General features: G+C 31.2%; 2 protein-coding genes and 1 long non-coding RNA gene across 3 annotated transcripts; 1 reads left to right on the forward strand and 2 right to left on the reverse strand.

The window, feature by feature from the left end:
- Positions 1-19,338: 19,338 nt before the first annotated feature.
- On the reverse strand, positions 19,339-59,205 carry LOC118197253 (uncharacterized). Its single transcript, XR_004759553.1, has 4 exons — positions 59,191-59,205; positions 24,601-25,447; positions 22,616-22,766; positions 19,339-19,502 (listed from the first exon to the last, which is right to left on the reverse strand). It is a non-coding gene; the product is annotated as an uncharacterized LOC118197253 (long non-coding RNA).
- Positions 59,206-72,117: 12,912 nt separating this feature from the next.
- Positions 72,118-103,083, reverse strand: LOC118205203 (WW domain binding protein VOPP1-like). The gene is made up of 5 exons (XM_035377496.2): positions 102,669-103,083; positions 87,981-88,036; positions 78,718-78,798; positions 76,238-76,368; positions 72,118-72,374 (listed from the first exon to the last, which is right to left on the reverse strand). The coding sequence occupies exons 1-5, from the start codon at positions 102,720-102,722 to the stop codon at positions 72,232-72,234; spliced, it is 465 nt and encodes a 154-aa protein (XP_035233387.1). The 5' UTR covers positions 102,723-103,083; the 3' UTR covers positions 72,118-72,231.
- A 327-nt stretch (positions 103,084-103,410) lies between these two features.
- Positions 103,411-110,583, forward strand: pix (ATP-binding cassette sub-family E member 1 pix). The gene has a single exon (XM_035377497.2). It carries the CDS (start codon positions 103,474-103,476, stop codon positions 105,277-105,279), a length of 1,806 nt encoding a protein of 601 aa, XP_035233388.1. The 5' UTR covers positions 103,411-103,473; the 3' UTR covers positions 105,280-110,583.
- The last annotated feature ends 12,386 nt before the right edge of the window (positions 110,584-122,969 follow it).

Here is a 122,969-nt window from a genome sequence, read left to right on the forward strand (position 1 = left end):
GATTTATTCCGTTTGTATATTTCAAAATTAAGAAATGAATGAACACCCTATTGTTACAGGTTACAGACCAATAAAATCTCATGTCATTACGGACAAATTGCCTTGTCTTGATGATTTGTTCGACTACCAGCCCAACAACAGGGGCAACACAAGAGGAGAAAATATCAACGGAAGACAAAATAAATTCTCATATGGCATTAAGTATGCCAAGATGGCCATTAAGGAAGCACATTAAGGATGTAAATTAAGGGGAATATCAATCAAAAGCAGCTTAACTGAAGACCTTACTTCTGAATGTGTTTTGAATCATTTGGAGGGGAGAGCGACTGCAAGATTTATTTTAATCAATACGTTTTGCGAATGTTAAAATCTCTCTTATACTCTTACCTTTTCGCCTGCTTCACCAGACTATGCAAATGAAAAATTTTTTTTAAAGGATTGAGAATTTAAATATAAAGGACTGACTAGCAACTGTAAGCCCTGAACAAAATTTCAGTTCACGTAAAAATAATTTATGTTTTCATTGAATAAGATTTGGTGATTCTCATTTAAGCCAAAGACAAGAAATTGTAAAATATTATTATTGCCGTGCATATCCATGTATCTAAAGGGACATAAAAAAGAAATCTTAGAAACCTAATTGACTAATAGTTATGAACAAATTAATATGTTCTGCCAAATGCTTGATATGAAAGGCGTCCAAAATATTCTTTGTGATATTTTGATCAATGATAAAGTATTGCTTTCGGATATTTACAATGAATGACTTGTGGGCAATAAGACAAAAAAGAGGAAGGGAAAAAACTAGACGAAATGGTTTTATGATGCTAATAGCGTTACAAATATTTTAATTCTTTTTTACTGTATTTTTGTAGTATTTCATATTGCTTAGTTTATTTATCTTATTTATTTACTGTTTTTGAATGTTTGTGTATAATCTAATTACTTTGAAGCCACATAACTTGTTTATTGAATAAAATTGTAGCTCTTTTAATTCTAATTTCAATGGCTTTGGATTGTAAAAATAGCTCAGTTAGAATGTGAGATATAGGCACTTTTGTTCCTAAAGAGCCTTAGCCACAATTTATGTCGCAAAGTTGACAACATTTGACGATTTTCTGGAAGATTCGTAAAAACACATTTTTGGAAGCCTACAATCGATTTTTCCAGAAGTTTCCAGAACTCAGGATACATGATATAAATATGGGTCTAAAAGCTAAGGAGTTATACTGTGAATCAGCTGTCAGATTTAGCGGTTACCTGAATTACGCGTAAGGGCTTACACTGAGAGTGATTTGAGGAAATTTACGATTTATTATGTGTGCTAAGAAGAAACTGCTTCATATCCGCTTTCTCTTTGAGTTATTTCCAGTTATTATTGTTCTGCACTTGCTAGTTATTGTGAAAAAAGTATTATTCATAATAAATTGCTCATTACTTTCTGTTTAGAAAACCAAGGAGAAATAAAATGTCTTTAAATAAATAATTAATCAAAATAAGCAAGAAGAAATAAAACGTCTATAAATAATTAATCAAAATAACCAAGAAGAAACAAAAAGTCTATTAAATAATGAGTCCAGATGCACTCATTATTTAACAACGATTCCATAGCTCGAAACAATATAGATGATGATCTGCCTGTATTACACTTCATATGCTCTTAATAAATCAGTAAATACTTCATAAACCTCTAGTAATCAGCAACTGAGATGCAGCTTGTTGAAAAGTAATTGTCGGAATATATTAGTTTGTTTTCTTGCTTTTCAGAGAAAATGTAAGTAAATACTAAATCACATCAGAACTGCGAAAAGACAGCAATGGATACTTAATATGCTATTTCAAAGAGAGTAAACGTAATATTAGCTTGAAAATATCTGCAATTTAATTAGCCATTTCCAATCAATATATCATAAAATTTACTTTAGTTTTTATTTCTATGCTTAATCGTTTATTTGCCATCTTTTACATACACAAAAGGTCATGACACCAGAGAATAAGATTATTCATGAAAAGTATAAAAATATTTATTGAAAAAATAATACTTTAACAAAGTTTCTTTAAATCTTATGTAACTGAATAGCTGGTTGATCTACAGAGGCTGTTCGCACATTTTTTAGACGATTTTGGTAAACGGTAATAAAAATTCGTTTGCTGCAAAAGAAGTAATTGCAATTGTACTATGTTTTTAAAAGTGAAAATTATTGTCTGTGGCTTGAAAGTTTTGTTTTTATTCAAAATGGCAAATTTAACAAAGCAGTGGTTCAAAGTCTGCTTTTACTCTCTTTCCGAAGATAAATATGCATACTCCGTTATCCAAAAACGATGTGAGAGTCATGGTTTTGTGATATCTAAAGCGTCGATAGGTAATATTATCAGGTTCAACGTTCCGCCTTACTTGCTTTGGGAACATGTAAAGACCTGACTCGGAACAGGGAGCTTACTAAAGCTATGTTCAATAAATGTGGGAAGTAGACAAGATACACAGGAAGAGTATACGAAACCCTTTATTTTTCACTCTTTACAATAATTTCCGGACTTCGGAATACAGAGACCAACCACTTGTGGTCTGAACGTAAGAATATAAAAATATTAACTAAACTCTAACTTAACTTTGGAATAATAAACAAGGGCTTACGTGGAAGATTGGCCGTATATTAACAGGAAGCCGTATGTAGTACAGAAAACTGTTAACACTACAATACGTTTAAAATTATTAAGAGGATTAAACCTCTGGCCTGGAAGGCAACCAGCAACCGAGTAAAACTGCTAAGGCAAGCGGCCTGCTTCTACTAACTCCTTCCTCTCTCTCGCTTGGGAAAAAGCCACAACTTAAGTACTTGGCGTTCGCCAGACAAATTTCCATAAATAAGTTAAAGCTTTTAATTCTGGCCGGAAGTAAAAAATAAGAAGTGATAGTAAAGATTTAAAATAAAACAAACGTTAGTAAAACTTAAGATCCTTACAATATCATCAATAAGAAAGGAAACAAACGTCAAATTGGAGCCTCCAGTGGGACGAAAATTCCAAACAATTATCCAAGGAAAAAACGGACATCTTCGACTATTGCAAAGGTACGTTGTTTAATGTTAAAAGAAAATCCCCCTAGTCAAAGGACAGTTGCAAAATCATTACAATTTACGGTGTCCACTGTAAACAAAGTGATAAACGTTGATTTAAATCTTAAGAAAGCGGAAAAACGCAATGTGCATCGTCTTCTTCCAAAGCATATCGCTCAACGCAAGACACGCTGCAGAATTCTATATTAGAAACACTTATCCAAAGAAAAATGGAAAACAATTGTCACAATAGATGAAGCATGGGTGTATTTAAATGATTGTAACATAAAAGGAGCCATTTATTATCATAAAAGTGGAGAAATAAAATTTAAGTACATGGTTCAAAGAATCGAAAGAAAGTTTTTCTAATGGATTCATGACTGTTGCTGGTTTTTCTTATAATGACAAGTTAAAAATAAAGAGAGTGCAAACAAAAATGTCAAGATTAACTCCAAATACTATCAGGAACATATTTTATCACCAATTTTTTTGAATGAAATACCATCGCTTTACCCACAGTGCCATCAATCTGTGAGACTCCATCAGGACAAAGCTAGCAGTCACACATCAAAATCCCCAGTAAATTTCCTAAAAGAAATGGAACAAAAAACTGGTATCAAGGCCATAACCCTTCACTGATATCCCTACTAAATCTCCCGATGTGTCACCTATGGATTTTTGTGCTTTCGGACTTTTAAAAAACTGCAGTATCCAAACGTTGTCCCAAAACCCTAACAGGACTCTGGAAAGCTGTTCGGGAGGAATGGGATAGAATACCTCTTCTGCCACTTCAAAAGGCATTATTATCCTGGAAATTGCGGTGTCGAAAGATAGAATAAGGGATGTCAAATAGAACTTTTAAAACACAAGAATTTTATGTAATTTAGTTTTCTGAATACAATATACATTGTCTAAAAAATGTGTGAACAGCCTTTGTATTATGACAAAGCAGACAAAGAATTTCTCGCTTAAGAAAGGAATACTTTTATGGAAGAATTTTTTTTAAACAGAACTCGCTGATATTCCCATAGCCCGTAGGATAAAACTCATGCTGACAATTAAGATAATTATTCCGTTATATCTTCAGGCACATCATAGAATTCTGTTTCATCTTCACCATCATTGTTACTTTCATCCATAAATAAATAATCCATAAATAATAATAATTGTATCTAGATTCTCATATATACCACATTTTTAAATGACTTTTGAATTATGTCGGGTTTAAATTCATTCCGTGCTTTTATTATCCACTCACACACTATCTTGACCTGACTTGACGTGACTGACCTGATGCATTTGGACTCCTTTTGTAAATATTTTTTCACCCTTCTAACATCCGCGTATTCCACTGCGTTTTAAATTTTCTTTGAATGGTTTTGATTCACACATCTAACGGATTAACGCCATTAGTTTAAAGTGGCGTTAATCCGCGTGGAATAACTGCCATGTCTGTATTACACTCTTTCAACAATTTCCTAGTAATACCCGTTTAATGGTATTTGAACATGTCCTAAACTAGGAAACTTTCTGGATTATTTTATCCGAAACAGAAACTGCAACATCGGCCTAATCGATATAACCAAAGATGCTTGTTTTTATATAGGTACGCCCGAGTTTTAATCCCACAGAAGGCTTGAATGTTTGTAAGCGTATACTCTCTTTGCAATATGTGGGCACTTAAAATACACGACCAGACAAAAATTATTTCGAGAGATTTGGTGTTAGGTAAAGAGGAATGGGAGACCCTTGGATCATTCTCTTCGAGGGATTCTTCAAAATGAGTTAAGTCGTACTTTCATCTACAAGATGCTCAAGGATCGTGCCCATGACAGATACAGTCGAGTGATTCTCATCACAGTAAAATTCGTAGACTTCGTCTGATGTTACTGTCTGACAAATGACATAAATCACAACACAGCAATAGCAATAAAATTAGGAAAGGCCTTTGTCATGAAAGTTAATCATAATGTATAAAATCCGAAAAACTAATAAAGCATTATTTTCTACTTAGGAAAACCTGGGTAGTTTTTTAGCTTTAATCGCACTGCGTTTAATATCCAGGAGTCTAACGTAATAAGCATTGTTAACATTTCTACATGCAATCAAAATTCAGCTTAGATGCATTTCTCTTAGCGCAAACTTAAGGTAAACAGGTAAACAAAGCGGCTTAAAAATAGGATGACACAGTTCAAAAACCAGTTACTTCTAATATTTTTAATCATCTTAACAGTCAGGAAGGAGTAACTCACCAAACAAGATTTCTCGTTATTTTAAATATCGTAGTTAGATGGGTGAGCTATACTACAGATATGTAACCGTATTATAATACATACGTTTGTGTAATGTATTAACTTCGCATCTACTTCTAAATGAAGAAAATACTTCTGATTGATTTTGACAGAAATATATCCGCGCTGTCAGTTTGCATAAACAAGCTCTTTGCAATGCAACTATGGTATTACTGGCAGAGCTTAAAGTTATTTCTTTCTTCCGTTCATTTAATAATCATTAATTTACTTCTTAGACCGCATTTTGAGCTTACTTTGTCTTTTTTTTATTTGAGTACAACTTTTTGTTTATTTCATAATACTTACGGCGTATGTCATATGCCTACGAAGTACGTCATTTATACTTTACCCACATTCCGCTATAATACAAGGTTCTGAAGATGATTTTTAAAATGAAAAAGTATGAGGAATTTATTGTAACAACTTATGTTCAAGAACAGGCAATAATATACAGGCATAGAGAACAAGGCGTATAAAAATCCTCACACGCTGTTCGATTAGTTGACAAAAAGCCAGAATATGTTGTTCTATATTTTGTTTCTGAATGAATATTTTCATTTGAAAGGTACAATTAATAAACAGAACTGACAAGACCTAATCATTATTAATCCCCTTGAGTTCATCGGGGCCTTCAGACTTTACCAAATGATGTATGGTATGTGATTTCCCCATTTTTTATTACTGAGCCCGTTTTAGTTCAATAACAATTCAGTAACCTCTAAATACCACGTACCTATGCTTAATAATTTCCTTATTTGGATACTAACGTCTATTTCTAACCGAATAATCCTCTGGTTCCAACAATACGGGCTTCAGCTCACACAGCACGTCTAAGCATGACAGCTGTCGGTAGTTTGATTTCAAGTCATGTGATTTAGCTTACATGTTTTCCATTTTATTTTCCTTCTAACTTGACTGTTACTGACTTTGTTTGTAAGCAAACGAGTAACACTCCATGATATCAAATATTGCATAAACTAGGAAGTGAAAACGTTTTACCATTAATACGTTGCATCGTATTCAGGGTAGTGATTTCAATCTCTAAACACGGAAAGCTTCAAGGCGAGATTTCAGCAATAAGTGTAATATAAGGGAAACTATTTTCGAGGACATTATTGCTAACAACCATAGCAGAAACGTCTGAGTGTTAGTTAGAACACAAAATCTCCAATTTTGAATATTAGTGGTACTCCTAAAAATTTTTTCACATCATGTTCGTTTATTCTGCGTCAATCTAAAAACTTCCAGCTGTTTCTACAGTCCTGAGTATACATATTTTGCAACTAAGATATTTATCTGCAAGTTTAAAAAGATCGGAATTTCATTTTGGGAATTTATGTTTTCCGACAGAAATGTTAAGAGTTCCTAGATTGTTTATTAGGCAGGACGATGCAGGTTTATAAATATCTGTACAATTATTTGAAAGTAATTTATTCTGATTTAAACAGTTTGGTATTTGGTGAAAAATAACAAAAAGTACCCAAGATTAACTTCCATTTCGGTTAAAAATAATCAATTAATTTCCTAAAGCATTCCATCCTTAAAAATAATTTGAACAATTTCTTATAAACACCGAAACATTATTGTCAATTGAGATATATAATGCGAATAAGGATTTTTACACTGAATGTTTTGATATCTTCTCTATAATAACACCATAAAAGTTAAATTAAAATTGATTTCCCGTGTACAAATGACTGATTTTTTTTCAAACCTAATTTACATAATAGCTTCTGAAAAAGAGTTACAATGACAGTTGAAACACTGCTAATAAAAAAATAAATAACTACTATTGTAGATATTATCAAATATATATCATCTTAACTCTTTTTTTCAGACAGTTGTTATGTAAGTTATATTTGCAAAACAATTATCTGAAATAATAAAATTTACTTGTGTTGCACTTTCAGAAATCATGTTTCTAATCAACCTGATTGTTGCTGATTAGAAAAATGATTTCTGAAACTGAAATAGAAAAAAAAATAATAAATAAAAAAGAAAGAACAAACTAGATGGTTTCGCAAGCTACTTGCAAGGGTGTGGTACATTTGATGAGTTCTTCTGAAGAGCAAACCTACTTGACCACCTCCGTTAAGTGTGCGAAGAAGACCTTGCAGTTTCCCTTAGGCGTGGTTGTTCAGAATATCTGATCGGGCATTTTGTTTGGGCGATCAATCAAAATAGAGAAAATGCAAATTCTTTCAAATCATAAACGTTTATGTATTTTAGTACATTTATCTCTGGTATTTCTGTTTAAAAAGAAATTTTAAAATGTTCAGTATATTAAAACCATTTTCTGCTGCAAAATTTGCTTTCGAATGGAAATAATGAAAACAGTCCCTTTCCCAGATCTGTTTCCAAAGCAATCTAATGTGTATATTTACCATATGAGGCTATAAGGTTTGCTTTTGTAGGAATGAGATCTCGTTCAGTTCAGTTTAAACATGCTATCCTTTAAGAATTCGTTCATCTAAATCAGAGGCTCCCAAACTTTTGTTCCGTAGACTATCTACTCTTTCTGTTTTGCGTAGATGTCTTCCTGGGGGCCGTTCCAAAACCAGCTAGGCAGTGTAATATTTACACTTGAGCATTCCAAAACAGAGAAACCTACGGTAAAGTTTCACATAAAGCGTTCTAAAACACTCCGCTCAAAGCTAAATCTATGATGATGTCACGTGACAAGCGCGAAATTTATCTCGGGGAAAATTTTTCTGCAGTGACAATTAGCAGGTGAAATTCGACACGGGCTGAGTGATTTTGGAATGGTACCCTAATACTGAATTATTAGTAATACATCAACTTCAAGAGTGTTTTTGACATCTGGTACAGAGCTACTTGCTTTTGGAGAGTGAGAAATTTTATAATAAAAAAAGCCTATGAAGATTTATTCATGGCATGTTAATCAAAATGGCACAAATTGCAAACCTAATAACATTCTTACATAAAATAAGTACACAAACAATCAATGCTTTTAACGCGAGAGTTGAACTTGATGCTTTAATAGCAAATTTTTAATATTTGGCTTCAGATTATGAGGCATAACCTTAAATCTTCTCAGCCAGTAATTTCCGATCTGTTTCTTTAATGTTTGTAAGAAGATCGGCAGCCTCTCTGAAACCCTTTTTTTCACGAAGTCTGAAGAAGGAAAAGCTATCAAAAAGATTTTTATCAGAGCCCATAATGCAGGATAAGTAAGAGGCATGCCTCTGTGAAGCTGTTTATAATTGATGATACCCCTTTTTAAACTGAAACTTAAATTCTTTATTAGTGCTTTCTCCAGTCAGTTCTTCTTACAACATGACATCCGGTTTGTTCAATGCCACCGTAAAGATTAATAATCTGTTGTGGTATTTCTATAGTCAAAACATCCTCAAACATATGGTTTTAAAGTCTATGTGAAGGGTATTTAAATAGTGTCTGTTTTCGCTTGATTAAATTTTGTTAAACGGGATCTTTGGGAAAATGGGTATTAAAAACTTTGCCAGACATAAGGCTTTTGATATCCAGCATACTTCACTGTCAAGATGTAATCGATGAAAGTTCTCGGCATTTTCTTCGTACAACTACTTTCAATTCAATGTGTTGCTCCGAATTTTTTTTTACGGGGCTTAGAATAAATTGATTCAAACTGCTACACAGATTTTTAAGATTTACGTTTAATATTTTGTCATTAAGTTTCTAAAACTGCCAGTTTTAGCAACTAAATATTGTCACTAAATGACGCAGTGAATTGCAAATACCACGAGTGCATTTTGTTTTAAATGTCTTATAAAACCACGATAGCAGTCAAACATGCAGGCGTGCAGTCTGCTGCTTCTGACAATATATTTGATAAAAATGTCGCTTTTCCCATGAAATAATCTCTCAAAATATTGAATATTGATTCATCTTAAATCAAGACTGGAACGAGACCTTATGTACACTGCGCAAAAAAAGGGGGAGTACAGTTCTATATCTCCCGTTCTACTGGGTCAATTCACGAAATTCAACTTGTGGTTTTCATGTCTCGAAAGCGCGACTGAGGATATGTATTAAATTTATATATAGCATTGTTCTAATATAGGTATTTTGACACAAAAATCGGATTTTTTTCTGAAATAACAATCCATTTTTTTTCCATTTTTCGATTCTACGAATTAAATTAAACCAAACTACCAAGTTTTGTAAAAATGGCACGAGTAGTTTTTAAAAGATTATCTCTCAAAATTTTAGCTCCTCAATGTTGAGTTTGGTATACTTTTATTAATCTCTCTTTTTTTATTAAACTTATTTGATTCTTCCTTTCAAATTTTAAAATTTAGGTTCATTCCAAATAAAATTCAAATTGCATTTTTCATGATTTATTTTTTAAATTTGTATTTTTAAATAATTTTTATAAATTTTTCAAAAACAATTTTGAATTATAATCTATAAAATTTGTACCATCATCTTAAAGTATACGTATTTCTAAGCACACCTGCAAAAAATTACATTTTTTTTTATTTAAAATTTCTGACGATATACGTAAATTCAAATATTGGCGCGTTTTGAAATTTGGCATATTTGTTGAAAGCGATACAACATCAAATGTGCTTTAGACATTTTGCTAAAATTATTTGAAAGTAGAAACAATGTACCTTTTTTTTTCGCTCATGCACAATGTAAAAAGGTAGGAACGAGAAGCCTTTGTTTCCGCTCCAGCATAATGGAAGGGAAAGGAAAATTGGTTGCCACATATTAAGAAGTTCGCCAAGTGAATTATTCTTGGCGCAAACTGAAAAAAATTATGACCAAATAAATTTTGAATTTCTCCGTAAATTTCGTACCAAATTTTACAAAATTTAATATCCAGGCATAATTTGAGTCGTAGAATCGAAATACGGAAAAAAAACTTGGTATGTTATTTCAGAAAAATTCCGATTTTGTGTCAAAATACCTATGTTAGAACAATGTTACATATAAATCTAATATATATCCTAAGTCACGCTTTCGAGACATGAAAAACGCAATTTGAATTTTGTCAATCGGCGTTTACTTACTGTACACAAGAGCTAACAGGCAGGAGACAGGAGAACATCAATAGAGCAGCTACACCATCATTTCGACTTTCAGCTTTTGTGCTCTATTGATGGAAACTATCTACCATCCTCTATAAGGGGTATTTATTTTAAATAAAATATTACAAATTTACAATAGTTGTAAAAATATACATATGACATATAGAAACATATAATTCAGGTCATGTGGTGTTTACATAGATGGAATGCTTACAATAAAGTTCATAGCGAGCTAACAGGCAGGGCAGGAAACCACAACATAGACCAACCGTACCACCATTTAGGCATATCCGGTCGATTGTCCGCCACGTCGGGGTACCTACTACCGGCTATCCCAAGAAAGATCGACTCCAAGCTGTCATTTATTTCAAAAATTCAACTTTTACAATTTAGAAATTTTACATAAACAGGTTACAATTTGGAAAATTTACGTAAACATATTACATATACATACAAAATTTCCAGAAATTTTTTTACATTAACATGTTTTTATATTAGTATAGGTATCATTAGTTCGAGTTAACAGGTAGGAGGACATTTAACTTCCTCCCGTTGCTCTCAACGGAATTAACCACTACAGGCAGAGCAATGACATATTTCCTGACGGTACATGGCCGCTTTGCAGTTCGCTTCGGATTGCACAACACATATTCATACATATGCGGCTCAACAGGTACGATTGATCACTATATGTTCGAGTGGGAAATCAAAGACCTATATTTTCGGCCATATAGAGCTGAAAATGCCCAGGTATGGCTGAAACAACTCCAAAAGAGTAAGCTACTACGAAACAAACTTAAAACTCTCATAGACTACCTGGCAATAAACTGCGAAAATCTGAAAGCAATCTAAATTTTTAAAAAAACCATTCAGCACAGTCAAAGTCTTATTAAAAGTAGAGATTTTTGGCTATGCTTAGCGAAACGAGAATGCCATTGAGCACAAAACCATTTGAGCACAAATGCTGATAGTCATATAAAAGTCGGTACAACTAACATATGCGAATAATAGTGCTTCATTATCAGACTGTTTGTATTATATGGAAAAATGAGTTTTTTGTAGATTCTGATTCACTTTAATTTATATGTACCTAACTATCTATTCATATTTTCTTAAGTATTTGCTTATCATTTTATTTGTCTCTGACATTCATATTTATAATTGACGAATTAAAAACGTCCATGCAAGCATAAGCGACACAAATCTGTGCAGTCTTTACAAAGCTCTGGTACATGTATGGACAAGCGTTGCTACTGCGAGTATGCGTACAATGCGTTGCTACTGATATCAAATGCGCACGTTTTTACAACTTACAAATACTGTGATCACCAAGTGAATAGGTACCACACATTACACAAGTTTATGAAATATACTTAACAAATGTATAATTTGTTAATTTATATGCCAAATGTATAAGTAAGTATTATGTAAATACATAGGGGAAAATCTATGTTAGGTTAATTATCTCATTTACAGAACACCTAAATTTTGGTAACAACTTGTTTAAATGGGGTCCAGTCTTGTGGACTCCCACTTACATCACATGCACCCCCAATTTTTTATTTCATTGACATGGATCTCTTGTAGATCGGACTAGACCCCTGGGGTCCATATTTGGGAATCTCTGATCTAAATTCCAATCATGAAAACTCCTTATCGAAATAACTCCCATAGACTACTTGGCGGTTTCTGTTTTGCGTAGACCTCTTCTTAGTGGTCGTTCTAAAACTAGTTAGGCGGTTTTTTGACTATGGCAAATCTCACGAGGGCTATCAAACCAACCTTATCGGAACATTCATTCATAACATTCGCTTTGTGTAAACAAGAAGTCAATAAGTCAGATATTCTTTGGCGGGCTCAAAATAGCAATTTTCTCGAAGTGAGAAAAATCAACAATGATATGAGAGAATGAATAGACCTTAAAAGAAAAAGAACGTCTTACTGATGGAGTAGTTTTTAATATAGAATAGAATTGTTTGCTCTGTTTGATTCAATGCAAAGATCAAATAGAAATTTGTAACCAAAAAATTAAAATTAAAACGGTTATATTCTAAATCGGTAGAAATTTTTTTAAAAATTATACTTGTTCTTTGAGAGACCCAAAGAATTATATCTGGTCTAACGTATTCTGTGCTCCAATATGTTAAATATATGTGGGCTCAAGATCTGCTTCTTTAGCTGATGCAATAAATTAATATTTTCGTAGCTCGGTAAGACATTTTAATGGGAGTTCGTAGTTTGTACAAACTACAAATATATTACAAAGATTTTAGAAAATGATCAACGTTCTTATATCTTTATAATTGAGCTCTTTTTGCTTTCTGTAATACATTATAATTCATGTATAAGAAGATTACACATTATTGCCATTTGTTGAGCTGACAAATATTTAATTTTTGCTTAATCCCACATTCTGCCGTTCAAGCGATTCTTGCTACTATATAGATTATTATTTTTATCCAAATGGGACAAAATTTTCACTCAACAGAAACAGGGCACATCTTACAGGTTTCTACGCCATAATTTCGTCTCCTTCTTCTCACCAGCATGCTTACCATCTTCTTCATTATTAGAAGTCATATTATTGTCATCACCAGACTACATCGTCACCATCATTCATGATGTTGCAAATATATGTTATATTAATCCTTCTTGATTGTATTTTTGGGAGAAAATGCTGAATACGCGTTCTTTTTGAGATATTTCTATCTATTACATGCGTGAACAATTAAATGCGTGAACAATTAATTAAGAAAATAGGCACAATAAAATGCACACACAGCATAACAATGGCTGGAAATAACTCAAGGAGGACGCGGATATTTAACAATTCTTCCTTAGCACACGAAATAAATCATAAAGTTCGGAGGAAATGCAAAATATCCTGAGTTATTTTCAGCTATTATTACGCTTGTGGGTACTATTTACTCAGATTATTTTGCTAATAAATTGTGTATTTCTTCCTGCTTATCTGAACTCATTATTTAAAGAAATACCAACGATCCCGTAGCTCGCAACAATATAATCACGTTTATCGTCATCACAATTCATATAATCTCCATCTCCATTATCATTACTATTCACACTTGCTTGGTCTTCATTATCATTATCATCCCGCATGTCAGCTCGAATGGGGTATATCTAGTATTTCTTGTGAAATTTCATATCTTTAAGCTTCGGAACTATTTAAGCTTTTGTCCTTCAAAAATGATTTTAACGTTTTTGTGTTTTTTAATGCCATTTTATGACTTTAGAATTTTCTGTATTAACTAAATCCATTAATATCATGTAATCACTTCCTTTTTCTTTAAATACAGTTTTTAATGTAAATTTTTAGCAGATCTTATAGAAATTGCCCATAACTGATTTTACAAAATTGCATATTTTCTAATTAAAGAGACATTTTGATAACAAATCTTTTTTTATATGGAGTAATATCACATCTGATAGAAATAAAAACTTCATGTATTGATTATGTAGAGTTCAGCAAACTGTTGATAAGTCTTGGGAATTGCAAGCTCCTCTTCTAAAAATGCAATTTTCAGGTCCTAGAGGTCCGAAGCAACGTTTTGACGCTCGAAAATTTCGTGGTTTAATGCTAGAATTACGGTACTGGTCATTTTGACCGTATTTCCATTATAACTGAACTTTGTTAATTCTTTATTTATAACTTTGATATTTTTTTACTTTTTATTGAAACTTACGAATATTACATGATATTTTTTTGATCATTTTAAGTAATTATTTTCGACAATATTTTTGTTTATACCTAGAATTACGGCTATCGGCCATTTTGAACGTACCCAGAAAATTATAGATTTTTCAATATTTTTATGACGTTTTAGCTATTTCCGGTTTGATGACAGATAAATAAGTGTATTTTTGGTACGAAAGATTCCATATATCACAGAAGTGAGTGGGGAGAGAGGAGGAGGAATAAAAACACCTGTTCGGAATTTTTGTGTGCCACGGATCCGCACATTTCGCTTGTGTTAGAAAAAATATTTTTTCAGCAGATACAAATATACTTTACTTTATTTGAATAGTATTGTTGCTCTGACCTGTCTATCAAGTCGCGTAGAAGCACTAGTAGAAATTATCTGACGAAGGAAGGGTTGCTGAAAGTTTTTGAAAGTCTTTCTGATGATGATTCAGCTTCAGAAACTGAACCTGATGAAGAATTTCATTCCAAAATTACATCCAGTTTATCCAACGAGGACTGGATTGTTCCTACTGGAACTAGTGAATTTGATCTGTGTGCCTTAGAAGCTGTCCACGAAGCATAAAAGGAAAGCAAAAATTTAGATCAAGATCCCAAAGATGGTATAAGCAAAATTGAATTTTCTAGTCTAAAGATTCATGAATTATGGTTGACACGTTTTAGTGCGTTAAAAGCACTTTTTAATAGAAAAAAGCACAGTAACGTAGCAGACATTATTCAAAAACTTTGAACTAAATTGTGTTTGATTTTGTAAACATTATTTGACTTTCCCCATACAGTAAAATTCAGATTATTTGAAATAATGTGAAATGATGCTAATTTGAATAACTAAAGCTAGATTTCTAACAAAATATTACTGATATAAGATATATCACCGATTTATATTCTACAGTATTCATTACATTAAAACTTACTTTCATACTTTAATGAACATAATGTTGCATAAAAACAAAGCAAAATGCACGTTTAACATTTTTAGCACATCATTTATCATACTGCAACATGGGGTGTTTAAACACTTTTAAACTGATTTCAACAAAGAATTTTTTTTAAAAAAAAAAGCAGACGTTTTGTAATAAAAATTTCTGGCAACAGCTTATTATTGAAATATCGTCTGCTACTTTATTCTCCTTTCAAAATGACAATCAAGCTGTGGATTGAATGATATTATTTTTTAGCTTTCCGAACAGAAATATTCCTATTCCAAAATTCAAAAATGTTGTGCAATGCATGGTATTAAAATTTCTAAATGCAAAAATAAGAAACATTATTAATTAGAAAGAGAAAAACTGTCAGTCATTACTTCTGCATGGACAGAAGACTCCACACGAATACTCGAAAAAGGTATACATATCGTTTCTAATGTTTCAAAGGTTACATCGTTGATAAGAGAACAAATTCCCCGACCCAGCATAAACCAATTACAAAGCTTTCAAGTACATCTATACCAACAATAAATAGAATTAAAAAGCGAGATTTACAAATTAAAAAGGCTAAAAAACATAATGTTCACCAGCTTTTGTCGAGACATGGGACACAGCACAGAGAAATTTTTAGAACTCTGTACGAAAATTATTTAGCAGAAGATAAATGGATTATTGTGACATTTGATCAAGCGTGTGTTTCCATAAATAACTGCAACATAAAAGATATATTTATAAGGTATTTCTCCCGCCTTCCTAGCGTGCCTTCGTGGTGTAGTGGTTCTGGGCTGGTATTCTAGAAATCCGCGGTTCGATTCCTTGCGAAGGCGTTGTTGATTTTTCATCTTGCCTGCTTCCAAAAAATCCAATGTCTCTACAGTGGCGCCCGAACTAAAAGGGTGTTGGATGAGAATTCTCCACACCCAGGTTTTGGTGATTGGGTCCCTTAAAACACCATTCGCCCTTTAAAAGGGGGAGTATATAAGGTATTTCTCCCGCCTTTTTAGCGTATCTTCGTGGTGTAGTGGTTCTGCACGCTGGGCCTGTATTCCACAGGTCCGTGGTTCGATTCCCGGCGAAGGTATTTCTAATTTTTCATCTTTCCTGCTTCCAAAAAATACCTAATGTCTCCACATATTTATTATCGAAAACGAAGAGAAAAAATGTACAAATGTGGTTCTGTTAGTGCAAATGAAAGTTTTAGTAAAGGGCTTGTGACTGTCGCAGGTTTCTCTTGCAATGGGAAACTAAAAATGAGAAGATGGCGGAGGGGAATATAAAAATCAACACAACATATTATCCAAAGCAAATTTCGCGCCTGATATTTACAGGAGAAATTCCATTCCTTCATTTCAATGATTTTCAATGAGTGAAACTTCATCAAGACAAAGCAGGAAGTCATATTGCAAAAGTTACCCACTGTATTTCCTTGAAAAAATTAAAAATAATATTGGTATTGCGTATATATCCTTTGAAGTATCCCTGCCAAGCTCCTTGATCCTTTCACCTAAAGACTATTGTGCCTTTGGTCTCTTGAAATGAGTTCTTTCTTTAAACGCAAACCCCCACGATTGATGGACTCTTCAAAGTAGTGGTAGAGGTATAGAGAACAACAGCCCTGGGAATTTTACGAAAATCCCTTCTAGAATGGAAAATCACGACACACATTTAAAAGAGTTCGGAAAAAATGGCTGTCAGATCGAAGTGCAAAAACATATTATCCAAAGCAAATCTCAAAATCTTTTTTCAGATTTTTTTCATTTACATTTTAAATATTAATTAAACGGTCTCGAAATCGTTCTAAAAATGGGTAAACACCCTTTTTAATATATGTATAATAATAATAAGTATAATATGCAGAATAATTATAAGAAAAAAATTTGCTGACAGGCAAGGTGCAAACTATTCTATAAGTAATTTGTAGAATTAGAAATATATCTTTTAATTACAGTAACGGTCCATATTATTATAAAATTATCAGTTGAATTTGCTATAAATTATGTCAATCGGATGTGCTATTTAAAATACAGATTAAAAATAAAAATATTAAAAAAGCGCTTATTGTTTTTAAATCGTTTAGTGTTTTTATGTAATGATAGGTTTAATTTGAAAGAAAGCTAAAGATTTTACAGAATATCGACTGGAAACATTCTTGAGATTTGGCGATTTGTCAGGCCGCATGATGATAAAAGCTCGATGTGACCATCTAAGAAATGAAATGAACACATTCTGGACAGGGGATCCCAATCTTTTTTGCTCCATGCACGCCTTTTAACCATTATTAGATGATCATTTCCCTGTCCATTCCAAAACACGAAAAATACATATACATTTATTTAAATTTAGCTTATTTTCAATGTGTCTTATAAATTAAATGAGTAAAAATATACAAAATGTTAATAAACTTGAATAAAAGTAGTTAGTAGAATAAAAGTAATTTAAAAGTAGTTCTATATACTTGGTTCAAAATACGAGACAAAATATTTTATGTTTTGTAAGAAAACTTGTGTATTGTACTTTAAGGTTCGTCTGGGATAGTGCAAAATCTAGATTAATTAAGATTATGCGCAATATTTAATGAGATGTCTACCTACTTGTTAAATGTCTTGATATTTTATCATTTTCTAAAAGCAACTGATATTATGCAACTGATATTCTAAAACTGCTGATATCATGTTTGAATTAAAATCGTTTCTATCGAAAATCTTACTTTCAGAAAAATATTTCAATTGACATAATTCTACTAAAAATTGAATATATTGAATTCATTGCCTCAGTGTTTACTAAATATGAGGTTTTAATATTCTTTGTCGAGTTTAACTGCCGAGGTAGTTTTAAGTAAATTTCCAAACAAATCTAATCATAACTTCAATTGACCAATAAATCATAAATTAATTCCGATTAAAAAATAGTTAAAAATAGAATTATAAAATAACTGTTTCTGATAAAATAAGAAATCTAGTACTTTATTCCAGTAACTAGTCACATAACTAACTGTGCTACTGTTACTCAGATTCGTGGTGTAATGGTCTATTCGTGGTGTAATGGTCAACACGCACGGGGCGTATTCGAGAGGTCCCAGGTTCGAGTTCCGGTATAAAACTCAAAAATTAGACAAAATTCAGACCTATATTTATTTTTGTTTAGCTGAAAAAATAATTTGTAATTTGACGAAAATGGCCGAAAGAGCGCTCTTGTTCAAACTGCAAACATATTTTGCAGTACAGCAACCAAGAAACTGACTAATGACTTGAAATTTTATAGTTAACAAGCTAGTACAAATATAAATTAATATATATGTATAAAAACGTTTTTGTAATGTAACGCATATTGCATGCCATGCAGATATCTTAAAGAATTATCTATGGAATAACATAATTTATAGGCATTCTGTTTATTTGACAACAATTGAAGTAAACTGTTACGCAATCGTAGGATTTAATTTTTTAATTGAATATTTATATAAAGCTTTCTTTTCATGTATATTTCTTTTGATATATTTTTACCTGCACCCTGGCAACGAGAAAATGTTAAAGTTTAAATAACTTCTGAAATTTAATACAAAAGACTTAAAATAGTAATGAGATGCTATAACTTCATATAATTACCAATCACTGTATTCTATGGTTAACCATTACATACTCTTTATTAATATGCTCAAACTGCTTTACTTTTATAAATGTAATAAAAGCTTTCATTGTTTACTTCTATCACAATTAAAACCTTTTCTCAGCTTAACTATATTTCATTTTTAGAATAGATATTGTACTTTTAGTGATGATATTCTTTTATGTAGCAAATGAGTTCTTTACTGTCGTGTTGAGTGATTATTTACAAATGTAAAAATGATGATAAAATATTTGTAATGGAGATACTGGATTTTAAATTCTGAAACCTTGCAATTTAACCTTTCTTTAAAATTAAAACAAAATATTTAAAGTAAATTTTAGGTGAAAAAAAAGAAGCTAAAAAATATAACTTCTTTTATAGGGTATTTCTCCCACCTTCTTAGCATGCCTTCGTGGTGTAATGGTTAACACGCACGGGGCGTATTCGAGAGGTCCCAGGTTCGAGTTCCGGTGAGGGCATTGCTAATTTTTTATGTCTCTTGCTTCGAAATGAGTCTCTACACTTTTGTAAAAGGTAATGTCTCTACACACATAATTACATATAATGTCTCTACACTTTTGTAAATGTTCTGAGATTTAACTTAACTATTCGTATTATTAGCAACCTATCAGTAATAAGATTCAAAACAATGCATAAAAAATGCAAATTAAATACAAAAGTAAACACAAGCTAATCAGGACATTTTTGGGCAATTTTTTTAAGTTTTATTTACGAAAAAAAGTCAACAGATAGGTTGGGACAAAGAGGTTTCAAGAAGACAGCGAAACAGAAGATGCAGAGTAAGTAAACCAAGCGTCATCCAATCCGAAACATGATCATCAATTCGTCATCAGTCCAGGCGTTGCCTAGAAAGAGAAAACAAAATGCGTTTATAGTAAGGAAACTTATGAATGAAGTTTTAATGCAGTACACTAATGACTAAACTCGTTTCGCAACTCTTGACGTTAAAACTCGTTTCTTGCCTCATTATCAAATTCAAATCTCGTAAACTCAATGCTTCACCGAATACAAATTAGATATTGATCATAGTAACAGGAAGCATCGACCACTATTATAAACAAATTCATATTTTACAAGCAGAATAAAAGAAATTTCATTTAGAACGTTCATAATCGTGCCATAACGGCTTCTTTATTTTTGAGTATAAATTTAATTAACTTTAAATCTGAATGGAATGTTTACACATTGTTGGCAGCAAAACTGGTGATTCAGTTGTTCAAACAGTAATTGCATTTTTTTTTTTTTTTTCCCATGCCAACATAAAATATGGTCATACTGACAACGTCGAATGTCCATTTTCATGTAAAAGCTTGTTCAGAAAACTTAATCTTCAAATTAAAGTAAAGATATTTCCTCGAATTATTCTAACCTAATTAATCGATCTCTCAAAGCAACTGAAAACGACATTAAAAACTTCAAATTTTGAAATTAAATACCTCCACCAATTTTTGTAGTACGAAAGTCAAATTTCTTCTAAATTTATTTTTTCAATAACGAATATAAAATCGGAAAATCGCATTAAAAATTAGATTTTCGTTATTTTTCTAAAATTATTTTTCTTAAATCTAACATTACTAAGACAAAAACATGAATGTTTTAGTCATTTAAACACCTTTGTAACTGAAAGTATATGACTACGACCAAAGATTGCGAAAGTAAAGACGAGAAGGACTTTCAAGCCGACTAATGGAAGTGGATATATAGATATAAAATATTCCTTTTGAATCCATTTTATAATCTATTTTGGAATAAGGAGTCCTTTATTCCGCCCGTAAGTACAGACCTCGTGCAAAACAATAATCAAAATGGATTCGGGAACGATCAAAATGGATATTTCCATTAAAATCTGAGAACCGAAATTTCGAACTTTCTTTACCTTGTACAAAGGAATAAGAAACTTTAACAAATAAATTTTATATCAATCCAATTTATATTAAAAAAAAAACCACAGTAACAAATAACTACGATTTATCTTTTGAAGTATTCTTCATCAATATTTATCACATTTTGAACTAAATTTTATTGCTACCTATTTTTTAAAGATTTTTCTGACAAATAAGAAGAATGTAAGGTGCGATTAAAACATTTACTATTTATTTGAAATATCTCAATGAATTTCGGAACAGAATATTTTTATGGAATCGTTAAAAAATTTCCGTACTTCTCCTACACATTTTAAACAGTTCCTATCTTTAAAAATTTAGAACTTTAAGAAATTAATTTCGTAAACTAGTTCAAATACTGCTTATCATTTTCAAATGTAAACTATATGAGTTCCTATTTTATAATATAAATTCTATTTAATAGTATTTTACTATTCATACGTTTGTAGACAATCTATAGTTAAGTCACGAAAAAAAATCCTTTCGAATCGAAAAAAAAAATTTTTCTTTTTAAATCCTGCAATGAAAAAATATTTTTTGAACTTCTTTGTGAAATGTCCTAAGTGTTCTGAGAATGAAAAAAATGCAAATCAGCTGCGATCGTTGTTTTAATATTTACGTATTAAAAATAAATATTAATGAATATTCCTAAGTTATAATTACAAAAACAGTATATAGTTGATGTTATAGAATGTATAATATATATAACGTACGAATTAACCTCATAAATTTCAGATAAAAATAGAGAATTCTTTTTCACATTTTCTTTGGAATTGTTGGATTGTTATTCTGAATGAATGATATTAAAAAGTGAATTTTAATAATTAAACTAAAAGTGATCAAAATTAATTTATTATATAGAAGATAATCTGTTTAATTTTTTAAAGTAATGATATGAATTTCTACGCATTTGAGGTGATAATAGGATTGAATAATAATTTACAAGTTTCCCAACTTTAACTTACAAAGGATACAGGTGGAAAAGAAATGATATCACGGATTTATGGGGTCATTAGTAAAACTTCATATATTACGAAATATGCAAATAATTTTATCTGACTCAACACAGTTTCTCTAAAGTTTCAAATCATAAAAAATGATTTATGGATTTCAGATATAAAAATAAATAAAATTTCATATTTTATTCAAAGCTTTTTACAAACAGATTAAATTTAAATTATGATAATTATGATTTAAGTCTTATTTAAATTTTCAACACCGATTCATTGGCAGCTAGAGAAACGAGAAACACAGAAAACACTTGAAGAAGCCAAAGAAATTTTTATAATATTTTCCTTCTTCAACTGTTTTGCATTTTAAATTTTATCGTTCTTCTCAATCATTTTGCGAGTTTTTTGGCCTTGTTGCCTTTCAATGTTTTCATAATTTTCTTCTTAATTAAAAAACACTTAAGAATTTTTCGTTCTGAGACTTAATTTTTCCATATTCGTAAAAATTAGTTATTAATTATGAAAATTAAATTATTAATTATTAAAAAATAATTATTTCGTTTCCTGAGACATAACTTTTCTAGAACATAACTTTTACAGTCACACTCTAAAATACCTTCCGAATACTCCTCCTATATTCATAATATTAGAAATATAGTATGCATGCGTATAAAATAATTTTATAGCGTAGTTTTCATATCTTACTTCACCCAAATATCAACACTAACGGAAAGAACAGCTTACCCAGACATTCGGCAAGTCCAGACAATTACCTTTTTTATCTGTAAACTAAATTAAGATTTTATGTAACGAAGGAAATGCAAGGAAGAAAAATTCGATTTTACGCGCCTTCGTTTTCGCGAAAGAACATTTATCATTGTACGAAATAAATCACTAAAGGACTTTCATTTTTAGGAAAACAAAGGTAAGAAACCTAATTATTATTTAAATTTTTAGGGCGTTATCTTGAATTTCCCATGAACGCTCAAAAAATTTTAATCATATATATTAAGGATAACTAATTCTTGGCTTCAAGCACATCTCGGCTTTTCGCGAGAAAAAATCTGTTTTTGTAAAAAGCGGAAATGAAAACTTGTATATTTGTTATTCTTTGTAATTTCATACCTTTTCTTCCTCACTTCCATAAGTAAGTTGGGCTGTAGAGGCCATAGTTGTAGGCGTATGGATAGACAGCAGAGTGATGATAGTAACCACCATAGTACGGCCACTGTGCCATGGCAACCACCAACAAGGCGACCAAGACCAACAGGGCGAACTGTAACAAATAAAGCATTTAAATTTAGCGGAAACACAGCCAGATGAATGTAACAAAATCTCACAAATTACATATTTTAAATTATCATATTTTACACAAATTTAATTTTATATTTTAGGGCTGGAAATTGTCTGTGCTTAAACTTCCTTTTTTTTTTTTTTTTTTTCCTGTGTCCCATTACGCTGCCATTCATCGTTCATACAAACGTGCTAATTCTAACAGTTGCCATTCCGCTAAGCATAGGATCGTTAAACGATCGACCAGTAGGGGCTGGCCTAGGATGCAATATATAATCTTTAATTTATCTTTCAAATTAAAATTATATTGCTTACAGAAATGAGCGATTTACAGCAATGTATGCACTTCCCAATACTGTATGCATGTAGTTTACTTTTAATAATGTATCTAACTGGCATAATTTCTGATGCCACATCTGAGTAATATTTTTATTAACATTTGTACTAATAGTCAAACTAACAAAAGATATTTTTGAAATTATAAATTAGATACTTCCTTAATGAATGGTAGTTCACGAGTCAGCTTAGAACGAAATTTTTAAATAAAATTTTAAATTAAAGCGCATTAATGCCTTTCTTAACAATTTACAATCTAATTTTACTTTAAGTGCTATAATTGCAAACACATTTAATTCATGGTATATTCCAACTAATGACAGTGGACGTATACAGAGTTATTTTAATTTATAAAATATGTTTTAACACCATCTATTACGTAAACTCGGTACAGAATCGTTTGGGGCTTTAGTGCGATTAAACGTTTATTCTTATACAGTCAAATTTTTCTAAAAAGTTTGATACTTGAATACTGACCTTAGAAAAGTTTATATTCTAGCCTTTACATTTCAGATCACGAAACGTTACGTTACTCTACTCAGCAGTCATCAACCTGATGACTGCCATGACATAAAACTTCTGACTATTCTTCTGAGCATTCTGAAAACAATTCTTTGACATCCAACTGATCGGTTGCGTAAAATATTTTCATAATATCAGATCTTTTGTAATATAAAAAATTACGAATTTCCTTTTGTCGAGTTGTCTTCGAATGCTTGACAACAAATATAGCTCGAGTGTTTGCCTGAGTAAATAACTTCCTTACATATATAGCTTATTAATTGCATCACTTCGAATCTTGCGTTTTTAATGAAAATAAATTTAAATACATTTTAGTTTAGCAGAAATTAACCTTAGAATATCTAATTTTTTTCCCCAGAATTTGAGCAAATAAGCTATGGGGTGGGGAGAAGAAAAGGAAAAATATTTCATTTAAAAGAAATAGAAAGATTTCATGAGAAAATTTTTTGGCGTTGTTTTCCGTTATTTGATTACTACCTTAAAAATTACGGTTTATACATAAAAAAGGCATTCAGACTATGATTTCAAAATAAACATATGTCTATATATATTATTCATAAGATTACAAAAAGTAATCCTATTACTAATTATAATACTGGTAGTGAAATCAACAATGGTTACAGTGAAATTATTACTATATAAGAGAGTTATTTATAGAACTGGTTAAAGAAAAAAACTTGCTTTAATTGATTTTTTGAACAGAGATAGATTCTTAACTCCAACAGCATTAAACTTAATTCCGATGATGATAAATGTTTAATTGGTTTTCTAATTCAAAGACAAGAAAGTTTTATGATTCTATTGAAATAATAAAGTATTAGTTTCCTTTTAAATGCGAAACGAAACATTTTTTAGAATTTTTGCATCTTAGAATAAGTAAGTAATACCTAGTAATGAGACAGTTTAGATTAATCAAATTACGAAGGAATAAAACATTAAAAAATAATCTGAAAACTCACCAAGTAGTTCATCTTGAATAAGCACTTGCTAACTCACGGCAGGAGAAAAGCAAATATAAATTTTTCTCCCCAAACTCCCTCTTTATATACCTGAAGATGACCAGGAAAACTCGAAAGAAAAAAGGGGAAAGATTCCAAGGACACCCACAGAGTTTTGAGAGACATCCCTGCGTCCCTATGGGTGGGGCAGTGGAGATGCTCTTGAAACTTGGCACAAATGTTCCTGCGTACGTTGGTGGATAGATGTCCTTGAAACTGCAGACCATTATTGTGTAAAAACATAAGAAAGATACTTCTGTGATTCTGTCTATTCGTTTTTCTAATTGCTCATTAATAATTTTTGTTTCCACGATTGCTCAACTGCATTCTCAAAATTCGCTGGAAAAATTTTGATAAGTATTCCCATGAAATCTTCAAACATGACTTTTTTCAAGGTTTTATTTAATGTAATATCTCTGTTTGTTCGGTTTTGAAGGGCAAGGGTAAAATTTTGATAATGATGTTTTATCCCCTTCTATCAATCCGATTTTCTTGAATTTTTCTCACAAACGTGTTTGAGATGAGAACACAATTTTCTTCAGGTACTTTTTCAAAATTTGTACAGATTTGCTTTATTTAGTGTTGAACGTTTCTTGCCGATCAAATTAAATGTTACAGTATTTCGGTTTTTACACCATCTGCCTAATCGAAAATAATTTTACAAATTAAGAATTTTGGAATTTTTTAAGTTATCGTTTATATTTAGTATTCCTGTGATTTTAAGTGATATTTAGATAATGCATTTCTAAGCCAAACAGAAATTTTATTAAACCGAATATAAGTTTAACCTCTGTGATGATCGAAGCGCCTAAAAAAAAGAAAAACATAAAGAAAAATTAGAAAAATTTCTTGCGAATTTCCTTGCTGCGCTAGTTAGAAGAAATATTTTTTATAATTATTATTATTTTCAGCAGTACTTTTGCGCATTTTATAAAATAAAAATTATAAAAAAATAGATTAATTTTTTAAGTTACATAATTTTGGTTAAATACACTAAAATTAAAAAGCATAAAAATTGCATATATAAGAATGATTATATTCATTCGTTAAAATTTCTTCTTCAAAATTTTAATTTAAAATCAGACATTGGTAGCAACCTCAGGATTTTATTTTAGTTACTTATGACCAAAAATATTATTACAATTAAGTTTTTTTTTTTTTTCTTTTCATTGCATTTAACTGAACCGTATAACATAAAAGACTTCTTTATGTATGCAGTTTTTTAAATTATACTTAGTTGTACATGTTTTACACAATATTATTTATTTATTATTCTATTACATACGCTTAGTTCTAAACAATGTAATTTAGATTGTTTGCACCCGATATAAGAATCGAGTCACTCGGTGGTATAGGATAAGCGCTGCTGGAGTGGTTTATTTCTTTTTCATTTAACAAAAATCTTTTAATTAAAATATTTATCCTTTGGACGTTGTTTAAAACTTTGTTTATGGTTAAAATGTCAAGAATATGAAAAGCTGTCCTCAGCTGAAACTCATTTGATGCAACTGATATTTTAAAAAATTTGACAAGAATGCAAAATTTATGGAAGTGTAACAATCGAAAATCTTAATTTTCGTACGTCAGCACTGAAAACAAATGTGCTGAAGGAAATTGGGGGGGGGGGGAATTTAAAGGGAATCTACTTCAAGGTAGTTGGGTGTTCAAAGAGAAAACACTTGAACGTGTACATCAGCAAATAGCAGCAATTGAGTTTGTGCTAACGGAAAAGACAAAAACCATATAATTGCAGATTAAAGTGATGAGCGACTGGTTTTCGACTGTATGGTTGTATAAATTTAAATTACTTTATAGGACACCATATCGTATCATAAACGAAGCATCCCATGATTTCTCAGTCGAATTATTTGAGGATTCAAGAATTTATCCAGTGACGTATATGGATATCATCTAAAGACGTTTTTCCTCTTGATGAAACTAATCTTTCTTTCATCTCATGCCTTCAAAATATCTAGCCTCTAAAGACTGATAAAGGCTCTGACCAAATATTGATGAAATGGATTGAATTGGATTGTTAAGTTACGGCAGAGCAGGGCTATATGCCTAAAAGGAAGGATGCCTTCGTAAAGAAATTTCTAAGCGAAACCAGCTCGTATGCACATTACACATGAGAAAAACCACGAAAACGCCCATGCAACCAGCCCGTTCGTCGCGATTCGAACCCCGGAGCGAAATACCAGCGTTCATCGACTTTACCGCTCGGCCGTTTGTGGGCCCTTCTCAAATGGAAGGCAATAACTTTATTTAAAATTAATATCAAAAATACTAAGATGTTTCGAAAATATGGATGCTTTATATATAAAATATGGATGCTTTAATATACTTCCAGAATGCCTGAAAAAAAAAAAAGAGCAAGCCATTAACAAGAAAAAATAAGTTTTTGCATAAAATTTAGTATTTTTTCATAGTAATTTTGCTATATGTAATACATTTATTTTTTATTTATTTATTTTAATAAAGTTGCTCTGCAGAGTAAAATTCTTCGCAGTTTTTAAATTTAACGTTTGGTGTTCCCTTTAGGCATTTTTCCGGTACATTTAAGCCAGACGAAGGCTGGCCGCGTAGCTGCTAGTAATAAATAGTTCTCATCACACAAATAATTTATTGAAATAATTTATTTAGAGTTTTCCTTGAATTGCATATCATATCGATATGAACGAGTAAATAATTTTCAATATGAAAATCAAACTCTTTGCTAGGAAGGAGCTTAAAAGGTTATTTTATCAAGGCATATAACTATGATAAAAATATCTTTTATTATAATTAGCTATACCATAAGCATATCAATTATCTGCATTAGAAACTAGATCAGTTAAATGTATACATATTAAAAACTGAATAAAGTTATAAATTATTTAAAAACAGCAAACATTTTGTTCTTAATCGCTGTTCGTTTAACACAAAAAATTTAATCAGAGAATTAATTTAAATATGATGCGGAGCACAGAATGCTAAAAAACCGGTAATATACTAGGCCGCATGAATGGCACATAGTATGATAGGTGTAATGATCATGAAAAACAGGAAGATTAAGATATAAAAAAAATTATTATTAAACTACAAACTAAACAAAATATAATAATATTAGATAAAAGGGGAAAACTTTCTTGACTTTTGATAGGAAGCTTAATGTATTATCTTGTCAGGGTCAATTAATTTCACCTGTATGTTATCAAATGCACATATTCAAGCTACCTCTTGATTATTTAAAGAGTGAAGTCATGTTTCTCACAATGGAAAAACATATTATTATATGCAGAGCAGTTGTTATTTCAAGTAACTTTTACTTATTTTCTTTAAATCACCTTCGATAATTATTGCTATCAAAACAGGGAAATTCATTTTTTTAATGTTCTCAAGGTTTTAAAAACATCAGCATGCTTCCAAAAATGCACGTCGCATTTTATATTTTATTTATTCATCACGGTGTAGAAGAAGAAATATATCCATAGTATAGGAGCAGGTAATGTAGTGTCATGGAATGAAGCTAAAAGAACTATTTGAGAGAAACAAACAAAAAGCCATAATTAATTCCCTATAAAATTTTATGCGTATTTCCTCTGCTTTCCTAAAATACAACACTACTGTTAAACTCATCTAATAACCCACGGTATAAAGAAGAAGCAATTATTTTACATTTCAATTAATTTTCATGTTAGAAAATTTTCTAAGCGCTACCCGGCCTTAAAAGTACTTAGAGGTATTTGACAAATAAGATCAAGCATCTTAAATTTCCAAAAGTATTGGCGAGATGTTTAAAGACATAGAAATAAAATTATAAACCTCAGTCTTGTTTGAATGCTACTTTACCTAATCATCTTTTCACTCTCACTATTTACAAAGTGTAATATCCTGACCTTAAAAATTACTTTTTTAGTGAAAACCAAACTTACCGCAAATGTGTTCAGACATTACTCGGACAAATTCATGTTCAATAGATATATTATATAAGTTTACAACATTGTTTTACAATGGTACATACCAGGCAATATCTAAAAAACTATCTTTCTGAAGTTTTCAATAAGATTTTTTGTTAACTTATGTTACTTTAATATTTCATCATCATGGCCGTGTGAAGGAAGTATATCCTTTTATATATTTGTAAATTAATTTTCACCTAAAAAGAAATAAATCTATTTCATGTATGACTGAAATATTTCCATTTAAGCATTGAACAATTTTGATGTAATAAAATGTTATTCCAAATGTGACAAAATTGAAAATGAAAGAAAATTTGGAAGACAATTAGAAATGCCTTTTGGAAATATAATAAAATATTGAGGAAACTATTACAATATCTGTAGTGGAATACTGCCTGATACCAAACTTACAATAGAATTTTATCAATCATTTGGAGAATTTTTAAAACAGTAAACCGATCTGTTGAATGCAATGCTAGGATAGCAAGAGAAAAAGTCAATTCCTGAGAAATAACAGGTAATTTCAGTTTTCTTTCTCAAAATCTATATGAAAAAGGAGTTCTGACTATTAGAATTGAAGTTACATTTGCAGAAATTAGGTAATTCAAAATCTTTGGTTAGAATGATCCCTTTTTATTATAAAGAGGATCTAAAGCTGAATTTCAAAAACTGAACTTAATTAGCAACAGAATAGGATGGAAAAAAGTTAGTATATGCAAGTGTAAAAAACTGTAATCTTAAAGCTTATTGGTTGTGTAATGGACTAGTGCAATCATATTCATATTATCAAGCAAATTTTGAAATCAACAGCGTAAAACTACGATTTACAACGTACTACTAAGCCAATAACAATCTTACTATGAATGTTAAACTCTAGTTGCTGCTTAATAATCCTGAAACACTCAAAACAAATAATCGATATCCAGATTTACATCTTATTGAACATATTTGTAAAAACATGAAATAAGAAATTCGAAAACGAAACATATATTTTTTAATAACCACTGAAATTAGCAACATAAAAAAGGGAAGGAAAATTAGATCAGAGATAATAAATATCTAGTTGGATCTCTCTATGTCAGAAAGATTACATTATCTTTCAAAAGTTATCATAATCTAACAAAATACTAAAATTTTAAGTTTTCTTAATTTTAATTTTTTAATATATTTTAAGAGTGCGATCACTTTTATAGCATGATTTGCTAATTCAAATGTGAAGATATTAATTTTTGAGTTTAATATATAATTTTTGGAAAAAAAATACATTCAGAGTAAAGTGAAACTATAAAATAGTACTTTCTTTTGATTTATATATTTACCTAGCCGTCATCAAACGTATGACAACAATCAGGTAAATGTATAAATCAAAAGGAAGACCCACTTTACAATTTCAGTTTAAATATATTCAAATTCTGGATCATTTTCGCACACTAAAAATGCCCGATCACTTCTGTGATGTACTGTATCAAATTATATCAAATAATGCATAAAATTTTGAAATAAGAATAAAAGCAATAGTTATTCGATAAATTCACAATGTATAAAATCCAAATTACATATCTACAATATAGTTTCATCTTCATAGTCTTTCGTAAATTGAAATTCCGTAAAGTGAGGGTTACTTGCATATGAATTAAGCACTTATAACTCTTACTTAATATTACTTAGCATTACATGCACAAAATGAATTTCATATTGAGAAAATTTATTAAAATTAAGCAAAATTCCTAAAAGACTAAAGCAAGTAACTAGATCCTCGATTTCCTCATTTGTGGCCATCCACAGGTTTTAGCTTTACCAGCAAGATTAAAGATATCGTCTTTAAGGCCCGCAATAATTCCATGTTGTTTTTATAAATTAATAAAAATACAAGATTTCTTTCGCCGGCAAAATGAATCAACTCAATGAAGATTATTTTTTTAATGTTACTTAGTTAAAAGTCCTTACTGAGATGATTTAATGCTTCCCAATTATATTCTTTTAATTTAATAACAATACTCTATTTTTATATTCTCTCACTGAAAAAAATATAAAAAAGGCCTATTTGAAAATTTTTCATAGTGATAAAATTCATTACGTAGAAAGATCAGGTTTTATTCAAACTTCGGACCTTCTGACTGCTAGCCGGACTTGCTTCCAGTTGCATCACAAAGGCATGCGATAAGGAAAGAGAATATCTTACAATTAATAACTTATAAAAGTACGATAAAGGGTTGGGAGACGACGCATATTAATTATTTTGGAACAGAAGTTTAATAGATTTAAGAAAAATTTTGCTCTCACGAATGAAAATAAAACTCATATCTTAGCTATTTTTCAACATAGAAATTCAAAACCTCGAGACATTTCTTCCATCGTGGCACCAGTTTTAGAACGTATATCCTAATCTTCAAATTCCATGCTCAGAACCATACAACTACTTTCCGTGGACGGCCGATTAGAAGTTCTTAAGCCGAATCCAAATTTTGCATCTCAATCCATGAATATCCAAGATATCGAAGGTGACAGACGATATCGAATTCGTTGTAATTTTTAATTGTTTTGTAATATTTTGTAATTGTAGTAAACGTAGTACTATTATACCCATTCTGTACAGCAATTTTAGATATATACCTGTAAGGATTAAAGATTGTAATATATGCCTAAAAATACGAATGTACACTTTGAAGTGATACGTAGTCTTTAAATAATCTGAACATATGCTTTATAAATGAATGTTAACATCATTATTTTCACATTAAAATGCATTATTGTTTGATTTATCATTGTCTACATTAGTGTGCCTTCATCTTTTGTAAAACTATACTCTGATTTATTGTAAAAATTGAAAACATGTACTCTCTTCAAGAGCCTTGTATACTCATGTTATTTCACTATTCGTAATATTTCATTCTTAACTTTATTGTGTATTTTGTGTAATCCAGAGGTATATTGGGAATTGAATTGTGCTTTTATATTGTCTACAATAGCGTGCATTTTTATTACATTTATCTATACATTAAGATTATTTATTGCATTGCACATCATAGTTCTAAACATTTTGCAGTCCAGCATTTTATAGCAATTCTTAATAGATACTTGTAGGATAAAACGATTGTAATATATGCCTTAAAACAGGGATGTCAAACTCATAGGTACACTTGGGCCAAACAAACAAGGTTTAATTTTAGGCGGGCCGCAAAAAAAATCAATATTCATAGAAACGTAGATGTATTTCGAATAATACAATAATAAACATATATATATATTTATATAGAAAAGAACAAGAAAAAATTAATGTTTACGTCCTGATACTTGACATCTCTTCTCTGCTATTATCTTTCCTATTTCGGGAGAAATTTTGTTTGCAGTGATAACTTTCAACGCTGACCCAAGGTGAGCATTATTAATACGATTTCTAATAGGAGACTTATTACCTTTCATGACTGACAATAACTGCTCGCACCGATAAGTGCTACCAAACATGGAAATAATTTCATATGCGAATTTTCGAGTATTTTCAAACCTGGCTGATAAATATTTTTAAAATTCAGGCAAGCCCACTTCAATGAATTTTGCTTTCAAATTTGAGTTGCATTGAATCTCGATCACCTCCATTTGCATATGGCTGGGTACTGAGTTAATACTTATTGAGAAAATCGAAGAAAACAAAAAAAATTTGTCTTCGAGGGAACTAAAATCATTAAAATTCGTTTCAAATTCAGTTGTTAAATTTCCAATTTTTTCTGCGTATTTTTGATACGAACAAGTATCATCTAAACTTGTTCGTATCAAATATGCTACTTGACAACTGTTAAAGAACAAATGATTTATGCAAATTTTCTTTCCTGAGAGCCATGCATTCAGAGAAAAAATAGGTATAGAAGGCATTGGTGGACAAGACCTATTTGTATAAAAAGCAGTGCATTTGCATTGTTCTTTCTTCCTAATTTCAAGCAGTAGCAACCGAAAGAAAAATCACATTGCTAGTTTCTGAAAATATTAATGTAAATTTCCTTTCCCCAGGAAACATTAACTTTAGAATAAGACATCACTTTTGTGCATAATACCATGGTTGATCAGTTAGACATCTTGAGGCAGGCAAGTGTCTTTCAAAATGGTCAAAGAAGGCTGCTTAACATAAAAGAGCTATGCAATAACATGCCACAGGCTGTAGAAAGACCACTACACTTCAGAAGGATAAATATGTCATCTTAGTTGCAAAATGGAACAGAAATGCTATTCCTGACCAGACAGCTACAAATCTGGTCAACACTAGTGGCAATTCCATATCTTAAAGAATTATTTCTCAGCTAGTAACTAATATTCACTTAAGCCTGTTGCATGCATTCTTCTATAAGCATACCACCGTCGGAGAAGATTACATTGCTATAAAGAACATGTTTGTTAGGTTCAGCAACAATGATTCTGGATACCAGCTAGTGCAGATAGAGAAGAATATGCTACCATTACCAGAATGTCCAGAAAACTATGGAAAAAGAGAAATTGTGTGGGTGAGTATTATTCATAATGGTGGAACGCCTCTTCACATCTTAGACAATTACATCGCAGCAAATACTGCACTAAAATTTGCTTAGGTTATGCCTGCTATTTCTGCAGTGCAATTAATCCCGACTTTCTGTTCATGGATGATAATGTTCATCCACAGAAGACAACTTAATTGCCTGACATGCTAGCATGATAAAATATTGGGTACCTGAAATGACTGCGTATTCCCTTGGCCTAAATCTTCGATAGACTGGCGAGATCTATTGCTCAAAAAAAAAAAAAAAAAAAAGACTGATGGACTCATATCTAACCCTATTTTTGAGCAGAATGAGCATTTTTCATAACTGTTGAAAATAGTTGTAAGAAGCGTCTTACCCTCTTTTCCTTTTACATACCTTGTTTTGCCATGTGGAAATGATCTGTACCATTTTGCTTAATAATTATACTTCAGGACTTCTATTAAATGTGCACCAGGTCTCATTTGTTTAAATGATGTCTATCATTAGTTATGAAAAAAAAAATAACTCTATTCCTTAACAGCAGGCAAGGAATGTATGATTCAATTTCCTATTCTCTTAGTTAGCAACTTGTGGCAATTTTCGACATTCCACAATATGTTTTCTTTAGCAATATGTAATTTCATTACATACAGATTACAATATTCTTAATTTTGGGGTATGAGTCTGTGATTCTGAGAAAAGCTCTCATCTGAAAGCTTTTTTATCTTGTTATTTCTCAGCACAGTAAATAAAGAAAACAATAAACACAAAACACATAAAAGATAATATAAAAGCATGTACTTTTATAGATAAAAATGATTGCAACAAAAAGGAGATATTTATTGGAAAATTATTGTCACTTGGTGCCAATCAAACTTCTCAGTAGCAGAAACTATACAAATACTAGTGTTTCAAATCTTCCGATGAATTATTAAATATTTTAGCTTAGTGTTACTGGTGCAACAGTGATTAGAAAAAGGGCCAAGAAGCTAACTGTCTTAATTATTTATTTGACACAGCTATGTATATTGTATTTATACATATTCTGAAATATTTAACACAAGATTCATAGGAGTCCAATCTGTCCTTTACAACCAATCAAAAATTATTAGAAATTTCACACTTGATGACAACAATGGTGCCATTTCATTCTGCAGAACTGATACTCTAGAACAGGGATGTCAAACTCATAGGTACACTTGGGCCAAACAAACAAGGTTTAATTTTAGGCGGGTCGAAAAAAAAAAAAAAAAAAAAAAAAAATCAATATTCATAGAAACGTAGATTTATTTCGAATAATACAATAATAAACATATATATATATTTATATAGAAAAGAACAAGAAAAATTTAATATTTACGTCCTGATACTTGACATCTCTTCTCTGCTATTATCTTTCCTATTTCGGGAGAAATTTTGTTTGCAGTGATAACTTTCAACGCTGACCCAAGGTGAGAATCAATAATACGGTTTCTAATAGGAGACTTATTACCTTTCATGACTGAAAATAACTGCTCGCACCGATAAGTGCTACCAAACATGGAAATAATTTCATATGCGAATTTTCGAGTATTTTCAAACCTGGCTGGTAAATATTTGTAAAATTCAGGCACGCCCACTTCAATGAATTTTGCTTTCAAATTTGAGTTGCATTGAATCTCGATCACGTAATGACGTTTAATATTATATAACTTTGGTACATTAATAGTATTATTACATATCAAGCAGATTATTTTATCTTTTATTTCACAGCAAAAATATTCTAATTCCCATTTTACTTGGAATATTCTATATTCGTCAGCGATTTTTCGTTTAATTTTACTACCACTTGGTTTTGATATAGACATACTGAATACAAAAGGCTGGAATAAACACGGTTAACGTTAAAAAGTTAACAAAAATTTATTCTTTCCACAAAAGATAAATCAAAATGCTGAAATATTTCTTCAAAAATATTCTAACAATATCACAAAATGTCAAACGTTTAGCAAAAATCAATTCAAAACAGAGAAACTAATTCTATCTCACAGCGAAATCGCTACAAATCAATCACAGCATTAAGTAAACAAACAGTTCGCTAGAACTACAGCTACTACCGAGATGAGTTGTTTGTTCTCGGCTTTTATAAGCTTTATAATTAATTTCTCGAATATACTGGAAACATCTATAAATATATGGATTTTTGTGGATGGCAACAGCAATTACGAGATATTTATTTATTAGGTATTAAATGCACGCGCTGTTCTATTTTTAACCTTCCAAAGCAGCTGTCTTTTCAAAAATCGTCTGCGTTGCTAAGGCAACATAAAGCAAATCTAATTACAATTCTAAATAAAAAAACTAATTAAATAAATAACTATGAAATCCGTAATAATATGAATTAAGTAATAATTAATAATAAAGCAAAGTGCATGCACATCCATGCACCAATATATCGTACAAAACTATGATTGGAAAACTGAGACCATGAGTTCGGTCACATTCGGCTATCGGGGGATGCGTACAAGTTCTGAGTGCACGTGTCCCCCAAAAGCCGAAGGTAGCTGAACGCAAGCTACTCACACGCATTTGTAATTTAAGTAGTGTGTGCGTGTCAGCTCGCTGTGAGTAATCTAACAACACTGAATAAATTATCGTTAATCACTTAGCAGTAAACATTTCATTTTTTTCTTCGTCGATATGTTATTTTATTATTATATATTATTATTTGCCGATATATTGGCCGGGCCGCAAAAATATTTGTTGTGGGCCGCATGCGGCCCGCTGGCCGCGAGTTTGACATCCTTGCCTTAAAATGTAATTGAACACTTTGAAGTGAAATGTAGGCTTTAAATGTTTTGAACATATGCTTTATAAATGAGTGTTAACATTATTATAGTTACATTTAACTGCCTTTTTATATAGATGCATGTCATTGTCTACAATAGTGTGACTTCACCTTATGCATTCTACATTGGAAACATGTACTCTTTTCAAGAGCCTTGTATGCTCATGTTATTTCACTATTGGTATCGTTTCTGGAATTACTCTTTTTATTAGTAGAACAACTCAGTAAGTGTCTCTTCGCTGAAAACTGTACCTTCTTCAAGAACCTTGTTTGCCCATGTTATTACTATTTCTTTTTTCTTTAAAAACACAATAATGCTGTCTGTACTCTCATTCTAGCCCTTGGCTGGGGTTTAGCCGGAAGTAGTTAAACTCCGATGAGCAGGTGAAAATCCCGTGTGGTACCCTGGTCGGGAGCCTGCTCAGCGGCGAGTAGTAGTAATTCATATAGTTATCAAATCCACAGGGCGTTTACTGTACAGCCCCAGATCTTTGCTTTTCGATTTAAAAGACATTAATAAACGCTACACTTCTGTGTTGTATTTTATTTGTGGAAATGATCAAAGTTTTGATTAGCTCGAAAAATAAGTTCAGTGGAGTGTCAGAAATGGTAAAATACGAGCTTTGAAGAACAAAGTATACCAAAATCGATAGTATGTTAGAAGAAGTGTCGGGAAAAGTTTTCATAACTTTTCTATCCTTCCTCGTAGAAGATTGTCAGTTTTAGTTCCATTTTTCCCCTTAATTGCAACATACAGTGCCTCCGCTTCCTCTTTTCACTTTCCTTAGGCTAATATTCTTCAAATCTTAGCTGGAATGAGTAACAACAGCGACTCTCAACCGGTGGTACGCTTTCCGTTAGTGGTACGCAAGAGATAAATATGTGGTACGCAAAGAAAGAAAGTATTTTTAACTATTAAATTCAAAAATCAAATACCCGGATATCCTATTTAAGTTTTTCTCTAACACTCGTAAATTTATGCGATCTGAGCTTTGTTTAAATAATTCGTTTTTATTTTCACAAATATTCTTTTAGTCGTTAGCTGTAATAAAATTTGTCATAAATGATGAAATGTTGTATTAAATAGGAAATAAAAATAAGTGCCTATAAAAAGGTAATAGAGTTGATTGACTTATTAGCATATCTATACTTTACGTCGCCACGTTTTCCGGGCTCATATTGCTCTATTTTCAATTAGAATAATTTTTTACGTCAATTTGCTGTTTCTAATAGCAGGTATTTTGTATTCCTTACGCTTCTACACGATTTGAGAACATCGTCGTTTGTTTTTGAAGAACTCGTAATATATTGTGCATTTAAATATTTGTGAAAAAGTAATAAAACAAACTTCCATTTTCAAAATAGCAAAATGACTACGATTGACAAAGCGGAAAAGTGATGATTCACCAATAATGGATCCAGGACAATCTACTAGCACTATGGAAAGAGTCGTTCACGATCTAATTAAGTGCAAAGACAGAGATTTGGTATAGGTCTTTAATAATTTTAAAACTTTGCCCTAAAACTAAACTTAATACTTTATTCTAAGTTGGAAAATTTCTCTAGGAATATATTGGTATTTTCTTTTCTTTTGTCTATAGATCACTTCACTTTCAATAATTACGGATACGGGCTAGAATAATATCCGAGCTATATTATAACACTCGTATACTGTGCTTTTCGTAACCTTTGTATATAGGCTAGAATTATACCCGACTTCTAAGGTTATATACGAGTACAATATACATTGATTTAATTGTGAATGAAAGATTATGTTCCCGCCAAAAAAAAGCTAATTTTTATGTAGCATAAGAAAAGATTATATACTGTCCACTGTTTTTAAAAAAATGTGGCACATTTTTTTAAATGGCACCTTTTGAAAGCACTTTTTTTTAAAATGGCAACTTTCAAAATTATGTGTCAAAAATGAAAAGGCAGGTAGAGGGGATTTTAGAATGGAATGTGTCTGGCGAAATGATTCGTTGAGGTGTTACTAGGAACTGTGAAGCTGTAGATAAATGAGTTCCCAGAGCATAAATCGCTCTTTCTCGAGCTAATTCTTTCTCGTTTAGCACGAGTATCTACACGAACGCAGAGCTCGCCGATATGCAGTTGATCCGTTTCTGTCTACAGCCTCAGAGATTAAATGCTTATGGGCGTTTCTGTAGCGTGCATAACATAACAAAGTTCGCAAGGAGAATAACCATTTACACCAGGAGAATGAGTTTAACTTCAGTTCAATAGCGCTCCGTGACATATTAAGGCTCCGTTTCTGGGCACACATTCCATGAGAATGTCTTATTCCAACTTATGTCTGTCTCCTCTACCTGCCCTTTTGCCAGATATTTTAATCACCTTGTATTCTCTTACAATCATAAAAGCTTTCAAACTTTGACATAGAACTTTATGAAAACACTTTCAATTCCGTGAGTGATAAGGTTCCGTAAACACGAAAACCTTAATTGTTTATATGGTTGCATATAGTAAAAATGCTTATTAACCTTTAATGCAGGGTTTCTCAAACTATGGTCCCACTAATGGTGCATTACATTATTTTAGTGGTACAATTTTTACACAAAATTTAAAATTTTCAATGAATGATGGTTCATTACGGCACATATATTTTTTATCTCTATTTATGTAGGACAAAATTTAGAAAACCGAGAATCCCTGTTTTAACGAATTAAATACAAAATGCTCTATGCCTTTATATGCAAAATTTGTAAATATGAGTAATCAATATTTTCGTAGATGAATCTTGTTTTCACCAATGCGGAATACAAAGTGATAAAAGAAGTGGGTTTTGTTTTGCAGTTGCTCTACAATTTTGATACAAAAATGTTTAATTTTTACGTCTTATTGGCCCTTAAATATGATTTTTATTAACTTAGTAAAGTCGTTCTTGAATATATTCTCGAAATTCCACTAATTATATTCTCTCTCCTTATATCGAACTTAGAATATTTTTACGAATTGGAGTTTTACTTTCCGGTGACTTCATCAAAATAAGATTTTATACTAATTGGAATTCTTCCTTTCGAAGTGTTGGAAGTGAAATAATATTCGCTACTTTAATTTCAGAAATTGCGTTAATGAAAGTAGAGTACAACTCTGTTTAACTTCTAAGCGAAATCTTGCTTAATCGGAGCAATGAAATCAATTGATAAGACTGTATCGGTAAAACCAAAACCAGTCATATCCTGTTGTTCTTAAAATAAACTTCATTTCGTTATCCTAAAGCAAATGTGTATTTCATACGTAATATAAAGAGGTTATAATAGCATATTTTTAAGCAAAACTGATGAATTCTGAAATCTCTATCTTGAAGGTAACCTTTAAATACTATATTTATTAAGACAGCAACGCCTAAAACCTGGGTTATTCTTAAAAGACTATTTTGTAATTGAAGAAAAAAACTACCAAAAAAAAAAGGAAATACCAAATATTTTATGAATTAATAAATAAACGTTCTTCCAGTGCAGCCGAAATAATCTCTTTTTTTCGAGGTAAGTTTTAATTTTACTCTTAACAGTAAGTTCATTAAGATTTAGTTTCATCAACTGGCAACAGAAAATATTATTTACTTAACATTATTTTTTCCTCCAATATTTTATTACTTCCTTGTATGAAGTAAAAATGAAGTATTGTAATCGCGAAAACCTTCAGGCAGCATATTTCAACGAAAATATCCATTTTGACCGTTATCGAATGCAATTTAACGATGTTTTTGCGTGATATCTGTACGTAAGGACAGAATAAAATACTTTTTTTCCTCCAAAAAAATTATAAAACTGCTTTAAAATGAATTCTGAAGAGAATGTTTCGTGGCGTCTGTACGAACGTATGTACGTACGCACGTACGTATCTCGCATAACTCAAAAAAGAGTAGCCTCAGAACGTTGAAATTTTGTATATAGGACTGCTATGACATGTAGATGTGCACCTCGAATTTTGGTTGCAATCGGCCTCACCAAACGTATATAAATATATTTATATATATATATCCACTCTGTTACCCGGTTCAGTGATCTCAGTTTCTTTACTCTTATATGTTTATAAATTGTACATTTTTTGCATTAAAAATGTTTGAATTATGTTGTTCTTATCTTCCGGTTAAGATTTTTATGCCTTTAGTAAATCTGTATGCAATATTTTTAGAATTATCAACAATTTTAAAGTTGTTTAAGTGCCGTTAAGCCTAATACTTCTCTTGACGGCGGCCATTGCTTGGTTACATATGAAACAGCGAAATAGTGGATTTGTTGCCAATCTAGAGAAACTTAGCTTCGCAACAACAAAGATAACGCTTTCATTTATTATTACGGATTAAATCATGCTTAAACTTTTCTGGAATTTTTTCGAGGAAATAAGTGTTTAAGATTTACTTCGTAATTTTTAATACATATATTTTGAGTTTTTATGTATTTTTGCCTTGTCGCGAAGTGAGAACTTAATTAATTGAATGAGAAATACTCAATCGTCTGTGAAAAACTGTTTCTTTTTTATTTTGTTTGCTCAATTTCTTTTATACATCGTTCTAGATTTATTATAGTGTTTGAATAGAACATGTGGCAACGATTAGATAATTCTTTAAATGATATAAATTTTGTGCATTCTGAGTTATATAATATGAACGAAATATGATACTGTTAAGTGAACCTAGCGTCAGAGTGTCGCTATGGTAAACAAATAGAGTGAATTTTAAAGAATGCATGTATTCTATTGTGGTTTATGCGTTGTCGACGAAGTAGATTTAATTCAATCCAATAAGTTTAAATGAAATGCAAGAAAAATTGCGTATAATTTAATATTCCGTACAAGGAAGTCATGTGGTGTACACATCAGATTTTTTTCTTTTAACTTTTCGAAATGATTTTCTGTTGCTGAAGATAATTAAGGCATATTCATATATTCAATACATACTGAAATTCTTTCTTCGTTAATCTTTGATATAATTCTTCATTAATATTTTTTTATCTTCTTCCTTCATTAATCTTCGAAAACCCAAAACAATACCTTTGCTATAATTATTGGATGCTAATATAAATTACACTTGTGTTTAAATTCTCTTTGGAAATCCAAACTGCTTATTTAACTCGATTAAAATTTGTTTTTTTTAATATTTATTTTCTTTCCATAATTCTTTAAATTATAATAAAATAGTTTTAAGTTATTCCAATAAAATGTTCAGAATAAACTGTAATAAAATATCCAAAGTCATTCAAAGGATTTCAGGGTGCGGTAAGTTGAAGGCTTTAAGCAGAAACTTCAAATTTTTTAAAAATTGTAAAATGATAAAGTTTTAGTCTTTTTCCCACTTCCTCCGAAAACATTTACAATTTTTTTAAGCATAAAATTTTGATGTTTAAGTTGTAATCTGAAGTTTTCAAACAGCAAGTTGTATGTGTAATTACAAATGCATATCATTTCTTTTATTTAATTTACATAAATTAATAGAAAAGAAATTTTGGAGTTTATTCTAAACATATATTTTTACAGAAAATAAAATATGTGAAAGTTAATTAGTCAGCCATTTTTGTTTTTAAGAAAACAATCTTTATCACGAGTTATTCAAATATGTTCTGTCTTAATTAAATCGTATTAATGACGATACATTGAATTTACAACAGATTTATTGTGACAATTATTCTTAAAATTTTCACTAACAGTTCAATTAAGTTAAGCTTTACTCTGATTTGTGATCCTGAATCTTGTCACAATATTTTCGCCCAAAGCAGAATGTTATGCAAATTAAATGCTAGGGCAGGACAAGAAGAGGTGAGCGGGACACTAGAATTTCACCTTTGGTATGGTACCCTGGCACTAACTGTGCAGATCCGTCCCAATTTTGATTGAAAACTCCCCTGGGAACAGATCTCGGGTCCGTCTTTCACCTCTTTCAGAAACGCTATACTAGGTTTCTGAAATAGGTTTCTGAAATATAGGGTTTCTCAACGGAGTCTGTATATATCCACGGATGGTCGATGAAATTTTAACGGGATCAATTATGATCAAAGGATCAAATGGGTGATAGGAGCCGAATACGCTTCGGCAATTAGTCGGCATAATCAAGATCCCGTTGATTACAAAAAAAAAATTATGAATGAGATCGATAATTAATTATTTATTGATATAAATCTGTCTTAAACACAGTCAAATTTTATTCAAAACGTGTGGGAACGCTAAGTTTTAAAATTAAAAATTCATCCCAAAAGAAATATCTTAAAGTAAAAGTTGTTTACGAATCAACAATATCGATTTTCCCCTCATCTTACCTAGTAAAAGCAGTCTTTAGTGAATTCAGTACGGAACACAAGAAGCAGGTTGAATATTTCAGACCGAGGTAATTTAAGAATCAAATAAGCAATTTTATGTTACATTTTTAAAACTTTGCGTTAGTACATCCAGCTTAATCATCACATTAATTAAAATCGGAGTTTCGAGCACTTACAATTTGTGATGTATTTGAAAACTTGTTTATATTTGTAAAATTAAAAATTAATATTAATACGAAATATAAATAAAACATACATTTAATAAAACATTTTTTTAAAAATTTTTTTTATATTCTTAGTCTGTTATAATATGATTATTTATATATAGCAATTTGTGTTATGATTATGTTGTATGCTTTATACTACAGAGAAAAATATAACCGGGTCGATGAAGAAACTATTCTTTTAAAAGGAGTCCATGCAAGAAATTCGTTGAAAATCTCTGTAATGTAAAATCACAACTTTTCCTTCTTTTTTTTTTTAAATATTTGTACGCTTCCGAGTATTTGTCAGTATTTGTGTCTTCCGGTTCCAGAAGACTGTTGGAGCTTTCTCCAAGTCGCTACTATGTCCGACTGGGAATTATCCTATACGTGAGAATGACAAAAAACATTAAATTTCGTACTATGGTAAGTATTTCACAAATTTTAAAAACTGCGTACAGCGACCATATGTTCTTCTTCTTCTTGTTCTTCTTCTTCTTGTTGACCTCTTCTTCTTCTTCTTGTTCTTCTTCTTTTTCACTTACGATTTGTAAGTCTCGTGCGATACTTTGTGGTGCACGAGGATTTCTTTTTCTTTAAATAAAAAAAAAAAAAAAAGCGACCATATGTTGTAGTTTTGGATTTAGAATTTTGTAAGCAATTTAGTTCTTAGTAGTCATGGCAAATAGCTTCATCTTTTAATTTTGGACAATTAAATAATCAAGAAGGGCAATTAAATAACTTGCCAACAATTTTAGATAACGTAGTAGTTAATCGTTAGGTTTAATACCCAGTTTAAATTTAATTTCTCACAATAGAAGTAATAGTGTAGAAATAAGGCAAATGACAACATATTTATTACCTCAACAATTATAAAAAATTCTTTCAACGAAACATTAAAATTCAACACTTTTTTGTTTTGTTTTTTATTTTTAACCAATGAAACATAAGATGAAAACATGGACGTTAAATGACACGTAAGAGGATAAATTCAAGGAGCGGCCTTCAGTGTCTTTCAAGATCTTTCAAAATGTTGCAACAAAATATCTTAAAAGAAGCATTTCTTTCATATGGAAAATCCCATCCAGAGTACTTAATCTAAAGGAGTTTTATCTAGCCCACATTCTTTTGAGCGAATGCACTTAACACAAATACTTATTTCAAAATGTTAAATGGAAATAACAGTGGTTTCTGAACTTCAATTTCCAGATTTTATAACAAAACCCTTAAGAGAGCTTAAAACACAAAAACAAAATCAACAGCCCACAATATACACTTTTTTTTTTCTGAAAATTTTCAGAAATAAAGCTTATGCGGTGTGGTATTATTTGGATAAACAAATTCAGAAAATAAGAACAGAAATGCTTTGAAGTAGATAAAAAATGTGTTCGGAAGAGAAAAGTTTTGATTGAAATTGAAGAAAAATATCTTGAGAATTGAAATTTTTATCAAAAATCAGAAAAAATTCTCTTCTCGCCAGAAGATGTGATTCTTCTTACAACGGAAAAACCCTCTTCGCTCCCTTCAACATTTCTCTTTAAAATGAAATATTAAAAGTATTTAATTTTCCCCACATTAGCAAAATATCTCTTCCTTCTATTCTGAAAACCTGTTCCTCTTCTCAGAAAACTTAACTTTTTCCTGTTGAAAACATTTCTCACTTTGCCCTCCTTTCCAGAAAATTAAAAATTTTTCACTTCATTTCTTATTTTGTCTTCTGAAAATATTTCTCTTCCGTCTAGTGAATCTCATTATTTACCTTGCGTTACAGTAGTTCTCTTATTTTAAGAAAATTTAATATTTTCTCACTTCAGAAAAAAAATTCTAATTACTTTCTCTTTTTCAGAGAATTTTTTTTTTTTTTTCCAGAGAGATGGAAATTTTTTCGCTTCTGCCTTGAAAATTTATTTCTTCTCAACTCAAAATTTAATATCTTCCTGCATTTCAAAAATTTATAATTTCTCTCTAGAAAGTGGGTTTTTCAAGTGAAAACATTTTCACGGTTCTCTGCAGAATTTTTTTTCTCCTCCACTTCGAAGAACTTTTTCGTTTCTGCCCTAAAGCTTTTTCTCCTCACCCAGAAAATTCCTTTCCATTTCGTAAAATTACCTTTGTAATTTTCCCACGAAATCTATTTTCTTTATTCAAGGTATTTTTATTTTTCAGTATAGACAGAAAGTCTAAAATGTTACAAGTATAATAAATGTTTAAAAGATCGCGGCCAATATTTCATTTAAAAGGGAAAAAAACTAAAAAATGTAATAGAAAAAAGCAAAAAAGTTTTTAAAATTGTTTAAATTAAAGTTTATTTTTAGCCCAGAGGGCTATTAGTCTCAAAACATAATTCTGCTTTGTTTCACTTTTCATTCGAGTCTAATGCCATTTGAAAAAAATCTAAGATATTATTCTTTCCTATTTAATATGTCTATTGTTAATTAACAAACTAAATTATTTAAAAGCAATACAAGCTGTTCTCAAGAATATTATTTTTATAATTTTTAATCTGGTTGATTTAAATGCGCATTTAATTCATAATATATCTAATTAAAAACATGAAATATTTTTACAGAATTACATCAGATATTTTCATTTGTTAATTATATATAGAAGTAATGTAGCGTTCCCATGTTAGTTTAAACGCATTTTCATCAAATGTGCTCTATAATATTTTGCTGTTCCACCTGGGCCATCTCTATCGAAAATCTCTACTAGTAAACCACATTAAATTGTAAAAGAGTTCCTTTGGGCGATCGTTAAAATCTGAACCCTTTCAATTTTTTTTTAATCTCACTTTCTCTCCAATTTCTTCAGCAGTCGCAGTTCAGCGAGAAACAAATATATTTTGCTGAACAACAGAAGGAATCAAGTACGAGTAAAAGAAATAGAGAGAAATTACATTGCGGAGGTACGTAGCGTACTAGTAGAGTATTTTATTACCTATATTAAGAATATAAACATTAATAATACTTATTGCAAAATAATATTAAAACTTACAGACTATTAGTAACTAATTTTGTTACACTGGTAAGCAAAAACGTTAGCGATTGATTTAAGATTCTTTATATTACGATGTATTACTTTTACTGATGTATATAATACTCCTATTTCAAAATGGCATTCAGTTAACCACAGTTTCTCAAGTGCTGCCTGAAACCACGTGAGAATACTGTAACACAGTTCAAGAATAATACATCTAGCAACAAAACAGCTATTCTTGTAGGGTTCAAGTATTTTCCTGCGAATAACTCTGTCTTCGATATAATGCAATCGTCTTTTGAAACAGAGCTCACAAGCGGCCGAGCGGTTAAGTCGCTAAAAACTAGTAGTTCAGCACATGTTTAAGTCTCGGCGAAAGGGTTAGTTGGGTGAAAGTTTCTGTGTTTTTCGTTATGTTTAATGTAGATATCAGCCGATTTCTCTTAGGAAGTCCTCCACAAAAGTATCTCTTCGCTTAGACTCACAGCCCTCACATGCGTTGGCATAATCAAACAAACTAAAACGTTCACCAACCTAACAGGACGAAATAATGCGTTTAGCTGCCAAGAATTAAAATTATGCATTCTATTAAACCGTGAAATTACCGCAGTCAAAAGTATGATTTGACTGCGGTAATTTCACGTAAAAAACGTGAAAGGCAAATTAAAGCTGAAAATTTGAGATTATAAAACGTAACTAATAACTGAGTCGTGACATGTTAGCATTATCTATAGGTTGAACGCATAAATGTATGTACAAATGGACATGACATGATTTTGAATTAATTATACATACACGATAGCTACGCATTTATTTTGTCTGTAAGACAGAGCTGTGAAAAAGATAGTTTTAACATCTGTGACAGATCTCATAATATTGTACACTCTTTAATATTTTTTAACAATCTTCCATCGCTAATTAATTTATTATTGTTTAATAGTATGGCTTCTTTTCCTTTTTTAATTAAATGCATAAAATTAAATTTTGGAATTCATTATTAATTATGTATTTACAATTTTTTTATATCATGGTAATATAATATTACATTTTTGGATTATAAAATATTTCGGTTTGAGTATGACAAGGATTCTAATTCTGGATCTTCTTTCCACCCCTCTCTACTATAAAAAAGACGTTCTCATGATATTGAAAATTAAAAGTATCGTACTTTCAAGTTTTTAAATTTACAAGTTGTAGCATTCTTATATGCTGCAGTGCGCTAAACATACAGCTTACAGATCTGAAGAACAAAAATTGAACGCAACTTCATAATAATTTCTTGTGCTGATTCAATTCATGACATAATTTAACGAACACTTTCAGAATATACTAATTACCTTTCTATTTTAATCCAATTCTGAATAACTACTATATTATACATCTTCCTCTCTAAAGAGATATTTTATTAATGGCGTCTGATCAGGTAATAATATATCATAGAACAGGATAATCAAGCGCAAAACAAAGCACAGTTTTAGACTTAACTTATTCAACATTTTCTGTAGCAATTATTTCTGCACCGATGGCTTGAAATTGGCGGGAATGTGCTTCGATTTTCAATGAGGAGAGAATCAAACGTCCGAGATTCTGTACCAGGATCCGGGAGACCCTTTTTCCGCCCTTTACCGAAGGTCAAGGATGAAACGGAGCACATGACGAGAAGGAAGAACAGTTTGAATCCATCTTTCTATTTTTGAGTGGAGAAGACTGCTTTGTTGTATTCAAGGATTTTTATGCTGGGCGTATCCCTTATAAGGGTTTAATTCTATTTTTCGTTCTAAATTTCCGAGGTCAGAATCGCATAAGGAAAAATTAAAATCTAAATAATTTTATCATGCCCTCACTACATGATACGATGTAGAGATATTACTAGACGCCGATTCTGAAATTTTGCTTATCAAGGTCGATTTAAATCGTTCATAAATTTTGCTTATGATTTGATAAGATGATGAGCTCTGTTCTATCATTATTATTTCAGTCCCTCCCTTAATATATTTCGTGTCAATGTAAAAGTATTCCGTTAAAAATATTTTGAATATTTTTCCTTTTTTAATAACATTTTGATGTAAAATAATTTAAGAAAAATCCCTAACCCTTCAATCAAAACAAGGCTAAAGTATTGCATTTATTATTACTGTATGAATATATTTTCCAATCAGGAATTCATTATACTTTTAATTGAATAAATTACTTTTAGAATTAAAATAATTGCAGTAGCAACAACTAACCATTCTATAATTAAGAAATATTGCGTAGTAAAAACATTCTAAGAAAAAAAAGACGAAAATAGGTTATCATTATATACAGGCCGTGTACGTAATTTAAATCGATTTTTGTTAAGATCATAAAATTTCTGAAATGCTTTGACAGAATTGTTTGGCAAAAACTCCCTATTTTGGAAATAAATTATTATACGCAAAATATCCAATAAAATGGCAGATGTACATAAATTCAAGATCAAAAACTATGAATTTACTTTATCCAAAAGGGATATTCTTTCTCATTCCGTAATAAAAATTATTATATAATGCAAGGCAGACTATATTATTAATCACAAAGAGGAAAAGTTAAGCATTTGTTTTAGATGAAAAAAAAATTTAATATGCAAAGAAGATGCATACTTTTGCGACGATTTTTAAAAATAAAATATAATTTCTCAAAAGAAAAGCCAATTCGTCAATTCAAAGAATGGCGTGCCATACTAACTGTATGTCAAAAGCGAAAAACATAATAAACAAAGTTCAAAACTTTAAGAAAAATTAAGAAACATTTTAACAACTTTTGCCAAGACACGTTGCTGAACACAAAGTGCATTACAGAAGACTTTATGAAAATCATTTAGTCAAAGACTAATGAAAATACGCTGTAACGGTTTGAAGCATGGATTTACCTAAACAAACATAATTAAAAAAAGCCCCCCTCCTTAAAAAATTCTGAAAGTTTTCAGATATTAAATTACGTCCAAAGGGGCGATTTTTTAACCTTTATTTATTAAATATCGTGTTCTTTGCACTTAAACCATAAAATTCAATTCAGTAGCAATGTCGCAAAATAATTTTTAAATGAGCATATCGTTAGAATTTCGGACACACAGTTCCGCGCGCTGGAGATAAAAAGGTTTTTTTCCCCCGACGTAGAGTGTTGCCATTGCTCACTTTTAAATCGTTGAGTGTGTTACTCAAAAATTTGTTAAAACTTTACAAAATATGAAATCGATAATAAAACAAATTTCAAATTTGGTCTTCCACATGGCCATATTCTTAGGAGGATTACGTCATTCAAAATTCGATGGCTGTATGTACCGTTGTTTTATCACAATGCGAGAAATAGGCATATATTTTTGCAGATTTTTCATTATTTAATTTCTTCAAATATAATGCAAGACTCTAACATTTTGTGGCAACAGTTTGAAAAGTGAAACGGACATTTATAGCGATTCAACGCAAAATCGCAAAACGAAAACAATAGTCCTTTAGGGACAAAGCTCCTTTAGACTAAAAATTTTTGTTTTCACGTATCTCACTTGTCTGACAGTAACATCAGAACAAGCTACGACATTCATCGTGGCAAGAAGTGAAAGACTGCGCCTGTCAATGGCTAAAGTCTTGAGCACCATACAGGTGACAGTACGACTTTGCTCAGTTCCGCCCCCAATTTTGATGCACAGCACCCACCGAGGGAACGAGTCCGACAGCCTCCCACCCCTTTTCCCCTATAACCACCCTCTCGAGAGGACTTTCGTTTCTCCGTATATTTAGAGAGCCCCGATACCGCACAGACACTATACATTTACAAAAACAATGCTTTCTCCGGCATTCGAACCCGGGGCCCTTCAGTATAGCAGTCGGCGTCGTTAACCAATGTCCCAATAGAGCGGCTTTAAAAAGCAATCAATTAACTATTGGGAAAGAGAGGGAAAGATTTATAGATTTGATTATAGATCAATTTAAGATTGGAAAAGGAAGAAACAGTTCCTGTTGATTTGATTATAAAGATTCAAAGAAAGTTTCAAAAACGAAGTTATGACTTCTCATTTCTCGTACAACCGGATATTAGAATTAAAAAAAGAAGAAGACATTAAATTCCATTCTTTCTATCATTAAAATAACATTTTTACTCCTAACTACAGAAGAAATTCCATCTGCTTATCCTAAAATATACGGATAATGCAACTCTATCAAAATAAATCTTCTAAGGCATGCATCTAAATCTAATATTATATTTCCTAAAAGTATTAGATTTAGTCTGCTTTTATTCATATACTTTAAAAGTTCTCTGATATTTCATTAATGAACTATTGTTACCGTGAATTGCTAGAAACAGCCTTTTTTAAAAAGCAAACCTAAAATAATAGATGGGTTATATTGGGATTAATTTTTACTTCATGTACGAATCCAAATAAGCAAACCGGACTTGAATTTAAATACCAAATCGAATTTCCCTACTGCGCAAAGATTACTTGCGACGCATAGTTCAATTTATAGAAATATTTATATATCGCTGAGGAAAGAAACCCTTACGAAAAATTTTTATAGAGGCTGATACAGCTCTATAGATGTCGCTCTGTAAAATCTTATAGAAATTTAATAAAGCCTTCATAGAATGTTATTCTTTAGAAATCTGCAGAGTCTTCAAACTGAAATCAAAGAAAATTATAAGGTATTTTCTCACTCCTTCCTGCATACCTTCGTGGTGTAACGGTATCACACTCGGAGCGTATTCGAAAGGTCCAGGTTTCGCATCCCGGCGAGGGCACTGCATACCTTTCCTGCTTCAAAATAATCTAATGTCTTCTATAAAATTTTCAATTTCCGATGCACTGTATCGGATGTAGAATAGCGAAAATACTTTTTATTAATAAGGGTTGAATCATTTTTGAATGAAAATTTTGCCTTTCTTTCCCTAGCTTAATATTTTTTCCCCAGCTTCTGAATTTATGTAACAATTTGTACAACTTTTGAGCAATGTGCTCATACAACACAAAAATTAAATAACATAAAAGCTCAAAATCAATTTAAATCATAAAATCAACTAAAATATTAAATTTACACTGTTAATTATAGAATTTTAATGTCTGAAATGAATGCTTTTATTTATTGTATATGTAAACCTCACGATAAGAAAAATAATTTTATTAATTTTAATTAAAATTAATCAATCTAATAATTCAAATGTATTTGGTTTTTCTTAAATATTTTTTGAAAAATCAAAAAGGTATAAAAAAATTTTTATTAGAAAAAAATTACGTCTATTCCGATACTTTTTAAATTCTTCTCCCATTCATATCATGGATCATTTCGAACTTTAGACAAGGTTAAACAATTCCATTCAAAAATGAAAATTTAAAACCATTCTTTTTAATCCCAAAAGAAAATTGTATTGATTCTATAATGCTTTAAAGCACTCAAAAACCTCTATAGCAAATTTCTTAGACACTCAAAGCAAGGAAACTTTGTAGAGTACCCCCACTTTGTAAATGCTACGTTACTGTTGAACGTGAAGAACCTTAAGAACCGATAAGCGAATAATCGCTTGAGTTCGTGTGACAAGAAACAACAATATAGAAGTGTAAATAACCCTTTATTGGTCAAATAAGGTTTAACAGAACTCCGTCTTGAAGTGTACAATAAAAGCCGACACTTGGGCTTGAACTTAAAAGCCTAAGAAGTAAACTAAAAATAATCTAAACTAAAGAGATATAGCCGAAGCTATCAAAGTTTTAATGGAGTTGGCCCCTTAAACACGAGATGATTGCGAAGCTACGAAAGGCCTGAGTACGGCCGAGGGTATTAACAGCTTTGAGAGAGAGTACCCAAAAAGGCGGACGCGCGCTAATCAGAAACTCTAATTCTCTCTCCGCCAAGACCGAAGAATTTCGCGGTTTAAATACCGCTCCTCCTCCTTAAGTATTCAGACGTGATTCTAAAACTACGTTCTGGCTAGGAAGTTAAGAATTTGACAGGAAAGCTGTTTAACTCAAAAGTTAACTGTTAATAAAATTAATATAATCCTTACAACTTGCTTAGAATTCTTAAGAATTAGGGCAGAGTTTTCTATTAATAGAAACTCATATTTTTCAGTAGAATTTTAAGTGTTGATTCTATATGCGTTACATAAGACCTTTAGAAAGTCTGTATAGATTCTTACAGAAGCTTTGCAATTATCTGTATAAAATATTTATACTTATTGCTCTACAATCTGTATCTAAAATTTCATAGGACTCTATAGAAGATCTCTGGGCTAGTTTATGGAAAATCGGGCCGTAATTCTGAAGGATTTTAAGAAAATCGAATTATTTTTACAGACTTCAATAAGACATTTTCTTAAGAAATCGCCTAGAAAGAGGAAGTATACGACATTTTACAGTATTTGGCCTGTGGAATATCTCTCTTAAAGGCACAGCTGAAATTTAACGAACATATATAATCCAAAACTTCATAATATCGCTTCTCAATATCATGAATTTCTATACTGAAACGTATCCAATGTTATCATCCGTTTCTCCGATGCTGGCACAGAAAAAATTTAAATGGGAACACAAAATGCTAAAAGTGAAATTTAAGCATTTTGTGCTTCGCATGACATCAACAAATAATGCCATTTTTTAATTGTTTTCTCCGTGAAGTTTTGAATTTTTTAAACGCTGCCATGCATTTTTTTATTAGTGGATTCAACAGTTTATCAGATCTGATGTATAAATCATTTCCTAGTTGTTAATTCCGTACAAAAATATTTTCTTTCTTAATTACATCATCACTTAATTTAGAAGATTTATTTATCTAGTACAAGAATCCTAGCAGAATTTTTAATAGAATTTTTCATACTTCTTAGTTTAATTTGTATCGGAGAAATATTTTCAAGATTTACCAAATACTGCTGCGACGACATTAAACTTTTCTTGGATTAATGATACTAGTTTTGATCAATAGTTTCGAATTTAGCGACTTCCCCTCCCCCAGCTATTCCAGTTTATATAAAAAGTACTAACTTGGGTTACTTAGTCAAAGACTGTGTTACTTATTCAAATATTCGTAAACATTCCACACTGACAGCATAGCCTGCTATTAATAGTGAGACTTATTTTTAATGTAAGAATACAGATTGAAAAAGGACATAAAACCGGCATAAAAAATGAAAATATTTCGCAAATGAAATAACATTGCAAGGAATTACCGCTTTCCACCTTGCGTGCTCTCGTGATGTAACTGTTAGGACGTTCGAATAACAGTCGAAAATACTCTGGTGGTTCGAATTGCAACGAAATACACAGCTGATTTTTCCTGAGTCTCGCTCCGAATAAAACCTAATATATCTACAACAATTTTTAAATTTACATTTAAACATATCTACACACATAATTTAAATTTCAATATATTTTACCCAGATTGATAGGTTTATCAGAGCGGAAAATGTGAAAAATAAGTCGAGTTCTTGAAGGGATTCGGACCATGGATTTTCTAATTTGCTAACTCAGCCTGCTAATTACTTGTATTATGAAAGCAGGCAAAGAACGGAGTACAGTAATTCTTTAGATTTAGTGTCGAGCTATATGGAGTTTGCACTATAGGTAATTAATTCTTCGAGATCCTTGTTTGTTTATTCATTCCAAGAAAAACGTATCTTTTTACATTACATAATCATACTTGCCGTAATCTTCTCCAGATTTAAGATCTCGTCTGTTTCCTTTGAGTTCGGTCAGACGCGTTGCAGATAACCTAAAATTTAAACAGGTGCTGGAAAATGCCAACTGTTTTAAATAAACTTAGAATTAAGTATTAACTCGTTTGATATTAAGATGAGAAGATGAAGTTCTATTGTTCAATTTTGCATTAATGTTTAGTTGTTTAGTTTTCCTTAAACTTTGTTAGTTTTCCTTTCAAAAACATTTTATCCTAAATCTTATATTAACTTTTTTTGAAATATCATTGCTTGGCTTTAGAATCTCCTAAAAGATCAAATGACGTGAAAAGATGAAAAAAAAAAATAATAATATGTGGCATAAACTATTCCGCAAAATTAAATTTACCCGTTATTTCTTTTAATTTCTGTGATATTTTGTGATTTTTTTAAATAGTAAAGATATGTTTTCTTTTAAAATCGTTTTGCTTCGTGCATTTGTATTTTCTGTTCTTCTAAAAAAGAAATCATTTCATTAGAATCTGATATTTTGCTTTCATAAGATAAAGTGCCAGCCTTTTGTTAAAATATTCATAACTCACCGCTGCTTGCATTCCCCAAAACACATATAAACGGCAGCTGAGAAGAAGTATGAGGCTAATTAAAAAAACGCCGATTAAAGAAAAAGTAAAAATACTCTGCTTTTATGTCTACATTAACATAATTAACATTATTGCATTATTTCGCAGATCCAAACCATACAACACTTACTATTTGCATGCATAAAGTCATAACATATGTATATCTTCGGGATAATATTTATTATAGATTTTTTTTTCATTTAAAACGAATTTATTTTCCAATTAAATGTAATGCTTCTCTATTATTACATGATAGTTATGACTTTGCACAGTCTCCAGTACAGAGCAAAGTGTTCAAACTAAAAGAAGGGGGAAAAAAACAGATGTTTAATGTCACCCATGAAGTATATCGAGTAAATTTCATGCTTAAAAAAATTACGAATTTATTTGAACAATATAAAAAATATGTCTCACATTCATATATAGTGATTCATAAAAGTGTTGTGACATTAAAAATTTTCAAACATTCAAAGAATAAAATTTCACTTGTGATTCCAAAACTAAATATCTTTTTGTTTTCTACGTCTAAATACAATTCTAATTGTATTATTATCGATAAAACTAAATATAACTGGTAAATAAATTAGATATTTTAAATATCTTGCCTTTAAACACGAAATTAAGGTTAAAATGAATATTTTAACAAAAAGTTTAGATTATTCTTATTATTAATCACATGAAGTAAAACACATAAGTAAAACACATGAAGAAGGATTTTTAAACCTAGAAAACATTAAGTTTGAGGAAATATTTTGTGATTTCTTTTGCTTAAAGTAATCTTAAAATTAATTCACTGGAGTTTCGAAAACTCTGGCAGAAAAGTAGCTGAACTGTTTAATGTAAGCAAATGTACAATTCGTAATATAATTTCAAAATACCATAAAATGAGTTTGATTGATTATAAACAACAAGCAGGGCGTCTAGAGCGTTTCATTGAACGGAAAGAAAAACAGAAGATAGTTAGAGATATTATTTGAAATTCTAAAAACCAGTGCAGTCAAATTGATTTTAGAAGTCGAAAAAGTGCTTAGCAAGGCTTCTAATGAAGAAACTGCGAGGAGTATTTTAAGGAAGTATAATTTTCACGAATCAACATCTAGAAGAACATACAGGGGTTGGACAAAAATATGGAAACACCTTTAAAAAAACATGTTTCTTTGCTTATTATGGTGTAGGAAACCCGTTGGCATCCAAAACAGCTTGCAGTCTTCTCGGAATGAATAAATACAGTTCCTGTATGTTTGCCAAGGGAATATTATACCATTCTTCCTGCAAAACGGTGGCAAGTTCAAATAACGATGTTGGCGGTGGATAACGAGAACGCACTTTCCGTTCCAATGTAGACCACAAAGGTTCGATAATATTCAGGTCTGGTGACTGTGGTGGCCAGGGGAGATGGGACAACTCATCCTCGTGCTCAGAAAACCAGTCCTGGACAATGTGAGCTGTGTGAACAGGGGCTTTGTCGTCTTGGAAGACACCACCACCATCGGGGAACAACGTTTGTACCATGGGATGAACTTGATCGGCCAAAATGTTCACATAAGTCTTGGCAGTCATATGCCCTGACACAGTTATCATGGGGCTAGCAGAGAACCACGATATGGCTGCCCAAACCATAACAGAACCCCCACCATGTTTCACTCTTGGCAACAAGCAGTCTGTATTATAGGCTTGAGATGGCGTTCTTCAAACGTAAACTCGGCCAGAAGTGGGAAACAATGTGAAAGAAGACTCGTCAGACCATATTACTCGCTTCCACTGCTCTATAGTCCAGGCTTTATGACTTAAACACCACCTTTTCCTGTTACGGGCATTAGCATCACTGATGAGTGGCTTCTCAATTGCAGCACGGCCAGCAATTCCCTGTTTATGAAGCTCCCTTCTAATTGTTTTGGTACTCACAGGGTTCGGTAACACAACATTCATTTCAGCAGTAACTTTTGCAGCTGTGGTCTTCTTATTTTTCATCACAATTGCCCTTAATGTTCGTCTGTCACGATCACTCAGGACACACTTTCGTCCGCGCTGTGATTTAGCAGATGATGTTTTTCCGCTTTTCAAATATGCGGAATAAATCTTCGATACAGTACCTCTTGAAACACTAAACACCTCGGCTACCTTGCTTACGGAAGCACCTACCATACGTGCTCCAACAATTTGCCCACGTTCGAAGTCTGTTAACTTTGACATGATGCAATGACAACCTCACATAACAGTACTCCGACAACAACTGAACTGTTTAGCACATTTACGAAGTTGTATAGGTGGCGTCAGTAGTCAAAAATGCCAGCGCCACCTACATATTTCATTAAAATAAATCTTTCTTTTTAGACATGCATTTCACAAGGTGTTTTCATATTTTTGTCCATCCACTGTAATTTCTTTGTAAGGCGAATCGAAAGGCACGATTGCGGTTCCCTAAGACCTATTATTACAAAGACTCGAGACTTTCGAAATTCGATTATATTTATGGATGAATATAAATTAAATACATTTTGTAATGATGGGAAGTAAATGGTATGGCAAGAATCCAGTACTAATCTTCAAATGAAAACTCTTACTTATTCTATAAAGCATGATGGAGATAGCCAGATAGTCTGCTGCTGCAACAGTACTTTTGATTACAGATTTGAAAAATTTTTCCTTCAGTACTTTTTTTTACCATTACTTTCTTGTTTTCACAAAAGAAGTGCATAATTTAATACTTATTTAGGATTATTTTTAATTAATTTTAAGAACTTTCAATTTTATTTAGTCCTAGGGTATGGCACGTAAGAAAAGTATTTCGCTTAAATTAATGTTTCATTAATCTTTCAAAAACTGTGTGAAAACTTATTGTCCTCTTAATGCTTTTTTGAATCTATTTATTCAATTAGTTTCGGGAACAGTTCTCAGAAAAAAAATATCACTTCACGTTCAAAGCTTTGCTTTAATTACATTCTTGAAATTACATCAGAGTATTCTGAAAAAAGGCAAACTTGGTTTACCGTAGATTTTGAATAAAACTTTCGATTTCAAACACAGGTCCCACTTCAACTGAATAAATCTCTATTCATATAAATAAAAACATTTTTACTTCTGAAGAAGAGGGAACTATGTCTGTTCGCTATGGAAATCAGTAGAATTATATCCAAAATCGACGCTAAACTAAGGTTGCTTTTTTACCTAATTTTGAATTTTGACACTGCGGTTTTTCTCTCCCATTTAGATTAGCGAATTTAAGTGAAGACCTAAATGAAATGGTATTCTACATTTCTTAATGCGTACATAGTTTGCGTTTTTATTTAAAGAACCATTTATTAAAATCTGATCTATCATTTAATAAACAGCTTAAAGTTATATTATTCTATTAAAGTTATATTAATAAATTAAATTATCGTTCAAAATATTGTTTCTATCATTTTATTGAAAAATTCTGTTAATTTCAATATCCTCCAAATATCATACAGTGTTTCTTCAATGTAATAGATGCATTTTAACCTCTTTTAACAATACAGCCAGATTTTAAACGTAGCAGAACGACGACAAAAAATTTCAAGGAGGACAAAAATTTCTACATACCAGTTTACGTCTTAACAATGAACAAAGCGGAACGTTCTGGAGACGTTTGCTAGCAACATGCGGAGCGGGAAGAAAGTAATTCGCAATTAGTTGCAGTGGTACTTATACTAAAATTTTATTTAATCTGATTGGTTCAGCTTTCATCGCACTGCAGCCATACTTATATAACCAGATTAATTTTGAAAGACGCATTTTAGAAAAGGTTATTACGATTTTTAGAGTAGAGAGGGAAAGTACTCAAATTAAAAAGAGGAACGAAGGGGTTATTGCCAATTTAAAGAATAATTTATAGTCACATATTTTTTATCTTACACGTATATATTTACTTTCAGCGATAAACCTAATTGTTGTAAACTATACAGTTGTAGCAATAACATATATTTTTATATCTTTTCTACACAATTATGTACAGCAAAAAAGCACATTTTATGCATTTATATATGCATATATTATTACTTAACAGTTGTATTTTATAGTGCTTAAGTAATATTTTACCATTAAAATAACTAATTAGAAATGTTACGGATTCCATATATTATTTTACCAACTCACAAAATAATCATTTTTTGGGCCACATAACAAAGAGAGTTAAATATTCATGATTTCATTTACCTATTGGATATTTCACATTGCAAAATACAGCGATTGTGATGCCATCTATTGTAAAATAATCGAAGCATTCTTAGGTCGTAGAGTCGTTTATTCGCACAGGTTTCATTAAATTAATCAAATAGCTTCCTATTGATAAATGAATAAAACGCTAATGAAAATCCTTATATCTGAAATAATATGGCGGATTTTTCAGTTGCTAAATGCAAAGTTGGATCATAAATTCATTTTTTTCCTCCAACACTCAATTACTTAGTAAGGTTCCTTTTAATTTTTCTTCCAGTAATGTTCCTTTTCCAGGCCTTTATAAGATATTTTTAGCACAGCAAACAGAATACATAATTTAGCATTCTTTACATTACTATTTTAGCAGAACATTAATACATTTTAGAGTTTTTTAGTAATATACACTGTAATAAACTATAAGAACACCGATGAACTCGACTTACGAAAGAAGTTACTGCTGATATACTAAAGAAAATATAAACTTAAAATTTAATTTAAAATCATATTTTGCATGCTAGTAATAGCGCTGGAAGAATTTTCCCTAGAAACGCTAAGATGACCACAAAACAGTCGAAAGTTCTCATAAAAATAAGTAATTTAAGTGAGATTTAGCGAAACATTTTTCCATTCCAACGCTCAATTTTAAATTCAATTAGTCCAGAACAAGTTTATTACTTTAAAAAAACGTTGAGAAAGTCCCCAAATTTTATTTTAAAAAAAGTCCACAAAAGAATTTCAATTTTAATCACTTTAATAACATGCATATTTTCAATAATAAATAAGGCATCGTTATGAGATCCATATAAATTTATTTGCATTGCTCATAAACACCCAAAATTGTCGCAGAGAAGTCATATAACTTTTAGCTTAGAGCCTTATCTGTCTTAAGCCTGTCCTGAATAAATATTTATTGCTCATGTAACTGTAAACAAATATATGCTAGAAAGACTAGTGTTCTAATATATTATATTAGAATAATTCGAAAACTTCAAATTTTTATAAAGTGAAAAATATTCTCCTTAAATAAGTCTTCTTATTGCTGTTAATTTAAATGAGCTTCAAGTAATTCACAAAACTGAAAATTTTTATTAAAATATTTAATTATAATTAAAATATTAATTAAATATTTAATTAAAATATTATTTATAAATTAGCAAAAGTATGCACTTATTTACAAAATTATGCAAATATAATCAAAATATTCAAAATGTATAAGAAAATATTTTAGTTCATTTATATCTATATCTATATATGTATATATAATGTAACATAAAATAATTATTTCAGATTTCCTTATTTGCACAGAAAAGCATAATTTATTGAATTCTAGGCTCAATATAGGAAAATTAAAATTCAGAAATGCCTTACATATGTAGATATTCTGGCGTATCCCGAGCAGACTTACCCACATTCTATAATTTTAAAACTGCAATAGATGATATATTAAATTCTTTAAAGATTCTTTTGTATCATTCATTAAAACGAACTGATTTAGCTTTCGATTGCACAGAAAAGTAAAAACTCTTCATATCCGCAGTATCTTTAACTGAAAGCTAAAATGCCTAACATATTTGAAAATTCTGATGCATCCCAAAGAAATATATCCAAATTAGACATTCACACATTATTTTAAAATCACAACCTGTAAGCACACACATGATTCATTCGCAGATGCACATCGTACATGCACATGTATTATACAAGGAAGATATTTTTCATAAGAACTAAAGTAGAATATTCGTCGAAAATCATCTTTCGCCATTAAATAACAGTAACTGAATACAAAAGCCGATCTGAGAACATTTATCACAGAATAAATATCTCATCTCTCTAAAGAAAATACCTCGCTGCAACCTTATCATAATTTTGCCTTATGCAATATTCCTGTTGATTTCGAATAAACTAGATTTCAGTGAACGCAACGCTCAAAAATATTTCATCATTCAGTGACAAACCCAAACGGCAATCGTTTCCGTTTTTGAACTTCGAGGAAATAGATGTGTATACTCATTTTTACTCGCGCTTTCGTCCAATTTGCAAATTGTTCTCTGAGGCAAAAATGTTTATCTTCGAGACAAGAGATTACACAAAATACTCTCAAATTATTTATATTTTAGGGAATGCAAATACTAATAACCTAAACTCAGGAAAGAATCATAAAAGATTCTTTCATCTTTTATGTACCAATAATATGAAGAAATTTTTAACTTAATATTATCAGTTTTAAATTAAAGCAAAATTTCAAATCCGAGTTCGGCTGCAAGCAAATTTATGAAAACAATTTTTTTTAAATAAGTTTGTATTTATTAAGAAGACATAAATAAAATTTAGTGAATAAACGCATAATAAAATTCTTGAATCAAATGTTCATTTTTCAACGTAATTTGACAAAAATATTTTAATAACAGATGAGATATTTTACATTTTCCAAAAAACATTTTAAATCAAAGCAAGTGTAGAAGGGCTAAGATTATTTCTTGTATTAATATAGATAAACATTAAACACGAAACACTAAAGCCCTCCACACACACACACACACACACACACACACACACACACACAAAAAAAAAGGGGGGGGGGGAAGAAAGACAGAAAAGAAAATTACCCTGGGATCTCCACCGAGGTGATACTGGTGACCCAGGTTCACTAAAACTTTAGGTATTGCACTCTCTTTCTAACTAACGTTCCGCTTGAAACCTTAAAACTAATCTACCCGAAGTTTTGAATTGACATTCTTAACAGATTTTTTAGACTGAGATTCAAAAGATTTGGATTAAAAAAAATAACAAAATAAAATAATTATTTTTTTAATCTGAAAGTTTTCAGATTTCAGTATATTACGTATTCGGTATTCAGTTTCAGTATATTACGCACGCATAAAAAGGCAATTTTTTTTTTTTTTTTCATTTGCACTTACATACACATTCCGAGAGCATTTGGACTAACGCTCCTTTGGGCTAAAAGTATTTAAAAACAGTATACCTTTAGGATTTCCAATAGATAGTCTCCGCGCTGGAGATAAATATATTTTATTCCGTGTAGTGTCACAGCTCTCATTGAAATCTTTGAGTTTCTTTATCCAAAATTCGCTAAGGTTTAAAAATATGAAATATATAAAAAACAAAATCGAAATTCAAGATTCGGTCTTTCAGGTGTCCATATTCGGGTGGAGGACTACGTTATTCAAAATGTATCGTTGTTTTTTTACACTAAGTATCGTAGTTTTTTTACAATGCTAGAAACATATATACATACATACATTCATGCAGATTCGTTATTTAATTTCTTTAAATATAATACAGGGCGATAATATTTGGTGGCAACAATTGGAAAAGTGATACAGACGTTTATAATCATTCGATACAAAGCGCCGTTTCGAGACTGATAGCCCTTCTGGGCTACCTCTTCTTTGGGCTAAAAATGCACGCATTTTGAGATTTCGAGTCTCGAAACTTTTTCAATATTCGTGGGATTTGAATGTTTCATTCTTACATTTTCGTTTTCCTACACCTTCCATTTTAATTTTCGTGTGGCCACGTACAATGGTATTTTATTTGCAAGTCGCATGCGTAACAAGTACAGAGTCTTCTCATTTTACGATGGGTTAACACTTTCATAAACTCAGGTTTAGTTCAAATACTGAAACTTTCAGTTCAAAATATCATTAAATCGGAATGATGTATGATACATTTTACTTACATTTATAGCTTAGCCTAGGTTATTATTTTAAATGTGCCCAAAGAAGATTTAAATTAGCTAAAGGAAACCCTGTTAATTAACAAAGTTTGAACTGCAATAGGCGCCGCTTAATGTGATCACGTTTGTCCACGACTGTTTTGATTATATTAACCGAACGATAATATTAAACAATGAGAAAAAAGTGTCCTCCAAAATAGCAATGGAATTTAACTAATTTAATATAAATGTTACAGGCAATGTATGAACGCTTGCATTCTATAAAATATAGACGATTTTGTAGAATCTTGAAAACTGGCGGGTAATGTATGAAACTATTAACATTTCACATATTTCCTAGTCATTCGATAGAATGTCAAATGAGAAACCGGCAAAGCAAGAAATGCCAAAAAGTTGAAAATGAATTCGAAAAAAAATAAATTCCCACTGCTTCTTTGAAAGGAACTAGCACGCGAGTTCCTATTCCTGACATCGACAAGGGACGATGCAATATATTCACGCAACTGAAAATAATAATAATAATAATAATAATAATTAGTACGACAGAGGACGATTTCTACCGACTTGGAACATCTGAAGGAATTTTAAAACAGGCGTGTGAGCGATAGCAATTCACTTTTGCCCTAAGAACTTATTAGAATAAGAATTGAAGATAGTTCTGACCACGAAATTTCTGTTCCCGTCAGTTGAAGTTGTTCAATCCAGTGAAAGTGTGTAATATAGATACGTGCAAGTTTCCTTAGAAAGTTCCCAACGAAGGATACCCTCCCCTTAGTTAGAAACATAGTCCTCGAGTGTTTTACCATAATTAAATAAACCAAACCAGTGGAAGCAGCCAAGGATTCGCCAAATGCATGTCTAAAACAAAGTGCTAAAATATGAATGTCTTTGCGTGAGGAAAGTAACTAAATCTAATTCAAAATATCAGTCATGCCAATGTTGAAATTCAAGCAATGTTGCAACTGATAAGTTAATTTTTTACATTCTGTGTGAAAATTTTGTTCCCTTCAATAAGAAAGGCATAAATTCTGTTTTGTACAACTTTGTTTTTGAATAAAAGCTTTCTAACAGCACTCTCTTCATTATTTTTTCGAAGTAATATATGTATTTTTGAGGGATGCACGTCTTTAGCTTTATCCTGACCTTTTTTCATACTTCTCCTAAACAGCATCTGCCATTCTATAGAATGCCTAAGTATTATATACTATAACTAGGGAAAACATATAATTCTCATATTTCACACTTTGCCTAAAAAGACGAAACACTCTATAAAATGCCTAAGTATTCTGTAGAATGAGGGCGCTTCATACATTAACGATAACAATAAATATAACCACAAGCATACAAAAAGGTAACTCCATAGTACTCTAGTACATAGGGGGTTACTCTTTATACCGTTTCTGGAAATTATTTGATCGATACTGAACTCCTAATTTTAATACTTGGAGGCAATCCATTGTTGAAAGAGAACATGCCAATTTAAAACTAAAAATTAGGCAAAAAAAAAAAAAAAAAAAAAAAAAAAAAAAAAAAGCGAACTTAATAAATATTTTTCCTTTAGTGCGCACGCACACTCCTGAAGAAAAGGGCCCTGAAAAGAGAAAGAATTATTCAAAACCTACACCAAACTAAGTTTGTTTTCTTTGCTTAATTTTAAATAGTAGATGAAGAAGCTGTTTGGTGATTTGACCCTTTGCTTGGCAACATTTCTGTCTGTCACTTTCCAATTCCTATAATCTATTTTCCCCTTATATGGCGACTTTACATCAGTTTAAAAAAAATATGCTATAATATTTTTATCGTATTAACCGAATTGTCGACCCCAATAAGCGAAGTATACAATGTACAGGGTTAGTATAAATGATTAATTAATTTTGAAGAGGCTATACTTTCAAAAGTATTTTACGTACACACACGAAAGATATATGAAAACAACCACAAACTCACGAAGTATATAAACCCGCTACAAATATTCAGTATGTGCCCCTTTGGTGACAAGCCACATGTCCAGACCATAATCAAGCTCATTCCATATATTTTGTAGCATTTTTGTCCAGATGTCAGTCCTGTCAATTGACCAGGTGTTCGGAATACAACAAAAAACCGTGTGGAAGATTTTGCGTCAACGGTTGCATTTCAAACCATACTATATGTAGCTCATGCAACAATTAAAGCCGGAGGGTTACGCCCATCGACTAGATTTTGGCGTCAACATTTAAGAAAACGAAGATTTCGCCACCAAGATGATATTCAGCGATGAAGCAACATTCTACTTATCCGACAAACTTGGTGAAATAGTGAAAAAAACTTGGTGAGTTTGTGGTTCTTTTCATATATTTTCCATGTGTGTACCCGTGATACTTTTGAAAATATAGCCTCTTCAAAATGAATGAATCATTTATGCTAACCCTATCCAACGAGCTTTGCTTTATAATCTTCGTTTTCGTATACATCTTCGGCAATTCATTTACAATATTCGAATGATAACATTAATCTTGATCACATTAAGTGGCATCAACTGTATCTCTAATTTACTCAGCATTATACTGTAAGTGGAAAACAGTATATTAGTAAGGGTATTCACCAGCTATGTTACATAGCTAAAATTATACTGGCTTTACAGAACATCGGAAACGAGTACTTTAAATCGATAGTGAGGATAACACAATCAACAAAATAACAGTTTTGAATCTCGAGACAGATGGTATAAAACCCCATGACATCCACATTTCTTGATGGTCCAACATACAGCACAGTGCTACTCAGGTATTGCGTCAGAGCACTATTTGTTCCTCCTCTCCATTCTTTAGCAAGAATAGCAAAGAACAATAAGTTTTCCTGCTGCATGCATAAATACATTTGCTCCATTGCAGAATCGACAAATCGCATGTCGAAGCATCTTGCGTCGACAATGTATGCGTAAACGTCTGCAGTTTGTCGGACTATTCATTCTTTTCAATTCTTTCCTTTCTAAAACCAATCCATATATATTATGCGATACAGTCTCTCTTTTCTCTTGTTTCTTTATATTTTGTATTCTTATTTGAATTACTTTGCATTATAGCGTTATAAACTAAAGATAATAAAATAAATTACAATCAAATAAATCTTAAATCTAAGCAGCCTTCTAAATCTTCTTAACAGTGGCGTAGCGAAAGCTTTTGGCCACTCTTCTCAATGCACATAAAAAAAAAAATCTAAAATTCCAATATTCCAAGATGGTACTTCATTTATTCTTCTATTAGTAATATTGTCCATAATATTATTTCTTTATGCCAGTTGTTTCTATGACAATACGGTACGGTTTTTTTTTAAATGACTTTTAGGTCTGAGGTGTTTTTAACTGATTCGCAGTTAGAAAATTTTTTCTCATAACACATAAAGTTTTTTTCTCATTACAATAGTTATGAAGAAAACTCACAACAGTATTTACAATATTTAAAACTATATTCTGCAAAACTATATTTTAGCATAAACAGTAAAAACTCAAACGTGAACCATCCTTTCATCACTCTGTTTCATCTTCTCAAACAGTAGCAGGAATAAAACAGTAAATATTTTTCTCTAATTGATGACCTATTCCTTATTAATGTCATCATGATCATAAAGTAACTGATATTCATATTTTTCATTCAAAGTTTCGATAGAATAAGGAAGGCATAGCAAGAATATGAAGCTGTAGTAGTTTATAAATCTACACACAATTTATAAATCTTATAAGGAAATACCTTTATAATTTTTTAATACTCTGTCCAGTGTAAAGAGAATACTGTCCTTTTTTCATGCGACAATTCACCATCTTGTGATTCTTCACGTCACCAATGATCAAGTAGATAAGATTGCAGAAACCTGGTAGTTCTATCTGCAATTAAATAGACTGCCTAGCTGGACTAGTGTTTTTGTAGTTTGTTTTGTGTGTAATGTAGGGTAAATAATGCTGTTTTCGAGCATATATGGTGAGAATACAAAACAGTGCCCTTTTTGTAATGTAAATATGAGCCAGTTTTCGGTTTTTTAATCTCATCGTGAAGACAGTCGATTCCACACGAAGACATTTCATTCCACAGATGACTGATCCTTTTCCCTTAAACATATAACTCCCAAAATGGCCGATATGTTAATGACCATTGAATACTGGTAATTCGACCTGTCTGGTTTCTGTGGTTCCTTCTACATGTAAACATAAATATGAGTCATTTCTCTTTAAAAAATCTTTTACTTACTCATTAAAAAAATCTTTTACTGAAAGCTTCAATTCTTTTAGGTAAACAGCCCACATGCGCTTTGCTATATTTATATAACTTTAACCATAGTTAGCTATAATCCAATAAATCTTAATCCTTCTTTCTATTCCAAAGATCCGCATGACTAACCCCTATAAATATTAGGTACAGTCAATAAATAATGGACCAGAGAATATTAAACTATGGTGTTTAGAAAAATGGAGACAGGCCTGAAATGTAGACGTTGCTGCGATAAAAGGCAATTACTCGTTAGGTAGCGGTAGTGTGAAACAAGCAATTAATAAAAGGATGATAACCGAACAAAAACTTCCGTGAAGTACCTTTAACATTTTTATTGAGCCAGACACATGGCAAAATTCACAGTATCCTGGCATAAGGTTACCAGTACTAATACCGAGCTGCTAAGTTTTTTCATTCCGTTTCTGAAAGCAATGCGTAAAAAGCAGAAATCCAAAGAGTAGCAACAGGCATTGTGCACTTTTTGACAACGGAAGGTGTAAAAGGTCATGAATATTCATCAACAAGTATAAAGGATTTATTGGGAGCACTGTACGTCCCTCTCAATACATGTGGAGAGGAGCACAGAAGCGCGTTACGTAACAGCATGTTGTGACAATGGATGAACTCATCAGAAGGATGGTTGTGTAACAGTAGACGGCATTTCTGCAGATGACATCAGCAGGTACTAGCCATAGTACTGTTCACGCAGTCATCGTGGACACACTGAAATTCCATAAAGTGTATACGCAATAGGTACCTCATCAGTTGACGCCTGAACAAGAAGCCAATCACATGGCTATGTCTCTGCAATCACTACAGTGTTACAACGACGGTGGGGACAACCTTCTGTTAGCAGTTGTCACCGGTGATGGAAGTTGGTATCACCAGTTTGAGCCTGAATCAGACGGCAAAGTTTGCAGTGGAAACACACAGATTCCTCTCAACCAAAAAAGTTCAAAACCCTTTATACTAATGCTTTAGTTCTTCTTTGTTTGCAAGAAGCTGTTTCTTGTTGAATAAATGCAACATGCAGCTATAATGCTCAGTGGTATTGTGAAATGTTAACAAAGCTCAGGCAGGTAATCAAATCGAAGCGTCCCAGTCAACTTTCTTTTGGTGTACAACACTTGCACATTAACGTTAGACCGCACACAGCTAGGGCAACAAAGGAACTTCTGCAGAATACACCTACCCTTTAATCCAGATCTTTCTCCATGATATTTCCATGTCTTCGGTGAGTTCAAAAAAGCATTGCAGGAACAACGGTTTAAGACAGACGATGGAGTAAAGGGTATGCGCCCAACTGGTTCGAACAGCAGCCAAAATTTCTTTACGGGTATGGCATTCTGTGACTAGTGTCACTAAGGAATAAGTGTCTAAACAACTGTAGACAATACTTTTGAGTTTCATTACATTAATTGTATGAAATATCCTCTGCCTCGTTATTTATTGACTGCACCAAATATGGTTCACATAAAAAATACCAACCCCCAAAAATTTGCCTTCTGAGGTGGACCACCATCATCTAGCTATGATACTATTCTTACCCTTTCGAAACTTTCGATAAAATATTCACCTTAGGCGAATTCCCTAAGGTAAAAATGATTTACTTATATCATTATTTATAAATTCACTTCTCTTTTGTAAACCTGGAATTCATATGTAAAACATTATTATTTGATAGATGCTTTAAAAATAATAATAATAATAAAGCTTATTTCAAGTCTGTTCACCATACAGGGATTAATATTACTTGGGTTATGGGAGAGCACACAAGTGCTATCTGACTAGAGGTAGGATGCCTTCCTGGATGGCTGCACGAAACTGTGTATCTTTCAAGAAGGTTCTGTAACCGCTCGTCGGACAAGGTATTGGAACTCGCAAGTTAAACTGTTTAGGGGCTGTTGGGCCAGAATTTTTGCTAATGGATGACAATGCTTGGCCTGATCAAGCATAAGTTATGTTAGAATACTTGCAAATAGAAGATGCCACTCAAATGAATTGGCCACCTTACTCGCACGACTTGAACCCAATTGAGCATGTGTGGAATGCCTCAGGGTGACGAATTTTTAAGCAATAAATTCCTTCCCAGACCCTTCAGGAGCTGAAAAGTGCACTTTTAGAACAGTGGCATGCAATTCCATAAGACTCAATCAAATCAACACTCAAAGTCTATGAAATCCAAATCCGAGGTATGCATATCTGTACGAGATGACCATACACCATATTAAAGAAAACATTTTTCTACAAAAGGTGACTTAATTTTTCCATCATTTTCCAATTTTCATAAATTTGGTTTTAATTTCAATATTTTGCTAATAATCAACTCCCAGACATTATAATTTATGTTGACAAATACTTTTACACAAATTTCTTTCAATAATTTTTCATTATGTATCAGTTACTTTTTATTTCGGTCATTATTCTTTAATTTTGAAGACCAGTGTAATTAATATTCATGTCCAAAAAACCCAAAAAGGATACACGGAGATATTATACTTGATTACTAATCATCCCAAAATATAAAAAATCTGGCTGTACACCACATGACTTCCTTGTGCAGAATATTAAATTATACACATTTTTTCTTGCATTTCATTTAAACATATTGGATTGAATTAAATCTACTTCGACAGGGCATAAACCACAATAGAATAAATGTATTCTTTAAAATTCACTCTATTTGTTTACCATAGCGACACTCTGCCGCTAGGTTCACTTAACAGTATTATATTTCGTTCATAGTATAACTCAGAATGCACAAAATTTATATCATTTAAAGAATTATCTAATCGTTGCCACATGTTCTATTCAAATACTATAATAAAGCTAGAACAACGAATAAAAGAAATTAAGCAAACAAACAAAAAAGGAACAGTTTTTGACAGACGAATGAGTATTTCTCATTCAATTAATTCAGTTCTCACTTCGTGACAAGACAAAAATACAAAAAAACTCAAAATACCTTTATTAAAAATTATGAAGTAAATCTTAAACACTTATTTCCTCGAAAAAATTACAGAAAGGATTAAGCATGATTTAATTTGCAATAATAAATGAAGGCATTATCTTTGTTGTTGCGAAGCTACGTTTCTGTAGATTGGCAACAAATTCATTATCCTGCTGTTTCAAATGTAAACAAGCAATGGCCGCCATCAAAAAAATTATTAGACTTAGCGGCATTATTAGGCAAACAACTTTAAAATTGTTGATAATTCTAAAAATATTGCATAGAGATTTAATAAAGGCATTAAACCTCTAACCGGAAAATAACAACAACATAACTCAATCTTTTTAAAGCAAAAAATGTACAATTTACAAACATATAAGAGTAAAGAAACTGAGATCACTGAGCCGGGTTTGGTGCGGCCGATTGCAACCAAAATACGAGGTGCACATCTACATGTTATAGCAGTCCTATATACAAAATTTCAACGTTCTGAGGCTACTCGATTTTCAGTTATGCGAGATACGTACGTACGTACATACGTTCATACAGACGCCACGAAAAATTCTCTTCAGAATTCATTTTAAAGCAGTTTTATAATTTTTTTTGAAGAAAAAGAGTATTTTATTCTGTCCTTACGTACAGATATCACGCAAAATCATCGTTAAATTGCACTTGATAGCGTTCAAAATGAATATTTTCGTTGAAACATGCTGCCTGAAACTTTTCGTGATTACAATACTTTCTTTTTACTTCATACAAGGAAGTAAAAAAGCATAAAAATCAATTAGCACAGTTTAGAAAATCTGGCAACAAATTAAAAGTTACATCCTTTTCTATACATCCTGACACTGAACAATCATTTTTAAACATTTCACTTTAGCATAAGATGACTTTTTTAAATGAGCCAAGTTCAATTTCCTTCAAAGCTCAGGCAATAATATAGAGTGAAATCCATCCAAAATACATAAAATGCATCTCCAAAAAAAGTTGCATTATTTTTTGTATATTTTTCATATAAAACACATTAATCATATAAGCATACTAACCTCAATTATGTTAAAAGCCGTAGCCACCCCACAAATTTCAATCAACATAACGGAGATCATTTTTTATAATTTACAAGTTATTTATGATAAAGAAAAATTTAGACCACAAACATATTTAAAACATAGATGAAAGCATGCTCACAAGGACAGCCTGCCAGCCATCAAATCTCAGTTTTTCTCTGAAAATTGTATGTAAATCTGCTTACGTGGGAATATATAATAGTAAAAAATTTAGCTGCTAACATTTTAAAACCCCTATCACATATGCTATTCGTAGGTGGAACAAGATGTAAAAGAAAGATTTCTCAGAACCCCATTTCCACAAAACCTAGTAACTGGGTTACCATCTTCACTTGGTAAACAGACTTGAAAGCCAAGTATGAATCAAATGTCGCTCAGATTGATGATAGAGACATTTGCTTTCATGTTGGATTGCTTTTTTTATGTTGTATTTTATATCACTCACACTCTTTTCATTTTACACTTTATTGTTAGTTATGTATATTTTTTTACTCTGATTCTTTGTAATTATCTGTTGTATATATTTTCGTAAAATACTTTTACATTGTACATTCAGTGATTTGTCATTATTTCTGATTTTATTATTATAAATAGTATTTTTGTATCCATATATTTATTTAATAACTTTTATGTACATAATATAATGTCATTTACTGATATTTGTTTGTGATGAGTCAAAAATTTTTAATTCATCCCCAAAATGTTAAATATTTCATAAAGGCTACTTGCTCAAAGTTTTTGTTTAAATTTCCAAGTAATTACACATGCAAACGTTATATGTAAATGGGTGAATTTTAATGACTAGCCTAATGCACTCCAGTTCTTAATGTATTTATACTCTAAACATTATTTCATTAATAACATGAAAATAACAGCATACAAATTTAATGTGTATTCTCATTATTACATAAGCTATGCTTTCCTTTTTCATGTACCTTTTATATTGTTTACAATATCAATATGTCACTGATTTTGCAATAAACAATTAAAAAGATAAGTAACTAGCAGAAAAGGTCGCGCATATACAAACAGGTTTTAAAAAATTATTCACCTTAAATTAAAAAAAATCTATTACATAACAATAACATTCTTTACACACGATCAGCACAAAATAACACAAATTTGGCCAACTTTTGGCAATGAATAATTTGTAAACAAATCATCAAAAATACAAGTGCGTCATAAAATAATGTCTACGCCAAAATTTACCTGATTATAAATTTATTGAATATATAGACATTTTTAAAATGACTAAAACAGTTTATATTACAACCAAACAGGAATATATATATTTGGTTTTTTTCCTTATTTCTTCGATTAAATCGGATTCTGTTCTCACCGTCCAAGATTTCACAACTACAGCTAGTGCTACTAGATTTCATTTCTCAGAAATGTCCCATCTATCCATATGTGTTGCTAAATATGATAGGGGTTTAAAGCTAAGGAGTTAAAGAGATTTGGAAATGCAACACTATTTGGCAACTTTTAAAATGTAACTTTATTAATCAACCAATAATTTATTAATGCAACAAAAATATAAAATAATGAATAAATAAATAAATGGCAAAAGATATTCTGGCTGCCAATACACAGTAAATGGAAGTAAATTAATTGTTAAAGAATGAGAACAGAATGTAAAATATTCTAAAAATCATCTTGCTGTTGAAAGATGTACCAAACTGCAGACATGTTTATACAAAATAACAGTGTGCATTTCACATGGTCATGAATATGCTGACTGTGGAATGAATGAACAGTACAAAAGTTGTGCAGTAGAAAATTATTAAAGCAATAATCTATTACATGCCAGTTGCATTTAACAAAGTGAACTAAAATATAAATTTCACTGCCAAAAATAACTATAGGTAATCCACAAAACACAAATTTGACAGAGTTTTCAAACTAATCTAGATGTAAGGAGACCAGGAGCAATTCCACATGCTAACATAGCAAGGCAATGATAACTGAGTGTATATATCAGCCTGTAATTTGAAGATACTGCTCTACTGAAATAAATCCCATGGAAATTGCTAAATTCTGATAGTTCCAGAAAATTTCCAAACACATTTTTCAGAATTCAAAAGTTATATTTGCCAAGTGCATCAGAGTGTTAAGAATGGCAGGAGCAACAGGCGATTTGAGTCACCTAATTTTTTTCTCTTTATTATTATTTCCGTATAGCATGTTTCACCTCCTCATTTGAGGTGGATGGAATAAGTAACACGTGGTGATGACAACATGATTGCAAATGGGAAGGTGTAATAGACTATGGTGTATATTAAAAAACAAGATGGGAAAACTAGTTTTGTCTTAAAAATAAGTGATGAAAAATGAACCAGCGAATGAATGGGTCAGTAGAAAAAATTAGCAGTAATTAAAGTTGCATAAACTTTATTTTAAACAGTAAATGCTGAATAAACTTTAAAACAGTGATAAAAGTTGAGGGAACAGCAGATATACACAAAGGAACATAAATTATTTTATAACTTCAGCCTTGTCTGGCTTGATTAACTACAGTATCATAACTTGGTGGTGGTCCATAGTATGGAGGAGGAGGTGGTGGCTGCTGAGCAGATTGTGAAGCAACTGTGGCAGGCATTGCTTGTGGATACACTTGACTTCTAGCAGGACCTAATGTACAAAACTGAAGTTAGCTTGAATTTAAGTTCTTTGAAAATATCTAAATAATTTTAAGGCATATTAAAATACTTCAATGCAGTAATTATAAACAATCAGATAATCTCGTAAGAAATGTCCTTTTTCAGATGTTTCTGTATCACATTTAAACAAATCATTCTGATGCATTTACAAATATTACTGAGCAAAAGTAAAGCAGTTTCATTCAGATAAATTCTGGCTTGCAAGCCATGTGAGTAAATTTGTTGTTTTAACCCACTAACAGGCATACATGCAAGCTAAAAAATATCTGTCATAATATATTTAAGTACACAGACATAAATTTTAAAATGTGTACAGACAATTAAGCTAGTATAATTATAGGAAGGAAAAAAGACAGCAAACATATCTGTACGTCATACTGTAATTATAATTGAGAAAATATCATTTACTCATGGCCTTTTTAGGAAGTTTAGGTTTTTGGGCCACACTGTTGGCCATTTGGAGAGTTAGTAGCCCTCATAAAAATGGTAGTCATAGAAGAACACATCATACATGTTATGTTTTATAATTACAGAAAAGTGTGGTGAAAAATACTGTGAAAAGTGTGGAGGTATAAGTGTTTTGAATATTCACAAGTGCTAACCATGGTTCTGTAAATTTTGACAAAGATGCCAGTGCTCTTTTTTGATAATGATGTGTTAAAGTTGCTCATATGCAACTGTTGAATAGCTGGCAGAAGAGATCAACTCATCAATTATCACTCACCATTTAAAAGAACTTAAAATGAAGTCTAAGCTTGACAGGTGAATTCTGTATTCACTTACTGACACTAACTGAAGAAAATGTAAACTTTTGCACTGTTCTTTAAATATATTTAAAAAAGATAATTCTTTTTTTTTTTTTTTTAACTGTCTAGTGATTGGTGATCAAATGAAAAATGTGGTCCAAAGCTTTAAATTTCACTGATGGAAAAGAATATAATTCCCATGAGGGACCTAAAACAGAACCTTCAAGACTTTTCTCCAATAATATGGCAGATTTCTTTAGAAATGGATTAAAAAAACAAACCTATTATTATGGGAAAATATTAATGACTCAGTGGGGAATATACTACTGAGAAAAATAGTATCTTACTTATTTTTTTTTCCCATTTTTCAAAAACTTACTTCAAAAAATATTTCTTATGGCATGACCTGATAATATGAGCATACTTTTTGATACATTAGTATCATCTGCAAAAAAATGCCATTCCTTCATCAAATTTGTCATTTGAAGGAACAAATACAGCTAATAAACAATTTTGGTATTAATTTTTTATATGTTGGGTAGGTGCTCAGTGATGATTACCAGATGTACACAAACATCGTTTATTCTAATTGCTCATCCACTATTCTATATTACAGTTATGATTAAAAATAATAATAGATACAATTACAGTTACATATATAACATCTCCCTTTTTTATAAAAAATAATAATAGTAGTAAAATTAAACATATTCTTTTACATAATAAGGTTTCTTAACAGTCCTACCAGATCGAGTAACGTAGTTATGTCCATTTGAAAAATTTGATGATACTATATCTCTTTCACTATTTGGTGACACACTTCTGTTAGGTTTTGAAGGACTTACAGGCACATCTAAATTTACAGTGCTCCTGCTATTCTCAAATATCTTGGGTTCATCTAGAACTTCATTCTCACAGTTATTTTGTATTGCAAACTCTTTCTGATTAGTTCCTTTAAGAAGGTCTCTTCTGTTCCTTTCTACAATTCTTCCATCTGTTCTTATAATCCTATATGAATGTGATCTTTCTGCTTCTTCTATAATTTTACCTCTTTCATTTAGTTTGTTCTCTTTCTCTTTTATGTAAACATGATCACCTATTTTCAGTGGTTTTAATCGTCTTGCATTTCTATGATAATAACTTTTTTGTTAGGTTTGTCTCTTCAGCAAATGTTGTTTATGGTCTTCATATCATTTAGCTTAGATGAAATTCTCTTTTATAGGCATCAATCCATTTACTTTTCTTCCAAACATCAAATCTGAAGGTGACTTAATTTCATCTGTAATAGAAGAGTTACAATATTCCAGTAATACTAAATAAATATGGATCCTTGTTGTCAACTATAGCTTTTTCTAACATTCGCTTGACAGTTTGAATATGTCTTTCAAACATTCCATTAGATTGTAGGTAATTTGAACTTGAAGTTCTGGTTTCAAAATTCCATCTTCTTGCAAAGTCTTTAAATTTCCTGCAATTATATTGTGGACCATTATCTGAATATACTATTTTTGGAATACCATGTCTTGCAAAAATTGATTTCAATTGCTTTATCACTGCTACACTTGACAAATCTTCCAATTTCAACATATTTGCTAAAATAATCTATAACTATTGGATAATCCCTTCCTTGAAAGTAAAAGAGGTCTGTTCTCAATACTTCCCATGGACCATTAGGTATTTCTTTAGATATCAATGGTTTAGTTTTAGCTTTTTGTAAACTTGGTTTGACAATTCAGTACCAAATCTTCAATTTCTTTCGACATTCCTGGCCAATATAATATTTCTCTTGCTTTGATCTTGCATTTTACTGCTCCTAAATAACCATAATGAATTCTGCTTAACATATCTTTTCGTAAACTTCTTGGTACAACAACACAGGAATTTTTAAATATTAATCCATTTGCTTCTGATAGTTCTTCTCTGAAGTTAAAATATGGTTTCGCCTGTTCTGGAACCATACATTTTTCATCATACATTCAGCACAATGTATCATCTACAAATCTATTAAAGGTACCCTTATAAAGAAAAATGCTCCATTATATGCACATGAAAAATAGCTATTGAAAGTTTTATTGGAAAAAGTATATTTTACTTTTGTTTTATATGCCAGGATTATGGTTAACCCTCTCACTGTGTACTCTTTTTATCGAAATAGGTTAAAAAATTGCGTACTTTTTTATTACATATTTCAAATCTACATATATTTTAGTGTTAAAACATACAAAAATTTTTTGTAAAAGAGTTTTTTTACACTATAGAATTAGGTCATAGAAAAAGGTTGTCAGAATACTGAAATTGAAGAATAATGATATAAAAGGAAAATTAATATTGGTTAAATTGTGATTTATTTCATAAAATACAAAGGTGAAACATATGTACTAATGAAAATATTTGCATAATGTAATATTTTGCATATCAATTTTGCACCAGTGTCGAACGTTTTCAATAGAAACTGAATTTTCAGATTCATCACTCTCTGCAGAGGGATCCGAGAAATTCTTATCAGTTTCACTATAACTATCTTCAATGTACTTGAAATCAGAATCAGAACTACTGTCTGTCATATCTTTATATCATCAGGAATATAGGCTGTATCACTCGCAAAACGCTTCCTGCCAGACATCTTTGAGTTCTGAAAAGCGTGCGCAAAATGCTACATTACGCATTCTTGTATATTTGGCAGAAATGTGGACAACTAAGGCCATCTGTTTCCCCACATCTAAATAAACAATTAAACATCACAGAAAAGCCAAAAAGAAACCTTGAACAGGGAAAGAGCGAGTTGCACAATTAAACTGACGGCAAAAATTCATCCCCGCGGAAATCGCGGGATGCGCAGTGAGAGGGTTAAATTTGAATCTGCAATTAAAAAAAAAAAAAAAACCCTCAAAATTAAATAACGTTTTGGTTCACACAAGTAAGAAATAATGGTCAAGCAATTTTCAATTTCTCCGATCTCCCTCATTTCAATAAAATAAATTTCTCAAATTTTATGATCACCAACATATTTCATGATTTTGCATGTGAGAAGAGCCCTTATTTAGATTTTCAGTGTAAATGACCCACATTACAATTTTTAAAATTTTACCATAATTTGCATTTGCCATAGGCTGAGAATGGTATGAAGCCAATGCAGGAGACATGAAAGGTCCTTGATTTCTTAATCTGTACCACCATCCACCACCAGAACAGAAGAGAACTGTGAGAAATACCATCAACCTATAATTTTTTGGAGATAAAGTTTTGAAATTATATTTTACAACTCTCTGACATTTTGGTTGAAATGAAATATATTTTGAGTAAATTTTAAAATATTTAAATTCAGAAAAAATACTCTGCAAGTTGTATCATTGCTTAACAGAAAATAAAGTATAAATATGAAGATTTTAACTGCATTTTCAGTAAAAAGGTAATATAATATTGATATGTTCCACAATCAATAAAATGCTTTTAGATTTCACCATGATTACAACAAAAAAATACAAAATGCTGTAATTGTGAAAAATTATTCATTTCAAATAACTCCAATAAGATAATTTGATAAATCCGCATAAAAAACAAATTGAGTAATGACTCAGCAATGAACAAGTAATTACTGCAGATGTTACATGATACTGTAGTGGCTAGTACTTCAATTATTGCAAATTTTTGCTTAATCTAAAAAGTGAATTAGAAAAGCTAATTTTTGAAGGTGTTCTGATATTTAATATGAAAATTTTACTCTTTAACTAATAAATAATTAATAATACCTGTGAACAAATGTTTAAATGACTATCTGAATGAAATTTTCTTGCGAGCAGGTAGCTGTGGATTTATTAATCAATATCAAAGCAATAGTATAAAAGTCAACTGATAAGTGACTTTTATACCAATGAAATATAAAGAAAAAATTCAGTTACGAGATATGCATAGTTGCATCTAAAAAAATCTAAAAGCTGATCCCTACAAACAAAAACTAATGATTATGTTCACTAATATATCTTAAGTTTGACATTTCTAAATTTTATGTACTATAAAAAATAAGCTAATTTGGAAATTAACTGTCTTATATGTTAACATCTGTTATTTTGGATTCAAAGGCTGAAAAATTAGAAGCAATTTAAGATTTCTTTGCACAGTGCTATGTCTACTTAGCAAGAAAAGAAGTTCAATGTAATAATTAGTACAAATAAGCAAAACATTTATTGTTGACTGCAATTATGGTGCTGAACAATGTAGAGGTGTTATTTGTAGCTAATAAGAGTTCATTGTAGAGGTGAACATTATTTGACTGAAAGGAGAGAAATAGGGCTTAAAACATGTTTTTCCATGGCTTCACAGGAACAGAGTGGATATTGCATCATTAATGAGGTTGTTCTGCAAGTCAACATGAAAAACTCCCAACAGATCTAAACTGAGGAACAAGTTATGCAAATAATTCTGACCTCCAAAAAATTGAAATTTGTAGTTTTGATTCCAACAATGAGAAGATATTTAAAACTTTTTAATTTCCATCTGTTTAATATACCATATATGTTCATTTATTCTGAATTTTACAGACATGCAGTTTTGTCATATATATGCAAAATCACATTCAAAGGGGCCCAATGAATGAAGATACAACAGCTAAAAACATACTGCTTGAAACATTTAGTAAGTAAAGGGTGAAGTTTAGAGTTTAATTATTCTTAAATTGAGTCCTTTACATACCAACCATATCAATACTTTGATAATGTTAAACTCCAACAAAACTATAGTTAGTGATAAAATCTATGCTCATTTGTGCAAAGCTAGATATTTGAGCTTTTTTATTTAAAACAATCAAACTACTTAAACTGCACGAGGTTATTTTGCTCAAATATTGCTCGGCAGTTCATTGGAAAGAAAACTATATGCGTTAATCAATTAATTAATAACTATATGTGTGGTTAAAAAGCTCCCATGGCATTATCATATTCATAAAACCTAACCTAACCTAACCTAACTTAACCTAACCCAGAAACATGGATGGTAAATGACATGTCAATCCTAGACATACGGAATGATTCAGAAAATGAATCTACACAAAAGGTAGCAGTGTCCATTGGTTGTAACCCCTTCACCATTAGTCAGCCCAGAAGACTAATGACTACAGAACAAAAAATGAGATTATTGTTTTTCATCAGCACCAAAAATCACAGAATAAAAATGTTTTGAATTTCAGAGGCTAAAAACACTCTCAAACAGCAAAAGCTCAATTATATAAAATTCAGTTGCTTCAACTGCTAATTAATAATAATGACCATCCAAATTAGCATGGATGTTCTTAAATTTGTAGTGACTGCCCAGTAAGAGCCAATCAGTATGTTGTCATAGCATATGTTTGCCATATAAGCAACATGGACTATGTGAGCTTAGGCCATAATAATTACAATGTAAGCTTACATGTAATTACTAGTCCACATGTGCTTAGACCAAAATAATTATTTGCATGCAAATGAAAAAAATGTAACAATTGTCTATTATGCAGTTCTTTAAAAATGCAAAAGTATCACATTTATACATAGTGAATTACATAAAAATGCAAGAATATATTAAATGTTTACTTACCAGAAATACCACATTTGGTAGAAAGTTATTGCCGGTGATCGGCAACACATGGTACCACAGCAATATTCATAAATATTACAGCTGTAAGAAATTGCATTTTATTTGTTATATTTCATTTTTTTATCAAGAAAAAATACACATTTTCTATTAAAAACACAAAATTTAGACAGAATATATAAAGCTATTTACAAAATACAATAGAATAAAAGCTATTTTACTACATCACAGATTTACTGAGCTATGAATTTAAAATAATACAGTAAATGGAATTTTTAAAAAGTTGAATGGAATTCTGCATAAAAAGTCTAATAAACTTTTTATTTCATGCCTAGTTAGAAATTTCTATGTTTCTGAGAGTAAAAAAAAAAAAAAAAAAAAATTACATTAACAATGTTGACAGATTACTAGGGAATAACTTAAAATTATAGAGATTCAAAATTTTACTAAGACTGCTTTATTCATTTAAATTTATTACACTGAACATAGATTGATCCCTCATGATGGAAAAAAGTATTAATGTTGTTTTAATGGGAAAAGTAAACAAATTAAACTACAAAAAGAAGAAGCAATTTATTAACTTACAATTTTTTAGCTTTATTAAAATCAACCTATTGTCACACATATAAATGTCACCTTCACATTGCTATAAATTTTAAAAAATTTTCCTTCTTCAAATACTTTCTTCAAGTTAAAATAAGTTTGTTCGGTTATGCAAATCAAATCAGCAATTGAAATGAGAATAATATACTTCGAAAAAGAAAGAACAATGATTTTATTTGTAATTCTCATTTGTTTCAACAGGAGGCAATGGGCAACAAGAATTACTGCACACTTGCTGTATTTATTTCTATAATTTAGAAATTTACTTTTAATACATGACTGAATAATGTTTATACACTGACTACCAATAAGTATTTGGACACCTGTGATAGAAAAGAAAAACTAACTTTATTCAAAATCAATAGTTGATAGAGCCTCCACGAGAGGTAATTACAGCGTGGACCCTCCGGGGCATACTTTACACAAGTCTTTGTATGACAGCTAGTGGTATTTTCTTCCACTCGGCTTGGAGAAGACATAGAAGTTCCTTCACCGATTTTGCATGGGTAGTGCACCCCTGAATTCGGCGATGCAACTCGTCCCAGACATTCTCGATAGGGTTCAGGTCTGGACTCTGGGTAGGCCAGTCCATTCGATGAACTCCATTAGCACTATACCAAGCCTTGGTTAACGTCGAAACATGACAACTGGCATTGTCGTCCTGAAAGTAACAGGGGTCCAACCCGTAAAACTGGCACAACGTAGGAAGCACATTGTCATCCAAAATAGTGCAGTAGGCTTCAAAGTTGAGCTTACCATGAATGGGGACCAAGGGTCCCAGCCCATACCAGGAGAAACAACCCCATACCATAATTACACTTCCGCCGAACTTGACTGTTGGCACAATGCATTCTGGCAGGAGACGTTCTCCAGGTAGATAGATGCCAGACCCAGATCCTACCATCCGAACGGTAAAGGGTGAACCTTGGTTCGCCATTCCAAAGAACCCCTTTCCACTGATCTATGGGCCAATTTCGATGTGCTTTGCACCACATTAACCCAGCAGCGTGGTTGAACTTTGTGATCAAAGGCTTATGGGCAGCAGCACGACCATGAAAACCAAGCAGATGTGCTTCCTTACGGATGGTATTCATTGAAACAATACTCTCGAATGCCTGTTGAAACTCCTGCCAGGTGAGGGCCATCGGTTGAGTGCGGTTCTTCCGAATTTCTCGTGACAGCACTCGTCGGTCTCTATCTCCCAATTTCGTTGGTCTGCCGACTCGGGTCTGCCGACTCGGGGCTTCCGACAATCACCGATCACCTTCCACTTCTTAATCACATAGGCCACTGTCGATTTTGGGTACTTCAGATCGCTAGATATGTCCTTTAAGAATCGGCTACATTTGTGATACCCAATAATCATACCTTTCTCGAAATCAGAGATCTCTGAACTGCGAGGCATCTTGCATGCGACTAAAGCTGATGCTCTTTCCTACACGATATATACCGGAGGCCGTGACGTACTTTAGGACCGCAGATATCGTCATTTGCATAGGTGTCCAAATACTTATTGGTAGTCAGTGTATAATCCCTACTATGTATAATTAAATTACAAACTGTTCTGGATAAAAACAATTCCAAAATACTACAATACTATGTTCTATTACTGTTCTTATCCTGCATATTTTCTTCTCCTTTTTATATTTCACATATGGATTTTGCTTTATTCTGATTGATTCTGATAATAATTTTCCATCATTTCACAATAAACTTAACTGTTTTTAGGGGAAGACCTGCTTAACACAACCCAATTAATCTTTAGCCAGTTAACTCGGATTTGATTGATTTTCCCTCAACACAATAAGCTATGTAAATAAGGTACATATACTTTTACTGATTACATAATGAGTAAATGATTCTACATGGCAAAACAATACAGCACAAAATTTAAATTTATAAAAAAAAAAGGCCCAGATTTCAACGATTACCCTAAAGGGCTGTTTTAATTTTTTAAAGTTTTATATAGTTTATCAGTAAGGATTACAAATACAGATGGCCCAAGTGAAATAGCAAAAACATTTTACTAGGTTATTAGATGAATAAGCATTTAGATTAACATAGGAACATTAGATATCTTCTGTATGTTATGTTTAAAAAGTGATAATTCTATAAATATATTTAGTGTTTTTAATTTTTTTTTTATTGTAGATAACTCGAATTTTGATTTTCTCACTTAAAATAATAGTGTTCCAGAAATTCTAAGCTTTATTAACAAATTTCTCTCTCTTTTTCACCCCCTCATTACTCTCATTAAATCATGGCTTCATTCTGGAACCTTTCTTTTACACCCATTATTTCACATCATTTGACACAGTTGCAGTCCTCAGATTCTTACAAAAAAGCTTACTTGACAACCTATGACACTCAAAAATCAGGAGATTTTTTTAAGAAATCGGGAAATTTTTCACAATGTTAAAGAGAGTTTTTAAATGATAAAAATATAGTTTTTAATAATGAATTAACTTTAAATAGTTACTAATTCTTCAATGCAAGCAACACAAAAATACCTTACGCATAAAAAAAAAAAAATTATTACTTGCATCGTTTAAGGGGGGGAGACGCTTTAATCAGTTTTTGTACAAATGTTACGAAGAGTGGCAGATTTTGCTTTCATTAAGAAAGAAACTTCATAATTTTGTTCACAGCAATTGCCCCGTAGGCCTGCTTTCGCTAATAAAAGTTTTTCTAATGTGTCATCACTAATATTAGATCTAAATTTAGTCCTCGTTTTCGCAACAACACTGAAAATCTTCTCACACTCTGCATTACTATGGGAAACTGTCAAGATGGCCAACATAATTCTAGACAGTTCACTATATTTTAAAATTCCATCAGCACCTTTCAATTTTCCAATTTAACTCCACTGGGTGTCAATTCTAGCTGATTTTGTAACTTCATCCAAGTTTTCTAATTGTAAACTGTATAATTGCGACTGCAATATTATTAGTGGCAACATCAATATCATCATCTTTCATGACTAAACGAAAATCTGTTCGGGACACAGGAAATCTGTTCAAAAAGTACCTTATAGTATCAGAAAAAGTTGGATTTGATAGAAACTTTAGCGTGCAAAATCACTTCATCGTTGACTGGAAATGTATGTAGTATGTAATCACAAATGTAGAGACAATAGCATGTAGTCACTAAACCCAGAAATTTGAATTTTGTATAGTGGCTTGATATTTTCATGTCGCTATTTATATATATTTTTTACTATTTATCAAAACTATACCTGAATTAATTTATATATAATACTGAAACGCAAATAGAAAATTTCAGAAAATGTTTTCTCTGTTTTCACTGCATTTAATGTTTTGAATAATTTAATGCTGTGTGCCTTGTAAGCTAGCCATATACTTTTGTAAACTACCATAATCATTTAACCATGATATATACAGTCAAAAGTCGTTAATTCGGACCTCAAAGCTAAAACCTTTCTGCGCATGCGCCGCGTTGACACATGCGCAAAGGCGTTTACGCGTGCACATAAGACCTTTACAACTGCGCATATGCGTGTGCACAAGCGCAGAATACGTTTTTGCGTGCACGTTTAATGTATAACGGATGGCATAAGCTAAAATTATCTAATTATTTATTTCAGTTAATGTTGATGATTGCGTTGTTCTTTAATCTTTGAATTGGATGCGCTTATTATTTTTTGAAGACTGTAAGAACAATTTTATAAAAGTAAACTTGAACTTTCGATTATGTCAAATAGAATTTCTGATGCTGGAGCTCCCAAAGGATCTACAAAACGAAAGTATGTTTCGATGTCCGTCAAACAAAAAGTGGAATTGCTGCAAAAAATGGATAAAGACATGAAAAAGGTGATAGAGAGGTTATTGAAAACGAAAAAATTTCGATTGACAAGTTAGTCGGTATTCTCGACACAGCAATTACGGGACTTGAACAGCGGAACTTTGTAACTGAACAAGAAATTATGTCTGTTTATAGAATTAAAGAGAAAGTATTATCACATAAAATGAAGCAACTTAAACAACTTACATTGAAAGAAATGTTTAATAAAGTAAACAAATAAATATTAAGCTTTTTTTTTTGTAAATTTTGATACCCTTTAGATCATAATTGTTCTTTATTTCATAAACTACGGTTTCATATTTTTAATTTTAGAATTTCTGCATGCCATCTTACGAGATTTAAACTGATGATCTATAATCCGGAAAAATCGATAATCCGGAATCGCCGAAGTCCCGACGAGTCCAGATTAACGACTTTTGACTGTATTAATCTAAAGCACGAAAATTTCCTTTTACCCTTTCCCCCTTTTAAGGAATAAACAATATAATTAAATACAGGTAAACAGGAAATAAAGAATGAACTAGACATACAGCCATCAAGCAATGGCACCCAGCACAATGCTAAATACCATTCAATCTAGTAAAGGACTCAATAAAGCATCCACACTCAGATGAAGATTTTCTCCTTTCTATACTACTATGTTGCTTTCTGATCATTTATTTCTCTTTATATATATATTTTTTGATACTTTCTGTTTATCTCACCCGACCAAAAAGTTGGAAAAAATATTCACGAGACCAAGTATGTCATCGAAAAGTATTTATGAGGCAACCCAAGTATGCATGTAGCATTTCTGTTTTGGCCAATGTGGAATGCTGATGTTGTATGCTGCAGAATTTGTACAACTTTCTAATGTTATTTAAGTAGAAATAGATCACTGTGCATATGGGGAGAACAACAACACACACAAAATAAATAAATAAATAAAATAAATTTTAAAAAATTTGAAGGCTTTCAGATTTCACATTATGACCAAAGGGGGAATTTTTTTAACATTTTGTGTGTTGTCTTTATTTATTAAATATCATGCTCTTCGCACTTAATACAATACAATTCAGTTCAACAGCAATATCACAAAATAATTTTAAAATGAGCATATCTTAAAATTTCCGATACACAGTCTCGCACACTGGAGATAAAAAGGGTTATTTTATTTTATAATCAAAAACTCATTAAAGTTTTATAAAATATGAAATAGATAATAAAACAAATTCCCTATTTGGGTGGAAATGTACGTTATTCAAAATTTGATGACTCTAGGTACCACTGTTTTATCACAATGTGAGAACCATACATACATTTATGCAGATTCTTCATTATTTAATTTCTTTAAATATAATACAGGGCTCTAATATTTGGTGACAACAATTTAAAAAGTGAAATTAGTAGACCTTCTGGGCAAATTGCCCCTTTCAACTAAAAAAAAAGGTAAGGGAGTAAGATTTCTTGAAAAAGGTATTTTACTGATGTTGCTTGCTTTTTAATTTTATTAATTTATAGCTCTTGTATCAGAAGTATAAATAAGTTTCCAACATTTTTTATAAAAAATATTGACATTTATTATGAAAGAACAGTACATTGTGTATCATCGAAAGTATCGTCCAACAGTAGCAACTACTTTTCCCACCTTTCTAGCAGCATATGAATACCAAGTTGGAAGAACGAATCATCTTTCGAGACTATCCACAAACTAAACCAACTTTTGCTATCTTCATATCATGTGAAGCGCTGCTCAGACAGGCCATGTGTCATCATTTGAAACAAGTACTAATCAGATGGAGCAATGTCTGGAGAATACAGTAAGAGGGCGAAAATTTTTAATTTGAGTGTTTCCGAATAGGTTTTGACCGGGACCACATGTTGATGAGCATTATCATGCAGGAGAATAATTTTGCATGTCTGGAGTTGTAATGAGGGCATTTTTCTTTGACTGCTTGGTTTAATCTTATCAATTATGGATGGTAAAGAGCCCCAGTAATGGTTTCAATCGGTTTGAGCAACTCATTATATATGACACCAAATTTATCCCACTATATATACAACATGATTTTAATTACATGAATATTCAGACTTGGCTGTCAATATTGAAGCATGGCCATGTGGTTCCCATGATTTCTTCTTCTTTGACTTATCATAGTGGATCTGTTTTTCATCACCAGTAACCAAAAAATTTGAATTGGGAGAAGTAAAGCTTCAATGCCACAGCAATGCCACCAAGAAAAACTGAGTCATAAATGTGTTAAGTCAGCGACAAACTTTATAGCCATTAAAAAGGGCTAAAAATTCATCTATGAATACAATCCAAAACCACTAGCAACATTTGAAAAAGCTGTCAGAGTGTTATAATGAATGAATTAAAATCGGAAATTCTTTACATAAAACTTTTAATTTTTATTTCTTTAATATTAGAAATATCTTTAATTTCATTAAAATTCCATTTCATGCTGAGAGAAGGTAATAAAAAAATAACGTGTAATGAATGCTTGAACTGGAACATTTTATTTTAAAATTATAACCTAGAATATTAAAGAAAGCAGAAAAAAAAGCACAAAAAAAAAAAAAAAAAAAAAAAAAAGATAGGATTGCTTGAAAAAGGTTTACTGATGTTGCTTGCTTTTTTAATTTTATCATAGCTCTTGTATCAGAAGCAGTGGCATACTGAGGGGTATAAGGGGGTGTATGATGTCCCGGGCGCCGCTCATATCGATGTGTTTTTCCCGGGGAAAGGGGGGCGCCAAAAAGGTATTTTGCCCCGGGCACCAGTTATGCTCAATACTCCACTGATCAGGAGTATAAATAAGTCGCCACCGCTTTTTATATACACTTTACATCTGAAACTATCTCAGTATGAAGCTTTCATATGCAATGCAGATTTCTGCCTTACTTTTAAGAACCGATGGCTGTCCAAAATTTCTAAAAACCAAACTTCATCAAATCCCTCAAATTTTAAAATAATAATGCTAGAAACAAAATGGTCAATTCTAAAAACCTCCTCCTAATAAGAACAAAATAACATCTAACAGAAGCAATTTCAAATTTACTTCTATCTTAAAACTTAAATCTTATTCCAAAATAGTTAAAAACACTAACTCCAATAAAAATTTTATCAAATTCTTTTGCACAATAAGGGAGCTTGAAAACATATTCAGAAGCACATTATCCTAATTAACATTTCTTATTAATAACAACTTGCTGTAATTCTACTTATGTCCTCGTTTAATAGCATTCCTGATGCTATTAAACGCACTAGCTGAGATATAAGAATTCCCTCCTTTGCCATTCACCTAAAACCAAGCAGTCAACAATGCGGTCAGTATTTGGAAAGGTGACCACTACGAAGCCATTACTTATAAGGGCTTTGCTTCTCGCTAGTCTCTGTGCTGTTTTATATTTTTTTAATAATAATAAATGTTATATCCATGAATTTATTTATAGACATGTATTATCACAGAAAGCATAATTTAATATTATGAGAATTATTATTAGCATTACATTAGAAATAATATAATAGTAACCATTTATTTAATATTTAAGTACGAAAATTTTTTATTGTAAAATGAAAAAAAAAAAAAAAAAAAATTAAGGAAAAAAAAATCTTATGCAAAGCACTACAGAGTAAAACTTTTGAGTATAAATAACAGCAAAATCTAATTCTTAAACAGCAGATTTATGCTTCACATTTCACTAACACATCTAGTAGAATGAATTTCACCAGCACCTTGCATGTTTGCTTTCCCACATACTGACTTCAAAAGTCACCTGAGGTGGGCCAGGCTGGTTTACATTATATCTACAAGAGCTTGTCTTCTTTTCCCACTCATAATCTTTGTCAGTAATTATACAAAGTATAAAAATTTTTCGCAAGAAGCATTTCACGTGTAAAAAATTGACGTTAAATGTTTCTCAACTTCAGTTCATATGGAAGAAAATTTCCTTGCTTTTGAATAATTTTCAATGATTTTAAATGATGTGAAATTGCTTGTTGAGTCACTCCTAATGTAAATGCAAGTAGAAATTGCATTTAATTTGGCACTGAATCTTCCTCCAATAATGCTCCCAATTCCATATCTTCGTACACTTTCCTCCTTCCACTACGTTGTTTGTTTTCAACATCAAATTCCCCATTCTTTAACTTTTGAAACAACTCATGACAACTTCTCTCAATTAAGGCGGCCTCACCGTATGCTTCTACAAGCAATCAATGCATATCAGCTGCAGATTTCTTCAAATAAAGGAAGTAAATCAAAAGTTACTGCAAATTTACCTCATTTGGTTCAAAATTTGACATTTTCACAGGGAAAAAATATACGATGGTGAAATAAAATCGCTAATATTTCAAAGTTATATTGTTAGCAGATGTCCAAACGTCCAAATTTATGATATAATGCTTTACATCAGACAATTTTAATCATGACAATTTTAATCATAGCTTACTAATGGTGCCACTTTTTGTGAAACAGCAGAGATTTATTTGTACTTCCAATATAATATTCTTAGTCTTCTGCCAGCTTGAAAATGGCTGTTGCCTTGCATGCATTACCTTGACAAAAAATTAATCGACTTGTTTGTGAGTGTTCTCCAAAGTCATCAACGAGCTGACGACTTTATAGTGAAGATGCAGATAATCAGAGAGTATTTACTTTTCCGCTACACAAGTAACAAAACTTAGAAGTAATTTTCCGATTGTTCTAGTTACTTTTCATGAATATGAGGTACAACTATTATTTTTTATTATACTACTATATAAACAAAGTATAAATCAGATAAAATCTCAGATAAAATAATAATAATCTCAAATAAAATAAAGCCCAAATATGAATTTTACCATTTAAGATACTTACTGAAAATATTTCAAGTCTCCATTTTCATAAATATAGCGACATTCTTTGGCACCTGCCTATAAAATTATAATTAAAACTTTTTTTACATAGATGTCTTTAGATTTTTATGCAAATAAATTGAAATAATGTAATAATGCAAAAATGAAATTCTTTATAACAAATTATTCAAACAAAATATTAATCAAACCAATACACTTGCAACAAATGTTTCATTGAAATACATAACTGAAGTGTAAACCTTTTGAACTACAGCTCTGCTTTTTTTAAGGTTCTTAAAAAGCTAATGTTCATCATATTTTGTACTGTCTACCATCCAAAGGTCATATTCTATTGCAACAGTATTCTTTATGTGAAAAATTGCTTATTTATAAAGGGCTGAATTTACCAACCAATAATCCCCCCCCCAAAAAAAAAGAGAGAGAGAGAGAAAAGAAAAAAAGAAAGAAAAGAAAATAAGGGAAATAACCCTTCAAGCATAGATTTTTAATGAAGTCCACAAGCAGTTTTCATGGACATAAAAACTGCTCTCTCATTTATGAAAACAGAGGAAAAATGGTGAAGCTGCCTAAAGCTACTAGCACATGGCCATTAAACTGATTTTATCTCAATTTCAAAAGTTAATAAAATGCATAACATTTGGGTAACATTTAAAACAATGATTAGCACACCAAAGTTTAAAACATACCTTTATCACTTCTCTTTACACCACATGAAGAGAAATACCTATTAATAGTTAAATAAGTATCCTTTATGTACATACATATAAGCTATATATGAGATGATATATGTTTCAAAGATGTAAATTTCATAATCTTCATAAAATGTAAAATTATACATTAACTTGGGAAGTAGAACATAACAGTATCAATTCAAAATATCATCAGAATGATGCTTATTTTCTTATTAGAACTCTAAATATAAATTCATTCAAAACTTCATTTATGTCTTTCATCTTAAAACATAGATTTCAATAAAACAACACATACTTGTCCCTTCAAAACATATACATATAATTCTATAAAAGGTTTTTTGACAGAAAGAGTTACACAAGGTCTTTTTGCAACCTATTGTATCCCTCATACGCCCGACAGCAATCTCTAGTACATGAAGATTACAATCCCACTGATGTATGGACAATTTTTGCACCCTTTTAATAAGTGGCCAACATAAAAAAGAGTAGTTCTAGATTACAATTCATATTCTATTTAAATTTCAGTATGCATCATATTAAAAAAATAACTAAATAAATAATATATAATACACATATTAGTACAAAAATCAATATAAGTTTTTATATAATTATACATACATTTCACATGGATTTTAGAACTTGGAAAAATAGTGAACACTCCCAGTACCCCACTCTTCCCAAAACATTTCACATTTTCATATTTTAAAATGCAGAATGTTCTGCAGCTGTTTGTTCGATCCCATGACAGCACAGATAAATAAATTTGGGCATGAATGGTTAAGTCACAGATGCCGACAAACTAGATAAAAAAAGGTTATGAATAAAAATTCTTTTTGCCTTTTGAGTCCATAGCACAGAGGTAATCCCTTCTGTTGCCTTAATGAGCGAAACTGTTTTTGAGCTGGGAGCAAGCTTGCTCAGAAAAATGAACATTGCCTGGAAAGGTTTGGTTTGGTTTGGTTTAGTTGGTAATGGCAAAGCATACTACAGAGCTGTCTATCTGCCTAAGGGGGAAGGGATATCTTCGTAGAGGACTTTCTAATGGAAATTGGCTCCTTATACATAGTGAAAACCATGAAAAACCCATGCAGCCAGCCCATTCATCTGAAATTAAACCCAGGTCGGAACTATCAGTGTTCGGCGATTTTATCGCTCGTCCACTATTGTTTTGAAAGAAAAAGCTTCCTTGTGTGTAAATTGTTAGAAAGCCTAAGAACTAAAGTTAAGAAAATTTGAGATATATAGTAAAAAAATTCATTGTAGTAGACAAGATTGTAGCAGCTTTGAAAAAAAAAAAAACTTTCGAGAAAAAAAAAAAAAATTCGAGCACTTTGCCATATGATTGTTTAAATGGCCTTTGGATTGCTAAAGAAATAAATTGTAGACAGATTTATTAGATCTATTATTTTTTAAGAGAGATTTTGTAGGTTTCCCATTTTGCTGAGATTTCAATAAAATGCATGAGTCGCCTTTCTAGGGCAAAGTAGGAACAAATTGCAGCACATAACTTTTATTACTGATGCATAATTTTAATTGCTGCATGCACATTTTAACTTATTTGAAAAATTGTGAGATGATTGACTTAATTCAGTACATTGAATCAAGATATGAAGACGCTGTATGAATTGAGTTCCATTTGAGACATGAAAAAGATTGAGTGAACAGTGACATTTCATTTTTGATACAATATTTAAAACAAGACCGTTTTCTGGTTGTTTTAGTGGTTTTCTGCATGGCTGACTGTGACCAGATGAGAACAGCCAGTGTGAAATCCACAGCATCTTATTCCAAAATTACTTTTGGAGTTGCTTCCCTCATTACAGTTTGTGGATTCTGTTGAGAGTTTCATTTTCTGTGAATTACTGTGAATATATAAAAAAATGAGTGACAACAGTGTATAATGTTCTTCTTCACTACAGCTTTGCATTTTTTGAATGGCAGACCTTGGAATGTACTCTTTTCTAGACCACAGCTTGTTCCTGACTCGACTTGTGTGGTTACAGTTGCAGCTTTTAGAATGTTAACTGGGCATGATTACCTCCATTCTCATCTTTTTCGTTTTAACATTGGAGACTCTCCTACGTGTTCTCTTTATATAACTGCTTCATAATAGAACGAGTACCCTCACTATCTGCTTTTCTTGTCATGATGCAATATATTAGAGAGTCAGCTGTCTGATGGCCTAGAGGCCAAATGACAGGAATTTGATAAATAAAAAATAAAATATTCCACTTTACAGTGTCATATTCACAGATTGCTTCACAAATATCTTCTATTTCTTTTAATGTTACTGTTTCAGACCACAACTTTTCCAGTTGCTTTCAGAACTGATAAATTTTGGTGTATCTTGAATTAGTAAAACAAACAGTCAGGATGATCAATACATATTATAATACTTTTAGATGAACACTGAAATTCTTTATAACAAATTATTAATCAAACTAATACATGTACTCTCTCATGTAATTTTAACTATGCCAATTTAATGACTAATATGAATTTTAGGAATGCTGAGGATTATGAAAATCTAATTATCAATTTCCCAGTATTTATGAAGGTGTTTGGTTCCAATGTTAAGCGTAAGTCATTTGTATGTTCATTATGAACTATGCATATTATTGTGAAATAAAAAAAAAATCTAAAAAAGTGAATTATTGAAAGATATATGTTTGCAGTTATCTGTGAACCATGTTACAAGCTAATGAATTCCAATTGGTTAATTACTTTGAGCCCAGAGTAAGTGATTGCGGCTTTACTTGATTGTTTAAAAGAATTAAATTAAAAATACGATTCAGAATTGTATTTCATCATTTTGTGTAAACAACCATTAAGACAACTTGAAACTATCTTAAAATTTCTGCTACATTATATGATAAGCAATTAACTAGAAATAAATGTTTTCTTCAGTCTTCAAGTCAAAACACTTTTTTCTTAATTTCATTTCGGCACTAAATAAAATACAGATAATGTGCTAAAAAATGTTGACAGGAAAAATTTAACAAATATTTCTTTCCATATGCTAAAAGTAAATTTTGTTAATCATACTCATAGGCCAAAAGATTACATTTAGTGCTGTTTCAATTAAGAATAACTGATTTGTTATTCTAATAAAACCAGAACCTGTACCACAGTGTGTATGGCTGTACCAAGCGGCAGAACTTAGACATAGGGAGGCACTTGGTAGCATGGATTTAGGATCCGCAGAGACTGCAATAGGCGGTTAAGATTTCTAGCACCGGCCCTCAATAAGCCTTAAGTATATGTGGGAATTTATTTATTCAGGATTCGGATAAGCCTTAAACAAGTGCAAGGAAGAGGTTTAAGTGTAATAAATAACTAATACAAATCGGGCTTAATTGCCTCAGTGCGCAATAGAAGCAAGATAAAATTTAGCGGAACAAATTGTCTTTAGTCACCAATCTCTTGATTGATAACCAAATATGTATAGTGAAGAACAGCTAAATTTTATGATGATAGCTGTGAATCTGAAAGTTTCCGGGTATCGCAAATTTTCTAATTAAGAGATTTTGTAAAGAGATGTGGAGAAGCAGTAATATATGAAGATGATATAAAAGAAATTTTTCATTATGATGCCAATGCTCCTCAATCATCAATCAAATAAACAGATAATGAAATCTGTAGTATGGTTCTAGAATCCACAAAATAATTCTACTGGTAGTGAAGAAGTGACAGAGAGGTTACTAAAAGTGAAAAAAAAATTTCGATTGACAAGTTAGTTGGAATTCTAGACATAGCAATTGCAGGATTTTAACAATGGAACTTTATAACTGAACAAGAAATTTTTTGTTTAATCCTAGTATATGGTACACAAGGGATTTGTTGACTTTTGGCAGCATTATTATGAGCTGTAAACACGACATTTGTGATGAGTAAATGGGTCATTTTGGTGTAGGCAACAATTTTCAAAATCCTGCCAAGGCGGTATCGTAAACTAGGATTTTACTGAAATTATGTGTGTCTGTAGAATTTAAGAGAAAGTATTAGCACAAAAAATGAAGCAACTTAAACAACTTGAAAGAAATCTTTAATAAAGTAAACAAATAAATATTAAGTTTCTTTCCCTAAATTCTGATACCCTTTAGATCATAAATCCTTCATTATTTCATAAATCACGACTTCATATTTTTAAATTTATTATTTCTACATGCCATCTTACTATATTTAAACTGATGATCTAATATCCAGAAAAATCCGGAATCACGGAAGTCCCAACGAGACTGGATCTCAGACTTTGTACTGTATTGCTATAATTAATAAGTATAATATACTTTCTTAACCTTTGAAGTAAAATATATATATACACTGCGTGTAAAAAAAGGGAAAGTTTTTATATATCCCATTCTACTGGGCCAACTGACGAAATTCAATTTGTGCTTTGCATGTCTCGAAAGCACAACTTAGGATATGTATTAAATTTATATATAGCATTGTTCTAACATAGGTATTTTGGCAAAAAAATCGGACTTTTTCTGATATGACATGCCAATTGTTTGCATATTTTGATTCTATAACTCAAATTATGCCAAACTGCCAAGTTTTGTAAAAATCACGCAAGTAGTTTTTAAAAAATTAGCTCTCAAAATTTTAGCTCCTTAATATTAATTAAATTTGATATATATTTATTAATATCTCTTTTTTATTAAACATATTTGATTCTTCCTTTCATATTTCTAATTTGCCTTCATTCCCAAAAAAAAAAAAAAAAAAAAAAAAAAAAATACGATTTATTTTTTTAATTTGTATTTTTAAATAATCTTTAAAAATTTTATGAAAAAAGTTTGAATTATAACCAATAAAATGTTTGTCATCATCTTAAAGTAGATGTATTTCTAAGCATACTTGCAAAAAAGTAAGAGTTTTTTATTCAAAATTTCTTAAGATATACGTGAATTTTTATTTTTGGACATTTTGAAATTTGGCGTATTTGTTATAAGCGATAATAATGAAAATGTGGTGTATGCACTTTGTTAAAATTATTTGAAATTATGAACGACTTTTTTCCCACTCTTTTTTTTTTTCGTGCACAAAGAAAAAAAGGCAAATGAAAGTAGGTTGCTATAAATTAAGAGGTTCACCAAGTGAATTATTCTTGGCGCAAACTGAAAAAATTGTCAAGATAAATTGTTAAATTTGTTAAATTCCAAAATTTAATATCTAGGCTTAATCGGAGTCGCAGAATCAAAATATGGAAAACAATTGGTATGTTATTTAAGAAAAAAGCCCGATTTTGTGTCAAAATACTTAAGTCAGAACAATGCTACATATAAATCTAATATATATCCTCAGTCGCACTTTCAATACATGGAAAATATAATTTGAATTTCGTCAATTGGCTCGGTAGAACGGGAGATAAAGAACTGCCTCCACCCCCTTTTTTTTTTTTTTTTTTTTGCACAGTGTACATTAATATACACTGAAAAACAGAAATTTCTCAATAATTAATTATAATTATGATAATAAATTATTATTATAGTTATTTTATTAATTACAATAAATAATTATTAGATTTCTTATCGATTTGGCGGCTAAAATCTACATGCATTATTACACGTGGTTGAAATGGTAAACTAATTTTAGAAAAAACCAAACTAATTTTAGAAAAAAAGAATGAAAATAATTCTTGCATAAAAGGTCACAATATTGGCAAATGTCACATTAATCAACTATAACTGGGGCAGAAACTGCTCAAATGAAATTTTTTTTCTATCAACTACAGAAAGAATATTTCTGTTATTTATACAAGTAAGCAGTGTAATATGTACTGTTAGTGTAAAATTCATATGTTGTAAAAAAATTTTCAACATTTTTAGTTTCAGCATTACACATGAATGTGAATCTTCACATTTATTTCTGCGAAAATAAAAGTGTGAAAGACAACTGATGAGAATAACCCGATGACATAAAGACTTTCCTTTCTTCAGTCCTATTTCCAGAGAAGAGCAAACTCTCATGTGATCTCCTCAACTTGTGGCATATAATTACAGTCAAAAGTCTTTAATGTGGACGTCCATAATGCAAGCCTTAAAGCTACAAACTTTCTGAACATGCATAAGCACATAATGCATTTACGCATGCGTATAATACCTTTACGCATGCACGTTTAATGTATAATGAACTGTATAAGCTAAGCTAAAATTATCTAATACTCTATTTCAGTTAATGTTGCAGATTGCATTGTTCCTTAATCTTCTAATTGGATCCGGCTTATTATTTTTTACAGACTGTTAGAACAATTTTATAAAAGTAAGCTTGAACCTTCGATTATGTCAAAAAGAATTTCCGATTCTAGAGCTGCCAAAGGATCTACAAAGCGAAAGTATGTTTTGATGTCCATCAAACAAAAAAGTGGAATTGCTGCAAAAAATGGATAAAGGCATATCTTTTGTTTCTCTAACCATTCCGAAATCTGTTTAACAATTTCACGCTGCTCTGTGGAAGGAGGGGGAGGGCGCAATGAACTGGAAGTTGATCTGTCAGCACTATCCTTATCTTCAGGGCAGATGTTTTTATTTTATACGACTTATAATTCCTTACTAAATGTAGTATTTCATCTCGATGTACTCCATCTTTGACATGATTTAAATCAAATTCCTCGTCATTATAAATATCACGAATACACATCAAATAGTTTTCTGGTTGCAATTTTCTAATTTTGACTATGCGTAATGTATGCTTTACGCATGCGCGCACTGAAAGAAATGTTTAATAAAGTAAAAAAATAAATATTAAGCTTTATATATATATTATTTTGATACCCTTTAGATCATACTCGCTCTTTATTTCATAAATTACGATTTCATATTTTTAATTTTAAAATTTCTGCATGCCATCTTACCAGATTTAAACTGATGATCTATAATCTGGAAAAAATCGATAATCTGGAATCGCCGAAATCTCGACAAGTCCGGATTAAAGACTTTTGACTGTAATACCTTTTCTGGATGATCTTATGTTTTTGGCAGAATGCCCGCTTGCACATTTCTCTTGTGTGTTCAGTGTGTTGGATATTGTTGTGCATAACAGAAAACTGTTTAGTTTTAAATAATTTCCATTTGCAAGACCACAATAATTATGTCACATAAAAAGAAAGCAACCAAATGGGAGTTAGAAAAATAAGAGTAATTCAGAAATGGAAACTTTCCAATCACACAATTCAGATATTGATGGAAATTAGATGTACAGTACAAAGTCTGTGATCCAGAATTGTCGGGACTTGAACTATTCTGGACTTTAGACCAGTTTAAATCTAGTGCACATGTGTGAATGTAACATGCAGAACTGTCAGTCTTCAGTCTGAGAAAAATAGAACTGGTGGAAAGATTTTTTTTAAATGTTATTTTATGTCATATATTTACTTTTATTTTCTTTCTGGTGGTCAGAGGTCCAGATATTGGATGTCTGGATTTCGGACATTGTACTGCATTTTTTAGTTTATTCCTGTAGCATTTTTTTCAATGCTAATTTTGTATTATGTTAAGAATAAATTCATTTAATACTAGTCTTTTATTTCATTTTTCTCTGTCATTACATATTCATTGTTCTTAACCCAGAAATCTAGTAACATGTATTTGATACAAAAACATTCATAGTTGGCAATATAAATTCAGCGGACGACAATATGAGCCTAATCGTAGTGGGCATCAAGAGCCAGAATGCTGTTACAAGTTACCTTGTAACTGGCAGTTAGCATGTCGAATACTTTTTTATGTTTATTTATGCTCAGCTAACTTTCTTCACTATGAGAAATGAGTCATTTATGCATATTAGAATATTTTCCTTAGTTATTATCTTATTCACTTCAAGGAAAAAACAGCACTCTTCCCTATGTGTGTTCATCCAGCATACATTAATATTATATTAATATTATGGCAAATGAAAGACACTTTTTAAGTCTTCAATCTGTCTTATTTATTCAGTGTAAACATAGCACACTTTATAGATAATGCTAATATTTGTATTTTTGTGTTAAAATGATGATTGTAAAGCCAAAATGTAATATTGTCCAACAAAACTGTCCATACATTTGAATAAGAGTTTATAATGTTAGTTTTATTTTGTACAGATGTATATTTGATTCTTTTTTCAGTCAATTATTGATTTAGCCTCAGTGCTTACAACATAACATAAAATCATTTCCCTTTCATTTAACGATATTTTAGCATTCTTTGGCAAGAAAAAAAAATGTTTTAAAGGAAGTTGCTGACAAATCATTAACAGTATATTAAAAAACAATTATTTCTTTTTAAACTAAAATCTGCCTAGTCTAACTTACATCATCATTTAGTTCCCATCAAAAGAAATTATGTTTGGGAAATAAGAAAACTTCTGATATATATATATATATATATATATATATATACACTTCATTTCCTTTAGAAGAAATTTATACTAGTCTACTAGATCTGCCTAAACTCTTCCCTGATATGCTCATGATTATGAATCTTAATAAATGGAAAACCTAACTAAAATGCACACTCTTTCATAACTACATTAAATTTAAAAATCAACTTTTTAAACAAGTCAGAGGTCTTCCAATGGGGTCCCATTCCAGTACCTCGCTTTGTAATATCTTTTTATTTATCAAAGAATTTAACTTCCAAAAAAATCTACGACAAGAATTAAATTACTACAAGCACACTTACAGATATATAGATGATCTTTTTACAATTAATAATTTTAATAAGATTGAATACTCCAAGACTTATCCAAATTGCCTTACACTTAATAAAACTAATAATTCACAAAATAGCATAGACTATCTCGATCTTCAAATCATTAACTACAAAAAAATTTTACTTTTTGACAAAACAAGAAACTTCAGTTTCAATACTAACAACATTAATAAATTGGAATTCCAACATATCCAAAAAAAAGTAATTAACAATACAATAATAAATCAAATACAACGTACGAAAAATATCTGCACATATATGATAGATCTACAATGCAAAATTTTGCTCCTTATTAAAATTTTAAAAATAATCTAATACCTAATCAATTTATTAACCATTGCCTTAAAAGAGTAGGTGTTGGTTAATCTTTGGATTATGGTAACTTGGCGATTTTTTGGCGAAAATTTGGCAACCAACCCTGCTACAGCAACCTGCTAGTTTTGTTTTGTACGCCATTTTGTTTTCACGAAGTAAAGGCATGTTTTTTTTTTTTTTTTTTTTTAACTCAACATTTTTTCCAACAATCTGCTAGCCGAATTACGCTTATACTAGAACTTTTATGGAACAAAAATGCTTAATCATGACGAAGATTAGGTGCGAAATTGGGAGAAAGTGCAGAATCGCAAACTGCTTGCTGCGTTTTTAAGAATTGCACATACACGGTATCATCCATGCATACCTCGACCTATTTTCACTTAAAAAAACATCCAAGAATTGCACAAAAATTGCATTGTGCACACTCTTGACTTTATCCATGTACACTACTAAAGTCCTAGCTAGTAACTTTTATCGCCTTACCAAAATTTCGCCAAACTACCTGTTACCATATTCCAAAGATTAACCCAGGCATTAAATACTCACTCTAAATCATTTAACTGATAAGGATATAATAATTTGTTCCTAAACCTGAGAAGGCGGTATAAGTTGGATGACTATCAGTTGAAGGATTTGTACATAGTGTAATTACAAAGCTGTATATAATTTAAAAAGCTGTATTCAGATATGCTGTTACTAAAAAAATGGGCCTATTTCATAAACTTTAGTCTGTCAAATAGATCTTTGACAAAGAAAATTCCTTTTTTCCTTTCCTTAATTTTTTCCTCGTTACGGCACGACAATTAGCCAGAAATTAATTAATTTCCATTCACTAGTATATTCAAAATTTTAACAGACGGTTTCACTCACATAAGAAGAACTCCGCAACATACGTCCCTCAAGCACTAGTCACTCCCTCTCCCATAATTACTCCACACAAGTTTTGCCAACGGAAATAATTCAAAGCCCCTGCTGCCGACAAAAAATTTCGGACACACAACTCTTCTGAGTAAGACGTGAAAACAACACTTTACCCACTTCCCTCTAGAAAGAACGTAAGTTAATTAATGCTTTTTCTGGCCTTTTATATCTTCATGTACATTCCCTTTTCTTATTATATATATTTTAAATTTAAATTTTTATTTTTTAATTGTTTTTGCAAAGATTGCATTATATTTCATAATTTTCTAATGTTTATTTCAATTACTTTGAGTTCTATTTCATAATGCCAATTTCCAATGTTTAATTTTTTAAATAGTTTTGAATTAAAATGCATAAACACAACTTTTATCACCTTTTATCACCTTATCATAAACACCTTTTTATCACCTTAACTTTTATCACCTATCCATGTACACGTCGACCGGTTTAGGGTGTCGGGGAACAATTACTTAATTAGTAATTTATCAATTTTACTGCATAAATTGCTTTTCACTCAAAATTGAATTAGCGAAAATGCTTAATCAGAATGATTTCTTTGGTGCTCTGCATTCATTCTTGATCCCTTCAATTCATTGAAATATTTGGCCTAACTTAAATTGCCAGTTTGGCATCGCCTTATTACTTGAGTAAAGGATGAAACACCTTCATATTTAATTCTTAATTATTGTTCATTGGACGGGAGTTGGTTTGTTCCCCTTGAAAAGTAAACTAATTACTGATCAATGGCAATGATTACTTGCTTTTAATTTAATTACTTGCTTTTAATTAAATTTCTTTTTGCAATTGAAATTTTGTTCTTCATGATCTGATTCAAGTCCCCATTAAACATTTTTCACAATTTACATTCAAGTTGCTTTAAAACAATTTTGAGAATTGAACTTACTAACTATGGATTCCCTCTTTTTGGATAATTCTACTAAAATTAATCTTAGGAGATAATATAATCAATATTTCTTTAATAAATAAATTATATATATAAATTACATCAAACATATTTCAAATATGACAAAATTGAATAGTTTTAGCTTTAAAAGTATTTTATGCATTTAGGGAAGAAAATCATATCCACACACCTAATTATGTGATTCAACTACATGATTTGTGGTATATGAAGAATTCTTTTTTTTTTTTTTTTTTTTTTTCTGCTTATGCAGAAGCTCACATCTCAAGAAATGTATAAATGCTTTTCAAATTCAATGCCAATTTCTATACTGAATGAATTAATATAATGAATAATTTTAAAGATGATAAACTTCTTTTATGACCAGATAAATTTAGATTAATATACTAAACTTTTGGTTATTCATTTCAAATCATTTATTTAAAAAAAATTCCTATGGAAAAATGACAGTATTAAAAGTTCTAAGATTAAATTTTAGTTTTGAAGCTTAGAATAAAGATAAAAACTTAATGTTAACATACATCAGAAAAATAATCTGCTATATCATAGAGGAATAAAGATCTGCCAAGGAAATACTAGCAAGTTTCATTAAATTCATTTTTGGTATTTATGATTTTACACTGTTAAAATTAAATATGAAAGAATTGTGGGAGAAAAAAAGAATGATAATGGCTATATATTTTTAACAGATGTAGCAATTCAAAAAAAGGCTAGCAAAAAAGAATAAAAAAAGTGAAGGTGAAGGTGTCAGGATAATGAAATGTGCAAGATATTAAATTATAAAAATAGTCAGAAACTGAGATATCAAAAACTGACTTTGTGTTTAATGACATAGTTTTACATAATACATTCTATATAATCTAAAAAATTAGCAATGTGATTATCCCCACAGAAAACAAGTAAAGCAGATTTTTCCAGATTTTCATCTGGAAAAGTTGAAAATTTACATAAATATTATTACCATTTTCATTAACTAGTACTTATATAGTACATTGCACATCATTCCTTTAAAACTTGAAAGCTGTTTTACAGTATACTGCATGTTATTCCTTTAAGTCTTAAAGAAGACAAACAAAATTTTCACAAAATATAGAGTAATTTTTAAATTATCTCCATTATCCATTACATAATACATGTATAGACTACAAAAAAGGCATATTAACAAGGACCACACAATATATAATTTTGGCTACTTACACAATAGTGCATCCATTTTGGCAGAGTTTGGAGATATTTTAAAGAAGAAAAAAATGACTTATAATTAAAAAAAATATATATATTACATATATACATATTAGAAGACATTATTATTATGTACATTATAATTTATTCTCAAAAATCAATCAATAAACCTACTTGCAAGTATTTTCTTTTTCCTTGCAGAAATTTCATAGCTGTCTTTTAAGAATGGTTACATAGAATATGTTCTCTTCAGAAATTATACAAAATAATACTGTGTTCTTGCACAAATTATACAGTACATTTCTTTTTCACCAGGCAAATCCATACGTGCATATTATAAAACTGAACTTAAAACAAAATATATCACTATTTTTCTATAAAAGACATTTGATAAAAAAAAAAGACTGTATATGTAAATGACAATATTGCTTGCTAAAACTACTAAACTGTTAAGCCAATGATTGCTGGAGGAATTGTTATATCTAGCAAAACAGGGAAAGTGCAGAATCGCCCACTGTTTGGCGCATTTTAAGAGTGAAACTTTAGCCACTGACTACACTCATAAATGTTTTTAAGAATTGCACATACTCCGTATCCATGTACACGTCGACCGGTTTAATCCTAGTATCACACACCGGTGCACACGGAATTTGGCTACTTTATGATGAGCAGTAAAAACGGGACATATACGATGAGTAGTTAACGGGTCATTCAAAGAAAATACATAGTATATACTACGTATATAGTATATATACTATGTATATAGACACATAGTATATATATATAGACGTTCTTCGGTTCATTTTTGGTGTTGGCGATAATTTTCAAAGTCGCGCCAAGGCAGCACCGTATACTATAATTTTACCCGTCGACCTATTTTCACTTAAATCACCCATTGTTTGATGCGTTTTTAAGAATCGCACATACTCGGTATCCATGTGCACATCGATCTGTTTTCACTTAAAAAAAAAATCCCAGAATTGCACAAAAATGGCATTGCGCACACTCTTGACTTTATCCATGTACACATCGACCTATTTTCACTTAAAAAGTCAAAGAAAATTGACAAAAATCCATTTCTTCTTACTTTTGAAAAAAGTGCCAAACAAATAAATGGGTGATTCTGCACTTTAGCCACTGACTACACTCATAAATGTTTTTAAGATCAAACAAAAAAGTTTCAACTGAAAATTTTTACTTTAGTAAAACATTTTTAGTATTTTTTCAATAATGCATGTTAAAAATAAGCAAAATTCGGTTTAATCCTATTATCCGGTGCACACGGGATTTGGCGACTTTATGATGAGCAGTAAAAACGGGACATATACGATGAGTAGTTAACGGGTCATTCAAAGAAAATATACAGTCAAACATAGTATATGCTATGTATATAGTATATATACTATGTGTGTATATACATATACTATGTGTATAGTATATATATATAGACGTTATTTGGATCATTTTTGGTGTTGGCGATAATTTTCAAAGTCGCGCCAAGGCTGCACCGTATACTAGGATTTTAAAATTCGACCTTAATTTGATATTTATTTCAGATATAAAGATTAATATTTTATTTATACTATTAATTTGTGTAACAATGAAAACTGATCATGATTTACTACACCTAATTTTTAATTAGGAAACTTACTTTTTTACAGTATAATGAATATTATTATTTAAATAGATAACACTACTTAAGTAAACAAAGAAGGGGTCAATCATTTTCCACATTTTTATTCTGCTTATAGCCTTTCCTATGCTTTCCCCCCTTTTTTATTGGTAGTTTCTGTTGCTGAATTGAAAGCGAAACTAAAAAGGCTGAATTTTACTTCTGCTACATAATTATATGGGTCCAATACAATATATCCTATCCATTTATAATAATCAAACATGACAAACGGTACTATGCAATTATGAATTTTTCGATATTATACAGTCAGAAAACGAAAAACATTTCTTACCATTTCTAAAAGATACAGCAGTACAAAACTACAGAAATACGCTACGGATGCCATGATGAAAATTTCTGAGTAATGACCACTACACAAATACTACTGAAGTTACAAAAGCGTGAATCATCAGGAAGGTAATAATATTATAATTATTTTGAGAAGCTGTTAAACGATACTTCTTCAAAATAGTTCTCGGTAAAACACAATCCATCTTGTTTACATAATATTTTTAACCACTGAAGACCCTCTACATAACTATTTTGCTTCCTTTCATGATTAAAAGAAACTCACACCAATTTTCAGCAGCAGCACTTAATTGTAAGGGCTAAATCACAGCGTATTTGAAATGTAAAAGACATTACATCTACATCAATCGCATCATAATTCACGTACATTACCGATGTTTGCATCGTCGTCTGTTGTTTAGTTACAGTAGTAGTTGAAGTAAACATTTCATTATTACACTTATATACAGAATTACACTTACTATTACTTGTGCTTTTAAAATTACTTTTTATTAAAATAATACATAAATATTATATTTTCACATACTTTAATCAGCTATAATTAATTCTGCTGTAATCTTTCCCGAAGAAATATAAATATTGCTGTAACTTAGACATTTGCTATAACTTGAATAATATATAATAAAACAATTTTTTTTTAAGTCTAAAATAGTTTCAGTAGCATACTCATATGTCACCATCTTGTAAGAATTAACAGCAGTTTAACTCATATATTTGGCAATGGTTCTCTGGAAACCGGCTTTATTTTACGTCACCATCTTGGTCATTGCACGTGTCCGAAATACGCTATGGCAACTCAAGACAAACTCACAAGAATTGCTATTGTGAACAGTGATAAATGCAAACCAAAGAGATGTAAACAAGAGTGTAAGAAATCCTGTCCTGTCGTTCGGATGGGTAAACTGTGCATTGAAGTTACTCCAAACGATAAGATTGCGGCCATTTCTGAAGAGCTGTGTATAGGATGTGGTATTTGTGTAAAAAAGTGCCCCTTTGAGGCTATATCTATTATAAACCTTCCAAGTAATCTTGAAAAAGATACTACTCATAGATACAGTCAAAATTCTTTTAAATTACACAGGCTTCCTACACCAAGACCAGGCGAAGTTTTAGGATTAGTAGGCACAAATGGTATTGGTAAATCAACAGCTCTTAAAATTCTAGCTGGTAAGTTAAAACCTAATTTAGGCAGATTTCAAGATCCTCCAGACTGGACAGAGATTTTAGCCCATTTCCGTGGTTCTGAATTGCAAAATTATTTCACAAAAATTTTAGAGGATGATTTAAAAGCAATCATTAAACCTCAGTATGTTGATCAGATACCTAAGGCAGTTCAAGGTTCTGTTCAACAATTATTAGATAAAAAGGATGAATTAAAAAACCAGAACTTAATTTGCGAGATGTTAGATTTGGGAAATGTTAGAGAGAGGCAAGTGCAAGATCTTTCTGGTGGTGAATTACAACGATTTGCCTGTGCCATTGTATGTATACAAAGAGCTGATATTTTCATGTTTGATGAACCATCTAGTTACTTAGATGTTAAACAGCGTCTGAAAGCTGCTGAAGCTATTAGATATCTCATTCATCCTGATAAGTATATTATTGTAGTTGAGCATGATCTTTCTGTTCTAGATTATCTGTCTGATTTTATTTGTTGTTTGTATGGAGTTCCTGGTGCATATGGTGTAGTTACTATGCCTTTTTCTGTCCGAGAAGGGATCAATATTTTCCTCGATGGTTTTGTTCCAACTGAGAATCTGAGGTTCCGTGACGTTTCATTAGTTTTCAAAGTCTCAGAAACAGCATCTGAAGAGGAAATAAAGCGCATGTGCCGTTATGAATACCCTAGAATGAAGAAAACCCTAGGTAACTTTAAAATGTCTGTCGAACCTGGTACATTTACAGATTCAGAAATCATTGTAATGTTAGGAGAAAACGGTACAGGCAAAACAACATTTATCAGAATGATGGCTGGGAAGCTGAAACCAGATGATGAGGGCTCTGTTCCACCATTGAATATTAGCTACAAACCTCAAAAGATATCACCGAAGTCTCAAGGAACTGTTCGTCAATTGCTGCATGAGAAAGTACGTGATGCTTATGTTCATCCTCAGTTCATTGCTGATGTTATGAAGCCACTGCAAATAGATAATATCATTGACCAAGAAGTGCGGAATTTATCTGGAGGTGAATTGCAGAGAGTAGCTTTAGTATTGTGTTTGGGGAAACCTGCTGATGTTTATTTGATTGATGAACCTTCTGCCTACTTAGATTCAGAGCAACGTTTAGTAGCTGCGAAAGTTATAAAGCGTTTCATCTTGCATGCAAAAAAGACTGGATTTGTGGTAGAACACGATTTCATTATGGCTACTTACTTGGCAGATCGTGTAATTGTCTTTGAAGGTAAACCTTCTGTGGAAACTATGGCTAATTCTCCACAAACATTGCTTGCTGGAATGAACAAATTCTTAGAATTGCTGAACATTACATTTCGTCGAGATCCGAACAATTATCGACCACGTATCAATAAATTGAATTCAGTTAAGGATACAGAGCAGAAAAAAGGTGGAAATTACTTCTTTTTGGAAGATTAATGAATATTTTATTTAGTGCAGATTACAAGATAGAAAAATTTTATAAAAAAAAAAACCATGTAAGTTGGTTTTCAATTATTTGTAATAAAACGGCAATTCCATTTTGTATATGAACAAAAGATATTTTGTAATATATATATATCAGAATTTTTGTTTGAATTTGGATTGCACTCCTTTTTATTGTAAGGCAATTATTTTTTATTTCTAGCTTATGAAAATTTATGTCTATGAAATAAATGACTTTGCATTCAAGCTGAAAATTTTTTCTTCAAATGATGTTATTTTTGAAGATTTTGATATATTGATGCTATTTTCACAACTTAAAAATAATATGAAGTAAAAATTTTAGCATTTTATGGTGTTGAATGATTAAATTTATTATGTAATTAAGTAAAATAATCAAAATGTTTTTATATGTAGTTATTTGACAATGCAGTCATTAAAATGTTATTTATATTTTGAATAAAAATGCGGCAGTGTGTCATATATTTGTAACCAAGGAGGTTAGAATAGAAGGAGGGAGGGTTCGCAGTTTCCTCCACTATCGGGGAATGAAACTCCGCCGAACAAGCGGCGTCCATGTTTGTGACTTCAAAACATTGCATTACGGCAGTGACATGTACGTGTTTCTAAGCTGTTCCGTGCATTTATTTTCCAGTAAAATTATGTTAAATTTATAATGAAATCCCCCGCTATTGTTGAATTTTTGTTTTAAAGTAATAAAGATGATATCCATAATTTACTATGTACAGCAAATTGTTAAGAAATAGTTCGAAATCTAAATGCATGCGCATAACATTAAAGCCTTTAAAAAATGATGTTTCTGCATATTTCACGGATTCGCTTAGGTTAGAAAATAAATCTTAATAAAATAAAACAGAATTCATTGATTTCAGTTTATGCGCATTTCATATTTATTAATCTCAAAGAAACTGCCTTTAATTAAGTTGAATTACAGAAATACACCTATATAAGTTTTTGGATACATCTTTCCACATGTTCAATTGTGTAAATATTTTACTTAATTTTATCACTATACTGCTCAGAAATTTGTAAGTTTATACAAAAAATTTTTAACAACAGAACAGTTTATCTTAACTTTAAAAAATGAATAATAATTAATATATAAAGAAAAGCATTGCTTTATTTAACACCTTTACAATTAATAAAAATAGTAACAATTGATTTCTTACTTTTCATGAAAGTTATAAAACGAATTAACTAAAACGTTCAAATTATACAATTTAAATCCTACCATGTAGCATTGTATCTTAAGGAACGAAGATACCAGCTATAAACAGAAACATTAAAATGTATTTAATATATTTTGATTATAGTTATATTAAATAACCTATTTTAAGTCCTTTTTTTCACATCTGGAAAGAAAACCACATGACATTGTGATATTTTTTGACATAGTTGTCATATTACATAAAAAAAAAAGAAAATTAATACTTACGTGTGAAAAATAATGCACGGAATTTTTTTCGAGAATCTATTTATGCATCCATATGCAATACAAGCTGACATGCTTCAAAAAGAAAAGAAAAAAATGTTGCAATGACAGACTTCCTTGCACAAGTCACGGTGATAACAGGAAGATGGCCGCCAAGCTTCACCGTTTGAGTTGAACCTTCCCTCCTTCTATTCTAACCTCCTTGTTTGTAACCAAATTAATTAAAAATCTTCTTTTTATATATAGACTTTTACTTTGTACTGAAGGAATTTTTTGTGTTTCCAGTTATTCAAGAAATTTTATTTATTTCATAACTATTGCTGGTTTTTGTAAGTTCACAATCTACACACGAAAACCAGTTTTACTAGCAACCAGACATAAAATCTTACTATTGGTGTTGGCTTATGAAGTTTAAACCAACATGAGTTATTTCAGCTGCTGGGTATAATGAATGTTTTATGTAGAGTTTGGGTTTAAAATTACAGGTTCTAGGATTGAAACAGTAATCTTTTGAATAATTTATTATGTATTTTAACAGTATTAATTAATATCTTCATATTATTAACTCTCAGTGGGTCCTAACGACGTATTATGTGCTTTTTTATGTATGGGGAAATAGAGAATGTACCAATATTTTCATTTTCAGTAAAAATAATCAGTGAATGTATTGTCTTAAAATAAAATTAATAATTGATAATTTACTGTTATTTATATGTTTTTTTTTCTTTGTACAGCAAATGCTATAAACTAAATTGGTATTTTAATTTCTGTAGCCATAAGTAAATGTTGCCTCTTGCATTTAAATCATATTTTTAGCAGATCATCATCTGTTGTTATTGTAGCACTATTTTACCTGGGTTTTCATCCGCACAGAACCCGTTGGCGCCGTTGCATTTTTACTCGCCAAGCTCGCGGTTCATCCACGATGAGCCGTAAACGTGATTTTTAGTGCATGTAAGTTCAAGTTAGCAGACAAAGCAATCTATTAAGCATACGGTAGTAAAAATTCACAGATAATAAGCATGCAAATGTAAAACTAACCGGTTAAACGTGATATACGAAAATAAACCTTTTTTATAATATATTTCACAATACAAATAACCTTCAACAGCAATCAAATTTTCTTTAGTAGCATTGTTAATGAAACTAGAACTTTATACATTTTATTATTTTTCAAGAGTTATTTGAACTGTATTCCTTACACCAACAGTGGTTTGCTAATTTTGATGACCATGGGGATGCATCAAACTACTCTGTCGTCTTAGATAATCAATAATATTTTTTATTTCCATTTAATCAGTTATTTATGTCACACCTGCCATCCTCGGAAAGGTTATTATTAGAAAAGCATTAACAATATAGTATTTTGTTAAAATTTTACGCCATAAAAATTGGAGTCGAGAACCGGCATCTATCGACGAAAACTTCTTTAATTATACGAAAATATTTCTATTTATTCGTTGTTAAAAAATTCAGAAAAAATAATAATAAATAATAAGAAGAATATAAATCTCCAAATGCGAATAACGACAGTGATAATTCAACAAAATGAACTCAAGAGAAATGGTTGCAACCTTCAAACAAGCGAATAGGATGAATCTGATAGGTTACCAGGTTTGAACTATTATCGCCAAAGTTGGCGATGTTTACATTTACCGGGTTGTCTGCGGAAGTGCTTCCTTTTACCTTTTAAACATGGCCCTCAGTTGTTGATTTTAGTACAATTATGAAAATTTAGTGTGATTTTCTTATCTGTGTATGTATTTTCTCATTTATAAGCTAACCACAAGAAATTAATATCAGAAATAAATATGGAAATTAATTGGGGGAAAGTGCAGAATCGCCCAGTGCTTGGCGCGTTTTTAAGAATTGCACTAACTCGGTATCCATGTGCACATAGACCTATGTTCACTTAAAAAAACATCCCAGAATTGCACAAAAGTGGCATTTTGCACTCCCTTGACTTTATCCATGTACACATCGGCCTATTTTCACTTAAAAAGTCAAAAATCCATTTCTTCTTACTCTTGTAAAAAGTGCCAAATAAAGAAGTGGGCAATTCTGCACTGTAGGCATTAATTGTATGAGCTGTAAGCCAAAAGCACATTTTTTTAACTATGAAGGATGTAAAATGAAAACAAAAATGTAATGGTCATTATGGTGCTGTTTTGTAATTTGAAAATAATCCTGTATCACTTGCTTTCCTTTGTGAGGTTTACTGTTGGTGAATAAAATCAATTATTATGTGATGTGTTAAAGCTGGAAAAAAAAAAAAAAATGATGAAGGTACAGCTTGAGTATAGGACCCCATTGGCGATTTTTGGCTTGGTGCATTTTTTGGATGGTTGTTTTTCTGGTAACCCAGCAAACTATAGAATACTCCACTTCGGCAACCCTGTCGCATTTCCGCGTCATTTTCTTCAAAGGAGTAAAATATTGATGTATTCAAGAAATTGTAAGGTACCGTATATACCTGTGTATAAGTCGAGATATTTTGGACAAAAAAATACTTCAAAAGTGAGGGGGTCGACTTATACGCGGGGCCATAAAAAAATTAAAAGAATCGGAAGTTCAAAAATTTCTTTATATAATGCAGTTGTTTTCTTCCCGCACTCAAATTGGATGACTTATCAAATAAGTCACTTACTTGAAGTAATTTCATGACTTAAATTATGTGACGAACTAATCACAGAGTTTCATACTTTAACTAGAGTAAGTTTCGATTAAACCAAAGAATTTTCGGCCTCGAACTACCGATCAATATCGAGCAATAAAAAAGTTTCGCCAAGAAAAGAGAAATGCAGATAGTTTTTACGTACGTATAAGTCTTTATAATAGTTATTGTTCATTCATGAAATACTTTTGTTAACAGGCGTACACGTCAAAATTAAAAAAAATAGCCCATGTAATAACTGAACAGTTTTGAATATTTCTTTTAACTTTTAAAAAGGGAAAATGCAGATAGATTTTACGTATGCGAATCTTTTCCGGAACAAATTCTAGAAGGTTACTATATACGATCATTTTCCCCAATTATCCTGCGTTTTGGATATATTTACTTTTTTTTCTCAGATGATTTTGAATAAATGTAGTACTCGAAAAAAAAATTTTCGTAGTTTCTCAATCGATTTCGGAAGTGGGGGGGTGGACTTATACGCAGGTTTCTTATTTTCTACGAATTTTTTATGTCGAAGTGGGGGGTTCGACTTATACGCAGGTATATACGGTACATAAATTGGGCAGAGTATAGGATTTCTTTGTAAATTTACCATGATTTTGTAAACTTTACTAAATTTTCAGCATTCTTTTATTTTTAATTTAAACATGTCTTCTGAACTCATGTTTTCAGTTTTATAACTTAAAACTTTGTTTTCAATATTGCTGCTTAAAATATGCCTCCATGTACTTGTGTATTTTCAAACTTTTCTTTACTTTTAATTCAAACATGCATTCTTAACTCCTATTTTCATATTTTTAATTTAAACATGTATTCTGAGCTCCTATTTTCAATTTTACAGCTTGTAATTTGTATTTTCAGTATGACTGCTAAAAGTATGCCGTTATTTATTTATTTCCAGTTTCACTGTTTAAATATATATTCTAAATTTGTATTTAAAATTTTTCTTGTTAAAATGTGCATTCTAACATCTGTTTTCAATTTTATCTACTTTTTCAAGGCTAAACTTGTATTTTCAATACTATTATTTAAAATGTGCCCCTACTTACTTATGTAATGGGTTGGCAACATTTCTGGTCACCAAGCCAAAAAATCGCCAATGGGGTCCTATACTCAAGCTGTTCCTCATGCTGAGATTAAAATGTATTCAGAATAAATGACTGTCAAAATATTTGGTTCTTAAGTAATTGAATCCTGTTCCATCATTTGAATGAAGTATGAATAGGTAAATGTTTTATAAAGCCAGAGAAACTTCCTTTTCAAGGATTGTGATGGTTATAATGTGTAGAACATCAGAGCTGAAAACCTTTATTAATTCATATATATATATATATATATATATATATTAATTATTTAAAAACGTTTATTCTCATGATGGAAATGGCCACATCTTGTTCTTAATTTCTTTATATAGGCTTATCGTGTATTCTTTGATTTGGGAAACTAATGTTTTTGCGTAACTTGTATACTGGATGTAACACTGAAAGAAAGATGTGTGGTTTTTTCCCTCACTGAAATTAACAAGCCAGTTGCTTGCATCAAAACTTCACTTTGACATTTGTTACAGAGTACTTTATTTTTAACAGAATTTTAATTATCTGAACTTTGTTAGTATCTAATCCAGTTATTATAAAATGTACTCCACATAATTTTTCTAATATTTTTATATTATAGTAATTTAATGTTGCTTATGTAGGAGAATGTGCTTGAAAAATATATAGTAAGGTATTCTTAAATTGAAATTAAAAATCATCCAACTTTCAATTTTTGCTCAGTTTTTACTAGATTTCTAAAAAGTTGGTAATATAGAAAGTTTAGTTAAAAATCATATTTTGTTAGTTAAATGTAATTATTAGTTAAAAGTCTTTTTATGCTATTGTGTATCGTAAGGCCAGTTTACATCTGTCAAAGCTGCTCGTAGCGAGCCGCTTGTCCGGGCGTTTCAAAACGAATGAACGGACCGGTACTCTGATAGATTGTTTACACCAATCAGAGTGGACTGACAACTCGCCTCCGTTTGCTTACGAAATGGATAACGACGTCGCAGCTGCAGGAAAGAATATGCATTGAACATACATAGATGTTCTTAGGCTGCAGTGCTTGAAGTCTGTGAAGCAGTTTCAAACAAATTAATTTCTGCTCTTGGGAGGAAAAAAAAAATGGGTATGTGATTGGGTAGCTTGCCGCGATGAATTAGGAGTATCAAATGAGCTATTAAATGAATTTTGGACGAGAATGTCCAAAGTTACAAAAACGTTATTGCATATCAGATAAAAGAATTTAAAAGAAACTCAGTTTGAGAGAAGTTATTTAGTCAACTGTGGTTACTGAAAGTCAAATTAACAAAGTTTTTCTACTATATACAACTGTTTATTTACACCTAATTAATCATTTACAAAATAATGTAAAAGTAATAATGTGTTTTATTATTTATTAATAGAAAGAATATATTTATTCATCCAGAATCCACAGAATCAGTAGCTCTCTGTACATGAATTAATTATGCAGAGTTCTGACTGGAACTGTGTTATTTCTAGAGAAGAATGCAAAATTAACACATGGAATATTTATTCAAAGCTACCATTAACACGATAGAAGTAAACTGTATGATATCTACCTAATTATTCAGAAAATCTTAAATAAATAAGAAGTAGCAAAAAACTTGGGAGCATTACATATATTACCACAGGTAAAAGAACATATATTATGACATAGTTCCAAGATGAAGATATTTATCGCACATTTTTACTTTTGGATCCTACTAAAATTGTGTTTCTGGACAACACACAAAGTGATATCAGGAAAATTAATAATGCGTAATAGTGATTATACTTTTAAAATGCTAAAACGGATAGTTTAAGGAGATTAGAATTCATCTAGCATAATTTGTATAAACCTTAATACACCTTCAGTACTTGCACTCAGACATCCGAGCTGAATTGTAACAAATTATAGCCCAGAGTGTTTTTATACAAAGCAAGAAATTTAAATATCCCCAATAAAACAGATCTACATATCTTTTTCATAATTTTTTTTTTTTTTTTATTTTTATAGTTTATCATATATTTATTGCATCCTCATGTAGGGATGCTTGTAGAAAAATGAATATAAGCTCACATAATTATAGAAGTAAAACACTTCATAAGATGCGTATGCATTAAAAAATGCCATGGTTTGGCTATCGTTAAATTTCGGATTATAGAACTCACTGTCACGACGTCCCTGCGAACGCTGCTCGGAGTAACTGCCCGGAGAGATTTCTCAACAGGTTCAAAGTAGAAACGGAAGCGCCGACTCATCTCCCCTACGTTTGTACTCCATCGAAGTGAGCATTTACATTGTCAAAGTAATCATAAGGAGCGACTCGCTCCGAGCTGCTCTGACAGGTGTAAACTGACCTTTAGAGGATGCTTTCAGGAGAAGAAGCAAAATGCTAGTATAAAATCTCAACCATAAAATTTTTGTAAAATTATTTGTTTTATATGAGGGTGTGAAATTTTGCAATTATCATACAATTGTTCCACCGTAAAATTATTATCCTACATATGGACAAATATGCACTCTCAGTGGCCAATGAAGACAGAAATAACAACAATGTGATATACATGTGCTGTCTTTCACTCTTTAAAATGCATATCTTTAATAAAAAAATTGCATTTTAATCAATTATATTTTTTAGTTATAAGTGAAAAAGTTTGGAAATTTTTCCCATTCATTTCTTTTTTAAGAAAGGATTATTTTACATATGAACTAATTGTTTTAAGTCCATAATTGTGAACCTTATGTGGTAATTTTGGTAATTTAACCTCCGAAGTAGCTATGTAATGACATCAATGAGATACATTCCGCGAGAGAAGAGAAAAAATGTGGTTACGTGGTTTAAGAACAACATCTGCATGTGCTATGTTTACAATGGAATCGATAGCAGATATTCCGCTGAAATTGATTTTTCGAATTCAGAAATTTATGGCTATTGAGAGAAATTAAAAAATACATTTGGTACGCTCTTTCCTTGATGTCAACAAGAAGGGTTATTCAAGGAAAAACAAGTGAATATTATTTGTTTCAAAGTAATGCCGGATAACACACTACTTGTAACAAGTTGTGTTAAGGTCGAAATGAAGAAATCAATTATGAAATATCTGTGCAAATTTCTGCAGGAAACGAGGTAATATTTATAGATTTTATGCATGATGCTTACCAGTCAGTATTAATATTTTCATTGTTTCACTGGAATGTCATTTGAATAAGTGAAAAGGGTGAGCATTGGATCTAATTTTTTCTCCAACATTTCAGATGATTAGAAATTTTTTTAATTATTTATTTTTAGTCTTTGGCTTCACCAACTTCCATTTATTGAGATTATATGTACATCATTGAAGAAAATAAGAAACAAAATATTTTAAATTATAAACAAATATATATCAAATGACAAAACATTTCATGACCAAATAAAGGTGGTCATGCTATTCAAGGAGTTAATTTCCTGCTTATCGCTGATATAGTATATTAGCATTTTCTTTTAATGTAGTACTCATTAATTTCATTGGTAAAATCCTAGGAGAGCCCACACTCTTGGCGACAAACTGGGAAAGTGCAGAATCCAACCAAAATCATTCGTGACAAGTGTGTGGGCTCTGCTACAATCGAACCATTTCGTTTTCATCACAGTTCTGATTTCTTTCCATCTCCAATTATTTGCTCAAAATTTTCTCGTGTTTTTTACTTTTTCTATTATTCCTTTTGTTTAAATATTTATTCTAAGATTTTTTTAGGTATTGGAAATTGCCTAATAGATGAAAATTCCAGATAGTTGAACATAAAGAAACAAATTGAGTTTACATTAGAAAAGCCGAATGATGAGATTCTTTCTACTCTAAAATCATGTAAGATATCGGAAAAAAATAAAGGCATTTTAGAAATGAAAGCCGACACATTGTGTTAGAGTGCAGTCCTGGATCTAGTGGGGGCAAGCCGGGGTTCCTGCCCCGGGCGGCAAATTCAAATATAACACTGGATCGTATTTGGTATGTTGTTCCCTAAAACAGCTCTCTAATTTTGTACAATGTTAATAGTTTTAAGGCCAAGTTTAAAAACCTCTTTTAAGAAGATTTATAATTAAATACTAGGAACCCTTTTAAAGAAATATGAGTTAATATAAAGTTAAGTACAGCCGAAAACAACTATAAATATAGGATCAGAAAGAGGCCAATAGAAGGACTCCAGGCGTCATGATAGAATCAGACTGACCCGATCAGTAACGTCTGAAGTCTCTCTATCGTTTCCTGCCCGGGCAGGGTGTATTTAAATGAGAAATAGAACGATAGCTTGTTGAAGTAGTCGCCTGATTTCCATAGCAACGTCTGATGGGGAATGGAGAAGCATTGTAACTATTTTCTAAGAGCTAACCCCAAAAAATTAACCTTGGGCCATCCTGGACAAATGAAATAATTGAAATTAATATTTGTTGAGTGTATACAAGACACCGTCGTTATGTCTTCAAGATGAAAGCAAGGCATTTAGATTTTTTTGCAGCGAGTCGGCAACTTAGGCTCACCTTTGGTTTGACTTGGAACAGTGGAATTTTTTTTTTTTTTTTTTTTTTTAAGATATGCTTGCTTTTAATTGCCCGCATTATATTTAGCGAGACACGACCATTTATTTAGAACTGTTCAGTGTAATTACGTCACAATTGACGTAATACGTTATACGTAAAAACGCATAGTGATGTGTGTGAGATAAAGGAAAATTTAATTGATCTTAGTTATATCTTATTAAGGCAATTCATAGTGAATTTCATTTGGATTAATAGAAAACATCTGCGTGCCGAGGGGGAGAAAAGCCGAATATAGAAAACAAGCCAAAGATAAGGCCAAACAGAGAAAACAAATTTCAGCTAAGATAAAATAAATAACTCCACAGAAGAAGTAAACTGTAAGACCCTGCCGCAATTCCGATTATGCTGAGATTCTAGAGGGTATTAATATTTCTTGCAATTTGCAAGATCAAACATGACTCCATATATCATCCCCAAACAATTTGAAAGAACAACCTTCTTCATCGACATCAAACGAATAGCTAGAGGACATGAAACCATGATATAAAGATCTCTTCATTTAGATGGGGGTGGGCAGCAGGAAGACGAAAAACTAAAAATTTTTCATTTGTTGGACCCATGCAGTTGGCTGGTCATAGAAAACAATGAACGATCACTAACAATCTTTCTTAAGCAGTCAGTCAATATTATTAGCTGGTAAACATCCAGTAAACGTAAACCTCAGTCCCACTGAATGTGATGGCAGACGTTTGATACAGAACATTAGAAATAATGAAAAGCTTACATCTTGGTTTACATATTCTAAAGGCAAGAATGCAATTTTTTGTACACCCTGCAAGATTTATCAGAAACATGGTGCTGCCGCTACACCATACTACAGGATTCATTAATTCGAAAAATGTTTTAGCAAGATTAATTGAGCATGAAGCGTCTGAATCCACAGAGGTGCATGATCAAGTGGAAAATTCGAGTACAACAAATGAAATCGTGCCAAGGTATCGATCACAAGACTGAGTGACTCATTTACACATAGAAAGAAAAATGGAGAGAAATTCTGTTTAGTCATGGATGCGGGACTGTATCTTTCAACAAACTGCTGTTCTTTTCTTGGGTCTGATGAAATCCCAAGTAGCCTGTTCACAAAGTGTCCTAGACCTAGCCAAGGAAATTTTCTGAATTTAATCTCTCCGCTTGCCAAACAAGTTATTAACTTAAAGGCAAAACAGTCTGAAGTAGCATTTTAAACGATATTAAAGAAGCCAAATACTACACATAATGCTCTGGGGAAAAAAATGAACCAGGTGATTCAATACGTAAAAACGCATAGTGATGTGTGTGAGATAAAGGAAAATTTAATTGATTTCATAGAAGTTGGTGGAAAGATAGAAGAATGTATTTCTGTATTCTCCTAGGAGGGGACGATGTTCTAATTATGTAACTTTGGTACGTATTTGTCCTTTATAACAAAAATCCTAGCTTGTACTTATTAGGAAGCTGGAGGAATTTGTGCCATGTTTGGCTCGCTCCTCGTATCTTGCCGGTGTGCATTCTGCTTCTTCGTGCACGGAAGCAGTTAATCTGTTTGGAATTACTCAGAAAATACTTCACTTTTTTTTGGATACACTACTTGATGGTATATTATGAAACAATGCACAAAATACAACTTAAAAGGAAGCAGCCAGACGAGACTGTGAAAGCGTAGGACATCTCATACATGCTGTGAAAAATTTTGAATTTACTATTAACCTGAAAATTTGAGTCAATATTTTTCCAGAATTCAATCGAGTAAATATAGATATTCAAAAGGATTTCGTCTTCCGCACTGTGTATAGTTAATAAAAGAACTGACCAAAACTGAGGATTTATAAAAAATGAGAAAAAAATTCTATGGGATATTGAATACAAAAGTCAACAGTAGCCAAAAAAATTGCAGTTGAGTCTATTTTAATAAATAAAAACTTCCAAAGCACAAACAGCAATCTGATGAACTGTTTGAGAATGAATCACGAACACTTCAACCTGTTCACATCAAAGTTTCAGCAAATTAAAACATATTAAAAAATATCTGCGATCATCGGTGAGCCGGGAGCATTTATCAAGTCTCTCGATTCTGGCAACCGAAAATCAAACCACAGATCAAATTATGACGATTCCATGCATTTATTTACAGAACAAAAGACTTTCAGAATAAAATTTTAATTTTCGTTACTAATTCCATGATATTTTAATAAACTTAAGGCAGGTAAGAACTTAAAATTACTTATGAAATAGTAAGTATGAAAAAGAAGACAGGAAGCACGAATACTTTCAGTAATAAACCATATTCTGTATAATCTTTTTAGAATATTTCCTTTCGGCAATAAGCATTTCTCGGCAATTTTCCCTGGCTGAGCAATAAAAGCTGCTGAGCACTAGTTGGCTCAGCAGTTATTATTAGGGTAATAAATTGACTGTTATTATTACGGTAATAAATTAGTGGCTGAGCAATAAAAGCTGCTGAGCACCAGTCGTTCGGTCCGAGGATCAAGTATATGTGAATGTGCTGGCTGTATGAGCATTTCCATGATTATCCCTGTGTGTAACATAGATACGAGCTAGTTTCCCTTTCAAAAATTTTCCATTGGGCATTCTTCTTTTCCCATGCAGTGCCTAATGGCGAAATACATAGTAAATAATCAGACACGTGTCCGCAGCAGTGTCCAAGTGATTAAAACCGATGAATACTGGTAGTTCGACCTTGCATGGGTTCAAACCCAGGCGAACAGGCTGGCTGCATGGTTTCTTTTCGTGGATTTTCCTCGTGTGTAACATGAATATGAGGCAGTTTCCTTTAAAAAGTTCCTCCACGAAAGCGCCTTTCTCTAGCAAATACGAACCAGTTTCCCTTAAACATTGTTTCCACGGGGCATTCCTCCCTTTCCATGCAATGCCTAATGGCGAAACACATAGTAAATAATCAAAAAAAAAATTTCTTCAGCAGTGGCCGAGTGGTTAAGGCCAATTAATACGGGTAATTCGACCTTGCCTGGGTTCAAACCCAGAATAGGCTGGCTGCATGGTTTGTTTTTGTGGATTTCCTCATGTGTAATGTGAATACGAGCCAGTTTCCTTTAAAAAATTTCTCCACGAAAGCACCTCTCCTCTAAGCAGATAGCCCTCCTGTCTTTGTCATATTCATATAATCTAACCTAACCTTATTTAACCAGCATGCAATAATACGGAATAGTGAGAAACTTAGGATATGCCCGTTTCCTCTAGAGCGGAGGAACGAATGGTGGCGAGGACTGGAGGGTTAGAAGCACTCAGGATTAGAGTTAGGATTAGGATTGAATCCGAAAGTAAGCTCAACAGAAAGACAATTCTCCTAGGAGGGGACAATTTTCTAATTATGTACTTTTGGTAAGTATTTTTCCTTTATAAAAAAAAGGGGGGATGTAAAGAATTTAGTATAAAATAAAGCTTAGGTTTTTACTCAAACCCTACCTATTTCTGTATTTATTAAACAAATTAAAATATGTTAGAGAAATTTAAAGGATGATGGATGAGGGCGGCAGTTTTAGCTTCTGCCCCACATCAGAAAGATCAAAGATCCGGCGCTGTTAGAGTGTAAATATATTATCTGATTATGAAAGTTGGCAGAGATGTCATCAAACATGCACCAATCATTCTGGCAGAAGTTTAAATGAACAGTTCATTTTTTCAGTTAATTTTATAAGAGACTATTACAAATTGCAGGTATAGCATATATATATATGTATATATATATATATAAAGAAGACTAGTGTAGAATTGGGTGCCCCTTTGATTGGCGACAAATTTTGTTCAATTTTAGTGATGAAATCCCATTTCTGGTTACCATGATAGTTTTAACTTGGTTTTAGCTTTCTGATTTTTTTAAAGTGAAAATAGATTGATGTGTGTATGGGCAAAGTCAAGGCAGTGCTCAATGCCAAATTTGCGCAATTCTGTTTTTTTTTTTTTAAGTAAAAATAGATTGATGTGTACATGGACAACAAGTTTGTGAAATTCTCTACTTGTTTTGTGTAGCGGTGATCTTGAAATTGTGCCTTTCTGGTGCTGATCTTGGCGTAAAAAAAAAATCTTCAAAAAAACAAGGGGCACCCAGTTGTAAACTTTTACCAAAAAAACTATAGCTAAATATCATTAAGTGCGTCCATTTGCATGCACCGAGATCTTATCTGCATTTCTTATCCTTTTAAATTATTTTCTGTTGTTTTATTGTTTAAGTATAGATATAATAGATTACTTTTAGTTGTAACTAAATTTCATGAAATAAGAATTTGAGCAGTCTATCTATAAAATTTCCCAAGTAAATAATTTTGCATTCTAAAGGTTTCAATACACCAAGTATATACCCTTCCTGCTACTTAAACAGTTACTACAGCAATACTGTAGTACTCGTACTCGCTCATTTAGGTAAGGCTATCAATAACGAGTTGTAGCTGGGAAGGAAATTTGTTTTGCCAACTGTCAAATTCTTGTAAATGGCAACAAATGTGTTAAATTATATATCATAATTTTTCATGTTACATCACCATTGTTTATTCATTTTTTTTCATAGTCATAAAAAATCACAGGATGCTTATAATCCTGTAAATTTGAAAATACGCTGCTACATGCTGTCCTGTAGAAGCCCCAAATATTGATCTTTTTTTTTTTTTTTTTTCAAAATGCAAGGAAAAATAGAATCTATATCCTCTACAAAAATTAAACTGGCTTATTGAGAATTATCTAGTTTGCTAAGGGGTTTGTACCCCTTGGTTTAACTTTTACGAGCATTGTTTAACTCTTGCGATTGTGTTAGAATATCATGCTTATCCATTACTGGTGTTAAATTACTGTGGCAAAATTATATATGTGCTAATAGTGTAATGAGATGTTAAAATTGCTTTTCTAGAATGGTTTCAAGCTATAAAGCTAAAACATGTTTCTTTATCTATAGCTTTTTTCACTAATTCACTAGATGCTAAATGAGAATTTTATGCCACCTAACATGGCTCACACGTTGGAGAAAGAGAAATTCAACATTACTCATCAGAAAATGCATGGTGAGATTGAAGAAGCAAATTATCATGCAACTGATAACTAGATGAAATATGTTTTACTTGGTCTCCTAACGAATACAAGCCACTCAAAATTTATAATACAGGCAAAACAGGACTCTCCTGCAGAAAATTGCTGAAACATGTATTGATATTTAAAGTGAAACAGCACTTGGGGTAAGAAACTGAAAGACTAAGTTACCTGTTTTATTAACGTGCAGTATGGACCTGACAATTAAAAAAAAAAACTGCACTGTAGAACAAAAGCAGATAACTTTGCTGTTTGAAATTTAAAAGAGTAAAGAATTTACTTCTGACTTACCATAACAGCAAAAACTCATAGATGAAAAATAGCATTTTTATTGATTTTCTTTTGAAATAAAATGGCGAACTAAAAAAATCACTGTGCATTGTAAACACTTTTCGAAAATCAGTGGTGTCTCTTCCTGCAAATACAACTTCTAACATTCAGATTTTAATTTTGGGTGTTGTAAAAGCTTTCAAATGTTATTTATGTCAGAAGATCTTCAGTAAATAATGAAGAGACTTGAATTTTGTGAAAATGCAAGCACTTAGGAAGAGAAGTATTTCTGCTAGAGGTTATATATATATATATATATATATATATAGTCAATGCAGGGAATTAATCTCTTAAAATCATTTAAAAACTGTTTGAAAATGTAGCTTTTATGGATAAGAAGCCTCGGAGGACTTGCAAACTATAACTAATGATTCAGATATTAGTGAGGGATTCATTTCTGGAAGATCTGTCAGTTTACTACAATATTGAGACAAAGTGCATGAAAGTGTTAAAACTACTGCAGAAACTGACAGCAAAGGTGAAAACATGCCATCATCAATTAAAACCAGACAAGCATTGCAAATTCTAACAAAAATTCTTGAACTGAAAGCTGCTGATCAAAAAAATTATCAGCAGTTTTATGAAATTGAGAATGCAACTGAAAAACTGGTGTGGAACGATATGAAAAAAACATAGATAGAATAATTGTTTGTAAAGGATAAGATTTTGTCAAGAATGTAATTATAAAAATTTGAAAAATGAATTTCAAAATTGTGTACATAGTTTAATTTTAATATTAAATTTTGATTATGATTTTATAATTAATGAACTAATTGTTAGTTATTATGTTACTTGAAAATTTAAAAATTGATATCACTTTTTGCAATATGCAAATCACCGTTTATTTAATTCATGGAAGTGATTTTAATAAACAACAGGTACTGTATTTTCATATAGTCCAGTTAGTTTTAAATGCCAGATAGTCAGGCTCTTACTGTGATTTATTTGCTACCAACATAAATCAAATCTACAAATTGAATGCAAGATTGCATCTCTTGTTGGCATGGGCTTTTAGGTACCTTATAGGTGATAGGATAACTTTGCCCAATTCTATCCTAATTTTGAAGCAGAAGAATCAAAGGCCTTTTACTACCAGAACACTTGAAGGTACTTTCAACTTCCATGTATTTTAAGTGCTCCCATACAGAAACTTATATTAAAGCTTTCTCTGTGTGCAACAATGTGACAGCCTGTAATACCTCCATTAGGCCAATCAACACAGTGATACTTGCATAACATTGTATCTTTGAAAATCTTGCCACCAGTAAACTGGACATTAGATTTTGCTGCCAGCTGTAAATTTTGAATAGTTATGGTAGCAATTTTATTTTAATGTAAAATATGCTCTTAAAAATATTTCAAAAAATTAAAAGATAAATGTAATGAAATTATGATGATTAATTGTGTAAAAAGAATACAATAAAAAATTACAGGATTGTCTACTTTTACAGAAGCCAGAAATTCTTAATGCTAGTAAAGATTGTTCACTACATCTTCCAATTGACAACAGATTTCATATTTAAATTTTCTTCTAAATAAAAAATCTATTATTATTTTCAAAGGTTACCACTTGTTACTTAACACTCGCAGTAATCACTCCTCATATTAGAGTCCCAATTAAAATTTTCTAATTTAAGAGTTAACAAGTTTTCTCCCTTTCATTTTTGCATCACTGAGCTTTGGAAACTAACGTCAGAGATATGTAAAACCTTCTCCATTCTTGCCCATGGCCTTAATAATGTTCCCTATTAACCTTGATTTTACATGGAAAAGTTAGAATAGTATTTCTATATTTAAAGGACAATTAGATTTGCTGCTGGAGCATATTTAAACCTTTTATAGATGATTCTCTAGATGTGTTTGCTATTTGCTTACATGTGTTAAAAAAATAATCTTGTTAAGGTAATAAACCAACTTGCTGAGGCAGAAGTGGGTACTGGGCTATTATATTCAGAGTGATGGAGAGAGAGAGAAGAGGAACATACTTTTCATGCATTTCTTGTAATACATTAGTTTCTTAAAAGTACTTTTTTTCATTATCTTGAAGAAACATATGCTTTTAGAATAAAAAGCAGGGCTTCCAACTGCACTATTCAAAAAAAGGATTATTTTCAAATTCATATTCATCATATTAAAATTAACTTAAATAATTTTTCTTAACATCCAGGAAAAATGCACTAGTATCTAGCCACTGGGGAAATATTTAGGATCTTGCTGAAGAGGAGTATCTACATGATTTTAATAATAAAAGTGGGAGCTGTTGTCTAATATTTCTTTAGAAAATCACTTTTATTTTGTGTATGTAATGTAATCATATCATTTTACAGATATATTTTTGAGTGCTTCTACAAAGTTTTAGGATAGAATTTCTTAGTTGCAGGACCTACAGAATCATTAAATGTGTAATAGTTTGGATGTATTTTATGTATACTAGACAAATATGCTTTTCATTTGTATCTAGTATGTTCTGCTTTCATATGTGATGGGATTTCAGGAGCTGCAAGCATTTGTCTCCCTTGACTTTAATTTATTGCTGGAAATTAAAATAATGGCTAAATAAATAAACATAAATGCCA

This window comes from Stegodyphus dumicola, chromosome 8 (assembly GCF_044657685.1).
Source record: "Stegodyphus dumicola isolate Sdum_Otavi_A_Nest chromosome 8, ASM4465768v1".
Taxonomy (NCBI): Eukaryota; Metazoa; Arthropoda; class Arachnida; order Araneae; family Eresidae; genus Stegodyphus; species Stegodyphus dumicola.

What these genes read in the sequence shown, in the direction of transcription:
- LOC118205203 (XM_035377496.2), bottom strand. Translation starts at nt 102,722, where the DNA reads ATGGCATCCGTAGCGTATTTCTGTAGTTTTGTACTGCTGTATCTTTTA. An exon ending in GGAGACTTGAAATATTTTCA is followed by an intron (nt 78,799 to 87,980) that starts GTAAGTATCTTA and finishes AATTTCTTACAG; the next exon opens with CTGTAATATTTATGAATATT. An exon ending in TATGGCAAATGCAAATTATG is followed by an intron (nt 72,375 to 76,237) that starts GTAAAATTTTAA and finishes TTTGTACATTAG; the next exon opens with GTCCTGCTAGAAGTCAAGTG.
- pix (XM_035377497.2), top strand. Translation starts at nt 103,474, where the DNA reads ATGGCAACTCAAGACAAACTCACAAGAATTGCTATTGTGAACAGTGAT.